Genomic DNA, 144,179 nt, shown 5'->3' on the forward strand with positions numbered 1-144,179 from the left:
CTATGTGACTAGACAATTTAAAAAAAACATACATATAAATACATAAACCATTATTACTATACATTTTACATGTATATATATTCAATCAAGAAAATATATTATTATCACAGTAACTTGATCTTAAGAGCCATTCGGAAAACCACAGTGTAGTGATTCAGAAAGCAAGATCGACACACCCACAGGTGGCTGAATGAAATTAACGTTAAACTTAGGAGTGATACAAGTTATGTATGCAAGTGTAATAAATCTTCTACTCTTATAATCGTTAAAAACAACCTAACCTTATATACACTTATGTATATAACAAAATGTCTTCTTAGAATAACACTTTCAGAAATGTCTTTTTAAGTTTGACATTTTCCTTGGAAGGTATAAAGTTCAAGTTAAATGACCCTATCTTTAATCTTTAAGCCAATTTTTGTGCTTGAACAAACATGGAATGACGAGTTAGATCTGTCTCTTTTTTACAGGTTTGTTCCAGCATGCTAGAGGTTCACCGAATATGCTCTCATACTCCTGGGCTTCCTAAGCCATTTTAATTTTTTTTCAGACTGTTTTACAATAAAGCAACACATCCTGAGGAATAAAGAGTGTAGGTCAGGTTAGTAAATTGATATTCACTTCATAAATATGAATCATAAACTGATAAAAAACACTCAAATAACAGCAAAAAAAATGTATATAACAGCACCAAAACAATATATAACACCACAAGATCAATTGCTAAAATTAACACAGTGAAACTTGTCTAATTCAGATCTTCTGTATTCCGTAAAGTCCTTTTCAGTCAATTCCTTTGTGTAAAGTGTTGTTTAATCCGGAATGTTGTCTTATCCGGCCTATTTCTTTAATGGAATCAGTGGCGCCCGGATTAGACAAGTTTAACTGTAATGTGTTAAAATGCGATAAGAACCAACACCATTGTGCAATCAAACCATGATACCAGATATTTCAATGCATATACATGGCAAAGTGCAAATTTCCAATACCACCAAGAATATATTGATTTAAAACAAAAATAATAAACTATTGAAATGTACAGTATTTAGTACTGGTATCTTGTACTTGTTAGTATTCAATATTGATATCCGCAGCCCTTTTACACAATTTTTGTTCAGATTATGCACAAGTTTTTTTAAAGATTGACCTTCTTAAGAATTTTGGGAAAGGGCTTTATGTATGATTTAAACATGATTTGTGTACAATCATAATAATTTTTGTTGGTAATTTATGTTACACACTGGGAAATCCACTTTTCTCCTTGAAGGTACCTTTGGTATTAATATTTTCCCTGTTGTTGTACTAATATTTTCTAGCCCCCCCCCCCCCCTTTCTTACAAAAAAAGTCCAATAAACTTTGTTTGAAATTTCCTTGAACAACAAATTTTAAAATTTGAATTTGCAATCCAAGTGAAAATCTCAAAATAAGAAATATAACAGTAAACAATGTCTAAATATAATGCTTAAAGGCCAAAAAGCTCACCTGAAGTGCTTTTTTATTTGCAACAAAATTATTCAAATGAAACCCAAATACAGTAATGTGGATAACATCATGCATGTTTTGATCAATCTTAACCAAGGGAATAATTCACTTCCATTGATATAATTTTTTTCTAGTATAATAGTATACTTTATATACTTTTATTGCACTGTAAATAATAATCTCCTCTTTGATAAAAAGCATCAAGAATTAAGTTTACATGAAGAATTTGAATCTGATTGATGCAGTACAACCTCTGCATTGAGATTCAAATTGGAATGGACAGCTCTCTATATTTCCAATATCCTGAACTGAAAATCATTTCTAGCAGGGGGAACAATTTCATGATATTTACATTTTTCTTTGTGATCAATCATTTTTGCTTGTTTCTAATAAAGGAATTATTAAATATAGTCTTTTCTTTTATTAAGCACACCTTGAATTTACCTAGCCTTAAAGGAAAACTAGTGTAATATTATACTCTATATTATGAAACTCCCTTTCTCTCTACTCCAACCCCCCTCCCAAATTCTTAGAATTCTTAGAGGGAAATGAAGTCACTAAATAATCATAATTTTTAACAATCCATCCTGCATTGGAGGTATAGTTACCATAAAATAGGTAAAACTACTTCTTGCTAAAATATTGAGTAAACCTATTTTAAGAACAAATAGCCAAAGCTGTGCCTCGCTAAAATTCCTCTTATATGGTACCTTTACAAAATTTTGTATACACAATCAATAGTTGCACATTTTTAAAATGAACAGCGGCTTCTAATTGGCTATCGCGTTAGCAGATATCACCTTGGGAAGAATTATACAAACTGCAATGTCAGAATGACAGGGCTATCCTTGAATCCATTGTGATAAGTATTTTCATGTTCTCACATGATCCATTTGATCTGATGATGTAATCTCAAACAAAAGCACATGTTCTGGATCAGGAGAGTTTGAATATGTCTTCATAAGACACTGTACTTGACACATCACTCACACGCTTGTCAGCCAGTCTCATTCCCAGGTGGCGGAGGTGCATCATATAGTCCGAGTGGAATTTCCCGTCAGTGTAATTCATAAACCTCCTGTAATCATCCTGTAACTCCTGTAAACAACAAAAGATCAATCATCTACAATTATAGACTCTTTTGTTGGTGAATGTGGTTTGTTATTCACCAGAAAAATATCAATATTGACCTCTGCAAAGAGTCAATAAATTGTTTCAGTACATATAGTTATGATTTGAATGAATAAGATATTGTCAGAAAGCTGCATGATAATTCCATCATCAGTAACAATTCTTTATTAAACCTCTACTGATTTTTCACTACATATGAGGAAATCGATATATATTTTGCTGATTTCCTGAAAATCACCATAAAAAGACTGATTCCCTGCAGAAAGGTGCGTCAGTTTGATGAACTGTCGATACACACCTATTCTGAACACTATCATTTTAAGCTGCTCTAATTCCTACCTTGAAATCTGAGGTGACTGCTCTCCTTCTGTCCTTTTCCTGTTTATATCGTGTCTCCATATCTAAATACCTGTGCAAGAACAGCACATCCATTTATATATTATATTAATGTTCAGTTCATAAGATTTTTAATATTGTTCAATAGGCTATGGATCATGCATGGTTTTCAGAGCTCTATTTATACATGTAGCACCAAAAACATGTTGAAACAAAGAAATTGAGGGTGTAGTATTATATTTCTGCCTTTCATTATAATTTGGTAAATGTAGATATGTTGGGATGGTGACCATCTTAACAGATACCATTTTTAGTAAAGAACAAAAGGAGAAAATACTCAATATACAAATACCTAATTGCAAATAATTTTCTCAGTAATCTTAATATAATATATCTTAATAAACAGATTGTTAATATAAATTTCCAAGAAAAATCAGAGACAAGATTATGGCTGCCAACCCACTAGGTTTGATTAACAATTGATTAATGTTTTTAATGGTTAATCTAGCATAGAGTTGAAGATTATAGATCTAGAAAGAAGCTCAGATCTTAAAAGACTTTATATACGGCAAGTCCTTTAGTTAGTGAGATAAGATGTACTTGGGCAGTTTATGGGTGTTCTGTAATGTTCCAGTAACTAACCTTTTAGTCCATGTGTCTATCTCCTGCTGATGAAGCCTGGCCACCCTCTCTGCCTCCAGCCGAGCTTTTTCTTCACATTCCCGCCTTGTCCTTTCAATGGATTCTTGTTCTCTTATAAGGAATTTTTCCTAAATTCAATAACCACAGAAATATGATAAAACATTCTTTACTTGCAGTTAACTCTAAAACTCAAAAATACTCCATGCATCTCTTAATTTTCTAATCAATCTTTTGTCATAAATTTTATTGCAGTACTGATATTTGTTGTATTAAAGTCTACAGGGTCCAGACTAGTTTTAGACTTTGTTATACACAATTACCCTTACTTGCTGATCCCTTGTAGGAGTGGTAAAATATTGGTAAGTTATTGGTAAGATAATGGTAAGATAATGGTAAGATATTGGTAAGATATTACCTTCTGAATTCTGAGGGCCTCAGCAATGGCTTTCTCCTTCTCCAGGACAAACTCGTTCCTGAGTTTCTTAGTTAGGGCGATACAGGCCTCCTCTATGGCCTCCTTCTTTATCCTCTCACACTCCTCCCACTGCTCCTCCAAAGCTTTCTCTTTCTCACGCTCCAATTTTTTGGTCAATTCTCGGATCCTCTCCTCCTCAGCTTCATCTCTTTGTTTTTCTACTCTTGCTGCCAAGCGTTCATAGTACTGAAAATAGCAAATTGATCACTTGTTAATATTATACCAGTATGTATTATATAAAGAAAAAAAAATATTATGTATTTTATACGAGAAAAAATTATTAAAATATTAAAATGCAGTGGGCGCAAGTTTAATACAAGAGACAGTTTGAAATTTTTCTCAACCTGTTTTTTTTTTTCTTTTTTACATTTGGCTTCACAGATTTCAAATACATAAGATTACGTTTTGAAATCATTGATAATATTTTATCGACAAAAGTAAATTTTTAGTGAAATTTTTACTTAAAAATATTTAAAATGTTCAGTTTTGAAAGGGAGAAAACTCAAGCCTCCTACAAATCTTTCAAATCAATGAAATGTTATCCCTACATACTGTTTCTACAGAAATATTACCTCTTTCTGTTTTTGTAGGGCTCTCTTTTTTTCCTCATCTTTCTCATTTCGGAGTCGTTTGAGTGCTGCTTTCAGCTCCTTTGTAGCCCGAGCCTCAGCTTTTTCTACTGCCTCCTCGAGTTCACGAAGTCGCTGCTCTTTGGAATCATCTGCTTTGGAGTTCAGCAAATTTTCACCAAGTTCTAAAAATGTAGAAAGATGTTGAGATTGCTACACATATTACAATATTTCCCCCTTATTTAAAATGTGTGTCACAGCAGCTCACTAGTCTAGATATCATCCAATCATTATGAATTCTATAAATTTGTACTAAAGATTTTAATTACATGTCATGTAAAATAAAGTTTCCTATTATTATAAGGCTTGATTTGCTGTTGACAAAACAGGTCAAAATAGGTACATGTATTACAAAGGGGGAAATCTGTTAAATAACAGAATGGTAAAGTTACTCAGGTGAGCATTTTGGCCCACTGGCCTCTTGTTTGTTTGCTTTTACTGTGCTGCAGATGTATTTTCGACATTATGTCAACTAAAAAAGAGTCTCAAGGACGCATAGCCACTCTTGTTATGCCACCCGGTGAGAATATTCTGTGTCTCGGGACAAGCACTCATTTCAAGAAAAACCAGGTCCATAGGACAATCATTTAAATGATATATTATCATAGAAGGTTCCATCTAGTTCCCACCCCTCTTCAGAAGTATTCACATGCCTATATATATGAATTAACATGCCTAAATTTTGGAACATTTAACACTTTAGCAATTTCAATCAAAAGAACAGCATAAAATAAAGTGTGCATAATGATTTGTTTGAATTTTAAGAATTAAATAAGATGTTATTCTAGTCAATTAAGATACTTTAAATATACTGACTTGATTGCGCAGAAAACACCTTTGATGTCACCGGACGTTGAAATTTTTTTAAAATACCCTTCCTCCCATAACTGTCCCTCATTGTGTCTGACTTTACTGCACAACTCCACAACAGCGCAGGATAAATAATGACTGAATTTATCAATACTGGTCTATTGGAACATTCAAATTTTCTCAATAAGTGTTTGGCCAGCAACGCTTTCATGGTATTTATAAATTTTTAAATTCACTTCTGCTTTCTCTGTATTAACATTTAAGATACCTTTGTCGTAAAATTAGCAATGTTTAATCTACCTTTCTAAACATCACAGCTGCATCACAATGGACTCATTCCAAAGTTTATCATTAATTTAAATGGCCACAATATTTCTGTACCCAACAAAAGGAAAGGCTTTAAGCTTTCCATTATCTACAAGTCCCCTGTGATAAGTCAACAAGGCTACTCAACGGGAAATAAAGCACTGCCGATAACACGTTGATAATCGTATACATAGTACCCGGTATGTATACCTGCAGCAGGGGCATGGGGCATAAGTTTATATATCTGGCTTCTCACCTAAGATATTTTCGTGTGTCAGTCTTTGTGTCGATAACGTTGATTTGTTCAGAATTCTTTCTAAGCACGCAAGAGGGTCATATAAATTCTTTGTAGTTTTTATAATTCCTTTCCCTGACATGTTTTCAAGTGTGGATTAACCGGAAGTTTATTGTTGCCTAGATAAATATAATGGGTGACAACTAATTTCAGTAAAAATGCCATAATGAGAAGAATATGCTCATTTCCTCTAAATTAATAAATAATTATTTTTATCATTGATGTATCAATGTATCAAAATCAGATTTTAAGGCAAAAATTCTTAAAAACCTCAAACTTCTTGAACATCATATTTATAAAACACATCAATCAATGTGGGGAAGAAATTAAAGTCTACTGATTTTTTTTAATAACATTATCTTTAAAATATATTAACCATGATAACAGTAAAAATATTTTAAGGGAAAAAAATTATAATTCAAGACATTTTTATTGATAAATACTCAAGAATTTTTGCCTTCCATTTGGGATTTCGAAAAAAAAAGTTACCAGCATGGAGGAACCACGCATGAGCAACGCATTTTTTCGGGCAAATCGAATAAGAGAGAAAAATGAATTTATGTCTTTTTGAAGGAAGGTAATAGATAGGCTATCCGGCTATCGAAACTTGTTTTGGGGAGAAGGGCCTATATTTACCGCCTAGATTTACCACTACCACAACCGGAAGCGGAAGTAAAGGAATGGCGGAAAGAAAAATTTGAAAACAAGTGAAAGAATATTTGAAAAGGTAAATGGAATCGGTGTTTGAAGAAATGTAAATTTCTTATATATGCTGATTCTTCATTGATTACCATTTGCAAAATTGCTTACAATCGTTAGATTACTTTTGCAAAATAGTGAACACATGAGCATGATGATGATGAGTGAAAGGAAATTCAGTAGCAGTGCACGTCCAACTTTATGTGTTTACTCAGTACATTGATTGAATACCATTGCAGGGCTTATTCTTTTCCATATAAATTTATAAAACTTTATGTGTTTTCTCAGTACATTGATTGAATACCATTGCAGGGCTTATTCTTTTCCATATAAATGCCATATTTTACAGACGTTGTCTCTAGTTCTAATTTGCTGACTGCAACTTGTGAGGAAGAGCGCAGATTCAATCAAATCCAAGGGTGTAGGGTGGTTTCGCTCCGATTACGTGTTCGCGCAGAGTGGTTTCGCCCCATTTAAGGGTACTATACAGAATCGATTAGAGCGGCTTCCCCCTGATTACCTGTAATAGATAGTTTCGATTGGCCTGAATTTAGCGAAAGTTACCTCCCGTTGGTCGCCATATTGAAGGTTGACTCGTTGATTTTCCCTCTTTGTCTTACCAAGTTTAAGAGGTTGTAGAAGAAATATTTGGTGGAAAATCTTTAATAAATATTTTTTTTTTAAATAAAGGAGGCTTCCAAAAATTTATATACTTCAGAAAAATAATGATTTTTAATTCAAAATAGCATATATAAAAATTTTAAATTGGTTGAACAATGAAGGAATATGAGCATTTGGACCTCCAGTATGGCGGCCAACGGGAAATAACTCTCGCTAAATTCTGGCCTATCGAAAACTATCTATTGTAACTCAGGTAGCTTGTAATTAAATAACCCCAAGCGTAAATATCGTGAACTGTCGGATAATTATCACATTTTTTTTTTATTTTATCAGGTTGGGCACACACACCCAAATGGTCATTTAACCGCCGTTTGGTGGTCAATCGCCTATATCAGCGTCTTTATTACCTACAAAATAGGAGAGAAAAATCGTTTTGTTCGGTTCTCTGGAATGATGTGAAATGGCGCATAATTTCAACTCATGGGAAATAAAATATAGATATTTTTCTAAACTTTGGACGAAAAAAATCAGAATTTCAACGCGGACTTTTTTGCACAGTGTCGTTCAAATATTTGACAAAATCGTCACCTATGTAAACAAGTGTTACGTTTCTGTGTTTTAATTTAAAAAGAAAAATTCCCTCCATCTCGCGCATACTTTCACTTATCAATCGTGTTTATCACTTCATATTTCTGCCATCCAGGCAACCGATCAATTATCTTAACCAATTAAAAATTACGATATTTTCCGAACTTGGGTCAAAAGACTGATTTAACTACGAAGGCCCATTATTGTTAATTTTCAAAAAGTAAAATAAGAGGAAGGGTAAGAATTCGCTTTTATTTCTTTTATTTCGTATGCAATGGCAAAATGCAAAAATACGATATGCAGTGAATGCATGATAAAACAATCACTCGAAAACTATAATCTTGGAATAAAAACAAGAATAATTGTAAATGTCACTTTGTAAATCTTTTATTTAAAAATATTTAATAAATATAGTAGATACGAGGGCCGTTCAAAAATTACGCGGACTGTGCTATTATTTACTCTTACAGACGTCATATAGTTATAAAATTTCACAGAAATATGTATCTTAAAGATTCCAATAAATTTTGGGCAAAATTTCTGTATTTTGAAATAATTCTACTAAAATTATCGGTATGTTGATATCGTTGATGGAGAGGTACGGCGCACGACAAAAAAATTAAAGCAAAAACATGCGGATTCCAAAATTTAACTCATTGATTTTCTAAAATTCCCGACATTTTTCAACAATTTTCTCAAATGTACCTTTAAATTGTTCTATTATTATGTATTTAGATTTCGGACGTAATATTTGAAGTACTAACAGAAATATAGTGATTTTTCTCTGATGCAATTCCCGTGAAAATGACGTCTCCTGAATTGACGGCGCACCACACTTTTGCTGAAATATGTGTAATGCTCGAGATATCGGCAACATAGATCCAAAATATGCATAATAAAACATGTAGTAAACTAGGCTACTCGTGACATTCGCCCACAAATAGCAAATTGAAATTTTAGACAGTTAGACCTCTGTAAAAAGGCTATACGGGAGGAGGGGAAGAAGATTATAGACGAAAAGTTAACTTTATCCTGACTGTAAAGAACGTGATTGAGAGTCACTAACATCACACTATATCTCATAAGTAGTTTTTGGTTTAAAAAAAAAAAAAAAAAGGATATTCTTTACTTGTTTACTAGATTTTAAGCTTGACAAGAAATGGTGTTTTGATGTTGAGTAGATAAGGTAACTCAAACTATACAGGTACTCAAGGGAAAATGTTGAGAAAATGAAAGCTCAATCACATGTTTTTAATAATGCTTGTGACGTCGAAGATTTTGCTGCGCCGTGACTTAATGGTATGTCCTGAAAAATCACTCAAAATTAATACTAATTTACAACATTTTGATATGAAATTTTGAAGACCATATAAGTAAAGATTCTTTTATATTATTTGTGAAATTTTGCCCGATTATGTCGTCAAATATTTCTTCTGTGCAACAAGTCCGCGTAATTTTTGTACGGCCCTCGTACATCATAGATATGCATACTAAACCACAAAGGGTCGCACAGAAATTGTAACTTAATCCTAAAAGAAAATAAAGAATAAATGTTACATTCAAATGTAGAAAAAAATGAATATTAAAGCAATAAGTGCCCACCATACGAATAAGATACGAGGAGCTCGTGTTTAACGGGATTTTATAGAGATTTATATAGAAGCAGATTGAAAGATCATTTGAAAAGTTACTTCTCTAGATTAACACCTCTTGTTTAAATATATTTTTTACCGAACTTTACACAACAAAATAATTTTTCGTATTGTTTGAGCAAATAGTTCGGCCGTCACGAACAACTGTGGGTTTCATTTTTACGAAGTTGCAAAGAAATTCCACATAGAAAATTGAATAAATTGTATTAAATGCGCGAGGAATATGTTAATTAAAATTCCCCAATGCCTAAGTAAATGCACTTTTGCTTTATTTTAATAAAAATTGGCTTTGAATAAAAAAGACCACCATTTGGTAGGTAAAAAGACACCGATATAGGCAATTGACCACCAAACGGTGGTTAAATGACCATTTGAGGGTGTGTGCCCAACCTGTTTATTATACTTATACTGAGGCCATTTTTAGCCAAATTATAACTATTTGAACAAATTTGATTGTCTTATTTTGAATTATTTAGGACTGGATGTTAAAATGTATATATTTATTTCACAAATCTTGTTGATTTTTCAATGAAGGTTGTCATTGTTGTTCAGTTGATTTACAATATTAAAGACTTAGAAAAAATATCTATTTAGATCTATTAATAATATTGAGATTAAAAAAATTACTTTCAGTGTTCCGCAATGAAGACAGCTGGCCATGGCAAATATTTTGGGTAGAATGAAATTTTTGGAAATACATCTAATAAGTGCACGACTGGTCTCTCCTCATTATTTTTAATAGACCAATCCACACTTTACAAAAGTTGTTTCCCTTTGCGGGGTCAACCAAAAGGTCAAAAGGGAAAGAAACAACATTTCTCCTCTATGCTACCAAACATTTGGGTGGGCTATGATGAATCCACTGTGTTAAAATTGTTTTCTTTGGATGTGTCATGGGGCAATCAGTATACACTATGCAAGGATTTTTCCCAGCCAAATGACAAAGTTACAAACCTGAAAACTACAAAGGGTACTGTGAGGATTCTATGGGTTTATCCCCTAAGATGGCGGCCAAGGGACATAACTTTAGAAAAGTGTGGATTCAACTATTAATCTGCTCATCATTAGCAATCAAACGATAATCAAACGACTACCCGATAAGTGATATCTTCAGTTATACAGTAGAAACCAAAAGGGGCGAATCCACTCGGCGCGAACAAGTGATGGGAGCGAAACCACTCGGCACGAACACGTAATCGGAGCGAAACCACCCGCATTCAATCCAAGTGCTAAATCACTAGTAGTATTAGTGTCTACAGATTTCTCAAATTTGAGAAACATATGCCTTTAATTTTTTACAAATATAATTATAGCTTGATAAATTCAGATGTAGTGGGGCATAACTTTTTGATAAACTTGAAGAAAATTATTTAAAACTAGCCTTTTCATTTCAATGAAAAATGAAAAAAATCTCGTTAAAAAATGGTAGTTTTCCGACAAATATATTTTTTAGGCACTTGTCCAAGGGCAAGTGCGCGGTCAAAATTCACTTTCCCTACCAGAGTGTTTGCTTGCCCCACCATAAACTAATACTGTATTCATATACATTTGAAAATTAATAAGAAGAAAAATGCTCAGTAGATCATACAATTCTTAAGTCAAGGCTTAAGCTTTAAATCTATGACTTCAATATTGGTTTTATTTTTTTAAGTCACTTGTCCACTGGCAAGTGGTCGATAAAACTTAATTCACTTGCCAACTAGGACTGGCACAGTTCCATAATTTTTTTGGGTCGGGTCAGTTCTAAATTTTGTGGGTTCGGTTTCGGGTTTTTGGTTCAGGTATATAATAGAATAAAAACTCATGATTTAGATTATATTCAACAATTTTTTTTAAAATTTTCTTTTAAATCTAAGAAACAGCAACATAATGAATGGTTTAAAGAAGTATCATAAGTAGAAAAGTAATTGACCCAAATGATTCAAATCACATTATAATGGTAATTTACTAATGAATATAGACGCCATTTTTATGGTTAAACTTTCTCTATTGTACAAATTGCAACCGAACCGGATTCCAGAGAAACAGAATGGAACCTGACCTGAATTAAATGCTCTGCAGGTCATTTCAGTTACCCGTGACAGCCTTATTGCCAACCCCATAAAATTCACTAGCCCTGGACATCAGGCAGTGGGATTTGTCAGCCCCTGCGATTTGTCAGCCCCTGCAAAAGGGCTGTTTGGGACCTTAAAAGTACATTAAGTATCCAGAAAGTTTTGAAATGCATGTTTAATTATCCAATATCATTCTTAAAGCGGGGGACAGCTGAAAATTTTACAAATTATACCCAAAGAGAGTGACAAAAAATTGGCGATGTAAATCAGAAGGGTTTACAACGCTTAGATCCCATCTGTACTTCTATGAAAAGTAAATATGCATGATAAAATAATTATTTAGTTTTTCATTGCAGGTTTGTATCCATTCAAACAAGCATGGTGGTAATGAGGGATATATTTCGGCAATGCCAGAATGGCATGCAGTGCCATGGAAAACTCCTCAAGGAACTCCAGAAAATATACGACAAGGTAAACTCTATAGTCTATATGACATTCTCAGTCAGGGGTGATACTGAATTCTGTTATTCTGTAATGTTGATTATAAATTGTAAAATTAATTGTACTGATGAATTAGACTCTAATTTTAAGAAAATGATGAAAACTTCCAAAAAAAATTCAGAGTTTCTATCTTCAAAAAAATGTACCTAATTACATGAACCTAATTACAGACTGACATAGAAAAGTTCTGGTCAGAGTTCAAGCTTCTTATGATGTACTCCATGATCATCCAACAAAGGGCACCTTCTGTGGAGCGAACTATTGACTTTATTGCCAAGTTTGTCACCATAACAACACCCAGTATTCCCGAGGTGGAGGATCAGAACGACTCCACAATGGATGACGTCACAAACAACAAACTGCTTCAGAAAATGCTGGACTTCCTGCTAGAGGTGACACATTGTTCCAGACCAATGGCTTGTGTTTAGCAAGTGCCATCAGTTTATTCTTTCTAAACTTAAAAATAAATTTAGCTGAAATAGCATATTTTCTAGATATGATGAAGATTTATCTGTACTTTGTATCTGTAGTGCTAGTTATATTCCTTTTTTAGAATCATTCAGCCAATGACAAAGCAGTGCGTTTTCGAATCAGCCAGCTCATCCACAAAATTCTGGATAATCTGGGGGAGGACGCTCGGATTGATGACGATTTGTACGATAAAATCTATGAGTGTATGCTCGAAAGACTCCGAGACAAGATCCCCATAGTGAGAATGCATGCTGTTTTAGCCTTGACCAGATTACAAAATCCAAGGGATGAAAACTGTCCTGTCATTAAAGGTAACACATACAGGAAAATAACAAAATTGGGGGTGAGATGCTGACTCAGAAACCTTCTTCATTTAATAATCATTTTCAAAAAAATGTTTAGCCAAAACTAATCTATTCTTATAAATGATATTTTTGTAGCATACCTTTTTTTGATGAACTGTGACCCTAACCCAGATATCAGGAGAATTGTTCTGTCCAATATCGCCCCATCTGTGAAAACCCTTCCAGCTATTCTGACTCGGAGGAGAGATGTGAGAGACGTAGTGAGGAAAACGGCATACACCGTAATGGGGGAGAAAATTCACATCAAGGCCCTGTCCATAGCCAACAGAGTTGCTCTCCTTCATGATGGGTTGACAGACAGATCAGGTGTGGCATCATAATATTTAGCTCTATTAGAAAAAAGTATGAAACAGCTTTTGGCAAAGTGTTTGTAATGTAATCCTCCAAAAATCAACAAGAAAATTCTGGCTTTTGAAAAATTGGTTATTTCTGATGTCAAGTTTTGTCTGATTCTTGAAGTATATTAATCAAACACATATAGTATGTTTATATAATTTAAAAAGTAAGATAACTGCAATTCGAGTAAACAATGTTGTTAACAGGGAGCTAATGTGCTAGGCCTGTTTTACAACAATGAGATGCTGAACTCTGATACCTGTAAACACAAAAGTAGTGACTGTAGTTTTTCATACTAAACTTGCTTGAAGAGTACATTGATTGTCATCAGGTTTTCATCTTCCATAGTATTAACCAAAAAAATATTTTATTATAAAGTTTGATATTTTTGAATCACCATGTCCGTCTGTTTCCGTTGATGTCCGTCCGTCTGTCTGTAGACGAGATATCAGAAACTATTGAAAGGATTGGTCTGAAAATTTGTACACATATTATTCACCATATGAAGGTGTGCACCTGGAATTTTCAACTTGATTCAATTATTATTTTGAATTTTACAGGTGTTTTTTTCATTTTTATTTTGTGGTTTTGTCCGGACTGTTTCTCAGAAACTATTGCAAGGATTAATCTTAAAATTTGTACACTTATTATTCACCATATGAAGGTGTGCACCTGGAATTTTCAACTCTTTTTGTTAATTTTTCTGCATTTTACAGGTTTTTTTTAAATTTTAATTGACTTATTCTTTTTGGGCTCATGTATAAGGTTTGAGACATAGAATCTAGAATATCTGTACAAAAATGTGAAACACAGCTTAAAACTACTCATAAAAACTTTAAAAAAAAGAAACTTCATCAAGTGTTAAAACAGTTTTTACATTGCACAGAAGATAACGTAATTTCATTTGTCTCTTGGGAATAATGACTGGACATGCATCCAGTTAAAGATAAATTAATGAGTTTGGTGTGGGAAAACATTAAGGCATCTCATTATCAAATGTGTTGTCTTCTGAATGTCAAGATCTCTCTTCTCTTATTCTCTTAATTGTAATATATTGTCTGTCAAAGCACATTACTGGATGACCAGCTCTTTATTTTCAAAATAATTTGATATAAAGTTATCAAGATTAATTTGATTTTGTATAATATGATTTTTTTTTCAATAATCAGTTTGCAGAGTGTCATAACACATAATTGCAATATATATTTTTTTAATGCAGAAATAAAAAATAAAATAAAAAAATAAGGTTACAATGGAATTACAATGTATTAGTATTGATGTTTCATTTGGTTGCACCTTTGTTTCATTCATTAAGAAACATGATGAGCAATTATATTTCACTGCAAATTTTTGTAAGTAAATTGTGAACACCTCTAGATCCATAAAGTATTTCTGAATTGGCACCTTCTCTGAAAAACCCAATATTTTATTATTCATTTGAGAAATACCAGTGCTGTGAAAATAAAAGTAATTGGATTTTCTTTTACATTGACAGCTTTCTCTTGTTTTAGGTGTATACTATTGTTTTAAGCTTAGACAGCAGACATTGCCTGTGTAAGACAGAATTTTCTGTATTTGTAGAATCTGTTAAGGCTGCTTGTTCAGGGAAGCTGCTGCAAACCTGGCTGCGTACGTTCGGAGGCAATGTATTGGAGTTACTGGGAAGTCTAGACGTGGAGAACTCGACCGAGACATGTGAACTGGTTCTGAAGACACTGCTAAAGGAAGCCCCGCTACCAGAAGTGGTGCAGAAGTTTGATATCTTAGATGACAAGCAAGTCAAACTTTCTTTCTCCTTTTCTCTTGCATTTTGTTTAGATGAATTTTTTTTAGTAATAATAAAACAGATCTATCATTTAAAGCTTAGCCATGTTTTCATTGGAATTTAAGTTCACAGTGCCATAAATGTTAGGAGTAATGCATCACAAACCATTTACATGCAGCATGGAGATGGGAAAGTTGGTATGTAAACTTTTTCCCCTGAGACCAGACAGTTAAGTATAGTGTATTGTAGGATTCTGATTGGCCAGGACAAGCTGACGAGTGAGAACGCTATGTACTGGCAGGCGGTCTGTAAACACATACACTCATTGGGAGTTGATGGAGACGAGTTTCTGGACAAGGTGCTCCCAAACTGCCTAGAATTCTGTCAATATATCAGGCAGTAAGTCCAACATTTTTATTATTTCTATAACAGTATATTTAGGGCTATTGGTATTCAGGGCTAAAGGGTCAAGTATTCAAAGACAGGTAATAATTATTTCATTACGAGACAAAAAACATTGTCTTTTTATGCAAACTGATTACTGAAATCAGGTCTACTTCCTATTCTGTATGTACATGCAGTACAGTATACTTTACAGTAACTATTGTTTTCAGTACAGGTTTTTAGTGGAATTACACAATTTTTACTTGATTCACGCTTTAAAAAAAGCTAGCACATGTACATGTACATTTAAGTTTGTTCATGCCTGACATTTTAGGTATGTGGACACACTGAAGGAGAGTACAGATATTGATACACAGATGGAGAGAGAGTTCATCATTCAGCAACTCTTGTCTATGATACAGTACATGGAGCTCGCTGATCAGTCCTCACGGTAATTACTTCATATCAGAGTTATCATCAGGGTTCTGTCATTGAAAGTTCCTGTCTCAAAAACTTTTTTTTTGTCCATTTACCTGTCTGTCCTTTAGCTTTCATCATGTCCAGCTCACAACTTAACAACATTTTTGATCTCTTGAGTTTTGAGTTGGACTTGCATTTGAGAAAGTTTAAACTTTGCCAATAGCTACTATATTTAGGCAGTTTAAGAACCACGTCTTGTTTTAACATTTTAGTGCTTTGCTAAAATTTCAGAAAAGCTGTGGAGAATTTGCTTCATGAACTGCTAATCATGGACCATGTCAGTCATAGTCTTGTAAAGTATATAATAGAGCCACTCTCTAAGATCAAATCCCAGTCCTCTAGTCTGGTACCAATCCTGGCAGAGGTTATATCGGAGATCCGTGAGCCAATCACAACAGTGGAGAGGGGGCCATCAGAGGACCATCGCAGACAGAATGATATTAAGGTCAGGGCTTGGAGGAATTTAGAATTGGTATCTCATGTCAAGAAATAAACAGTACTATTTTGCAAATGTTTCATTGAACAAGTTAAAAAATCAAAAAAGAAGTACTGAAACATTTACAGGGTAATGAACAAGAAATTAAATATTTTCTAGAGGATATGTTATAACTTTGGCATGTATAGTATTAAAAAGTTTTAAAAATTAAAAAAATATTTTCGTAAAATATTTTCACATGTATCGTTTCGGGGTAACCGGTTTTATATACCAACAGGGCATAAACACCGATATATTAATCAAGGTACATCTGATGTGTATAACAAGTTTTGCATCAAGTCATTAATGATGTTCCCTGCATTTGTGTTAGCCAGTCTTTATTTATCATAACACAAGTAATTCATTAAATCACCTTTTGAATTGCTTTGTAAAATATTGTTAGGAAGAAAAATATTACACATTTAATACAAAAATAGTATTTTTTTTGATTTACTATTTCTTAAGGTGTTTGAATGGATTTTGTTTTATCATAAAGTATACATATATTTTTATTAAATTCAATTTGGCTGAATAGCAGCATTTCCTGTTGCTCATCGCAATAGCCGGGCATTGCTCTACAAGCAGGGTTAAAAAAGTGTGAACAGAAATTAAATATTTTCTAAAAGTATAACTTTGTGAGAATAAGGGTTAAAAGACCATTTTCATTTTTAGCTTGCATTTTTTTCTAAAGGGCATTTAGATATATTTATAATCAGTTATAACAAGTTTTTATAGAATAATTTTCTACAGTCATTCATAACACAAGTAATTCATTATATCTCTTGCGATATTGCTATTGTTAGGAAGTGTACACACTAATCAAAAATGTTTTTTGAACTTTGTGCAAGGAAAATGTATCATAAAGTATACATATAGAGTTTTTATTATTCATTTTCTGTATAGAGTACCTGTCATATTTCCCCTTTAGTCTACAGGGTTAAAAAAGTGTAAATCAAATATTATTTGTGATGATAAGTTTAAAAGACCAGATTCTTGTTTTTGAACACAGATTGCAAACATTCGAGTGAAGCTGAATGAACTGAAGGAATCGTTAGATGAGAGTGTTCGCAGTCAGGACTTTGGCCGAGCGGCTGAAATTAAACAGAGCATATCTGAGCTGGAGACAGAAAGGAACCAGCTTCTGGACCTCCCCCAGACCCAGACAGAGGAAATACGCACAGAGAGGGTGAGATCTAGTACTAACAAAATTATAAACTCCCCCAGACCCAGACAGAGGAAATACGCACAGAGAGGGTCAGATCTAGTACAGTAGAACCCCGTTATTACGATGTTCACTTTGTCAGGGTAAAATATCGTAATACCGAGGGCAACGTAATAAAAGTACCCAATAAACTCCAGGAAAACATCGTTTGGAAAACGTGTCATTGTATTAGGTGGTGTGTTTTTCTCCTATCTCCTTTTTATGCTCAAATTCTTAACCAATATGCTATATACACTTAATTCATCGATAACTTATCTTTAAAACTTATTTTCATGATGCTATTTCTTCTTTTTCGATCATAGTAAAAGCATAGAGTACATTTTTTAATAGAAACTTCGACAATCTTCCTTTAATTGCCGCCATTTTCTGTAACGTACTTTCACTTTTGTTTCTGTCCAGATAATGCGTTCTTTAAAATTTCAATGTGTTCGCAAGAAATTCAGTATCTTTGTATTTTATTTAAAGTCATTTCTAAATAAACAGCAACATTTTTTTTATTCAAATAAAAGGTCAAAGTAAACAGACAAGCAATCTGTCAAAATATTTTTTTTTTGATTACTGAACAGAGTTCAATTAGCAGTTCAGCAATTATCGATTTGATTTCTGCTGACAACTGAGAGGTAGTCCAAGCCACTACCCAAGCTGTTAAAACGTTTGTAGTGGAGTTCAAATTTTGTCCTAATAATGTTTGATACCCAAGCTGTTAATTCACGCAGTTTATTTGCAAGCGAAATTACACAAATTATGTGTACCTGTGTACAGCATACATGCATAATATTAAATAACCTTTCATTTATTAAATTAATTTATTAAACTAAGTATGAAATAAAGAATAAAAAAATTTAAAAAAAATTACAGAGATAGATAGAGAAGAAGCTAGAATTATGAGTAAACTTTAATTGTTTAACAATGTCTTTGGCACGTCTCCAAATCTGCTGGGCTCGCTGGAACAGTCCAGGTGGGTGCAATCAAGCGTTACTAATCACCTAACTGCCCTGTAAGTTAACACTCTCTCAGAGCACAGGTGTTCCAATGTTTATTAAGCATCTCCTTAAGTGTCTACCAGCAATCACCACTAAATAAACACGGAGTGAAAAAATTTTTGACAGAATTTTTACATCGTAATACTGAGACCTGGCGTTTTTGGACAACGTAATAAACGGTTCTTTTTTGTATAGATTCGTTAAGAAATGATTTTGTGCTTTGAATTTACAACGTAATAAGCGTTCTATCTTATAAAACCGTCACCATAATAGCGGGTCTCTACTGTACTAACAAAATTATAAACTCCCCCAGACCCAGACAGATTAATGCTAATTCAATTGTAAATATAAATGACGATGTTGAGTTTTTCACTGTACTGCTTATAATTAGGTGAAAATGAATAAACTGAAAAATAATGGTTGTACATATTCAGTTCATATCTAGAATCTATCTTGCACAGCGCTAGTCCTAACATCATAAAAGATGTATCTTAGAGGATTGAAGAAGTTTATTAAATACTTGATTGTAACATACATGTATGTTGGGGTGCAGTTCATATGAAAATAAGCTTGTAGAATTTTTTGATTATTTCGGTGATTGATGTGTGTGTGCTTTTGCTACAGACTGATGTGGCCACCATCCTTAAGTGTCACGCCATTGTAGCTGAGATGTTGGAGACTCTTTCTCTGTCCAGTGTCAGCCCTTCACTCCAGATGTTGATTGAATCTCTTGTAAGTTATACACAGTAATATCAGAAAGTAGATTGGATAAAAAATCCTCTATACTAATGCTTATTTCTAATGTCCTTAAATTGGAAAACCTTGTTAAACAGCTAATCTGCTTCACTGTTAGAAGTGTAATTCATAATTTAATATACATGTAAATGTAATTTGTCGTTCTATACAGATTTTGCCTGGGATTCAAAATGAAGATGGACGGATCAGAAATCTTGCGGTGAAGGCACTGGGACTGTGTTGTGTCATCAGTAAGGACTTGGTCATGCAGTATTTACCTCTATTCATGCAGGTACTTGATTTGTTTGGTCATAGGTAACTTACAGTCAATGTAACATCATGATTTTGAAAGTACATAGATATAATGCATGCAAACTTTTACAAATAAATGTTGCACACAAATATACATGTAGATGTAATGCCTGTACATATACAGTGATTTTCGGCAAATTGACAAATTTTGTAACAATTTATGTAAATCTTGAAATTTTTACCTAGGAGTATGTTTAAGGTAAATTTCATTATACAGTGTAATATATCTATAAATAGCATACATACAGACACAGATGTCAGTTTATGAGAATGCTTTGTAGGCTTCCCAGATTGACGTTGAGCTGGTTCGCTGTACCGCGCTGAGGGTTATCTTTGACATGCTTCACCTGCATGGTTTGGAGGTCATGCAACGGGGGCGACAGGATGATGAGACATCGTCCACCTCCACCGCTGACAGTCTGCTGGAGAGACAGGACAGCGTGGAGGACGGCAGCTCAGGGGCCGCCGCCGCCAAACTAGTCGCCATATTGTGTGCCTTCCTTGACAAAGAGGTGGGTAATTAAACAATAACACATTTAGAATATGCTTCATTTACTGTGGAATCATTTCCACAAAATTGAGCCACCATCATGAAGTTTGATGATTCCTCAGTATTTAACAAAAAGCATTTGTTCTCATTTGTTACAGCTAGAAAGGCTGTAGCGCCTTTTCAGTTTTTGAGACATATCAGTTTACTGTTTAAATGTATGTATTACATATAAGTGGAGCCTCGTTTATCCGGACGCTTTGGTTCCTAGTCAATTTGTCCGGATATGTGAAGTGTCCGGATACCTGAATCACCAGTTAAACAAGACAAAATAACATTAAAAATTTAGGGCTGAAACGATTCACCGAAATATCGATATTGTTCGATATAAGTGCTCTGTTCAATTTTCGATTCACCATCTCGATTTTCGGTTCGATACGTTTTTTATAATCGGGTTTGGTTAACTCTTTGAAATAGATCGGGTTCGACCTTATTTTAACATTTTGACACACACGAGGGAGAAAATTGGGACGGTAAAGTTTCAGAGTATGCTGCCTCTGCTATTATTTATATGAATAAAGTGTTCTTAATCAACAGAACCACAAGTATCAGAGATGTGCAATTAACAAATTAGTAAATTCGGACTTGTAAAAATTATAACTACGCATGTAATACATCAAGTACAACCGGTATTTTACTCATTTCTTGCTATCAAATTCCCAACCAGTGAATATTTTCCAGGCAGCATGCACCTACTGTCAATAAATCTCCATAATTTTCTCCATTTTGCAGTACTTCCTGACTTATTTACTTCCAAAAATGATCGTTTTTTCCCTAATCCGAATTTCCTCCGTTTATTGTAAATACATGCAGATATCTCATTAAATTATTTACGATCACTCAATCAACTGAAAGATCAGTGTGATTCACATGAAATATATTTCTAGTGTATTTAAGGATTTAATATGAAAACAAAATGAATTTATTTTCACTCTAAATGAGCTAGTGCAAAATAATCAGAAAAGGAAAGATCTTCAGATATTTTTTTAAAATTCATTTTTATTTTCTGTCATAATCATTAATTTTATATGATTTAATTTTAATAGTGAGAATAAAATTTTAATTTTCAAAAGATTGACCTTAGTACCCTTACTTTTTCAATGATTAATTTTTTTTCAACATTTGTTTTATTTTAGTATTTGTCTCTATATTTGGGCTAATAACTTTTTACTTGGGGCTAGTAACTTTATTGCTGCCAATAGCCCGTGGGCTAGTACTTGAATTTTTAGATTGCATACCCCTGGTAGTATATTTCTATTGTATCACCACTTTTTACTCTTTGTTTTTAAAATCTGAATACGTTTTCTTTAACCTTATGAATATTTTCGTTCTTAAATTGTATCATATTGAAAAAATTGAATTGTGACACAAGTATTGCAATACGTATCGTATCGTATCGTGGAGGGGGCGTATCGTTTCAGCCCTATAAAAATTCCGTACCGATAAAAAATTGTCCGGATACTGAAGCATCCGGATATCTGAATGTCCACTGTATAAAAATATTCTTCTTAATTTACTGTACTCGTATAACGTATTCAGTCAGTTTATACTAGGGATGTCAAATCCGTCTATATTTGATAATCAGTTTCTCGGACAATTTTCCACATCATACGGATATCCAGGTACTTGATGATATACCTAGTGTATACTTGTGAATTATGGGTAAACCCAGTTTGAATTAAAAATAATAATAAGTATTATATACTAGAAATTTCAGTATGCAGCCTTTCTCATATGACTCAACTTTTGCATACTTAATTGAATTGACACAAATGTAGAAATATTGTATTCTATCTTTGCCTTAACTGTGTTATACAGTAAAACTTTCATATTCAGTACACGTTTAATGGATTGAAGCTAATAGCAAAGGTGTTTTTATTCCTTGTATTTTCTGATACGTATTTTGAATTTAATGGATATAATGAATTACTTAAATAACAGAGCAAAATTGCAAATGGTTATGAGAATGTTTTACTGTACATGTAATTTATTATGCAGGGATCAAAATTTTATTCATCGTGTTGGATAAGTGTAGCATTGAAATAATGTTTGTCTTTTGTGTTAGAAGGAAGCACTTTTTAACAACCAGAATGTAAATTGAAATTAGGAATTTCAATTCATAAATTCATCTTTAACTATTATTCCAGATATATTCTTAGTGATTCTTTTTCATTATCATAGGGTAATGAAATATGTATTGCTTATTGTTTCAGAGTTCAGAGCTGAGAACTGTAGCTGGGGAAGGTTTGGCAAAACTTCTGTTGTCTGGTAGAGTGGTATCTTCCAAGATCCTGTCTCACCTTATCCTCATATGGTACAACCCAACCACAGAAGACGATACACACCTTAGACACTGCCTAGGAACTTTCTTCCCTATTTATGCATTTGCAGGAAGGTACTGTCTATTCACATTTTTTAGAATATATGTATATCAGTGTAGGTTCAGGATTTTAATTGATTTGAAATAAGTGTACACAGTCCTTATGAATAGTGTGTGAGTGACAGAATTAGAGAGTTAATAAACATATCGAAGCATTTCAGTTTACATGATTTAGTCCAAGGGTGGTTGTACACAGCAACTTATGTACGAATTACAAAAATACTTCATCAAACTTTGAAATCATAAATTCTTTGTGTGACTTGTTCAGTTAAGTAAATGACAGCTTATTTTAATTGAATATATCAGAAAGCACAAATTTTTTTTCTTCTGTATTTCTACAGTTTATATCAATGATTTTTTTGACAAAGGATAAATAATTTGTATAGTTAGTTGGTAAGAAATGTTTATTTGGTAAGAAATGTTTATTGTTTCTGTTGTACAACCAGAGCTAATCAGGATGTGGTGGAGGAGGCCTTTATCCCCACTCTGAAGACCCTGAGAAATGCCCCCCTCTCCAGTCCCCTGGCAGAGGTGAACGCAGAGAATGTGGCAGAGCTGCTGATCCAGCTGACCAACTCCAAGTTACTGTTGAAGAGTCAGAACGAAACGGAGACCATCAAGGTAAGAACTTATATCAAAAAGATTGTATTGGCTTGTCACAAGAACTTCAATTACAACTGTTGATATGAATATGATATACAGGGTGTTTCATAATACATGTTACATTTTGAACCTTCGATTTGACAAAAACAAGAAAAGATACAGAAAAGTCTTTTTATTAAATTGATGCTTGTATCCATAAGATTCATTGTATCTAATTACCTAAAATATTAAACACTGAACAAAATCTTAAACATTTATGAAAATTAACGAAAATTCCATGTTGCGACATTTTTTGCTACATTGAATTTCACAACGTCAAAAGCTCCCATTACATATTCTAAATAATCTCCATTATTTCAACAACAAATTAAAGTTGCTACCTGAAATTTGTATAGAGAATAACCTTGCCACATATTTTTGCGTAGACACTCATCATGCTCATCATTTGAAGATCTATGTTCTTTTTGAGGTCATTCAGTATATGTGGTCTAGGGTTGTAGACCCTGTTCCTTAAGAACCCCTAAAGAAAAGAGTCGACAGATAGAGATTGTTGAATGCAAAGGCCAGGCTCTTTCCTGGCATATTGAAAATTTGTAGACTGATAACTTTAAATCATATTTCAAAGTTCAAAGTATGCTTAAAATGCTGATATTGCCAGCATCAATTTCCGAAACTTTCTACTTCACTAAGAGTCTCCATTTCACAAAAAAACTCTGCTTCTTTTAACGTCTTTAGGCTTTCTGGAATACTGTTTCATTTATCACATATTGCCTGTCCCTGTCCTTTAACCTTGTTACAAGTAACAAGCCTTCTGATAAGCATTCTAGAAAGCTTCTATTCTTTTGGAATATGTATTTCATCAACTTTTAAATGAATATAGGACACATGAATTGAAAACAGCAGCCTTGCAATTCAGCACTGAATGGATATTTAAATTATGACATCTGCGTTTATAGCACAATTAATCATTGTAAGACCATGATTGCCATGACTTTTTCACAAGGAACAAAAATGCAGGATTTGATGTTTAAAATGATATATAGTTTGTAATAAAAGTATGATAGGTAAGAAAAATAATAAGATTTTAAAATGTAACATATATTATGAAACACCCTGTACTATGAGCTGTATACACTGTATAAAAGAATAAACCTGTGGAGAAATTATGAACAGGATATTAAATATAATATCATAATCGGACTTGAATGCAATAATACAGCCTGCAGGAAGCATCGATATTGAGCTTTTTAAAGCTTTTCATTTCTGCTGCATGATGATGTCCCTCTTTAAATTTTTTTTGTCTGCAGGAAAACCCAAGGCATGACAGTCTAGCCATAAAAATCTGTAATGAGATTTTGTCCAACCCTGACTCGTACAACCTCAAGCTCTGGGTTAAAATTCTCAACAAGCTGGAGCTGAGTGAGACCAATGATGAGGCCTTTAAAGTGTTAGCTGTACTGGCTGATCAGATGTTAGAGGTAATGTACAGAATTAAGTCAATATAAGCTAATTTAACATTTCATTATGTGAGTAGATTGTTTAGGAGTGTGTGTGTGTGTGAGTGTGTGTGTGGGGGGGGGGTAATCAATAATATTTATTTTTCTCATGCATCTATCAAAATCTAAAAAAGTTAAATTTATATCAAAATTAGTATCCTGTGAAGATGAATCAAGAAAGATTCTAAACTTAGATCTTGTTTTAGCAGATTTACATTTATATAAATCCTTGTAAACACATATCAGGTTGTCAAAGAGAAGATGAGCTTGAAGACACTGAAGAAATTTGCTGAGTTAGTGAAGGAGAGGGTGCCGGTCCTAGCCTCCGAGGGCGACCAGGACAACTCCCAGAATATGGAGGGAGGTACAGCAGAGGAAACCACACCCCCTAATGCTGGTTTGTGTGCTCTCATAAATTCTTTGTAATATGATGCATAATCCATAAAGCCCTATTATTGACTCCAAAGTTGATGGCCTTGCATCCATGACTACGGCTTTTAAATAATGTCTAGTGGGAGAAAATTTATTTAACATTGTCTGTCTATGATCCGTGTTTTGTGATTTTCCAAATTCTTTCAATTTGTTTGTCTTTGAAGTAAAAGTGTATTGGACTGGTTAAATGAAAAGGAATTGCTTTTAAAAGCAATTAATTGATTAGTAAAGCTCTGAGGTATTTTTTGTTGTTGTAGAAATGGACAAGACAGCTGTTAGTGATAAAACACAGGATAGATCTCAGATGAATGATACAGCTCTACATCTAGATGGCTCCCTTTTCCATGAGACTAGTACACTGCGTCGAGTCCCAAGTAAGTTTAAAGGGCTCTACATATGTTCACGAAGATCTGTTGACATTGGAGGAGGAACTGAATTTTACAAATATATTTTTTTAATTATTAGGTAAATCTGGAGGAGTTTCACCCAAAGTCGGCAATCCAACACTGGATCCAGATGTTGCAAAGAGTCCTATTGCAGCTTTGTTTTCCAAGACATTTGATTTTAAGACTCCCGATAGAACAAAGAATTTCAAGGCAAAAGGCCCTCTCAACTTGTCTGAGAAAAACACAGGTAATATAGAGGAAACCAAAGAGAGTGGTCCAGACACAGATAGTCAGGAGGAGACCAGAGAGGCTGGGCCAGACACAGACAGGGAGGAAGACAAATCACCAGATTCAAGAGGCAAGAAAAGAGGAAGAAAATCCCCAGAACCATCCTCACCACAGAGTAAAGGTACACCCGGGAAGAAGTCCAAGAAAACTGAAAAGAACAGTAAAAATTATAAAAAACCTGAGAAAGAGGCAAAAAGTAAAAGTGGCTCATCAGATGGGAAGTCTGAAAATAAAGAGAAGAAAAACACAAGTCCATCTATAAAAACTGGTCACAAGAAGTCAGTAGTTCCACCCAAAGCAGTTAATGCTCATAAAAGCAAGAAATTGAGTCCTGTGGTGGTGTTGACAAGAACAGACCAGGATACGTTGTCTACAAACAAAAATGAAGCAAGTCTTACCAAAGAAAAGAATAGTGGAAATAAGAAATCACCAAGGAATAAAGGAATGTTGGAGTCACCAGAGAAAGTAAAGGCCAAAAAAAGTGAAAAGATAAAATCTAATGATGAAACAAGGGCAAAGAAAAGTGAAGTCTCAAAATCACCTAAATCACCATCTTTAAACAAAAACAAGAAGCTTACATCTCCCCAAGCCTCTGAGGAAGAAGAGGAAGTTCCCCTGAAGACAAGGAGAACACCAAGGATAAGACGCTCACAGTCAATGACCACAAGTAAAACAGAAGACAAAACTCCTGATGGAAAATTGTCCAAAAACAAGGGAGTTAAACATAATTCTGCCTCAAAAGAGAGCTTGAATGAATCACCTAAAAAGCTGCTGCGCACCCCTAAACACACAGATGTCAAATCCCCTATGAGGGGCAGGAAATCCGTACAGTCGACCCCTGCTGATGTAGAGCCATCCCCACAAAAGAAGACCAAACTTGCAGATTCAGTCAGCAAGTCAAGAAAGAGTGTCCAAGGAATTGAAAAGAACAAGGGAAAGGAATCCCCAACAAGGACTGTGCCCAGGGAGGTCAGTAGTCCTGTTACAAGGAGTGGAAGGAAAGTCCCAGTAGAAACTAAAGGGAAAACCAGTCCAGGCACTCAAAATAAGACAAATCCTGCTTCAGCTTCTGCCAAGTCCAAGAAAACTGCTTCTTTGGTCAGTAGTCCGGGAAAAAGAACCCGTTTAGGTGCAAGCCTCTCTGAATCTGAAATGGAATCCCCAAGAACTAGAAGCAGAATCACATCTCCCGAGTCCAATGTAAGCACACCATCAGAATCAGTCAGGAAGAGCAGCAGAAAAGGCCCTGCTGCCAGTAAACCATTGTCAGCAAGATCCCCAAGGCTCAAAAACGTGGAGACCAAGGAAAACATGTCACCAAACAAGGGAAGTTCTCAGAGGGCTCAAAAAGATACCAATCAGCATAGAAATGTTTCTTCACCCCAGAGTTCAGGAAATAAGTCTAAATCTAGTCCAGCTCAGCCAACAAGAAGTAAGAAAATAGCATCTGAATCGGATAATGATTCACAGAGTTCACCTACAACAAGGTCTAGGGTACGAGGTAACAAGACAGCAGTCAGCGGCCATGAATCAATCAATAAAGACAAAGGAAACAAAGTTTTGTCAGAATCTCTGAATCTGTCCCCACGCCATGTCACCAGGGCTTCAATTACAACAGCGGACTCATCCAAGAAGACTAGTCGGAAAAATCCAGCCAAGTCTTCCCCTGAAGCTGATGAGTCACCAGTACCTACCACCCGCTCGAAGAAGCCACCTGTTCCAGCCACCACCAAACTGAAGCAGAGCCGCTCCACGGCCGTCAGGGTGTCTGCTAGAAAGGCTTGGAATGAGGACAGCAGGTTAGATCCCCCATCCCTAAAGTCTTAGTGTTTTACTTAGGAGTATTTTACCCTATCTTTGGACTTTCAGTAGGGCGTGACTTTCTCGGCGTTACGTAATGGAGAATACTAGTAGATTCTCATTGGTTACGAAATTAATAACATAGGAACTTAAAATTGTTGTTGATAACGATCAGACGACTTATGCCCCACCTCTGTGCCGTGAGAGAACTTTTAATTGGCTATTTACTACACCAGTTGACATTCGGCTGCATTTCTTTCATATGTATATTTCAACAGTGAAGGGAAGCTGTGTAAATTTCAGAAGCTAATTAGGTAACGTCGAGAATGCCACGCCTTACTGAAAGTCCACACTAAGCATGTAATTCTAATAAAAGCTAACACCTGCCACAGATATTAAAGTAGATAAGACAAGAATGAACTTTAATTAAAATATGATACAGTACAAGTTAATTCCAGTTGTTAGATAATTCCATCCAAATATTGAATTTTAAAAACTTAGTTGAATTTCCAGTCATCAGCCTGAATAATATGTATTACACTTGAAGGTATTTCTTTAGGTTCCCAGGCTTATTTTAGATTGTCAACCATGCTGAAAAAGATGTACTCCATTGATTTAACAATATCCTTGAAATAGGATTTAAAAAAAACATGCAGTGAAAATTATCAAGCATCTTCTAAAAATATTCTGACTAAACTTAATGTTTCTTTTAAGGCCAAAAAAAATTAATTTCTTGGTTCTCAGGCCCTCCCTCATCTCTTCCAAGGGCACCTCATTGACCCTTTTTATTGCTAAATCAATAAAATAAAAACAACAAATCACCTCCCTCATCATTTTTTGAGGTTTTGAACAATCCAAAAGCTGCCTCATCATGTTTGGGGGGCAATAAAAAGTAAAATAAAATGCCTCCCTTCCTCATCATATTTCTTGAAAAAAGGCCTGAGAACCAAGGAATTAATTTTGCATGGCCTAAGGCAAAGAAAATAAGCTCCTTCAAATTCACCAAGTTTAGAGGCCCACATCAGTCATATGAATTAATGTCCTAAACCAGGTGCTGGAAATTAATTGATATTAAGTTCTCAGTGTCTGAGTATATCTTGTTTATCCCTAAGAGGCTTGTCTCAGGTTCTGGCTTGTCTCAGGTTCTTTTAATCATTACTGCATATATATTTCATGCAATAAAGACAACTTACTGATGCAAAAAAAAAAAAATAGTTGAACAAATCATGCAAAATAAAAAAATCTAAGTACAGTGTACTTGTATTATAAAAAATCATTTTGTCTACAAAGTAAAGGGACAAAGTAAGTCCTCTGCAATACTCAGGGATTCCCATCCCTAATTGCAATTAAAAATAAATGATGTCCTCTATTAGTCATGTAAGATTTTTATTCATAAAAATTTTATGGTTTAGCATGTTCCTCTTTTGAAAAATTTGAAACTAATAAAAATATGAACTGGTATAATTCAAAACAATAGGAATGATTTTCAATTTTTAGCTCTACTGGTCAGAGACCAGAAGAGCTTATGCGATAGTAATGCGTCCGGCGTTCGTCCGTCTGTCTGTAAACAATTTTTCAAAATGCTACTCCTCCTACAGTTTTGGTCTGATTTCAGTATAACTTGGCACACAAGTAGACTACACTAAGATACATAATTCTGTATATCGGTTTTTGATTTCAATAAACGGTGTTGCCGTGGTTACTAAAAATAGAAATTTCTGTGAAATTCTTTCAAAATGCTACTCCTCCTACAGTTTTGATTGATTTCAATATAACTTGGCAAACAAGTAGACTACACTAAGATACATAATTCTTTATATTGGTTTTTGATTTCAATAAACGGTGTTGCCGTGGTTACTAAAAATAGAAATTTCTGTGAAATTCTTTCAAAATGCTACTCTTCCTACAGTTTTGGTCTGATTTCAATATAACTTGGCACACAAGTAGACTACACTAAGAACATAAAGAGACTTTATCAAGGATCATTATTCTATTTATTGCTGTTGTAAAGTTTCAATTCCCAACTGCTTAAGTACTTTTCTCTCCCATTGCTATAAGTACAAACCAGTAGAGCTTCAGTCTCGACAGAGACTTCTGGTTTCTTTTTTTTTTTTTTTTTTTTTTTTTTTATTTGGAGTATTGTTAGTACATGCTTTACAATATCTTTTCCATATATAGCATAAATCTAAGATAAAACTTTTTATTTGCACAGCTCTGGTAGAAAGACAGCAGGTCAAAAACCAGAAAAGAGGTATGATGACCACAGTAATCACTAATAGTATTGTGAAGCTGTTAAAGTATAGACTGCTTGTTCACAAATCCCTATAGCCATAAAGATTTTCTTTAAAGTGGGTGATACTGAATTTAGAAAAAAGTCAATAAGTTGTTTGACTTACAAAAGATTTTTTTTTTCTTCATAAATTCACCCTAAACAATCTTGAATTTCTTACTTCTCTGTGTGGAATCTAAAAATATTTTTATATTAAGTATGGTATTTTGTGCTTCCACTTTGAAATGGCCAGAGCATAAAATGTTACCTTTTCCCATCTTTTATCTCTTTGACTTTCAATATTATGGACATTGCTAAAAGCTGGGCCCTTGAGATGGCTAGCACCTGAATTATATCTAATTATGCAGTTTTTGGTCTGCTAAAGTCATGAGATTAAAATATTTTTATAAATGATTTTAGGCTATGTATGCTCATAATAATATTACATTTTACATTACAGAATGACTCGGGGCTCCCAGAAATGAAGTTAGAAAGCATCGGAAGATTTTCCTGACCACCAGTTTGGAATGGTTCTCCATGGACAGTTTAGAGTGTTTTGATTAATATTGTTCTCATAAACTGTCTTTATTAGAGAGATGTACTGGTGTATAATGTCCATGTCTGCCTGTTAATAATTCAGTTTTTCTTAATAACTGGACAAGCATATGGCATATTGACATAAAACTTGGTATTTTCTGATTTGTATTTTCTGATTTGTAATGATAAATTATACACATATAAGCTTTGTGGAATTTTTAAAATCTATTTTAGAGTTACATCTTCTTTATAAATATGAGCATTGCTAATGATAGGGTTATCTTCAATGGAATTTAAAGTTTATGTGAAAATGTTTTCATCTGTTTGGATGCCTTTTTATTGTAAACATAAGTATATTTTTATAATTTCTTGCAATTTTGCATGAAAACATAAGACTACAATGGTAAAATGGACACATCTTTTTTGGGGGCATAATGCAGTAAAATAGGGAGTGAACCTGACAGTGGGTGTATATTGCATCACAAGCAGAGTCTTAAGGAAGCTCTAAACACTAATTAAAAGTGCTTTTAAGACTTGGAGAAAAATATATCATATAAAGGTGTGCATATTGAGACTATTTAGTTAATATTCAAGATAGATAGAGTACCTGCCTTATTTCCACATGAAAAATTTTCAAAGACAATAGACTATTCGTGAGCAGAAATTACTGTTGTTTACTTACATAGGGAAAATAGATGGAATAAAAATGAATTCATGTATACTTGTCCATGGTCTAATATAATGCTAAGAATATTTTAATCTATTACAAATTGTGTAATTAACTGTAAATAGCAATTTTGTTCTATCTTACTTCTAAGGGCACATCACTCTAACTGCATAAAACTACCCTTGTAAATAGTATTCTTTAGTGTGCAGTGTTTAGAGCTTCCTTAAGTTAGTTATGGTTCCATATTAACACACACCAATATCAAATGAAGACTTACCTGTATATTTCATGTGAAGAAAATGAGAAGATATATTTTTCTTACAGTAATGTTTTTAATTAGGAGGATGGGCTATGCAGAGTTTGATTGCATTCACTCTTACCCCCCAAAAAAATGCCATAAGAAGCTGAATTCTAATACACATATGCAACTTTTCTTTTTTCTCAAAGAAACAGATTATTATAACCTCTGAATTTAAGCAATGGGAATTCTTACTTTTATAAAAAATAAATTTTGTTTATTAAGTATGTTATGAACAATGCAAAAAGTACATTTCTTGAACAATTCCAAAAAACTATTTGATGTCTTCATAATTTATTTCAACGTTGGATTCATATTATGTTTGAATTTTATAGCATGTATTTTGGATGGCAATGTAAATAAATTATCACAATTAGCTATTTTCAGAGTTTTTTCTTTCCATACTGCATCCAAGAACATTGATTAATTTTCATACCCCCCACAAACGAAGATTGGGAGGTATATAGGATCAGCTTGTCCATCTGTGCTAAGGTATCTGGTCCATAATTTTCTCATGGAGGAAAAATAAAATCTACTTCACACAAAGATGTGCAATGACCTTGACCCAAGGTCATTTTGGCAAGTTAGAGGTCACTGAAAGAAAATTTCATAATTCAAGTCCGGTCCATATCTTTCTTATGTATAACCTTAGCAAGTTCCCAGATTACACAAACATTGTTTATCACCTGAGGGTATGTTATTACCTTGACCCAAGGTCTTTTGTGCAAGCTGAAGGCTCAAAAAGTTCACCCAGTCATTTATTCAAGTTCACTAAAAGAAATGGAGCATAATTTGTGTCTGGTCCATATCTTTCTCATGGATAAGCTTTGTGGGTTCCTACTTCATAAAAAGATTGCTTTTGACATGTGGGTGTGACCTGACCTGAAGTCATTTGTAGTTTTGAACAAGTTCAAGATCACTAAAAGAAAAAGTTCAAAATTGATGTTTAGTCCATATCTTTTTAATGGATGGACAATTTGAAATTATTTTACAGATTGCCTATGACCTAAGGGTGTGCCTTGAACTTGAACCAAAGTCATTTTTGCACAAGTTCAAGGTCACTAAAAGAAAAAATTGTGTCTGGTCCATATTTTTCTTATGGATAAGATAGGTGGTTTTCTACTATACACAAAGATTACTTATGACCTGAAGGTGTATTATGACTTTAACTCAAGGTCAGTTGTGCAAGTTCAAGTTCACTGAAAAAAAGTCCATCATTTGTGCTCGGTCCATATAATTAGTTTGATGTTTTATTATGCTATGCCGTAGGTTATTTAATTTATTAAATATATATATGATCAATTACCAGTAAACTTCCAATTTTTTGCCAAGAAAATTTTCCTCAAAAAAGTTATTTCTATCAATTTTTCAGAAATTTTAATAATGATATATTTACTTTCAATACTAAATTTACAAATTGAATATGGATTTTAATATATCTGAAGCTATATAGGCACTCTGCATGCCTTGTTCACTCATCTCCTTGTCAGCTTGTATCAACCCAAAAGTGAACACAACTTCACAAAATAAAACCACAAATAAGGAAAGTGTTAAAATCTATGTTGTTCTGTGTGATCTGTATTAATTTTCTTTTCAACTTTATGGTTTCCTATTGGTTTCCTTTAATAGCAACAAAACATCTTTCAAGTTTTTGAACATTTTATGGTGTTTTTTTTCTTTGAACATCTGACATCAATTATGACAGCAAACAGCACTAGGTAATTCTGATAACAGCATTGTACACAATACATATATACAGGTGTCAACAGAAATGTACATCAGTATTTACATTTCAATAGGTTGGATTTTCTTAGTTTCTTACATTATGAGGTGTTTTAGGGTAGGTCATATAAAATTATGTTCAAAATGATTTTATGTACATAGAATTAAAAATGCAGATGCTGAAAATACAGGTTCAAACAATTATTGACACCAAAACAGTGAATATTAATGCAAGGTAAAGCCAAAATTCGATTCAAATATATAGCAAATATGTAGGTATGTAAAAAAAAAAAATAGAGAAAAGGTTCATGCTAACCATAAACATACTTTAAATTTTATTGAAATTAACTTCATTTATGTTCATTAACATATCAGGTTTTAGAATTGGCTCTTTTTTGTCCCCCGCTTGAAAAGTGGGGGATATTAATTTGGGTTTGTCCGTCCGTCCGTCCGTCTGTCCGTCCGTCCGTCCGTCTTTCTGTCTGTCTGTAACGCTTTCGTTTCCACACGATATCTCGAGAACCCTTTGAGCTTTTGCAATGAAATTTAGCATAGCAACTCCCTATGGACTAAAGAAGACCCCTATTGATTTTGAGGTCAAAAGGTCAAAGGTCAAGGTCATAAATAAGCAAATTCTGTCTGTTAAAACACTTTCGTTTCCACACGATATCTCGAGAACCATTTGAGCTATTGCAATGAAATTTTATATATCAACTCCCTGTGGCCTAATGAAGACCCCTATTGATTTTGAGGTCAAAAGGTCAAAGTTCAAGGTCGTAAATTTATACATTCTGTCTGTATGTAAAACTATCATTTCCGGGCGATATTTTAAGAAGATTTTGAGCTTATGCAATGTAATTTTATACCAAAACTCCTAGGACGTCTCTCGCCCCTCTCAAAGTGCCCCGCCCCGTTTGTTTTATTAGTATTTATAGTATTACATGTCGCTATTTTTAGCGCAGGGGCATGAGGAGAGTTATTGCGTATGAAACAGGTTCTCGGCGGACATTATGTTCTTATTACATCTATTAGAACTGTTTAATAAAGGCTAGATAAATCAAACACCATGGATTGTGTAAAATTTTGAGAATACCGAACATGAAAACATGTATACATGTATGTGACTTTAATTCTGCATATACTTTACAGTGCGTTAAGCGATTCCGTCGTCTAGTGGTTATGTCTCTCGCTTCAAGTGTGAGAGATCCCGGGATCGGTTCTCGGTCGATCCTTTTTTTTTTTTTTTAAATACCCCCCCCTTTTTTTTTAACTAAATGATAGTATTCAGCATGTGAAATGAAAAATTTATGAGGTTATAAAATCATCATTACAGTGTGATAAACATTCCATATAAAAAAATCTTCTATACACATAATAAAGAATAAGCAATCAAATCTTTATATGCATATTGACATACATGTATTTTATTTGCTTCAGTATACATGTATACATTTAATAATTCTACAAATTCAGTCAGGGGGAGCCGACTTTTTCCCTAAGCGGGGGACACGAATTCTCTGAATTAGCTTGTTAAAATAATAGGAATAGTAAATAAATAAAAATGATTATTCTTTTAACTATACATAGCTGTGTGTTAACTGATGGCATGCGTGACCTAGTACAATATTGCTAAGACTAAGCTGGTCTTTACCCATTCTAGCTTTTTATTTTCATACAGGAGGAATATATATACTTGAAGAATGGCAAGAAAATATCAGGAAGAGTGGGCTATTACGTCATACATCTAATGAGTGTGGAAAGTTTCACAAAAATGAACCCCCTACCAAAATAAAGCAATATGTTAAAGAAATGGAAAAAAGTTTTGATCTAGTGGAAAAATCTAACGTTAAAAATATTTGTCTAAAGAAAATAAATGTTTAAGCCTTGTGCTCAAAAATACATTTTACAACATCATCATACATCTGATATCTTATGGACAGAAATAATTCAGTAATTTTCCTTTAAAGTATTCAGAGTAAGAATAAATTTCCTGATATTGTTCAATAATAGTATAGAGCTATGCACACCTGTTTTACCTGCCTATCAAATAACTTCATTACAGAAACCAGATAGATTTAAATCATGATTAACAATGAACAAATGAACAGCATGCCCCTGTAAACATAATTACCACTAAAAGAGATAGGTAATCAAAAGACATGAACATGTACAATAAAAGCAGAACAATGCTTTATATTGTCCCTGAAATCATTCATAACAAATAATGAAAGACAAATAAAATTTCATGCACATAAACATTAAAACACTAGGCACAGGTCTAAGAGTTATCTCCCATTAATCAAAACCATCTACCTCTAACAAGATTTAGCACATTTTTTTTTAATGATTTACACATCAAATGCCCTTTCCGTTTCTAGAGCCGTGAAACTAATGACCTCTGGGCCATTGGTCAAGGTCACCACACTTTCTGTACCATCTTCACAGTCCATGTCTTCACACGAGGTGGAGGTGTCCACTGACTTCCTACATTTGCTTGGAGGCGGGGCATCACAACATTCCATTTTATCACTAGCATTCACAGAGCCTTTAGGTAAGCTATAGCGATAATTTTCTATAGGGTGTAGTTGTTTTGGTCTGCGTTTACGACCACTAATTCTGACATCTGATGATTCTCTATTCTGTAATTGAGTTTGTTTGTCTTTATCCATTCTTTTCTGTTTTAACTCATCATTATATGCTTTTCTCTTCTTAAAGAAATGTTCCCACAGTTTCTTCTGGTACGATGTTGGATTCAAATCTCGAAGAGCAAAAGCCTGTGGCTGTCTCACAACAAGAAGTTTGTTAGATCCATTCACATCATGCAGATGTTTCAGAAAATTATCAATAGAAAATAACTTGTCGCATGTGCAACATCGAATACAGGGATCCAATGGTCCTTTATACAAGTCTAACAACACATTTCCCGCCTGCATCCTTCCTCCCTGTCCATTTTTGAGAGTCATGTCCTTGTGCACCACAGAGAGAATATTTTCCCTGCTCCCTGAACCAGGCTCCTCTTTATCCTCAGCTGTAGACTGCTTCTTGTTATTGCTAAAAACTGTCCATTTTACTTTCAAAGGTCCTGGGTACTTCTTACTTTTCCCAAACTTAAGCTTTTTAGGTTGTAAACTTACATCCTTCTTAATCAATTCAATTTTCTGTTCTAGTTTACTTTGATCACTTTTGTTTTTTCCTGTTTCTTCTGATGAGCAATTTTTATTCTCTTCTGTACTCTGTTCCATTTTCTGTCTCTTTTCTGTAGAACCCTTTGGCTCTGCCCCTGTTTTGTTTTTGGAGGCACGCTTGGTTTTATCAGGCTTGGCCTCTTCTTTGATATCAATTTCACCCTCCTCCGTTGTAGTGTTATTATTATTGGAGTCGCCCTTTAGCATTTCCAGAAAGTTGATTTTTTTGTGCCGAGTCCTTGATGTTAGGGGGTTAGGGGGGACCACGGAGGGGGGAGGGACCACTGGTGTTGGGTTGACCTCTCTCTTCTCTTCCACTTCTACTGCTGCCCTTGAATGACTTTTTCTATTTCTGAAATGAAAAAAGGGATATTCTAAATATACTTACAATCTAATATGATTTTTTTTAATAAAGATGTCAACTGTGTCTCTCTTCCTAAGAAAGCCTTGATATGACACTTACTTGTTACTATGAACAGCAACCTTGGCTTTTCCTCCAATGGACCGACACCTCACTCTGGGGGGATGAGATCCAGGGTTGACGTAATAACCAATCAGTGACTTGGCATCATCCTTACTGATAATTAGGGTGCTTTTGGAGTTGAATGCTTTGCCATATTGAACCAAAAAATAACGCTGCATTTCTGTACAGTTCAGGACCTCGATTCCCAAAAGCTGGCATCGTTTTTTGAGAATGCCGGTGTCTTTTGCAGGTAAAATTTGTTTATGAATGTCCACCAATCTTACAAAAGGGGCATTATCTATCATAATGGCTGGCAAGTCATTCCAGAACATGCTCACAGTGACGATCCATGGAGCTGAGGAATCGGCTTCTTCTGTAGGCATTTCTGGCTTTTGTGAGGTCTCGCTGCTTACGGCAGAAGCTTCTGAGAAGAGTTTCATTTCAGAACCAAACAAGTCCAGTGAGGATTTTACTTGAGGACTGGCGGCCAGTTCTGGGTAGGAACTCCCTGTAGCGACACCTACTCCTGCTGATGGTTTGCTAGTTGGAACCACTTCTAGATCTAAACAAATGGCAAAAAGAAACAATCTTTAATTTTTTTCTTAATACTATTAAAGAAAAATTAGGATACACTAAAGCAATTAAGAAGCTAATTCATTCATTATTAAAGACATAATCTTTAATAAATAATTGTTCTAATGCTTGAGTTCAAGGCCATACCAAAATGACAAATTCTGCCATTAGTCAATACATGTATTTATACTCTGAACAAAGAACATTTGCAAGTGTATTAAATATTGCAACAAATGTATTACTCATTACCCTAGTTTGAGTTCCCCAGTCTGCAGATAAACCTAGCAGCTGTGGCATTAAGATACCTGGTGTAGAGCAAGATCTCAGGGTAATTAGAGAGCAGATGTAATGAACACTCTGGAGAGAGGATTTAATTTACATCCTAGCAAATACTTCTAACCTGATTAAATTTCTCATACTAACACACTTGTACCTGTAGACCTGCCCTCTGAATCAATGTAAACCCCCATCCCCTTCTCCCAGAGTATTAATGTGGTACGTGTAATATCATTAATTTTTCATGTTAAAAAACTCTTTACTTTCATTATGAAATATTTTCTCTGTTTCGCTTTTGTATATTCTCCCTGGATTGTCAAGTCCTGATTTTTTTTTTTAAGTTATGCATTGTTCACGTCGTTGCTGGCATAAACATAGTAAATGAAGTGAAAAACTGTGCCTGGTATCTGATTCAAATTATACCTTGCTTAAAGCTCAAAAGTCAGGTGTCAAGTCATGATCAGGACTAAGAGGATTAATGGCGTAAATATAGGAAAATCACAACACTTCTAGTATTACATTTACCCATTAACATAGATTATTGAATATATCAATGCATGAACAATTTATAATCTCATAATTTAGAAAGATCAACCTTCAAAAAATAAGATGACACCTTTATATTTTTTAATTGCTGAAAACATGTTACACTTCTGCTTTATGTAATGGATATGTAGGTAGAGTCTATTAAATTCTGTGCGTTTAGGAAATACTATACTGTTGCACTTATCTGTGTTTGATAACTCATATATCAAAATTTAACACAGCTATTGTTATTGTGACAGTGAATTTAACAGATGACAAAATAAGTGACTTTAAGAGAACAAGATTATCTGATTATTAAATTATGTAACTGTCCATCAATATCACATAATTCATGTATATAATCTGAAAGACATTTTAACAACCTTTGCTTGTATTTTAATGAATTGTTGATGTTTTTTTAAACTTATTTATGGTCTATTTTTCATTAATATTCAAAGCCTGTTTGTGCTATTTTTTTCTTTTTGAGTTTGAATGAATAATTAGTTTGTTAATCATGACGAATCAAAATATTGTCAAGGATTTGTATTTTGCCCCAGGCAATTGTAATTGAGTTGTAAATAAATAATAAACACAATAAATAAATCTTTCCAATAAACATATTAATTTGTTCCCTGTATCAAATTTTCAGCAATACTTCATTTATCATAAATATAAAACAATTACTGTACAAAAAAGTTTCAGAAATATCATCAAAGTGATTAAACTTTTGTAGCTCTAGACTTACCGTTTGAGTTTTGCAGGGTTTGCTGGCCTGACACTTCAGCTGTTGGGAAGGTAGAGGCCACTGTTGAGTTGGGAACATCCAAGTTAAACTTGTTTTCTGCACTAGAAATGTCCGGGGATTCACTCTGAACCTCGTCCATGGCATTAAAGAGGATCTCCATCTGCTCAGGGGTCAGATTCAGGATGTCATCATTAGACCCCCCAAACAGAGCTGGGGTCTCCCCAAAGTTTGGAATCTCAGTCACCGGCCCTGGGGGGTTCTGCTCCCCATTTTCCATACTCAGAATAGTGTTGATGAGTTTGCTTTCCTCATCAGAGATGTTATTTGAACTTGTCCCTGATGTTTGGGGCTGGACTGCAGGTTTCAAACCTTGAAGATTGTCTGTATTTGAACACATTTTCTGTGGTATTTTATCACTGTTGCCTGATTTAATCAACTCTAAATCTGCATCTGTTAAATGTGGAACCACTATGTCTCCTGGTTTTGGGAGAGGGACCACAATTTTGTTGGGTGGTAGACTTTTCTGATCCACACTTGTAGTTCGACGACGACTTCTCAACTTCGTATTCAGAAAGTAAATATAATCATCTTGATATTTGCCAGTAATCTTCAGCTTGGAATCAGAGGTGCCCCCCTTTATGTAGTCTGCCACTTTCTCTGATTTGTGAGCCCTGTGTCGCAGTGTGGGGGTGGGCTGAGGAGAGCTGGGTAAACTATCCTCATCAGGGATAAACTCATCATTGGACTCTGTGTCTGTGCTGTCCGTCTGAACAACTTTCTTGGCTTTTTTATCCTCCGACTTTTTCTGTTTGGACATTGGTGGAGGGCCCTGGATTCTTGGGAGACAGTAGTCATGGTCGTGATCTGTGACACTGACCCATTTTCTTTCCAAGACTTGTTGGAGAGTCAAGTCCGAGAACTGTGAAGTCCTTGCTCCTTGACTGACCACCAAAGGGACACTGTTAGTGTATACTGTATTGGTCAGTAGTGAAGTGGCCTTGACCGGACCTTTCTTGTTTGTAGGAGATTCCAATCCCATGGCAGTGTTACTCACCGAGGCAAAAGTCCCAATGCGGTATTTCCCAAATTTTGGAGACACTTCCTTGGGTGCTGTTGTTTGAACAGTTTTTGCTACTTGAGGTTCTGTTACCACAACAGCCACAATTGCATCTCTTGTTTGATTGAGTTTACTTGGGCTACTTTTGTCAAAAGGTCCACATATGATATTTTTGCCATTACGGAGTAGGTCTTTCAAATTTATACTGTTTTTATGACATTCTTCTGAGGAACTACTAGAGTTAAATTCATTTTTCTGGATTTCATCTTCAACGTTGCTTTCAGCCTTTGGGTTAATTGTGGGCCCAGCATAACAATGATCCATATTACTGATCAATGCAGCACTAGAAAACTTCTGCACATCATTTTCTTCATTTGTTTTGGGGCTCAACAAAGGTTCTAAAGAAGTGTCAGAAGATTTCCTCTTTCCCATTTCAGATGCAGGTGAAGGATTTTCATTTCGCTCACTTTTAGGTGAGTCTAAATCTAAACTGAGTCTAATATCACCTCTGTTTCCCTCGTATCTCCAACTTTCAGAGTCACTGGTATCCTCAAACAGCTTAAAACAACACCCATCTGGGGATCCAATGTAATCTTTTTTTCCTGAAAATTCACCAGGCAATTGGTGTTTATGATCAGATAAAACACTAGGTTTATCATTATTATGAATTGCACAATGCTCAGTCTCTCCTTCAACAGAACTAACTTCAAAACAAGTCCCAGGAGAAGAAATGGTCATTTTTGGATTTAATTCCTGTGAAGAATCACACACAACTGCAGGATGGTCACTTTCAGTTTTTTGTTTATCTCCTTGTTCAGAATGTCCTTCTTCTGCAGGGGACCAGGACTCACACACATCATCCTGGCTGGGGCTATGCTCTGGCATCTCCTGGGACTGTTTACTTGTAAAACTTTCTTTCATACATTGATGGCTTGATGGACAGGTAGCACTACTGCTCTCACCTTGGTCTTCCCCAGGGCTATTTGTGTTCACACAAGTCACCTGTGTTTGATTCACCTGCTCTTTGTTTGATGGATGACTAGAGTTGCTCCCCGTATTCTCTCCTACTGAGGTATTGGATTGTGTCTCATTCTCACAGGTATTTTGCACTGCTTGATATGTGTCTATTGATTTTGAATTCACACTACCTGGCGTGGCTACTTCTACCTGGAGTTTAGCATCTGTTGTTGCTTTCTCATCTTCTTTGCTCTTCCCAGGCAAGGAATCAAGAGAAGGTGTGGAAACATTTTTAGAATTGGAGGCATCATTTCTCTCTTCCTCCTCAGTTTCTTTGTCTATGCTTACATCTGACTTGAGGATATTTTTGACAGCTTTTACACTACTAAACGTCTTCACCACTCGCTGGTCTCCGGATCGATTAACTACTGTCACTATCACTCTTCTACTGTTGTCCTTCAACTTCCCTCCGTCTTTTCCTTTAGGTCCAAGATCAGTTGAGAAACTTGAGTGACTAATTTTATTCACCACAACTTTCTTTGAGTTGCCATAATTGTGTTCATCAAACATTTTCTCCAGATCCTCGGTAGTTGAGACATTGTCCTGGGCTGGGGCGGGGTCAGAGGTCACGGTGTCCTGCTGGGGGGTCATTGTTTTGGGTATAAGACTGGCAGCATTGGCAAGGATGTCCAATGGATTGAAGGTCCTGGTAGAGGTAGAGTGACCAGGCATCATTACCAGTCATGGTACCTATTTGTCTAACTCATCTCTCTCATCTGTAAAATACAATATAAACATCTCAGTCCTCTAGCTACTTCACAAACAGTTATATAATACACATACATGTATAGGAGAAAAGTGTGTCTCTTGTGTACAGTACACAACAGTTAATTGTTTGGTGATTTCAATCAGTTTCATTCGATTGAGATCGAGGCATATACCTAATATATAATTATCCTTAATACTCTTATTTTCCAAGGATATAAGTTTATCTATTATAAAAGTTTAGAGACTAACATATTTTTAATTTATGGCAATGAAATAAATCAAATAAAATTGTAATACACTTTCTTTAAATGGAAACACATTTTCAATTGATATTTAGACTCCCAGAAAATGAACCCTCTTTCAGCAGCATGCTAAATACACAGATCTACTGGATCCACAAGAAAAAAAATTCTCCTAATATTCAGTCAAAATTAAAACCCAAGGTTACAGGTTAAATCAGTCTAAAGTCCCCTGCCTTGAAAAGAAATTCACTGAACCATGTGGAAATTTCTGGTTATTTAACAACTACTTGTAGTGTAAAACACCCCACCTAACACACACTCACAATGTATATTTTATCTCCACACACCTGCCATGGGTTCAGATAACTTCTAACTCTACCTTGTTCAAATTCAAACAGTTTCTAAAACCAATATTAAAGTTATCAATATCTGCTTTTCTACAAAAATTTTTACAACTTGAAAATTATATATTATATATACAAAATTGTACTAAACCTGCCTTTTGATTCTAGAATTGTAATTAAATTATATCTCATAATGAACCAAACCAAACTAAATATATATTTCTGTGTTTGTAACAGCAAGTGTTTGGAATGTAGTGAAAGAATATGTTGATACAAATAAGGTCATTGGACAATCAAAAAGCATGCCACTACCCAACATTTTTACTTTCCTTTCCAAGAAAACATTTATGAATAACCTAAATTTTCTAAGAAGGAATTGAAGCTAATTGCTAGTGTAGACAGATATCTGTACAGTACTATATAAATCAATAACAGGCTTATTGGAGACACATAAAGAGATCAATAATATCGTCAGGGCTTGTATAACAAGGATTCTTTAGTTCTCTAGGTTCATTGTAAACTCTGGTTTTCTTTTCCACCATTAACAGAATTCAACTACCAATTTCACAAGAATTACTGGAACAGTATACCAGTCAGACTTTCCAGTAAGAAAAAAAGGCTCCAAAATGTCAGAATTGTTTAAAACCCCATTAAAAATTTCAGTAAATTTTGTGCATACACCTGTATCTATATTTGTGTAGATCAGTCACACTATATACACTGTGTAGTAAGACATTGCTTGAGGTGATCCCACCATTTACAAACATGGAAGTTCTATGTAGTAGATATCTGACTACAATCTACGACACACAATCCACTTATTACTTATTCATTCAACACACGTTATACATACATCAGAATATATTGATCACCTTTTCCCTCCCTCATTTACAAAATAAATCAATTAACAATGACTTGGTTGTATTGACTGAAATCAATCAGGTGCTACAAATCAACAGAGCTGACCAATTTTTCTGGAGGGTACCTCCAAGTGACAAGCCGTGTGCCTTAGTCATGTTTATCTATCTGTTAAATAGCATGGTGTGCTTATCAATACATCTTCTAGTCTTTATGAATACAAATTATCTGTTTCCCTCTACCCTAAAACTGCTAATGACAATATTTACTGGCAATATGAGTTCATCAATTCTGGTTCAACTCATGTCCAAGTCATGGATATATACAAAAAGAAATGTGAAACTGGCCTACACTATGTATACAATGCTTTGCAGGCTCTGTTTTTTAAAATTTTAATCACATTTAGGGTCTTTTATCTTCATAAAATATCCAAAAGTACTAATAACTGTCACCATAATGTCAAGCCAATACCTTTCTCATGAATAAGTTTATAGTAGGTCTTGCATAACAAAGGTACAGTGACCATCTGTTGTTGTGAATTAAGTCTGCTTAACACCTGGACAGTGTCCTTAGAGGGAATCAATTCTCCTCATGTCTTTCAACATAGTAGTTACAAGTCTCTCCTGCTAGAATGACCCTAACTGAGTAACTGTGAAGCACAGTCACTGTGAGTCACAGGACTGTTATCTAACAAAGTAAAAATTGCTTTCCCATTATCCTGCCACAGAATGAAATAAATAGCAGCAACAGCAAATAATGAAAAAATTCACCCACATGGATAAGAGTTAAAAATAATATGCTGTTAATTAACTACAGGTCTATTACAAAGGCATCTGTAAGGTACACTGGTCAAGGTACACCAAATGGAGAAATCCCTGATAATTTCTTATCCTCTCATGATTGTTCAAATTCAAAACTACATTCACTGTAACATTCTATTTCTATGAATAACAGAATATGTATGAAATGGGAGGGAAGTTCTTCATGATGTGACATGCATTGATTTTTTTTAAAGCATGTTTAGAGTATCTAAATCTAAAGTTCTAGAGCCCGCCACTAGATATGCTAGATTAAATACACCCTATACATCATTTTACAGGTCTTCTTTTGATTACTGTTTAAGTTATATAACTCAATACTCTTCTTTGTAAACCTAATCAGTGGATACTGAATTAAATCCCACCAAGATTAAATAATCTAAACATGTTCTTTGATTTGAACTTTATAATTTACAATATATATATATATATATTAAGACAAGATCTTAAAGCTAAGACTTAGTGTTTCCATTTATTTCAAAGTAAAAGTTAGGAATCAGTTGTAACAGACCAGGGTTTATGAATAAAATCTCTGTGGACCTGGAAACTTCTGTTCACATACCATGCTTTAACATGTTTAATACAGGAATACATTATTCAGTACTAATGTGGGTAGTCAAATCTTCCTATTCACTGAACTGAATACAATGAGTATAATCATGAAAACTGGGTCACTCAGATAACAAAGTATAGTACAGTCCCTACGACATATCAAAATGCTTCAATCCAATCTACCCCAGAAGGAAGTAGCTTGGTATCGTTTAAGGTTTCTTCTTTAAGATCCACGCAATCTTTTACTGTCTACTTTCTTGCATTTTAACCTGAAACCATTGTCATATATCACATAAAATTTGTTCTCTAGATATTAACTTAAAGATTTATCTAATTCATTTGATTTAAATTCTCCATGAATATATATGATATATCATTGATGTAAGAATTTTTAACTTTTTCACTAAAAGGACATTTTATTAAATTCTTTTAAAATCTAGAACTTTCTAGGATGAGGATATGGCCTTTAGTTCAATATGTAAAGTGGCTGTTTGGTGTTATCTATAGTTATCATCTGGCTAAACAGGATGTTTCATAGTGATACTACAACGTCACTGATTCATCAACACAATAAATCAAGAATGTTTCCAATCAATTCTACTTTTAAGGAATCAATTTCACTTCTGAAACAAAGGGGTCTTACACAAGATCCTTTTTTTAAACCAAAGGATGTTACACACACACACACTACTGTACAATTAACGTTGGGCACAGATAGCCTGCCAAGGGCAATTGAAAATTGAGGAAGGTTTACTAAACATGCTGAAAAAGGCGTCAAGTTTGTCCAATGGGGCTGCTGGAAATTGTACATACATACACTTTTAAAAGTATAATTCCTGATTGTAATGGCAAGTTTAATAACCTCCCACCCCAATTTAAAATCTGCATCATTTGATCAGATCAGCAAAAAATTTGTATAAAAATATATACCAGTAATAAACCCCCTCCTTGCCTGAATTTTTCAAAAATTTGGATGCAAATCTAGAAATATTTAATTTATAGCCTTTACAGGTAGCATAATTTTGTCAAAAAATACAACTACAATGAAGGATCTGAGATTTCAAAAAAAAATTAATGGGGGTGGGGGGTGGGTCTCCATAACCGAAGAAGCAAGAGAGAACATCCCTTCCGTAATATCCCCCCCCCCCCCCACTTCCAATGTGACTTAGCCAGTAACCAAAGGCTACCAGTTTCCAAAATATCCAAAATTCATAAACAAAGCCAGTAGGAATTCACATACTCTGATATTGTTAAGCAAAAACGAATTGATATTAATACAAACATGCAGAAAATCACTCAGCTTTATATGCTGAATATCAGAAAAATAAATAAATAAATAAACAAATCTTTAAAATGAAACATCTTAAATTTTCATTATTAAAATTGCTGAAAGCTATGTCAATTATCCACTTGAAGATGTTATACTTTTAGGTATAGGCCTATTGTATAATTTAAAAAAAACACTGCATGTTTGATTGTTTCATATGAACTACTTAATATGCTGAATATCAGAAAAATAAATAAATAAATCATGAAACATCTTAAATTTTCATTATTAATATTGCTGAAAGCTATGTCAATTATCCACTTGAAGATGTTATACTTCTTGGTATTAACTATAAATGTTGCATTAAAGAAATAGTAAATAAATGAGATGAAATTCCTCTTGTAAATGTAATCAAATTCAGTTTAATATGTGTATACATAGATACATTAATGATCTTAATCACTGTAATTATCAATACTTATCCAGACATTTCATTTTCAACACTTATATCTTAATTACAATGTATGCATATGTTGAAAAAGAAGTCAAACACCATGAAACATTTGGCTTTCATGCACGTACCCGTGAAAAAAAGCACATGGATGCTGTTGTATCTATTTATAGCATAATAACAATGGAAAGGCCCACAAAGGGGGTAACTCAAAAGCTGTCAGTCACAAAAATTAAACTTCAGTATAATTCACATATTTTTATTTTATTACTGAAATGTGTTTGTGATTCTTAGATTTCAACTCCCGAGAAATAAGTACATCTTTATTAAAAATTCATGAATATTGTTTCAAAGCACACGAGGCCGCCATTAGGCGATTTCCTTTATGTTCACGAAGCGTTCACTTTACAGGGCAGACGATTCAAGTGCTTTTTCTACAAGGATTGCATTAAACCAGACGCTTGTTGTCAACATTTCCATACTTACACAAATAGAAACTAAATTTTAACATCCAATTCGATAGAATGTGATTTTTAGGGGGTTTTAACTGCTATTTTTTTGCTAACTTTCTGCACTGAGATCAACACGCATCAACAACGCAGTGCGATTTGGTGGAATGTATGACGGAATGATATCACGAGACTTTTCGTCACTATATATTTTTAAGATCTGTATTAAAAAAAAAAGAAACGAAAAGAGGAGCAAAATAAATCAATGAATTAATAAACAAGTTAAATTGATGGAAAGCATCAAATCGGCCGCAAACAAATTTTAGCATTTCAAAAAGTACTTTCACAATTTTAAAAGCACCCATGCAAAGACAGCACAAGCTATTCAAAGCTGAAATAGTGATCATTTCTTCAAAGCGCAAAAAAAAAAAATCTTTTAAAAGTTAAATAGAAATTTTAGTGCATTTGCTTATCAAATGGATTCATCGATGTATAAAGTCAATGATAAATGAAAAGAAATTATAGTTATCAACATGAAGATGTAGGCATCTCAAGATGAACCATGCACGTGCTGATACCCTGGATCTTTGTAACGTTTTGTAGATTAGGCTATGCTGCAAGGAGCGGTGCAAAATGTAGAAAAAAAATTATCCTTGTGTCATTCACAGCTGTAGCATATTAAACAAAATTTTACTAGTCGAACAACTTTTCAATATTCAAATTTTATCTACCATGCCCTTTTACCACGTCATTATTATCCAGGAAATCATGACGATTTCCTTTCATATCTTACACACTCCCACGTCGGGGAGCATCTATTGTAAACTCTTTTTATATAACCTTAAATTATCAATTATCTGATGAGAAATTATATTGAAATTGAAACATAACAACAATTAATAATTAGTTTTAAGCAGGTTTTAAAAAGAATATTTTATGCATGATTTCATTCGTTATCATTTAAGAATTATTTTACTGAACTAATAAGAAAAATAACGTCTCATTTCCCCATGTGCACTTTCTAACACAACCACAAATAGATCGGCCGCTGCTGCGGCCGAAAATAAATTAAAAAGAATGAATGAATAAATAAATAAATAAATAAATAAATAAATAAATAAATAAATAAATAAATAAATGAATGAATGAATGAATGAATGAATGAATGAATGAATGAATGAATGAATAAAGAAAGAAAGAAAGAAAGAAATAAAAAGGATATGAAATCATATAGAAACAAATTTTGTTTAAGAGTTTTTTCAGCCATGTGTTAATTAATTATTTGTTCTACTGACTGGTATATGAAGGATCGGTATAGAACCCGCATTTTTAATTTCTTGGTCTTATGCGACTGGAACTAATTTGACTGAAATGTCCCTGTTTCACCGAATTTAAACTTAAATATTATTATCAGTAAAATAAATCACACACAACACAAGATCGTTCGATACACCATCCTGAAACCAAGCCTCGGTTGACTTGATGACGCGTTTTTTTTTTAAACTGACATTTCTTGTCTCTATCGTACGAAACATATCGCGCATATTGATCAGACAGACAGGTCAGTCTTTTTTTTTTTTTTTTTTTTGCTTTTTCGTTTTGTGAAATAATAATTCTTAAATACAAAGAAACTTGATCGAAATTGATTTGCAAATTATTAATTTGGGTTTATCTTTTGAAAAGTAAACTGTGTTTATAAAAATCATTGATATATGAAAAGCAATAAAACCAAATTTCCTCACAAATGAGCAAAATTCTTTTTTATTGTCTACTTCCGTCCAAGTCATGTGATTGTTCAAAATGGCGGATTGTTTTTGTTGTTGAATGCTGAATCAATCATGAAGAAGCCAAAAACAGGAAAAACATATACTTTAGATTTATAAAATCGTTCGGAAACGGTAAGTTCTTACATGAAAGCAACGTTATGGGGAGATATTTTTATAAAGTAATGAATATTTCAGAGTTTTTTTACGGAATGATCGTGGAATGGTCATTAAAATGACCTTGTTCGCAATATAAAAGACTATCGTTGGGTGACTTGCTTTTTAATTGCTTTATACTAGTCAGAGCAATCTGACTGAGCCTTTACTATTGTAAAGCTAATTATACTGATCCAGAATGCACAAGCATTTCCTGATCGAGTTTGATCAATTTTTTATTGAAACTGTGTTCCAGGCTACTGACAAGTAAGTTGATGTTATAGGACTTTCAATCTCATTTGATATCAGCGATGGTAGAATACCCAAGAGGCCCTTAGATTGAGTCTCAGTTAAGAATTAATTTTCCCCACCCGTGACATATGTTATATGTAATATGTTTTACGTTGTGACCGTTGGGGCGAGTGCAGTTATGTACTATCAATAACCTACATATGCACTGCCTATCATTCAAGAAAAAGAAAGAAAAAGAAGAAATGAAAACAATAAAAAGAAATCACTTCCCGAGCATCGGGATCGAGATTCCAAACTTCTCGAACGTTTCCGACAAAATCCGAATACCCGAACCGTTTAAGTGACGAAAGTATGACATTAGATAAAAAGTTCTGTTGACCTTGGACGCAAACGATAGTTTTTTGGCATGGAGATTGCATTAAATAGTTGTTTGTAATTTTTTTCATGTAAGTTGTTGCTATGTTTAGCCACCATGTTGCTATGCTCCGCAAAGGATGATTGGGAGTTTGGAATTTTTTCAGGTGGATTCATAAAAATATCTTGGAACAATGTGCAGATTTAAATCCGAATTTCCTCTGTCCATACACGTTAGTCTATTGAGCTCACCATGCGAGTGGCGCTTCGCGTCGCCTCTCTGCGCTCGCTATTACTGATCAAAGTTCATCTATTTAGCTTATTTGGCGGTTTAGTTTATCAAACTTGCAATGATGAACTCTATTGACTCAAATGTTTGCATTGGATACTACATTTGACCTATACTTTACACTTCAGTACATGTTATTTAAAAAAGACTAAAAATGAAATATATGGAAATAGCAAACAGTATTCAAGCACTAAGTCCAATACAAACAATACGAATCAGGAGTAGAGCAAACACAGACCACTTAAACATCAGCTAAGTAGGATCAGGTGCCATGGAGGAGTGACCATCCCCTGCTGACAGATCACTTGGCTGTGTGCTCCTTGTCATGATCAGGAAATGAAGGGAAATTTCACTGACAATTCAGTGGGTAAATAATGACCTAACAATTAGCATGAAAAATGTCAGTCAGCATTTGACTTGAATGATGGATTGTATTTGCTGACAAGTTATTGACCATAAAACTTAAGAAATTATGACTTTAAAGAAGATTTCTGATATTCTTGTTTTATTAACTTGCCTGTCAATAACATATCTTGTTTTAGAAATTGTTCATACATAGAGCTCTTGCATTTAATCAAATCAACCGAGAGACCCTGTTTGCAGCAGATAATTGAAAGGTATAATGCCACAGATTAAGTAAGGGAATTTGACTATTGAAAAGTTATTAAGCCATCACACTTATCATTAATCTTTATTGTTAGATTACCATTAATGACCTTTTCTATTTAAATAATTTTATCTCCAGCTTATCATAAATAAGGTAAAAACTTAAAAACCTGTTAAAATATTGATGAAAACATGCAGTATTTTTAATGTATCATTGTTTTACTAGATTTAATTGTTCCCCTGTGTAACCCAGTTATGAGCACTTGTTCAAAGTACATATTATTTATTGCATATGTGGAACAAATGATAGTGAGGAGTTTAAATTGTTATCAGTCAGACCATTTGATATCTTATTTTCTGTTTACTGATAACTGACTTAATTGTAGTGGATGCAGACTAAAATTATCCAGGGAAATGTGGTGGCAAAATGTTTGTTGTTAAACCAAAAGCGATTCTGCGACATGTACAGGAAGGAGAGGAGATTTTGTGGATAAAAAATGATTTGAACACGATTGATGGAGCTCAGGCTAATGACCCGGCAACTATCCTTGTCAGGTAAAAGAGAAACTATACAAATGAATGCAAAGTTCAGCAAATTTTGTTTGCTTGCTGTCTGGCCCTTAATTGCATATATTTTACTGTGCCTCAGTATTTGGGATGCTGATTGCTGATAAAAAGCTGCAGATAGAACTATCCCACTCAGTCACTATATTATAATACATGTAGTTATTGATCATTAGCTAGCGCTGCTATACTCAGTATACCTGCTAGTCCCTGAATTGAGATCTTTTTTGATAGCGTCTACCGATCATGCAGTTCACACTGTTTCATCTGAAGGAGAAGCTAGAAATAGCTAAAAATTAAGTTTGAAAACAGATAGAGGAGAATTATTTTTAGCTTTTTTGATTACTTCAGGTCAGAGGTCAGGAACAAAAACAAAAAATGATAAAACAGAAATTACTGATATGTATATATCATGATTAATGTATATATCATGATTAATAACTTAAAATTTTAACGCTATGGATTTTTTAGACACTTACCGGTATTTAATAGTTTTCGAATATATGAAAAACAATTAGAGGAAGACATTTGCAGATTTTGAGGCCAAACAGTCAAAGGAAAGGTCAAAATTATTTATGTCTTCTTCTGGTAATGTGCTTGACTCCAGTGTTGGACAATACATGTACTGCATTCATATTAAAAGTTATAGAATTTTTCAATGAACAATTAGGAAAGTTTATTATGCAGAGCATATTTCTACATGTAGATTTCCTGTCACAATTAAAAATGATATTTTCAGAGTTAGTGGTGGTTATAAGATGAAAACCATGCATGCATCCATTTTATGAGGTCAATTCATAGTACACATGTAATTATATATAACTTCACAGAAAAGCATATTGACTGAGCACAAAGTGGAAAAAATGGCTTAAAACTCCAACGAACATTGAGGTTTATGAACTGTTTGCATTTGCTTAGAACATAAAGTAACTAGAAAAAGACTCTAATATTATAACATTGAATTTCTGTTGATTTTTTTTTCAGGAAAAGCCAGCTGGTACAACAGATCCATCAGTATTTTGGAAGTCTGGAGTAAGTTCTAGCCAATTTTTATACTGCATAGATATGTATAACTCATAAATTCTTTTTGTTTTAAGAAATCACACATTTTTGTAACTCGTTGTTCTGTAATGCATCTTTCTAAAAGTGCACTGTACCATTTTATTAAATTGTTTCATATGCTGTAACTGTCTAATGAAGAGTTGTGTTAATTATGAACAGGCCCAGAAAATGCTGCCTGGCTTTATCAGGATGTAAAACCTCCTTCAGCAATGTCAGACTTGTAAGTATACAAGTATAGTCTTTAATTGTAACATGTAACTTCACATTTTCAATGTACCGGGTACATTTTATTTGTCTAGAGAAGTAAGATAATTAAATCATGACAATTAATTATAGGCAGAAAATATAATTTGTCTTTTAAAATCAGCTGGTCAGATATTTGTATTTTGTAGGTGAGGAATGATGGAAGAGATTCTGGGATTGAGGAAGGTCAGTGTTTAAAATACTAGGATTGCACTCTGTATGTGTGTTTGTGTGTGTGAAGTAATACTAGGATTGCACCTTGTATGTGTGTTTGTGTGTGTGTAATATACTAGGATTGCACTCTGTATGTGTGTTTGTGTGTGTGAAGTATACTAGGATTGCACTCTGTATGTGTGTTTGTGTGTGTGAAGTATACTAGGATTGCACTCTGTGTGTTTGTGTGGATGGGTGGGGGAGGAGGTTTGCTGGTGAGAAGAATGGGGCTTACTGTTTTTTTCTTTAGTTATTCAGTCTGAGTAGGAAAAGCTAAGACCGCAAAATACACATACTGTCAACATGGTCAAATAGATAATTTTCATTTGAATAGCATTGAATCAATTTAAAAGTGAGAACAATGTGCATTTAATGAAGAAACACAGCATTAAAAAGTCATTGAAATCTTAATTGATTTATTATAAGCTGGAGATAATTGATAACAATTATAATTGCAGGCAATTGCAATATTTTTATCAGCAAGATTTGGTCTGACTTAGAAAAGCTAGATTAGTAGCCTGCTAAATAATTTGTTTTATATATATATATACTGAGTATAGTATTCTTAAGTTCAGAACAGTCCCATATGATAAATTGTTAATACATGTAATACAATAATGAATCTTTGTTTTGTAAGAAAACCAAAGTCACTGTTACCATAATTCGTCTGTTTTCTCTCAGCAATGTACATTATGTAGGAAATAAACACTTTACAATAAATTCAATTGAAGTAGAAAAAAGTAACAATGTAGACAAATACTCCTAATGTTCAATGTCTTTTGTCTATAGGTGCTATGATTCGGTCCCCAGTAGATGTAACTGAAACCTTTAAGGAACTCAATGCACAGGCAAGTTGTTATTACATTATAGCTTACATTATGAATGTCAAAAGAAAGTTGATACAGACAGAAACTTCCGAGGACATCTAACTTTGATTAATACTGGCATGGTTAAAATTTCATCAATGTAACTTGAAGACATGAAGTTTATAGTTAGTATCCAAAGTTGGTTGCAAAAAATAATCAAGGAACTGAAATGAGTGTTTTTGTATGACACTTACACAGTGGTACATGTATTTGTAGAGTGTATCAAGTGATTTGTAAAATGTTTTTACAAAAGTGATTTTAAAGACCTTTTAAAGAACTGTTAATGACTGGAGCTTTATGTAATTCATGTTGCAGGAAGAGAGGGTGTTTATGAGGGCGTACTTGTGTGCCTCCTATCCTGTTTTGTGTGCCCCAGAACCCCCCTCACCTCTCTCCCCTCCCCCTGTACCCTCCCAGAGCAGCAAAAAGTAAGTAGTTAACTTTACTGTGGTTAGCATTTATTGTAAGCTTGATAAGTTTGGCTTTGGTTAGCTGAGTATCTTGTACAATTCCAACTGTTTGAGGGGTTGGGGTCGACTCTGATTTTGTATTCACTAAATTTTGAATGATTCTAAGATATGCATTAAGAGTCTCTGAAGGCCCTCAAACATGTGTTCTAAATTCTGATGAAAAACTTTAATGAAGAACAAGTGCCATTTGAAAGATTCTTGTCTTGTACTCCATTTTAAGGAAGTTTCCTAAATATGAATGTTTTATTGATTTCATCTACTGTAAATTTTGGATAAAGAACTTAAATAGATGGCCATATTTAGCATGAATCTTAAGTATAATATGACGTTAATGTTATACATTGTATCTGTTTATGTTATACATTATATTATGTACTTTATAGGTTTCAGTACATGTTATACATTGTATTCTGTATTTTGTAGGTTTCAGTTCGCAGGTCAGCTGACCATTGTACGACCTCCGACCCCAGATGACAGCGGGCTGGAGGAAGATATGTCAGTCGTCCCTGCAGACACACTTTTTGAGCTCTTAAGAAGAACTTTTCATCTGAGCCAGGATAAATTCCATCAGTATGAGCACCAGATTTATAGACAACACCAGAAGAAAGAACCAAGTAAGGTAGGGAGATAAAATCACTTGGGTCACAATATTGCTGACCTCCTTTATCATTTCTTCCTAATCCACCCACTGGAAAAAAGCTTTAAGAATAAAGCAGAGGAAAGAATATTTCAGGGAAATAAACAATACCCAATAAAGCTTACATGAAGTAATTCACCTGCGGAATATCATTTCTCAAATTCACAAAGTAGAAAAAAATAAGTTAAAATTAGCCTAAGTTGACTAAACTTGCATAGATGATGTCTACCAAATTGGCTTTAGATGGTTATTCTGACCTTAATTTTTAGATGAGTGACCAGATTAATGAAAGTTTTTGGAGTGAGATTTACTCCCAAGGAGGTTATAAGCCCTTCCTGGATAAAACGTGCATGTATGATGATCTATAAAATGAAATGCATAGGGATATACACTGACTGAACTTGCATTGATGATGTATGTTAGAGTGCACTTTACCAGATACTTAGGAATCTGGATCTGACTTTCAATTACAAGATGATTAAACAGGTGAAGTTTGGGGAGCAGGCTACCAGTATTTTCAAGAGGTCATAAATTCCTAGCCTGACCAAACTCGTAAAGATGTTACATCTAGGGAGGGACAATACCAGAGCATTTGAATGAATTGAGACTTTGCCTTACTTTACATATGAGGTAACATTAACTGAGCTGAGCATTGCAATCTTGTGATTACCAATATTATGGAATTAAAAGGAGTTTTAATTTGCAACATGCAAAGGTAGGTGTGGATTTAAATTCTGATCATATAATAAATAATCTAAAATGTTGTTGTCTTTTACTTGTTTTACGGGTACGTAACCTATATCTGAACACATGTATTTGATTTCAGATCTTAGCTGAGGAACTTGTGGGACAGTTAGCTCTACTGGAAAACGATCTGAATCCTTATTATAATCCAGAGGCATTTATGGTAACAACACCTTACAATTTCTTACAAGTATTTTATACTGTTTCAATTACCGGGTATATACTGTTATAATTCAATACCTAAAAGTTCTGAAAATAATTCTATAGTGAAGAATGAACATTGTAACAAGGAAATACATGTAGTTTTATACATTTGGAGGTTTTCCTCATTAGCTGTACTGGTATAGGAGACCTGCAGAGTATATATATAAATGTGTCTGTTGTGACATGACCAACTAGCAGTCAATTCTTATCTTCTGTGTGTTTGTAAAAGGAGTTTAAGTCTTGGGAAAATGTTTCCCGTAGTGCTTAATGTTTAATGTAGAATTACAGTGTGATTGGGGACTAGTTGTTTAGATTTCCTTTCTTTGTTTCAGTCACCCCTTGGATATGAATCATGGAAGAGGAAGGAATTTTCACACATTGCTGAGTTGCTGAAGAAGTTTTGGCATACTGCCTATCCACCATTGTCCAATAACTACAAACAAAACCAAAGGGGAATACTGGAAGATTACAAGATACTTTTGTTTAAAGTTCTCAGGCAAGGACATTAATTAAAGTTGATTTCTTCATAAAATTTTCAAATAAAAATTATGATTTTTTAAGAAAGGAATATAAAACTCTGCATTTGATTTTGTTGAGGATTGCTGATTTTTTATTGCAAGAGATCTAATTTTAAAGGTTATAAAAATCTTTACATCTAATATATTTTTGTGGGTTTCAGATATGAGTCACCATATAGGGTAGAAGGAGATTTACTCGCCCCTGGACTTTCATGTCTGCTGTCATCTGCATCTGTTAGATTACTGAGAGAATTCGGACTCAGATATGGCATTGTAAGAAAATCACTAAAAAAGATTTATTAAATAAATGCTTTAAATCTGGTAATTGTTAAGTAATGGACAAAGAACAATTATATTTCAATTCCCATGAAAGAGCTTATAATATGCTGTGTGATTTGTAGAGAGATGTATACAGGAAGTTGGTTTATCTACAGTACCTGACTGGTCACTTTGTACCTTCGGCTTGGTTTATTCAGCATGCTTGTAGTACTCTGTCATCAGTGCTGGACCTGCTGCCAGCCTCAGGGGCTAGTAATATACTGCTAAAAGAAGAGGTAATGTGTTCTTTCATATGAAACTTGTTGTATTCATAACCAAAATGAAAGAAATTTGACACTAAATCTTATGTTTATATTAAGTTAAATTTTTAGCTAGCAATGGTTGAGTAGATTTGTATTTTGGAGTATTTCAGAAAGGACAGAGACATTGCTCCCATATTTCAATTGTTCCTCTTTAATCATAATGTTTGTCAATTGCTTGATTTACATTTTAGCTCACCTTAACTGAAAGCTCAGGTGAACTTTTCTAATCACCAGATTTATGGCATAGATCTGTCTGTCTAGCTGTCTCTCCATCTGTCTACCTGTCTGTCCATCTGTAAACTTTTCACATTTCAAATTCTTCTCAAGAACCACTGGGTCAATTTTAATCAAACTTGGTACAAGGCATCCTTGAGTGAAGGGTAGTTTTTGTCAAAATATAGAGCTAAGTCCCCTTTTACAAGGGGAGATAATTATGAAAAGACAAAAATAGAGTGGGGCCATTAAAAAATCTTCTCAAGAATCACTAGGCCAGAAAAGCTGAAACTTATGTGGAAGCATGATTTCAAGCATCCTGGGATAGTGTAGATTCTAAATTGTTAAAATCACAACCCCTGGTAGCTGCAGAACTGTAGTTCTCCGGAAAAAAAAAAGTATAAGTAGAATATTTAGCGAGGATTTAATTTTGGCGATATTAGCAAGGGTGCCAGGATCGCTAAAATTGAATATCGCTAAAAATTGATTGCGTTTTATTTGTAATAGCTTTTTTAATATGCATTTTAAAAATCACTAAAATAACATCTCGCTAAAAATAAATTACCAGTTTTTAAGGACAAATCGCTAAATTTGCATCACAAAAAATTTCCACTTATATGGTATTGAAAGACCGGAGAGCTACAGTGCCATCCATTGAAAAAACTGTATATTTATTGTGCACAAAAAAAGTGCGCTGTTGCTTGATTTACATGTATTTCTCCTTGTTTTTGAACTTTCATCTCGAAATATTACTAACCGTGTATTCCTAACATATTATTGCACTTATTCCACAACAAAACATCCCTTATAATTGTTGTAAATAGTCCTCTTGGCCTTGAAATTAAGATGATTGAAAATTTCTTCTTATACTGCCATTTTGGTTTGCAAGATAATTCAGGCCAACATGCTTCGTACAGACGAGAATACTTGACAGAAAAGTAAGGAATTTTTTAAATCCATATTTTTTATGATTAAGGTAAGAATTTGGAAGTATTAAACCAGAACTTAGCACAACTTTTTGTGTACAATAAATATACAGTTTTTACAATGGGTGGCACTGTAGCTCTCCAGTCTGTCAATGTTTTTTTTTTCGGAGAGCTACAGTTCTGCAGCTAGCCCCCTGGGGTTATGGCGGGGCCACAATAGGGAATCCAAGTTTTACATTGAAATATATAGGATACATCTTTAAAAATCTGCTCAAGAACCACTGGGCCACAAAAGCTGAAACTTATGTGGAAGCATCCTGGGGTAGTGTAGACTCTACATTCTTCAAATTATGACTCCTGGGGGTATGGTGGGGTCACAATATCTATTACATTGTGGAAATCTGGCCAAAGTCACCCAGGTGAGCAATGTGGCCCATAGTTCTCTTGTTTATGATAAAATTTTACAAACTTTGTAGTAGAATGAAGAGACACAAAGTTCTGAAACTATTAAAGCAGTTAATTTGCTCCTACTTGCTTGTAATCAGAATGTGGGTATCAAGATGCCACAGATCAACAAATGTATTTCAGTCTGATCATTTTATCGTGGAGTTATTCATGGATCACACATGTACCGTATTATATTTTACTGCAGGTTCTAACAATGATGTCTTTTGTAGTATGACATTTTAAAGAAGAGTCTAGAAGCAATAGAGAAGCTGTGTCACTCCAATATCTGTAAGATGAAGAGTTTGTTTCCTAACAACATACCCTCCGATGGCTTAGGTATTACGCAATATTTTCTCACTGACAGATTTTTCATGTGACTTTATAATATAATTTCGGTACCAGAAAAGTCCTAAGGACCTGTAGATTTATTATATTTTTATATGAAGCAGTTACTTTAGATTCCTGTATTTATATATACGGTAGATTTGTTATGAATATATCTGTACAATAAGGTGATTAGTTTATATTTCTGTTTGACAGATTCCTTAATTTATTTGGTAACTTTGACTCGGAGGGGCTGTGAGTATCTTCGTGACAAGAAAGTGTCCAGTGTAGAAGTATTCCTCAAAAACTGTGTACAGGTGATCCTTTAATACTTCCATTTCTATTTCTTTTCTCTGTAATAACTCTTTGAAAGTTAGGTGAGTTGATTTCTTGAAAATTCAATGTGAATGAAAATTTTGCAAAGTGAAAAGTTGGGACCTAAGGAGCCTAATATGCATGTAAATCTCAGGTAGCTGCCTTTGTTTGTGACATGGAAGGCCTCATGTAATTTAAATCTATTATACAACATTTTTAGGTCACCTATTGCTTTTATGTTTTCGTCTGTCATCATGCGTCATTCGTTGTGCATTAACTTTTGAACATTTTCAACTTCTCTGAAATTGCTGAACCAATTTCAACCAATATTGGCATATACCTACAGCATCTTGTGAATTCATGTCCCCTGCACCTGAGGGATTGGCCTAAAACTATCGAAATTTATGCAATCTTTAAAATCTTCTTCTTTATTCCTGGACATCAAGCAGTCTGTTAGCATGATTGCCAGGGACATCAATGACATTTAGAAATGTGGGATAATTAATGCATGACAGGTTTTTTTTTCTGATGTGTTTACAGAGCATTTTTCCAGTGTGCTATGAGGAGCATAAAATTGTAGCAATAAAGGATTTACATCAGAAAGGGATTGGACTCTCACCGACACTGGTCAGTTAGGGTATCCATTCAATATAGACACTGTACTTTTAATAGCTTACCTAGACAGTAAAGCAATGAAATGATCTGTTAAAAATGACAAGATATACAGATGCAAAAAAAAAAAGTGAAAGCTGGAAATAGGTAATTACATGTATCAACATATTCAATGGCAAATAATCATGTAATTTTTAGATGAACAAAATGATTTGTAAGATGAGGGATGAAGTCAAGGATTACAGAGACCACTACCAGGAGACTTTTGAGAAGTAATTCATTTAATATAAATAATGATTTCTTATATTACTCACTGAATCATGTATGTTTCACATTACTTTATCTCCAGTAGAAGCCTTTAGCATTTATGCAAATTATCATGCAATCCAATCGATTGATCACATCCTGAAACCAAAAAAAATTGACAGTTATTCCGTAAATAAACTCTAGGTATTGTCTTAAAATTCTCTTCCATGGGGGAGAAAACACCTGTTTACATCATTTTACATATATAAACACGTTTGTAGATATTTCAACATAACATTGATGGCTGCCCAAAGCTTGTACCACCTACTGATGAGAGATGTAGAAAAAGTTTGTCAAAATCAGCCAGTATGTATTAATTAGAATTTCTTATCTTTTTCAAATTTCTTGTGGTACACATATGCAGAATTAAAGTACATGTACATGTATGATGAATTTCTTTCATTTATTGTTATATTTAACTTGACTCTTCTGTAAGCCTCGATCAGTATTTCTTGAACACATTAGGGAGTTTGTATCATTGTTAAGAAAGATTTGAAAAAATAGGAATAGTTCCCATAAATCTCCTCCTATTTGAATTGTAGTCAGATTTGGACAAATTTAAATGATTGACATTATAGAAATAATTTTTTTTAAAAAGAATTTCTTTGATAAATAACTCTATGTAAATTGGAAGTTTAATAAAAGATATTTCTGTAAACATATGATAATAATTACATTCGCTGTGTTTTTCTACCAAGCAAACTTTGAAATTGGTTTGAAAACTCATGCGTAGAAATATACACGGAGAAATGTGCGCTAACGTGACATCACAATGAGGCTACAGCAACTAAAGTAAAAAAGCAACGATATAGGGCAGGGAGAAATTCAAACATTGAGTATATTTTTTATGCTTTCAAACATTTAAAATGTAAATATAAGGAATGTTTAATAATAAATCACACAGACTTGCACATAGGCATATTTTTCATGAAACGCTAGTACGCTTTATGAAATATGCCTAGGTGACAAGTCTGTATGGTTTACACACCAATGAATCACACAAAACTTAAAAACATTCCTTAAATATTACAGATTTGATGTTTGACAATTTCCTTGTTTAGATTTACCAATTTGAAAATCTGATGATTAACTAAGGATTTCAAGTTGTCCAAAGCAAGCAAAAAGCAGAGACTGCATTAAGTCAGTGAGTACCTCTCTGGTTCTTATAAGTTATGACCAGATTTGTTACTTTATTGTAGCGGACTGGCGACATAGACAAGTGCATGCTGGGACTGGCCTATAGACTGGACCAATTGGATCGTTCCTGGGTCGCCTTCATCTCCGAGGAGTAAGGACTTTAAAATAGATCTCTAAAATCGTAATTCTGACATAGATGCATTTCACTGTATTGCTCCTGTAAAGATTTAGGAATTTGTTTAATCTACTTTTAACTTCCTATTTTTGTAGACAGCAAACTTGGAGAACTTGGTTTGAAAAAATGCAAGTTCACTGGATTGAGTTTCTCACACTTAAGCTAAACAAATTTATGCAGGAGGCAGTGTCAAAAGACAAGGTAAACAGTGCTTATATATAATTAATGTTTAGTGTCTGCATATAGAAAATGTGCATTCAATGGACTATGGCAGAAATAACATATTATTTGGTTCAAGAGGTAAAGTTCATTTTGCTATTCAATTAAAGATTAGAGTTTGTGCTTGTGTTGATCATTTGTCATTGTTTGCAAAATATTTAAAAGAGGGAGAAGAGGGGAAGGGAGGAAATTTCTAATGCTTTTTAGAAATGATCACATATATGAATTGTGTCTGCACATTCATTGATAAATACTGAGCGACCTAATGAGCCTTTAGAAATGTAATGATCTTGCTTTATATAATTTACAGTTTAGGAGAGCAATAGTTGATAATATTGATAACATCATTGAGACTCCCTCCAGTTCCCTGTTGGGACACAGGATCCGATCCGTGTCCAGTAAGTCCATTACGCCGTCCCTCAATAGTGCCTTCAGTGGTCTGATGTCCAGCTCTCTCCACTCCACTCCGCTCCACAGTCACTATACGCCAGTCCAAAGACAGGTACACTTACTGAGTTAAAATTTGTTTGGTCCTACATATATATTTGAAAAATCTATTTAATAAACAGAGAAGATATTCTGATTTCTATTTAAGAGACAAATGATATACTGTAACCATTGAAAATTTATAGTAAAAATAATTTGGAAACATTTAACCTATATTTGATCATTGCTTACACTGGTAGAAAGACTAAGGTTCTCTTTGTGCATGAAAATAAGCCTTTAGAAATGCTAAATTGTCAGTTGTCACCATAGACAGAGCTTGTACAAAGGATTACAATGGAAAATCTTGCAATAATCCTTTATAAATACATCTCAGACATGTTGGTAAGGAACTTTTTGTAGCTGTAGCGGTTCATTCTACCTATTCCCACTTTTTGAAAATCAGGTCGAAAAAGGTAAGATTTAATGTGGGTATAGGTGGAATTTTTGTGTAAACAAATAATTAACTATGAAAACATATCAATACTGTACAAACAATGATTAATGAACACCTATTGGAATAGAGGACAGGTATATTTCTTTATTAAATTATAAATGAGACTTTTTACTAATATTTGAAAGAAAAAATGGATTTTTAGTAGAATTAAATTACATTTTTTCTCCGTTAATATATTCATTCTAAAATCCACCTATTTGAATGCTTTTTTTTCAATAAATCTATTTATTTTATGTTCTTAAATTAAGATATTAAGTTGCTTTTTCTTGTAAGACCTTTTTATTATTTCAAAAATCCGAAATAAATTATATTTTTTTCATAGATGTATTCATTATTTTCTGTCGTAATATTACAAAATACAGGTAAATCTAAAGAACAGGTGTAATAAGTCTAGTTACTGTAAAAACAAATTAACTATCTAAACATCTATTGTTATTTGTAAGTGGGAATAGGTGGAATTGAGATTTTTAAAAAGTGGGAATAGGTAGAAGACACCGTTGTAACTACAGTGGACCTTCAGATATCCGGACGCTAGATATCCGGATGCTTCAGTATCCGGACGACTTTTCATTGAAATGGAATTTTTCAATGTTATTTTGTCTTGTTTAACTGGTAATTCAGGTATACGGACGTTTCACATATCTGGACAAATTGACTAGGAACCAAAGCATCCGGGTAAATGAGGCTCCACTGTAATTTATTTTGAAAAAGTGAAACATTATTGTAGTTTGGGTTTTTCTGAAAGTGTGTTGCCTTGCGTGTGCTTAAAAAGTAACCTGAGATGTCTATTTTTCAGGATACAAAAGAGAAACATTCCCACTCTAAACAAATCAAAGACTCTTCTTCAGGCAGATCTGGTGCCTGGTTCAGTAAGATGCATGTTTCCTCTTCAGCCCCAGGTCCATTTGGGGACACCCAGTCCCTCTGTGAGTTTTCAGAGGAGGAGGAGGAGGGAGGGGTCATGACCTTTTCTAACCTCCGACACAGTTCCTCTGTCCCAGAGATGTTGAGTAAGAGTTATGACCATCATCTTGATGTACCACGGCCTGGTTTAAAATTTCCAAACTTAAAAAGTGACGGAAACGGGTCGGAAGACTTCAAGAAATTGTTGAAAATAAATAGTTCAGTAAGAACTCCACCTGCTGGTAATTTTGACACATGTGACAACAGGGAACTATCAGACCACCTGAAATCTAGTGCAGATGATGAAATTGTTGATATTATTCAAGGTGATTTAAAAAAGGAGACCAACAATAAATTGGATAGGGAATTCAAACCAGAAGAAACATCAGATTGGCATGAACATCAGCCCACTGAAAAAAGTGCAGGAAACGAAACTGAATTGACCCCAACAAATGATTGTCATCAACAACTACTGAGTGAAAATGCCATGCCTGTTGGTGACAGTTACCATGGTGATGGGGGAGATCAGGATTCGTTAGCGGGGGAGTTCACCCAGTCTCTGGAGGAGGGGGAGGGGAGGGAGGGGGACCAGGAGTCCATGTCCAGCACACAGGACTCTCCCGGACAAAATTTTGATTTCCCACCCATGGTTGAAGTTGTTACTCTGGACAGTGAAAAATTAATTGAAAATGAACCAACTCAGAAAGCAGAAAGGCAGCATGTACACGAACAGCGTGAAGTTTTATTGTCTACTAAAGAAAACAAAGATCCTGGATCCTCCTCTGAAGTAGATAGTTCCTCCCCTGAGAATCAGACCTCATCCTCTGATAATCAGGTTCCATTAAGTCCTCTTAAGAAGGCTTACATTCCTGTGTCTAGTTCCCTGTTTGATGTGCTGATTCTCCTACAGCGGACAATTGGCTTCAGTAAAACTCTCTGTCAGACATTCTATAAATCCAGTCATAGGACGTCAGACTTTGAGAGTTCCTTCTCCTCCTCCACGACGACTAGCAGCTGTTATAGTGGGGAAATCAGGAGAAAACTTTACACTAGATTTAACGAGGTAAATATCTGTTTCTTATTTAAAAAAAAAAACATAATTTGGGAAAATAAATTTTCAATTCAATACATTAATAAACTATAGAAATTACTATATTGTATAGCTTAGAGTAAAAATGTATCAATCACAATTTTGTAAATTGAATTGTTTGCACCCACATTGGTGTAGGTGGTTTGTTCTTTACTGATGGATTATGCTGACAACATTCTGTGTTTGGATCTCTGTGGTACTACTTGTAACGAGGGAATAAGACTGGTGGGGACAGAGGTCAGTGTAACTTAAGCTTCGATTCTTAAGCAGCTCTGGTGCTTGTCTTTATTATTTAAACTTTGCAATTACATGAATTAATACCTTGACCAGTATATCATACTTTCAACATGCACCTTCTTTTTCAAGGAGAACTGATTTTTTTTTTCAATAGTTGGTGAGACATCTTCAGAAGTATAAGCAGTCGGGTAAGGTCTGGGGATGTCGCCATCAGATTGGAGGTGTCAGGGACTGCTTCCAGTACGTCAACAGACGGACCGACATGTTGTGTGATCGGTACGAGCCCATCACTCAGGCTGTAAGTCAATACAATATTCACTTGGTGCAACTAATGTGATCAGTCCATGATTTTGCAAGTTTATAGATCTTAATTCTTTCCTGAGTGTCTACTGCAGGATATTTGGTTGATCAACTGTTACTGTAGTACCAGTCTTAAATAGCTGTCACTTTTTGTTTCAGATGTGTGTCCGCATGAATATTGTGTCTTCTCTCCTGTCTTTTCATGAAGTCTTTCACAAGAAGTTGGCCTCTGTTTTTAATTATGAGTGGAGCCAGGTCTCTCCTGCAGGTGCATAGTAAAATAAAGATTTTCTATTGAATGAATTTTAATGTACATGTACCTGGAAAGTGGATACACTTTTTATTTAAATACTTAGGAATATTGAGATTATTATCTTATTTTTAAAATTTTAAAATAATATTCAATACATCACAGGACTGCGATACAAACAAAGACTCTTTTGTGTAGATGTCTGTATTGTTGTTCTATCTATCATTATCAGTGTAATTTCCATAATCTTCTCTTTTTCAGAATTCTATGACCTCCCTGAAGGCACCTGTGAAAATTCCATGGAGGCATGCAAAATTCACTTTCAGGCTGTTGTGAGGTCTTTGGCAAGACTTATGGCATATCGAGTAAAGCAAAACATGTTATTTTTCTTTACAAATTTTGAATAAAAAATAGTATTTTAAAATCAGTATCTATTCAGGTGACTTTAGCTGTCCAATCCAAATCCTACTTTGTGTGATTTCTATGACCAAACACTTTCATTGTTTTCATAAATGGCTGAACCAATTTTGGCATTTTTGAGTAATGGTAGAACAAAGTTTATCAGTAAATACCCTCCGTAATTGGCCTTTGGAAATATCTAAATCCATTGAAATTACTGCAATAGTATAAAATTAATCCTCAATAACTATCTTAATATGAACAATTTATCACAAAATTTGACTGGGATACACATTCTCTAGATAAGAAATAAAAAAAAAATCTTCATAAATGCTCACACTTTATTGTAAAGGTTGCTTTATGTTTTAACTTTTTAACTCAAGGGTCCTTTATGGCATTGGTTAATTGTATCTTTTGCAAAGTTAGTCTCTAGAAGGAAAAAAAATGAAATTCTTCATACTGTAGTACAGTGTAGATACATACTACATAGGCTCATGGGGCTTTTGGTGAAAGCTATGGTGTGCTGCACTTGAACTGTTCAGTTGTATCCTATGTTTTTTGTTTAGCCTCTGTAGACAGGGTTCCTTGCTGTTTCAGTTAAATCTGTTTGTGTACAATGCCATGACGATGTTCCTGGGCCAGAGAGACGCGAGGCGTAATGTGACCCAAAGCCTGGCTCCTCTCACACAGTTCCTCAGCTCCTACATTGACCTCCTCAATCAGTGGCTGTATCTAGACAACTTCCATATTGTCATGGAAAATCTGTGGATTTTCATTGTGCAGGTAGCACTTCGGCCTTTATTACCAAAAATAACATGATTGTATATATTATCCAATTTTGATGCCTGCAAGGACTTAAAATATCACCACTGTGACCAAATATTAGCACATGAATGATATTCAATACTTTGTTGGAGATTGGTTGACAGGGGATACTTACTCCCACATGGCATCTGATCTCATCTCTGATAGTGTTAATGGACCATGTTTACTCTCCTAAACAATTTCGGATAATTGCTTAAATGGCTTTTGAGCTTGATTATGTTCATCATCTTCATATTTTTCATAATTTGTTTCAGAATTTTGAGAAAGAAGTTATTAAATTGGCACATAGTGAAAATTCTTTGGAAGAAGCCAGGCAGTTGGTACAGGCTTTTACTGTAAGTGTTACTAGCAGGAAATATGTAAACATCTCCATCTCTTGATACATGGCGATTTGTAACTTTCAGAATATGAAACAAGTCACATACAAAACATATACATGCATTCATCAAGTGAATTGATTTTGTATTTATCATTATTACACTGTAGAAGCATAAATGAAAATGACAAGTACTAATTCAAGTTAAGTTTACTTATCAGTTGAAATTTTTAACCAAAATACCGATAGTATAGTGCACCCCTTATGCACCCTAAAACATGCTCTAGCAACATATGAATTAACAGCAGTACATTTTAATAAAAGTTGAATTGTTGTAAAGTGTATGTATTGATAAGTCAATATTTTGTATTAGAAATGATGTACTGATATCATCAATGTTTCTTATGTTCTTTTTATTAAACATGTAGATTTTGCTGAAGTTAATGTCCAGTAAAGATACAGGAATTCATCGGAATCTTCTGCTGTCACAGGCTGTGAGTATCCATACTAAAGTCAAAATATCGGTCATTCTCGTATCTCATTATGTTTGGTGTATCTGTCATTCTCGTATCTTGTTTTGTTTGGTGTCTTGCATTATGACTCTAAGGTGACTGGAAAAGCTCATAGCCAATTTGGTTTTCAACATACAGTATTTAGAAACTCGTGGTGTTCTGAATGTGCTATTGTCGAGGATATCACTCCATTGAAACAGACATTTTACAGGAGCCTGAAATGCTTATGCTACATATTAATAAAACAGCTTTTTGTAAAAAGTAGCCTGTAAAGTTTATGCTTGATATCTAAACAACAGTTATTATTTTTTTTACAGGAGCCTGTAATGTTTAAGCTTCAGATCTATACAACAGCCAGCCATCAGCTGATCCAGTTGTACGAAAAACTTACAGAACATGTAAGTAATCTCCTGTTTAACTAAGATGATGGATGATCAGCTTGTGTATTGGTAGATTCCATTGTCTGTTTTTTTAGCTCTACTGGTCAGAGACCAGAAGAGCTTATGCGATAGTAATGTGTCCGTCGTCCGTCCGTCTGTCTGTCTGTAAACAATTTTTCAAAATGCTACTCCTCCTACAGTTTTGGTCTGAATTCAATATAACTTGGCACACAAGTAGACTACACTTAGATACATAATACTGTGCATAGGTTTTTATTTTGATGAGCGGCAAGGATCATTTTTCTTTTTATTGCTGTTTTAAATTTTCAAGTCCCAACTGCTACATTTCTATTCCTTTGTTTTAAGTATAAACCAGTAGAGCTACAGTATCGACAGAGACTTCTGGTTAATTTATGGGTGAACACAAATTGAGATTTGCTGCAGCTAGTACTCATGGAAAATACTGTGTTTGCAGACAAGCAGACATGCAGACAGACAGACAGATGGATGGACACAGCAAAAACTATATACCCCTGAATCTTCAATTATGGGGGTATAGAAATCTTAGGATTACATTATTGCCAATAAAACAAGAAGATGAGAAAAATAGTCTTTTAAGAACAATTTCTTCTCATAAATCTGCTTACCAATAGAGATACAGGATGTAAAAAAAAATATAAATGAAATTTCTCTAAATCAGTTTTAAAAAAGCAAATCTGAATTTTTTTTTCATCAAATCTACCCATGAGAGGAATTAAATATTTATCCATTATACTTTGAATCTAGAAACTGTTGAAATTATGGGATTGAATACAATGTATTCATCTCATGAAAAGAAACTGTTAAGACTATCCTCCTTTATTTTTCAGTACTACAGATCAGACACTGTTAGCATCTGTACCGTTGTTTTGTGTTTTGTTGTACTATGGGTTGGACACCGTTAGTATCTGTACTATTGATGGTACTGTGAGGGCTATCTCCTTTATTTTGTAGTAATATGGGTTAGACAGTGTCAGTATCTGTACTATCGATGGTACTGTGAAGACTATTCTTTATTTTGTAGTACTATGGGTCTGACACTGTTAGTATCTGTACTATTGATGGTACTGTGAAGACTATTCTTTATTTTGTAGTACTATGGGTCTGACACCATTAGTATCTGTACTATTGATGGTACTGTGAGGGCTATCTCCTTTATTTTGTAGTACTATGGGTTGGACAGTGTTAGTATCTGTACTATCGATGGTACTGTGCAGACTATTCTCCTTTATTTTTCAGTACTACGGATCTGACACTGTTAGTATCTGTACTATCGAACTTTTAGTATCTGTACTATTGTTTTGTGTTTTATTTTGCAGTACTATGGATCTGACACCGTTAGTATCTGTACAATCGATGGTTATGTGAAGACTATTCTCTATGTTGTAGTACTATGGATCAGACACTGTTAGTATCTGTAGTACCGGTATAGATGGTACTGTGAAAACGTTTTTCCTTTATTTTGTAGTACTATGGGTCTGACACTGTTAGTATCTGTACTATTGATGGTACTGTGAAGACTATCCTCCACAGAATCAGAGAGGACCTGCTCATCTACAGGAAGTGCTTCAGTGGCAGCCATCTTGTCACCTGGATAACACACCACCCAGAACTCTTCTATCAGTTTGGTAAATTTCTTTTTGGAAAATCTGTTGGCCACCTCAGACAACATGAACCAATAACACACTACGTTTAATACTAAAGGAATATAAAGTGATTACTTTAAATCAAACTTAGTGTATTGCTTGTCCCTGTGCCTCAGACACTTAGATAAGCTATTTCCTCCCATGTGTATCAGTCTGAATATCTGAACATTTTCAGTTTTTTCTCTAAACTAGCTGGACAATTTTCAATAAATTAATTTACACACATTGTCAAGGAAATGTCAAAATGTTTCCTGAGAAGAAACTTTTGCGTACTAACCTCATTTACAGAAAGATTTTTCTATGTGTCTTGATAGATCCTGATTTGGAGAATACAAGCAGCAGTAAAGAGAAGAGGTGGACCGCTATATCTATAGCCGAGTCACTCCTTAGGGCCGGAGTTATTGTAGATATGGACGCCAGTGATGAGACAGGTTAATGTAGATTTCATATACATGTTAAGAAGTAATCTGTTGTGTAATTTCATGAGAAGTAGCACTGGTGAAATAAAATTTCTTCCTTTCAATTTTAATGGTGCATAAATCAATATTAAGTCTTTTAGTCAAATGCCCACTTGTGTTCTTGGGAACTGCTGTCTAAGAGCCATTTTGATATTTTTAGTTCTCTTGTTAAATAAGAAATCTACAGTTGTGTAGTAGATTATGAGATCATGTAAGTGGCATTCTTTGTTCATTTAATGGCTCCATCTTTTAAGTGGCTCCATTTTTTAAACAGATTCTGAGGAAGAAGATGATTCTACTGATTTTCCAGAAATCAGCATTGCTGGTGGAAATGGAACGTCTTTTCCGTGTGATGGAAATTTTTCTGCTTATAACACCCCACGAGCAACACCTGTATCACATCCTGACCAAGATGAGCACCAAAAACAAATGTCCTCCAAGAAAAGATCTCACTACCTGAGTCTTCATTCTCATTTACGAGGAACGCCCATTCTTCAGCATTGCCCAAGGCCACAAGATCCCCATTCAAGCCCCATGATACATCACAGTTTACCAGTGAAACAATCTGAAACAGTCACACCTGTAGAGGAAAGCATCCAGTCTGAAAATGTGAGGTCCACTTTACATCAAAGCCACAGGGCACATGTTCTGAACTCTCCTGTAAAGTTAACCCAGTCTCTTAAAGGTCAGAGAAACCCAGTTCTTCCTGCTCCCCAAACATGCAAAGGTAGTGAATTGTTAAACAGCCAGAGAGAACAAACAGTGAGGGAATGTGATATTCAGGAAGATAGACCTTGTACATCTGGTGAAGCCAAAACTAATCCAGGATCCACACCAGAGACTCAGAATGTCCTGGATTACCGGGACATTAAGGGCTGGCATTTCCCTTACTGCGCTACACCAAATCTGAATGAGAGTGTGTTAAACAGTTCATTCCAAGACAGTGAATTCTTATTTGAGGACAGTCGCAGGAAGTATTATCGTATAGCGAGTTTTGCAGACAGTCTTAATCCGAACAGCTCCCCCAGCTCTGAGGAACTCAACAATCTAGTCGAGAAATGCTTCGAAACTAAGATTGCTCCTGATTTTGTGTTCCGTATTTTGTTGAGTAGGAGAAAATTTGAGGATGTTGCCCAGAATTATGTTGATAAACATACCCAAGGAGAGATGAGGGATTTGTCTTGTGAAGTCAGTTAAATATTTTCATGGATTGTCCTTTATCCCTGTGCAATATGTAAAAGTCTTTCATTATTGTTTTTTTACATGATTTACTTAAAATTAGTATATTTTATCCAGAATCATTCCGGTTTTTATATTCTGTAAGATACAATGACTGTATTCACTATTGCATGAATTTAGAATGCTTTCATTTCATGAACAAGTATAAAATAAGAGATATGGTTTATTTTGCTGAAGGCTCTATATGTCTGTAAAAACATGTAAAAAAAAAATTCAAAGAGAAAATCTTATCTTTATTACCAAACAAAAGATAGAAATGAATTTAAGTAATGAACTAGATGTTCTGTGATTTAAAGTAGTTTACATGCTTAACTCAAATCTGACAAAAACAGAACAAGAAGTTTCATTTTTAAGACATAATTAATAGGTTCACCAATTTTTAAGTTCTTTATATTTAAAATACATGTTTAGTACATGTACATTTTTTTTAAACAGAAGTAAAGTTTTTGCTAATGATGAAATTTTTTTTGTAAAAATGTACAGTGTATATTGTATGCAACATTTAAAAGGAGATATATCAGGTGCTTATTATTCCTTGAATACTTTATAACAATGCAGCTAAAAAACATGGACATTGTGCCCTCTTACTTGTTTGTATGATGTTTTCACAGGAAGATAGACTTGATTTTGATTAAGATAAATAATTTTGTTTAAGGTATGATAGCATCTATACTTTTATAATTGGTATGTGTAATGTTATATTTTTGATGATGTTTATGGTAAATGTGTTCATTTTCATAAGCTGTGATTATATTGCTTGTGATAATTACATATCATATCATTATATTTACATTTTCAATTTTTTTTTTTTTTTTTTTTTGCAAGATTCTTTACAAATTAGAAAACTGTGTTTTCTCTTGAACTTACATGGATGTTCATGAATATCTCCATTGGTATCTCCATACCCTAATTAATGCCAAAACAAACTTTTTTGTTTTAAAAATGATAGTTGAAGGGCATACCTTGAGGCAACTTATACATAATGTAAGATAATTTAATTTTTTGAAAATTCATGAGGTACATGGACTATAACCAAAGGTGGATCCAGGGCCAGTGCTCTCAACCCATTTGAGGCTTTAATAAAGCCCCAAGACCCCCTGCCTTCTAAACCACCCCACCCCCTACCCCCCATTATGAAATTCTTGATCCGCTTCTGATAACCCTTCATATTTATTGAATCATTAACATGCTTCAGAATTATGCCAAGTTTGAACATTGTAGTTCATACCCTAATGAATTTTCAAAAAATAATTCAAAAACATATACATGTGTACGTACATTCTTATGTCATTCAGACTACATCTACCAAATATTGTTACCTGCACATTTTCTTTTTAATTAAATGTTGTCAATCAGAAAAAAATTGTTTTGTTCCTGTTTCTTTCATTTTGACTGTCACTTCCATTTTGCAAAGGACATAAATGACAAACACACACACGACTGCATGACTTGACCCTTTCCACCTATGTTGAGAGTAGCTGGAGAACTGTATCTCCGCTAAAAAAAATTTTTTGACAGATCGGAGAGCTACAGTACCATCCAATAAAAAAACTGTATATTTATTGTGCACAAAAAATTGCAGTGTTTCTCGATTTATTTCTCCATGTTTTTGAACTGTTGTATCAAAATAGTAACCATTTTTTCCTAACATATTCTTTCACTGTTTCCACAACAAAACATTCTTTATAATTGTTGTTTATATCCCTCCCGGTCCTGAAATTGAGATTGTCAAAAATTTCGACTATTTACGAGGGCCGTTCAAAAATTACGCGGACTGTGCTATTATTTACTCTTACAGACGTCATATAGTTATAAAATTTCACAGAAATATGTATCTTAAAGATTCCAATAAATTTTGGGGTATTTAAAAAAAATTCTACTAAAATTATCGGTATGTTGATATCGTTGATTGCAGACAAAAAAATTTAAGCAAAAGCATGCGGATTCAAAAATTAACTCATTGATTTTCTAAAATTCGCGATATTTTTCAACAATTTTCTCAAATGTACCTTTAAATTGTTCTATTATTATGTATTTAGATTTCGGACGTAATATTTGAAGTACTAACAGAAATATAGTGATTTTTCTCTGATGCAATTCCCGTGAAAACGACTGTGAAAATGACGTCTCTTGAATTGACGGCGCACCACACTTGTGTTAAAATATGTGTAATGCTCGAGATATCGGCAACAAAGATCCAAAATATGCATAATAAAACATGTAGTAAACTACGCTACTCGTGAGATTCGCCCACAAATAGCAAATTGAAATTTTAGACAGTTAGACCTCTGTAAAAAGGCTATACGGGAAGACGGGAAGAAGATTATTTTCAAACTATATCTCATAAGTAGTTTTTGGATTTAAAGCAAAAAAAAAGAATATTCTTTACTTGTTTAATAGATTTTAAGCTTGACAAGAAATGGTGTTTTGATGTTTGATAAGTAACTCAAACTATACAGGTACTCAAGGGAAAATGTTGAGAAAATGAAAGCTCAATCACATATTTTTTATAATGCTTGTGACGTCGAAGATTTTGCTGCGGTGACTTAATGGTATGTCCTGAAAAATCACTCAAAATTAATACCAATTTACAACATTTTGATATGAAATTTTGAAGACCATATAAGTAAAGATTCTTTTATATTATTTGTGAAATTTTGCCCGATTATGTCGTCAAATATTACTTCTGTGCATCAAGTCCGCGTAATTTTTGAACGGCCCTCGTATACTGCTGTTTGGGTTTGCAAGATCATTAGGTCCAACGCACTTCGTGCATATGTCAACTACACGGGTAGTAAGGATTTTTTTTTCTTTCTTGCAATTGAGGTAAGAATTTGAAAGAATTAATCCAGAACTAAGCGCAACTTTTGTATGCATAAATAAACAGTTTTTACAATGGGTGGCACTGTAGCTCTCCGGTCTATCAATATGTTTTTTTTGAAAGCTACAGTTCTGCAGCTATGTTGAGAGGGGAAAAAAACAGGAAACTCCAAATTAATTTTTCTGTTCCAAAATACCTCACTTCTCACAATGTATAGTGATGTACTATATGTGTAGTAATAGATATTTATATTTGAATTCACCTCTTCTATGACTTTTATTTGGGCACTATAGATAAATCTGCATCAATTGGTCAGACAAACAAAACAAGAGGCCCAGGGGCTTACCTTTGATTAGGAAACTCAATTTAGTACTGAAAAGTTTAAATATAAAAGTGGTAGGGGAGGGGTGGGGGTATGATTTGAACAAATTGAATTTACACTTTAGAGATGCGTTTGAATTAATAGCCATTCTTTGTAACCACTTTAACTTCTTTGCCACACAAAGTCACCGATTTTGATGAAACTTTGCCCATTATAAGTACTTGACTCGAAAAACTCATTTCAAGTAAAATTTCAGAGAGTTTGGAGAAATTCTGAGACTCCTATAAAAGTTCAAGTCATAATAGAGATTGGCTCTTACTCTGTCACATATAGGCCTCACTGTTCTTAACATGAATTTTTTATCCATATATCCTTTAACTATGGGTCCCTGTTATCATATGGCCTCTCTATTCCCTGTGCTTTTAAATTTTTATGATGACCAATCATGGCACTGCTGTACTTGGGAAGATTTTTAAATATCTTCCCCATGTATTCCTATGTAAAACTTTAATCGCCAATTGTGGCCCCACCCTACCCCTGGGGGTCATGATTTGAACAAACTTCAATCTGCACTACCTTAAGATGCTTCCAAATAAATATGAGCAATTATGGCTTTGCTGTTCTTAAGGAAGGGGATTTTCTAAAGAATTTCCCTATGTATTCCTGTGTAAAGTATTTATCACCCACTGTGGCCCACCCTACCAAGGGGTCATGATTTGCATAAATTTGAATCTACCATACCTAAGGGTGCTTCTACATATATCAAAAGGACAAAATGAACATATTTATAATTTTAATACAAATGTACGAACATTATAATTACATACATAGCAACTTTCATAACAAGAGATCACGATTACACTGAAAATGACAAAGTTTGAGTCAAACATAACTTACGTGTATACTTATTTTCAGCATAGTAACATACAGTAACATATTGGTGCATTTGAAAGTCTTAGCTTAACAATTATCAATCAGTACTGTCTAACCATTCATTACATGTGCTGCGAGAGGAAAATTCCATGGTTAATAAACTGCAGTATGATATTTTAAAAACTTCATGGGAGATATCATACCCTGAAAAAAAAAATATAAACCTCCATGAAAATGAGATTTCACAGAATGAGGATTCATCCTTTTGGCTTAGATCATAAAAAAAGAGAAAAGACAATGTATAAAATGTTAAATTAATAGGTACTCATGCCATAATCTAAAGAATTAATGAGTATTTTCTCTTCTTCTCTCAAATGAAGTTTCCAAAATGTAGAATACCAATATTAGAATTGATCTGAATGTGGTAATTGAAACAGAGAAATGTGACAAATCTTGGTCTCTCCCAAACTAAATTTGTAATATAACTTTCTGTGTAGAAACTATCACCTATCTGAAATGAATATATTTCTATGCACACTGACAAGTGACAACCATGGATTGTCATGTTGTAATAGTAGATGCTTACATAAAGTCATACAACCATCATTGTACATGTACAATCACTACACTTCAAAGTTTACAAATCCAGAAGATTGCACACACATAAGTCAATAAAATTAACCCTTCAAGGTTTCAAGCAGATCTACATATTTGTTGAGTTTTTCTTTCACTTCAAAATGATCATGGAGTTCCACCATTCTTAGATTTCCTACACAGTAAATGTCTATAATTTTCATGTCACTAAAAGACTTCACCGAGTTCTTCAGAGAATCCAAGACAACACTCTCCTCTGTAAAAATAACAACAACTTTCTAACATGATCTTCAATACCAGGGTATTTATTTGGTAAAATATGACTGTTGCATACTGTTATGGAAACTATTCATTATATTTCTTGCATCCATAATTCTTTTCATTGCATATAAAATAGGCATTGAATAGATAGAGATACACAGTGGACCTTCAGATATCTGGATGCCTCAGTATCCGGACGATTTCTCATTTTTTTTCACCGATTTTTTTAAGGTTATTTTGTCTTGTTTAATTGGTAATTCAGGTTTCGCTTCACATATTCGGACAAATTGACTAGGAATCAAAGCGTCCAGATAAGTGAGTCTCCACTGTATACTGTCTAGCACAGGTTTTATTATCAAACAGGCACACAAATTTTAATAGCATTTATAATCTTACGAAATATTTTATTGTTCAAAATGAACATAAAAGAGCAAAACAGATTTTAAAAGCTTCTTTGCCATATATAACAATGAAGATACAAAATTATGTCAAATCATAATCATTATGTGCTGTTATTATTACACTATCAGCTCACAAGTAATCTTTGAAGTATCAACTTCCACTTCCATTAGGGAGTTTTGACAAAGACACAAATTACATTTTTTATGCCTGTGACCTTGAACTTGCCAGAATGAACCCAAGTCAAGATCATGACACAGTTGTGTGATGAATAAACTTTCAATATTTTTCCATTAAATATTGCTAAAGATTAAACATTTTTCTGTCAGCAACCATGAACTTAACAAAATGAACTTTGTGACATTGAAATCAAGAGATTCTCAAAATAACTAGTCTTCTTTTTTTCATAATCTGCATGCTTACCATTTGATGCCAGTTTTTCATGAACCCTCCTTTTAGCTTCTGAATGAATAAGGTGGATAAATTCACTCTCTGAAAACATCAGATAACCAATTAAGTTTAATTGCTTATAATTATATAATAATAATTTGATTATTTTCATTACTTGAATAAGAGTATTCTAACCCAGAAACTGTGTGTGGAGACATTTGCTGATTTGACAGGCTGTCACGTAATAAGACTCTAGGAATGGAGCCAGTATCTGGTGGTAAAACTTCAGCTTCTCCATACAATCCGCTCTGTTGGTGTTAACCTATAAATAAAATCAAAAAATTATCAAGGACTTTCTTGTAATCATAAAAATAGTCATTAAAAGTGATTAAGTATTATCTAGTCATTCTATCTATACATAAGCCTAGTGATATAACCCTTGTCTTATGTTAATCTGATATTAGCCATTGTCTAAAATGAAAGATCCCTAAAGGAAGTTAGGGAAACATTCATAAGAGCCTGCATGTGGAAAAGTTACTTGTCTGACAATAACATACAAATTGAAAGAAAAAACCTTTTAAAAAATCACTGAAAACAAAGGTCAAACACTAATATACAGTGGAGCCTCATTTATCTGGACATTTTTGTTCCCAGTCAATTTGTCTGCATAAGTGAAGCGTCCAGATACCTGAATTACCAGTTAAAAAAGAAAAAATATCGTTAAAAAATTCCGTTCTGATGAAAAATCGTCCGGATACTGAAGCATCTGGATATCTGGCGTCCGCATATCTGAAGGTCAACTGTATAGAAATAATTTGTGGTGAATCTTAATTGAGAAAGTGTAAAATTGCTAGCTCTATCTCACTTGACAGGTGTGCTGGGAAAGTGTAAAATTGTTAACTCTATCTCACCTGACAGGTGTGCTGGGAAAGTGTAAAATTGTTAACTCTATCTCACCTGACAGGTGTGCTGGGAAAGTGTAAAATTGTTAACTCTCTCTCACCTGACAGGTGTGCTGGGAAAGTGTAAAATTGTTAACTCTCTCTCACCTGACAGGTGTGCTGGGAAAGTGTAAAACTGTTAACTCTATCTCACCTGACAGGTGTGCTGGGAAAGTGTAAAATTGTTAACTCTCTCTCACCTGACAGGTGTGCTGGGAAAGTGTAAAATTGTTAACTCTCTCTCACCTGACAGGTGTGCTGGGAAAGTGTAACACTGTTAACTCTATCTCACCTGACAGGTGTGCTGGGAAAGTGTAAAACTGTTAACTCTATCTCACCTGAGAGGTGTGCTGGGAAAGTGTAAAATTGTTAACTCTCTCTCACCTGACAGGTGTGCTGGGAAAGTGTAAAATTGTTAACTCTATCTCACCTGACAGGTGTGCTGGGAAAGTGTAAAACTGTTAACTCTCTCTCACCTGACAGGTGTGCTGGGAAAGTGTAAAATTGTTAACTTTCTCTCACCTGACATGTGTGCTTGGAAAGTGTAACACTGTTAACTCTATCTCACCTGACAGGTGTGCTGGGAAAGTGTAAAATTGTTAACTCTATCTCACCTGAGAGGTGTGCTGGGAAAGTGTAAAATTGTTAACTCTCTCTCACCTGACAGGTGTGCTGGGAAAGTGTAAAATTGTTAACTCTATCTCACTTGACAGGTGTGCTGGGAAAGTGTAAAATTGTTAACTCTCTCTCACCTGACAGGTGTGCTGGGAAAGTGTAAAATTGTTCACTCTATCTCACCTGACATGTGTGCTGGGAAAGTGTAACACTGTTAACTCTATCTCACCTGACAGGTGTGCTGGGAAAGTGTAAAACTGTTAACTCTATCTCACCTGACAGGTGTGCTGGGAAAGTGTAAAATTGTTCACTCTATCTCACCTGACAGGTGTGCTGGGAAAGTGTAACACTGTTAACTCTATCTCACCTGACAGGTGTGCTGGGAAAGTGTAAAACTGTTAACTCTATCTCACCTGACAGGTGTGCTGGGAAAGTGTAAAATTGCTAGCTCTATCTCACCTGACATGTGTGCTGGGAAAGTGTAAAATTGTTAACTCTATCTCACCTGACAGGTGTGCTGGGAAAGTGTAAAATTCCTAGTTCTATCTCACCTGACAGGTCTGCTGGAAGATAAAGTTTTCCTCGTCATCTTCTTCTTCATCCCTCCAGGCCATATTTTTGGACAGTCTCTGGGCCCAGCCTTTCTCATACATACTGTACTGGTCATCACACTGACCAAAAGATAAACATATATACTGTACTGGTCATCAAGTCAATTACACCACCTAAATGTGTCTTCACATTACAATTTGATATTGATTTATGCACATTATAGCAGCTATAATCACAGTATTTTTAAAGAAAAAGATTAGAAAAATTTGCTTCAATTTTATTTTTACTAATAGTAAAGATATTACATGTAATAAGTAAAACAGCACTCACCAGCATTTCTTTGACTTGAACAACTTCCATGCTTATCATCTGATCAAGTTCATCTTCAAGGGCCTCCTCTAATTGTTTGCATGGCTGAAATAAACCCAAACATTTAATTTATCCTTTTGAGTAGAAGAGTGGTCTCCCCCCAAATTTGCAGCAATATCCTTGTATCAGTATCCTTAAGTACTAATGCACAATGATGGACATATTCCAATTTGAAAAAATAGTATATTTTATATCAAGTAAACTTTTAATTATATTAATTCACTTACCGAGACAAATATGAACTCGTATTGAAGAAGTTGACAAATTTCTACAGCGACTTCTATGACCTCCTCTCTGGTGGCTGAGGAGGTCACATGACCAGCAGTGTTGTCAAGGGATACATCACAACAATAAATAATGGCACAGGAGATCACACTCTCCAGTAAAAAGACTGACAATACAGCGTTACTATAGTAACTCAGCTCCACAAGGGCAGATAATTCACTACTGGCTTTGTAAAATTCTACATTAGAATCGGGTTCCATTGTTCTGAAAATACAGTCAATTTTTAAGTCATGATCCAAAACAAACTTCCCAAAAAAAATTAACAAGAACTAAAAGTTGGGATATTTTTTTCAGTTTTATTTGAAAGCCTATGTTATTGACAGACCTTGTAACTAGATGATTCCCCAATAGGAGGCTAGCGGACTGAACGACAGCCTCAGACTCCCCAGTAAAGCCTACATCTCTCTGACGAACCTTCAGTTCAGAAACCAACCACTCCAAATCTAATGCTAGCTGACTTTTCTGCACTCCCTGCAAACACAAATAAGAATGCTCTAAAAATAGTCTGTGGAGCAAATGACAGATTTTTTTAAATTCTACATTATAATGACTTTTTTGATAAGTCATTGTACCTGTCTGTGTTTCTTTAACAACAGGAATGCCAGGAGATTGGTACTCATCAGCGCTGTGCTATTTGTGCTTGCTGCAATTGAATAAGATGTCTCTTATTAATAAATGTGAGAAATTGGAAAATTCCTGTAAATCATTATTTCACTTATCACAAAAAAATACATTCCAACTTCTAGAACACAAGTTCTTTTTATAACAAAATACAGAATTTCAGTCCGTTCTTTGATGGATGAGCCAGACTTACTGTAGGTGATATGCTCTGCGAGGTCCTGTACAATCTGTCTGTTGTCGTTTCCGATGTCAGATCCGTACAGTGAGGAGACACTGCCCTGTCTACGGATCACCGGCGATGGCGACAGGTCCGAGTCCGCAGACAGCTCCCCCTCCGAGTTAGGCTCACTCCCCTGAACACTAGATTGGCAAGACTGAGTATTTTGCAGGTATTCCTGTACAAAAAAGAGCAAAATGTTATTTATTAAAAAAACAACATGTCCTTTAGACTACAGACCCATGGGCCACAACTCTCATCTGAGTCAATGTTTTTCTGAAAAATTCTAGACTCAATTGTATGAGCAGTTTCTGAGAACATTGATGGATAACAGAGTACCATTGGAGAATGAAGAAAATAAAGTGCATTCCAAAACATGTGATACACTTGCCAAATATAGTTCAATTATCAGAAACAAATGAGTGTGCATTATAAAGCACTTCAAATGGTCCTGTACCTTACAGTGTGAAAGATAGCACATACTGGTATACATACATATTCATATGCTAACAAATGGATTGAAGGACAAGAGAGTCTATAATCCACAGTATGACACATCAAAAAATACAAATTTGCTTACCTTGAGAGAAAGAGGCTTGCAGAAATCGACACGAACACTTCCATATTGTGTTCTGCATACCTTCAGTAAAGCTCTTACAGCTCCTAAAAAGGTTTCTGGCTTCTTAGCCAGACCCTAGGAAAAAAATCTCCATTTTTAAATATAATGGCATCAAATCAAATAAATATACTGTACTATGTAAGCTCACTTAACACATGTAATTATAGTTTAAAGTTCTCATCTGTATTGATATTATGTAATCAGTGGATCAAAAAAAGGATACCCGGTACTTACCAACTGCTCTGTACTAAAATTTCCATCCATCAACTTCTCGTAATTGATACTAACAGGAACAATGTACACATCCTCTACATGGCCTGCCACACAAAGATAAATTTAGTTACAAATTTTTAAATAAATCAAACATTATATATGGATTCTTAGAAATTGTTACATCACTCCTACCACTGGAAAGTGTTCCTTGTATCACAGACAGGAGGCCACCTTTGGGGGGATAAGATTTTCCAGATCGACTTCGACCTCCCTCCAAGAAAAATTCCATACTCTGTCCATTCCTCAACAATTCTTCAATATACTGCAAATTCAGTACAACAACAAATTGTATAAATTAAAACAAAATACAGTGTACCAATTCATATATAGAATACAATTTGTTTGTATTGAATGACCAGAAACTTACAATGTGCAGAATAGACCTGTAGAGCATGTCTTTCTTCCCATTGCTTTTATCAAGTTTTCTACGAATAAAAAATCCTCCTAGACTCTTCATAAATGGTCTGCAAAAAGAAAACTTAATTCATTATATATTTTTTTCAAAGAGCATAAATATATGTGAAACCTGGAATTTCTATGGGAAACATAAAGGCCCATTGGCCACAATGCTAACCTGTGTAATCTCATTCCTGCTGTTCTTCAGAGGATTTCACCCACTCTTAATTCCCATGAATATTTTTACCCCATCTACGGTCCCTCTATCCCATAGGATCACCTTTGGTCCCCTATTTTGGCCACATCCTACCCCCCAGAAATATGATTTGAACTATTTACAATCTATACTACCTCAAGAATCTTTCACTTATGTTTCAGCTTTTCTAATCCAGCATTCTTAAGGAGAAGATTTTTGAAGATTTTACATACACATTTCAATGTTAAATTTTTATCCCCTACTGTGGCCCCTTTGGGCCAGTGGTTTCAACAATTTTGAATCTTCACTACCTTAGAAAGCTTCCATCTTCATTTCAGTTTTTTTTTTAGCCTCATGGTTCTTGAGAAGAAGATTTGTTTTAATAGTCCAATCATATTTTTCCCTTTTCTAGGTTATCTCCCATTGGAAGGTTTTTACCTTTTAATTTCTTAATTAAGAATCCCCTTTACGCAAGGATACTTTGTACCAAACTGTCAAAATTGTGCCAGTGGTTGTTGAAGAAAAAGCTGAAAATGTGAAAAGTTGACAGACAGACAGACACTGTGCAATAGATGATCAAGAAAAAAACTCTTCTGAGTTTTAGCTCGGGTGAGCTGAAAAAACTGATGAAATCAACATAAATATTTTTCCATGATGTTGATTTGTTGACATTCCCCTCACCCAAAGATAGGAATGTTGAGGTTAATTCCAGCTGCCACATAGGGACTCTGAATCTTGTAATGCCAGAAGATGAAAGTCATCAGGACATAATCCAGGTGACTGCGGTGAAGTGGTAGATAGATCATAGGGACACCTCTCTGTAAGATAGCAAATTTGTACAATGATCAATTCATTCTGCCTCATGTAAAACACTGAAAACAAACCAATAACTAATGGATGTACAACACAGTTAGAAATTTTCATTCAAAATTTATCAATACAACAAATTAAAAAAAAAAAAGATACTGAGGCTTCAAAATTATGAACAATAATTACAAGAGGCCCAAGGGCCACAATGCTCTTCTGACTTTTCATATTGTAGTAATTTACTATTGTAACCTTTATTTCTTTTATGCTTACCTCTGAAGCTTTTTTCACAACATCTATTTGTCCTTTGTGAACCAATATTGCACGTAAAATAGAGGGGAAAACCTTTGTCAGAATCCAAGCCACAATCCTGGGAAGGAAAATTTAATATATCAATTTAAATCAAATTCTAGCACTGAAAAGCAGGTGACTCTTATTGACACTTATTATACATTTAATATGTATAAATAGTCATGAACTAAATACTATAAATCTGTGAAAAATATGCTCCTTCAACTACAAATATAAGTAATTTCAGTTCAGTGTGAAGTTTTGCATTACATCACAATCTTTTTAGACAGACGCATCCAGCGTAAACAATCCACGCCCCCGCTGTGTGATTGGTCAACTCATATTATCAACATTGACACGGAAATAGTCTGTTGCACGTGCAACCAATCAGGATTTGAAGAAACTTCCAGTCATAAAGCTTGTGGTTAGGAGGCGTGTACAATTTACCTTGAGTGCAGCCGTCATCATAGGTTGTGACGTAATGCAAAACTTTATACTTAACGAGGCCTAGTCTAATTCGAGTGCGCATAACTATGCAGCTTTTAATTTTCAAGGAGTCATAAGTACGACAGGACACCTTTCCAAATTATTGTGATTTTAATATAAAATTAACATTATCTGTAACGCCTACTTGTCTTTAATTGTGATTTTATGACAATTATTAGGAAATAACACTGAAATGGGTCTAACGACGTCACTGTTTTCCAATTTTGTAAGCAATGCATGATGTTGAAGAATGACACGACTCCCTTATATGTTTGTAGACGTTCATGGATATTATACAATGTACTAAAAACTGATGACAGAACATCAAAAGAAACATACTAGCAATCTAATATTGCTTTTTTCTAACCAAAAAAATTATCTGTGCCGATAATTCATCTGCACCGATATGTATTTATACCGTATTAAATATGGCAATTTTAGATCTAGAGGTATCATTCATCGAAAAAATAAACTTTGTAATTAGGACCTAGATCAACCTACAATGTAGATGGTAAATTTTTTGAAATTTCACAATTTGGTGACTTTTTGCAACAACTTTCAAATAGTTGACTGAAAAAAGAAATCCCAAGGGCAGAAATACACAAAATATGGAAAAAATTTGATAATTTGGCACTATTCCAACAAATTCCCATAAGGCCCAATAGTAAAATTTGACAAGTTTTGAGATGGCCCCCTAAGAAATCGGGGTGGTAAACATTCGATCTTTTAATCTTAAAACAATAAATATAACAGTAAAAAATAAACTGACGAAAAATTATCAAAATCCCTAAGGTAGAAATAATTAGACTTGGCCTCGTTAACTGAAATTACTAACACATGTACGAAATTTCATCTGGTTAACTTTATATATAATGAACCATTTTTTAAGTACATGTATTACCCTGCTAATTTTCCTGTAATGGTGGATTTCATCACATCAAAGATCCTTTGTGCTCTCTTCTCTGAACTTATTCTTTTTTTATCATCTATATCAAAACAATGAAAAAGATACTGTTAAAAATATTAGTTCTATTTATGACAGTTGAAAATGTTAAAAACAGATAGCAAAGCTTTTAAGCTTAAACAAGAGGCCCAGGGGCCACAGCGCTCACCTGAGCACATCAGCTAGGAAAAAACACATATCAGATCAGAACTGAAAGTATATACTTAAAAGTTGGTCGGCCATTTTGGGGGGGAACAAACTTACTGAGGATAATTTCACATGAGTTTCATTTATCCTGGCTTTGAAGTACTTGAAAAGAAGATTTAAAAAGGTTTCCCTATATATTTCTATGTAAAACTTTGGTCGGCCATTTTGGCCACACCCTTACCCCGTGGTCATGTCTTGAACAAACTTGAATCTACACTACCTGAGGATAATTTCACATGAGTTTCATTTTTCCTGTTTCAATGGTTCTTGAGAAGAAGATTTTTTAAGATTTTTCCTATATATTCCTATGTAAAACTTTGACCGGCCATTTTTGGCCCCGCCCTACCCCCGGGCGTCATGACTTGAACAAACTTAAATCTACATTACCTGAGGATGATTCCACATGAGTTTCATCTTTCCTGGCCCAGTAGTTCTTGATAAGAAGATTTTTAAAGATTTTGCCTATATATTCCTATGTAAAACTTTGATCGGCCATTTTGGCCCCGCCCTACCCCCCGGGGGTCATGACTTGAACAAATTTGAATCTACACTACCTGAGTATGATTCCACATGAGTTTCATCTTTCCTGTTCCAGTGGTTCTTGAGAAGAAGATTTTTAAAGATTTTTCCTATATATTCCTATGTAAAACTTTGATCAGCCATTTTGGCCCCGCCCTACCCCCGGGGGTCATGACTTGAACAAAATTAAATCTACATTACCTGAGGATGATTCCACATGAGTTTCATCTTTCCTGGCCCAGTGGTTCTTGAGAAGAAGATTTTTTAAAAATGCCAATAATTTTTCTCTAATTCATGATTATCTCCCCTTGGAAAAGGGTGTGGCCCTTCTTTTGAACAAACTTGAATACCCTTTACCCAAGGATACTTTGTGCCAAGTTTGGTTGAAATTGGCCCAGTGGTTCTTGAGAAGAAGATGAAAATGTGAAAAGTTAACGATGACGACGACAACGACAACGACAACAACAACAACGACGACAGACGATGGACAAATTTTGATCAGAAAAGCTCACTTGAGCCTTCGGCTCAGGTGAGCTAAAAACTCAAAATTCAAAACCTGTAATTTCAGCATCTTCCTGGATAATTGCCTCCTTTACCCTGTAAGAAAAGATATGTAGAGATTTATAACAAAAATATTTTACATTATTATATTATAACAACTGAATTTTCAATTAAGGGGTTTACAGTTGTGAATGCATTAAAAATGAAGTGTAGTATACAATATAATTATATGATCAATCACTTCATCGTGCCTAAAAGATCTATTAGAGCAAGTTAGTACAGGTACAGGTCAATTAAATGAACTAATTAAAACCCATAAGTAGTATGCCTATTATACAAAGCCTTATTAGGCTCAGATAGACAAACAAAATATACATGTTCAACATTCTCATCTCAATCAATTTGATACAGATGTAAGAAACCTTATGTACCTATCAGGCTGTATATATGCCATTCATGCCTTGTGGTCCTTTATTTAGTATGTCTTAGATTATATTAGAATTTTTGAAAAAAATGAAAGTTTGACACAAGCAAAATTAAACTGATCAGCCCACAGCTTTTTTTTTCCAGAAAACCTGTTTTCTACAATTTATAAACAGGTGTATAAAATTTCTCAAAAGGGCAGAGTTGTATTATTTACCAAACAAGAGGCCCATGGGCCACGTCGCTCACCTGAAAAGCGTTGACCATTCCGTTCTTTACCAGATTTCCCCCTTGTTATACTTAATGCATCCCCACCCTACCCCACTGATCATAATTAAGACATTTTGAAATCTACACTACCCCATGACCCTTCCATGGGCACATATGTTCGGCTTTTTTGGCGCAGTGGTTCCAGAGAAGAATTTTCAAAGATTTTTCCTATATATTTCTATGTAAAACTTTGATTCCCTATAATGGCCCCGCCCTTCCCCCGGGGGTCATGATTCCTACAATTTACAATTTACACTACCCCAAAATGCTTCCACATAAGTTTCAGCTTTTCTGGCCCAGTGGTTCTTGAGAAGAAGATTTTCAAAGATTTTTCCTATATATTTCTATGTAAAACTTTGATACCCCATTGTGGCCGCGCCCTTCCCCCGGGGGTCATATTATTTGAACAATTTAGAATCTACACTATACCAGGATGCTTCCACATAAGTTTCAGCTTTTCTGGCCCAGTGGTTCTTGAGAAAAAGATTTTCAAAGATTTTTCCTATATATTTCTATCTAAAACTTTGATTCCCCATTGTGGCCCCGCCCTTCCCCTGGGGGTCATTATTTGAACAATTTAGAATCTACACTATACCAGGATGCTTCCACATAAGTTTCAGCTTTTCTGGCCCAGTGGTTCTTGAGAAGAAGATTTCCAAAGATTTTTCCTATATATTTCTATGTAAAACTTTGATTCCCCATTGTGGCCTCGCCCTTACCCCGGGGGTCATGATGTGAACAATTTAGAATCTACACTATACCAGGATGCTTCCACATAAGTTTCAGCTTTTCTGGCCCAGTAGTTCTTGAGAAGAAGATTTTCAAAGATTTTTCCTATATATTTCTATATAAAACTTTGATTCCCTATTGTGGCCCTGCCCTTCCCCCGGGGGTCAGGATTTGAAGAATTTAGAATCTACACTACCCAAAGATGCTTCCACATAAGTTTCAGCTTTACTGGCCCTTTGGTTCTTGAGAAGAAGATTTTTTAATGACCCAACCCTATTTTTGCCTTTTCTTGATTATCTCCCCTTGCGAGGGGATATGTCCCTTCATTTTAACAATTTAAATTCCCCTTCACCCAAGGATGCTTTGTACCAAGTTTGGTCAAAATTGGCCCAGTGGTTCTTGAGAAGAAGTCGAAAATGTGAAAAGTTTACAGACGGACAGACGGACAGACAGACGGACGGACGACGGACAAAATGTGATCAGAAAAGCTCACTTGAGCCTTCGGCTCAGGTGAGCTAAAAAGTGACCATTCTTACCTGGGATGGGTTAGGACAGATGAACTGACATCTGGGTAAACATATTTTGTCCGCCTTCTCACAGCGTACACAATGTTAGCAAAATATTTCTCTTTCCAATTTCTTCCCCTACAATTGCCAAAAAGTGTTACAAGGAATAATTATGTGTTGCCTGCAAGAGGAACATTAAGAATAGGAATGTTTTTCATTTAGTGAAATCTTCATTATTTTGCAAAGAATAAAAATAGTTTAAAATCTGATTTTCCCCATGACCCGTACATAAAATGTAATTGAAAAAAGATAAATCAGAAGGGAAGGTGTTCAGCATGTTCATTTTTAATAAATATGCTGAAAAATCCAATCTTTTCCTATGAACATCTCCTTGTTCAAGTCTCTGTTATGACTTTATAGCTCTACTGGTTTGTATAATAAAACAATGATCCTTGATTTAGTCTCTTTTCATGGAAAGACTGCAATCAGACTAAAACTGTAGGAGGAGTAGCCTTTTATAAGAATTTTACAGAAATTTCTATTTTTCATAACCATGGCATACCTTTCATAGAAATCAAAAACAAATAAATAGAATTATTTAACTTGCTGTTGTCTTATTGTGTGCAATGTTAAATTGTAATATCCAAGATGAATGGAGAGCTAAACAAACAGCTACACAGATAGATGGAATTGCAGTATTGTGTAATGTATCTTTATATTATCGTTTTACAAACACCGTGACAGTTTACTTGATAGGGCGTGCTAAAATTCAATAGGCTGATGATCATTTTACTCATCGATTGGATGTTTGATTTCAATGGAATCTATAATACTTTGCATATGAAACACAGAACCCAGTAATACCACTGACAATACTGACCAGTCGCATTGAATGAGTATGTAGTAAACAACAATTACATGTGGACGGACAAAGCAAGTTTTCCAATCTATGATGATGATATTGATAGCTACATAGTACAACACAAGCAGGGTAGCCTTAATAATTCTATTCTTTAAATTCTCTTATACGTATATAAAACCCCATCCTGTCAAATCACAACAAATATAATACGTTTTTTCCATGACAGGAAACGGGCTTTAACAGACCACGTGTTGCAGGTAAGTACAAATGCCGCACTGCTAAACAATCATTCATTCTGACTGGCCAGTATTATCAAGGTATTGTATTCTGAGCTTCATATGCAAATTAGTACTGATTCCATTGAAATCAAACATGCAATCGATGAGCAAAATGATAATCAGCACACAAAATTTTAGCACGCCCTATCAAGCAAACGGTCACGCTGTTAGTAAAATGATAATATATGATCCTCTGCTTAGAAGTTTGTGAATTTTGGTAGCTTTGGTTCATCAAATGGACAGAGCATATTCATCTACATCCTAAGCTTATCATTCAACTAAATAAAAAAAAAAATCCTTATTACCATAACTTAAAATTTAAAACATTTCTGACCAGATATAAAACACTGAATTTTACCTCATTTCTAAATCCAGAATATTTCTAAATCCCATTTTTACAGCCTCTACTGTACTGAAATCTACCTGTAAAAAAAAAGACAGAGCATCATGTAAAAAATTCAACATGTCAATGAGACTGCCATTAAAAATTTATAAATATTTCAAGATGGAGAAGATATACATGTATATCTAAATGTTTAAGATCTTCCCTAAAGACTTATAAATGATATCATCTTTTCTAAAATTTATTTTCAAAAGAGGAAAAGTGAAGATGCATTTTGTTCTGACCTGACTGTTGGGCATACAGGAGCAGACATTTCCCATGTAAGGCCGGGTGACAAGCAGGGTTTCTGCTGTGATCAGGGGTTTACTCTTAAACTCAGCAATTGCATTGTTGGTCACCTTCAAAACAAACAGTTATCCTGTATTGAAGAATAAAAGGGCAAGTTTTTTTTCAGTAAATTGAAATCATTAAAAATAAAGTAAGCAAAATAAACAGAACACATTATGATTACCAGGTACTGTGGTTTCATTAATATTTGTTGAGGACCAATTTTCAAGGATTTCATTGTTAAGCAGATTCACGAATTTAAATGTTCATTGAATTAAGAAATTATAATGTCATTCATTTGTAAAGTCAATGCTTTTGTCCACGAAATTACGTATCCTCGAAAAAGTCTGTTTTACAAAATCCACGAAAATTAATCCCAATGAAATTTAATGAAACCACAGTATATGATGTTTAAGTCTTAAAACACAGGATTTCCTCGGGTTAGAATATGGGTATTTAATTCTTAAACATGATATATTTTTGGTCGAGACAGAAGTAAACATGCTGGTTAGTTTAGATTTTCTACACTAACCTCCTCTGTAGCTAGAGCTGCTGGTCTCCTGTTTCGCTGTCTAGCTCGCCTGTGACTGGCTGGCTGGATACTATCTCCATAACGCTCCCTCCACTTGGCTCTTCCCTCCTGTGTTATTTTATCAGCCAGCTGCCCAACCTGGTCCCATTTAATCTTATTCTCAGATCTTGCATCTCCTTCCCTCATTCTTGGACCATGCCCCTCCCACTTTGCAAACACTGCCTGCATATTTGGGGTGAGGGGATCTTTTGCATTAGGGGACGTCATGGTTCTATCAGCCCCTCTTCACCTGTAGAATAAATGCTCCGATCTGCAACAAATTAACCATGCTGCAGCAAAGTACTCTTTGTTCTAATATAATAGTCAACCAAGAACCGTCACAAATGAATCATAACATTGGATGTACCTAAAACAGTACTGGGCCTATCACAACTGTCCAGATTTAGTATTATCAGTATATGATAACCTTGATAAACTGATACCATATCTCTCACACAGAACACTGATCCCTTAGGTTAATTACAGGAACACAATGAACATTAGGCCTGCAAACTCAATTATGAGAAAAAAAAAATGAAAACTTAAAATTACTCTTAGCTGTCAGACAGGGGTCTTCCTGCTATAACCAGTTTCTGACATATATACTGATAGCAGCCTGGGGTGTTAAAACAATACGCAACATATCACACTATTATAAAATGCCCTCTAATCTGTAGTCAACTTACAATATCTGCAGGTGCTATGGCTGAAAAAAGGATTGAAAAATTAATGTTTTTTCCCATACTAGTCTAAAGTGGTTAAGCTATGCGTTCTTGATGTAAATCTTGGATTTTTCATTAATTGTTTTAAGTTTGTATTTCTATTATCAAATGTGTATTTTTGAAAAAATGTAAATAATTTTCAAGAGGTGTTATCTTTTTTTTAAAAATATAATACTAGAAATTTAATTAGTTTTTAATTTACCATTGAAGTGTTTTAACAGATAAATGCTATTTTCATCTTCACATTTTATTTTCCAGCAACAAATACATATTCTTAAAAAAATTATAATGATATTTCTATATTTTACATTTGTTCATACAATAAAATTGCATAACATCTTGTCAACAGTTCGATTAGTTAGAATGTTCTATGGTTAAAATGATAAATGTCCTACGGACCCAGTTTTGTGATGAGGGCTTGTCCCAAGACACAGTTAGATTATTCTAACTACAGTTCGATCAGTAGGGCCTTAAGGCCCCTATCCATTTGCAAACCTAGCATCATATATCTAATTTTGTGTTACTTGTTACTGCATCAATTCAAACCCATTATTCCTTTCTGTATGTCTGTCTGGGTCAGTTGTAGATAACCTAAGACTATTACAGATTTAACAGTTTATTATGTCAACAACTGAACAAGGACGACCTTGACTTTCACCGTGAACTTTTCCCATCAGGTCAATAACCTTGTTCTTCACATCATGAAGGCAAGCATGGGTGTGTAAAACAAGAGAATGTCCAAATATTTAATTACGTTTATGGATGTTCAAAGTTTTTTGCTGTCAAAATGGTTATTCCTGGATGATGTCATACATCATTATTATTACATGCACTAGGCCTTGCGACAACGCACGGATGCTTTCCCAAGCTTGCAGAAGTTGCTGGAGTATTATTTGTAAAAAATAGAGAATTATTTAGCATTTCGAAATAGCAATAGTATACGTAAAAAGGATCTCACCTCAAACAGTCATCCTTATCCATTATCTGTTATTGGCTCATTGTCCTCAAACCCAGCCGTCAGCCGGCATTTGGAGTTGTTTATGTTTCAACTTTTATCGACACGTGCGTGTGCACATATTAGTTCGTACCAAGTTGATTTGTAGTCAAAAAACCAAGTCGGCGTTTTTCTGGTCCAGTTATCTAGTATTTTTTTAATATATGAAATCATGTTTAATAAAAAGTGTATTGTGAGATGGTGAAATTTATAGGCATCTATGACATGATGCAAATGATATCTGGGAACAGCAGACCCATAGCATGCATAGCGAGCATACTTTACTTATGATTTTTAAAAGACACCCCATTTTTCCCGTACATGTACGTCTTCTGTATGTAAAATGTTTGAAGTTTAGTGACAATGCATCAGTTTCTTTTTAGACAAGAAAAGACTTTTTGATTTAGGCTACTCGGCCGAGCAAAATGCAGGAAAACATAAATCATTGGCGTCGTAAGCAAATTGAGTAATGGGGGGGGGGGGGGGGTTAATCGAAAGGAAAAAATTCAAACCTCAAAAAAATCTGACAAAAAAGGGAGATAGTAAATTGTCCAAACCAGGAAATCCAGTTGGGGGTCAAAATTTTTACATGAATCCACACATAACTTTTCTGACCGCGTTATTTATATACAAGAGGCCCACGGGCCTTATAGGTCACCTGAGCATCATGCAACAACTTTCAAATAATTGAATTTGTTTCATGTTTTAAGCTAGATGCTAAGGCATTCACAATTTTGGAAGAAGCACTCTTGCTCAACATAACTATGTACTTAGTTGGTTTATTTAAAACCTAGGAGCAGAGAAAAAGATTTTCAAAGATTTAATGCATTTTCACTATATAATCAATAGAGCCCCGCCCTAACACCAGAACCCCTGACCCTGGGGCCATAAAATTCAAATTTTGGTAGAGGCACTCTTGCTTATTATAACTATGCACTTAGTTAGTTTATTTAAAACCTAGGAGCAGAGAAGATTTTCAAAGATTTAATGCATTTTCACTATATAATCAATAGAGCCCCGCCCTAACACCAGAACCCAGTGCTCCAAGTTGCGACTAAAATGGTCGCATTTGCGACCAAAAAAATTGATTTTGCGACTAGAAATGAAAACACACTCGCATTTTCGCGACTGAGAAAATTTGGGCTGGAAACGTCCAATTTTTAAGATCGGGATCGAGATTCCATTTGTAAAGATTCTCTATCAAGAAAATGTTTGAAGACATATACTTAAATACACTTTACAAAGCGTTGCATGGACTTTGATCACGTAATGTTATGACAGCATGCCATGCTGTACAAAGTTAGATAGAACCTGAACCAGAGACGTGGACAAATAATGTTCCTGATAGAATGGCATCCAAACTTCGTACACTTTTTAAGATCCGACCTTGTTATTGAAGCATTTGATCAATTGCTTGCATATCACAATGAATCATGATTGTATTATCATGCTAATGGTGTTTTGGCGGCATTTATAATGACTGTGTATGGGTTAGGTATACATAGTAGTAAATAAACATGACAAACAGCAGCCAAAGTCCTGTCTCAACACCTGTCAAGCTTGTATTTTCATTTGATAAAATTTTATTTCTGTAATCAGATTACTTGCGTTCTTCTGTACAACCATAAGGGTACATGTATTCAATAAAAGTATTTCATTCAACCTAGCTAGCAAATTTTTACAGTCACAGTAATAAGTAATCTATGATATAATACAGACATAATACATATCCTTATTTAAATTATCAAGTTTTATTCACAAAATGTATTTTTTTATGGCGAGTGAAATATTTGATTATGGCGACCAGAAATTCTGAAATGGCGACCAAAAAAATTTTTAGGTCGCCATTTTGCGACCTGAGAGCAAGTGTGACTTGGAGCACTGGAACCCCTGACCCTGGGGCCATGAATTTCACAATTTTGGTGGAGGCACTCTTGCTCATCATAATTATTTACTGAATTAGTGTATTTAATACCTAGGAGCAGAGAAGAAGATTTTCAAAGATTTAATGCATTTTCATTATATAATCAATATAGAGCCCCGCCCTAACACCAGAACCCCTGACCCTGAGGCCATGAATTTCACAATTTTGGTAGAGGCACTCTTGCTCATCATAATTATTTACTGAATTAGTGTTTTTTATACCTAGGAGCAGAGAAGAAGATTTTCAAAGATTTAATGCATTTTCATTATACCGTATATACTCGCCTATAAGTCGGTTTTTTGGGAGTTAATCTCTGGTCCAAAACTGTATGTCTGACTTATAGGCGAGCTATAAAATTAATGGTATTATATGAGGTCAGTCCTGTGATATATAAGCTTATTAAATACAACCGACTTATAGGCGGACCGACTTATAGGCGAGTATATACGGTATATTCAATTTAGAGCCCCACCACTAACACCAGAACCCTTGACCCTGGGGCCATAAAATTCACAATTTTGGTAGAGGCACTCTTGCTCATCATAACTATGTGCTTAATTAGTTTATTTAATACTCAGGAACAGAGAAGAAGATTTTCAAAGAAATAATGCATTTTCACTATATAATCAATAGAGCCCCGCCCTAACACCAGAACCCCTGACCCTGGGGCCATAAAATTCATAAATTTGGTAGAGCCACTCTTGCTCATCATAACTATGAACTTTATTTGTTTATTTAATACCCAGGAGCAGAGAAGAAGATTTTTAAAGACTTACTGCATTTTCACTATATAATCAATAGAGCCCCGCCCTAACACCAGAACCCCTGACCCTGGAGCCATGAATTTCACAATTTTGGTAGAGGACTCAATGCTGATTACAATAATACCAACAGTTTGACTGCTTGATGTCCGGGAGTAAAGAAGAAGATTTTTAAAGATTGCACTATTTTTAGTGGTTTTTGCCCCACCCCCCAGGCCCCAGGGGGGCGGGAACCACGAAATTCACAATTTTTGTTACCCTTCACCCATAGATGCTATATGCCAAATTTGGTTGAAATTGGTTCAGTGGTTTCAGAGAAGAAGCTGAAAATGTTTAAATGTTAACGCACGACGGACGACGGACGACGACGGACAAAAACGGATAGCAATAGGTCACCTGAGTTTACTCAGGTGACCTAATAAAGAGATAAAAGAGCAAATTACATGTACAAGCACTGTAGAGACGCCTTGAAATATTCACTATGTCACAGTATTTGTTTGTAGACAATTTCCTGGCAGATACCAATGATTTTAAGTTTGTAAATATGTTTGAATATGAACGATATTGGTTAAGAAAATGACGTTTCTGAAAGACATTGTCTCCACTGAGCATATTATCATTCCAGGATTGAGTGTAGCTCATAAATGACCCTTTATTTGTATAGTTGAAGTTCATTTATTTCACTCACAAGAGCGTCAGTGGTACATGAGGTACAGTGTATTAGATTAGTCGTCATAATTGTGAAAAAAATTAATTAATAAATATAATTATGATTCGATAGCATAAAAAATGAGAAGCATATACATATGTACAAAGCATAGCAATAAACATATAATGAAACAAGATGTGTTTGTGAAACACTATGTATGGCACGCCAAATTCACAAAAATGAGATAATCATAGTTTCTCAATTGATAAACTAGATTTCTTTTTAACTATGCGCCTAGCAGCAACACGGTTCAAAAAAGCTATTTTTAGAATATGTGCCACAGTCAAGGTCACAAGGTCATTGTTCTTGGTGCCATTTGATAGCACTTCATTTGTGGAGTATGCATACCAAATATGAAGTCTCTATCTCGTATAGTTCAAATGGTATGCCTATAGTTCAAAAGGTATGGTGAAAGTTCGAAAAAGCTATTTTTAGCATATAGGTAACAGTCAAGGTCACAAGGTCTTTGACATTGATGTCATAAGAAAAAAAACTTGGAGTAAGCATACCAAATATGAAGTCTCTATCTCCTATGGTTCAAAAGACATGGCAAAGGTTTGAAACAGCTATTTTTAGCAAAAAGGTCACTTACTTACTTACTTAGGCCTCTTCGTGCCAGGTGGCACATAAGGCAGCCACAGAGTCTCTCCACCCAGTCCTATCCTTTGCTTTTCTTTCTACTTCTTTCCATGTCATCCCTATTTCTTTTAGCTCTTTCTCTGATGTTCTACGCCATGTTGTTTTTGGCCTGCCCCTTTTTCTCTTGCCGTCTGCTGTCCAGAATATGCTCTCTCTTGTGATGTTGTGATGGTCTTTCCTGAGCACATGTCCAACCCATCTCCACTTTCTTCTTACAATCTCCACCACTATGTCTTCCTGTCCTGACATCTCCCTGAGTTCGTTGTTGGAGACTATTTTTGGCCACCTGATCTTAAATATGTTCCGTAGGCAACGATTTACAAACACTCTCAGTTTCCTTGCGAGGTCTTTCCGGAGCTTCCAGCATTCTGATCCATATAATAGTATTGATTTTACGTTACTATTATAAATCCTAAGCTTTGTCCTAGTGGTCATGTAGGAGGAGGCCCAAACTGGTTTTAAGATGGCAAACACATGACGGGCTTTGTTGATTCTTGATGTAATATCCTCGTCAGTACCTCCAGATGTTGTTACAGTGCTGCCTAGGTATGTGAAGGTGTCTACATCTTCCAAACTCTCTCCATTAACTTGTACGGGGTTGTTATTCTGTGCATTGATTCTCATTATTTTGGTCTTGTTAAAGTTGATGTTTAATCCTAGACATCTAGCTGTTGTATAGAGTTTGTTCGTTTTCTCCTGGATTTGCTGATAGGTGGATGAGATGAGACATAGGTCATCGGCATAATCCAGGTCATCCAGTTTGTTGTCCATTCTCCATCTAATGCCATTTTTCTTATCTCTGGTAGATTCTCTCATGACCCAGTCTATAGCCACTAAGAAGAGTAGAGGCGATAACATACAGCCCTGCTTCAGTCCCGATGTAACTGGGAACCACTCTGTTTTGGTATTGTTAACCATCACACTACACTGAAATCCTTCATGCAGTACCCTGATGATGTCAATGATCTTCGGAGGTAGACCATACAATCTCAAGAGCTTCCATAAACTTTCCCGATGTACACTATCAAACGCCTTTTCAAAGTCCACAAAGTTAAGGTATAGAGAAGACTGCCATTCTATTGACTGCTCTATGATGTTTCGTAATACGAAAATTTGGTCACAACATGATCTTCCTGGTCTAAACCCTGCTTGCTCCTCTCTCAGTTGTGCATCGACTTGTTGTTTTATTCTGTCACAGTCACAGTCAAGGTCAAAATGTCATTGACCTTGGTGTCACTTGAAAGAGTTTAATTAATGGAGTAAGCATACTAAATATGAAGTCTCTATCTTTCAAAAGTTATGACAAAGGTTAAAGTTGACAACAGACAGACAAACAGATAAATAGACAGGACAAAAACAATATACGCCCCGAATCTATGGATTCGGGCGCAAAAAAGGAAAGAATGGTGTGATGACATTTAAATTATGCATGGTGGACAGACGGAGTCGTTTATTTTGGATATGAATAGACGGGGTTTTTTTTCAGAGATTTTAAATTTGTGCTTGACATAATTTTTAGAAAACTTAAGCGTATTTGACGTTTTACAAAATCTGGGGTGTAAAAGATTCTTTCTGATGCTGTTCAATGTTTTACATTCTAAAATGAAATGAAATTCATCAGCTTTTTTGCCCCGTATTACATAATGTACAAACTCTTTCATCCAATGGAATATTTAACCATCTGCCAGTTTCGAGGTGGTGGTTTGAAGTTCAGCAGTTTATCATTATACCCCCGCTTGTAAAGCGGGATGGTATATTGTAAACGGTATGTCCGTCCAGCTGTACGTCCGTCTGTCCGTCCTTCCGTCTGTTACGCTTTGGGGTACCCATCTCTTATCCACAACTCCTCTCATACCACTGAATGAAAGTTTGATTAAACTTTCACAGAATCTTTATTACATATTGCCATTTTGCAACTCCTATTTTATTTTTTTGGTCCGACACATATTTTGGGTTTCACATGCACAAACATTGGAAGAATTCCGGAGCTTGGAGTTGCAGGTTTCCTTTATCTTTTAGAGATATGCTTAATAATTTGCGGTTTGTTATGAATAAGGATGCATGGCACTGCACAAGTTACAGCATCAGTATACTAGTAATAGTAGATTTATACATTGTAGTTGTATATCATTAATAATGACCTAAATACAAGTTATCCCCTTCTGGCGATTAAATTTGTACACTGTAAAAACAGTGTTTAGAATCTAAACACAAATCTAAACATATTTTTTGTATCACTTTTTTTACACGTTTAGCTCTAAACGTGTCTCATTTCTAAACACGTCAGACTTCATGTGTTTAGTTGCTAAACATGTTTAACCCCTAAACACTTATATCTAAACACATTTTTTGTTTCACTTTTTTTACACGTTTAGCCCTAAACACGTCTCATTTCTAAACACATCAATATTTAAGTGTTAAATTCCTAAACATGTTTAGTTCTACAACATTAGATCCAACAGAATAGTTTAAATTATAAACTATCACAGGAAAACAATATTTTTGGAAGAAAAACATTATTAAATAAGTTTCCAAGAAATACCATAACATTATTGAGCATTCAAACGTAGATTTATTTTGAAGAATTATAAATTCAAAATACATATAGATTAAAAATTTATTTCTTTTTTGCTTGTGTCAATTTAAATCAGCTCAGCAAGCATGTACTTATTCCATATATCTGTAACAAAAATTAGTCAAGCTTATTAATTTCCTGCAAGTCTTTCACTAGAAACACACGGTCATATGTTTTCGTCCACAATTGCCAGAAAAGAATCCATTCCCATCATACGAATGTTTTGGGGCTGTTTAAAAATATATACCGAAAAGTAAACTTCACAAAATTCAGTTTTCTCTAAAATGCAAGAAGTGCTGAAGATGTGCCAACAATTGCAAGGACTTGGAAAGGACACCAGCTACTCTGAGACGTGTATTTTTGCTTCGATCTGGACCATATCCTGTAAGAAAGAAATGAAACCATACTAAAAATATGCCCCTTGTTGAATGGCTATCTGGCTAATATTATACAATTTTTATTGAAATCCATTTAACAATTATGTATATATAATACTGATACGGATATAGATATTTTCAATAACATTCTATAATATAAACTCCTTTCTAGCTTTCAGGAATACAACAATAAAAGAAGGAAATCTTGATCTATACAGTTGTGTCAATTTATGTAAAATACTAAAGTAAACAGACCTTTTATTGTAGTATTGTAGTTGCCTTTCAACTGCATTTTACAATCCCTTCCTGGTTATCACTTTGGTTTTGATTTGGTTCCTTTAATCCATCTTCTTTAACTTATACTGGAATTTTCTTTGTTTCGATAACCGCTCTATTAACGTTCAAATATATTACGCGTCATTTCCGGGAAGATAACTCTGTTTGTCCCAGAAAGTGTTCAATTTCTAAACACTTAAATCTAAACATGTTTTAAATCTAAACACGTTTAATAACACACGTGCTTAGATATAAGTGTTTAGCCGTTAAACACAATCTAACACAACATGTTTAGGTCAAAACACGTAATGGAAGTGTTTATTTTCTAAGCGCATTTTTTACAGTGTTGGTAAAAAACTATTCTATTGACGTAAAAATTTGGAAAAAATTAATAGGCCATGACTCAAAGGACATAGGATAGAATTCATAACCAAATCAGTGTCCCAGTGGGTAGTATAAATGTATTCAGGTTTATCATAAAAGAAAACAAGTCGGGCTTTGTCATGCCACACAAAATGGCAGAATAAAAAGGCAAAGCTTTCATTGATGTCAATTCAGGGCCCAGGAGAGATTTTTGCAATTTTGGGTTTGGGAAAAAAATAAGCTTGTTTTTAAGTAGGATAATATGTTCGGAAGACTTGTGAGAACAATATTTAGATTGCAACTTTTAAAATACATGAATTCCATTTCGTATGGCACATGGTACAAAGGGTGTCTAGCGTGCATACGTACTACTTCACAGCACCCATTATTATGATGTTCTGTTACTGAGTGCATAAAGGGCAACCTACAGTGTCATACAGGTTTCTACTAATTTAGGTCTTGAACTGTAATATTTACCTTTGTCATGAATCTTATCAAGAGATATCTCTCCATGGATTATCAAGGAATATCAATTTACCCACCTTGATTAACATTTTACAACTTTTATGCATGAAAACTGCAATTACATCTGTAAATTGTTAGACAATGGCAATGGAATTGATTAACACAAGGGTAATGCCAGACTACGAAATATAGTGTGTCTATCTAAATAATACATTTAACTCAAGGGAATGATATGGTTATATTGTGATTAGAAGTGTAATAAAGTACTTCATCGCGCTTGCTAATGAGAACGTCTACCTTGCAAGGTGATCGAAAAATTATCTAAGACAACATTATTAAATCTTTAATCAGGAAATAAGAGGAAAAGAGCTCAGTTTTTGTAACATAATGTACTTTATTTCTGAGTTGCATTTTTCTAAAAAGTAATAGGCATCTTAAGATTTTCTGCGTTTTTACAACCATTTAATCAATCTTCAATGCAGAGTTGTCGTTGGTTCCTCTCTCAGACACCTCTGCAAAAAAGATTTATGACATATATATATATGCAGGATTTTTTCAAATTAAAATAATAGTTTCTGGATTTATTTAGTAAATATCTCTCAAAACTCAGACATAACCATAGATATTGAATTATAATGAATTAAAACAAACGCACTATTTCTCGTGTTTATCACTGTGATATACGCGATTCCCAGCGACAGGAAGGATAATGTATGAGCCAAGAAACTAATATTTAATCATTGAAATGCTTCAAAATGAAGCTTCATAATGAATTTTTTTCATGCAACAATTTTCATCTTATTCATCTTTATAAGATTCAAGGTTTTTGGAAATAAAAAAGGTTATTATAAAAGTTAACATTTGTACCCTATAAAAGGAGAAAAATAATAAAGTTTTAGAGAAATAAGATTTTCTTGAATAATAGATATCAATGCTTATTAGCATGATATGAAAGAGAAGTGATTTGTATGTCTTGCAATGATAGCAAAAGCCTTTTCACTATGTATTATAGAATACATGACGGAAATAGAAGACAAAAAATACCAAATTAGTATAAAAATCATACAATTTCTCTGAAAGCCTGGATACCTATCATTTTTTAACCTAAAATATATTTGTTGATCAATTTGCAATTAGAAAATGCATTGCTGATAGTTAATTCGCTTTTTAACAAAAAAAATTGAAAGAGATGACAATTTTCCCTATATAATATGATTAACTTTATCATAAACTTTAAAGAAATACTTGGATAAAAAGATATATGTGGATTCAGAGATACTTTTATGAGTATTTTTGATTATATCTCTTTTAATGAAAGAGATATCTCTTTTCCAGTGATCCTTAAAATGAAATGATTAATTCTCCCCTTTCAAACGACTGCGAAACAAGAAGTAAAGTCTCTTTAAACAAAAGAGATATCTCTTTTTGTAAGAGAGATATCTTTATAAGCTATAGAGATATCTTTTTAAGGTCAAGATCTAGTATATGAAAGGTGCCTACAGATTTATCAAATTTGAGAAATAAATTCCTTTATTAATGCTTTACAACTTTAGCTTGGTCAAATAAGGTGTTTCGGGGCATAATTTGTAGGTAAACAAGATGGAAAACTGTATTTTAAACTGTCATTTTCAATGAAAAATTAAGAAAACCAGTCATGAATATGGGAGTTTTTTTCATATTCGACAGAGGAAATGTATCCAGATTGTATGGCAAGCCCTTTTGCTATTTATTCGGAAAATAAAATTTAACTTAAAATTACTGAGATATCTCTCATTTTAGAGAGATATCTCTTTAAAAATAGAGATATCTCTCAACTTAAAGAGATATCTCTCATTTTGAAGGTGATATCTCTATGAGAAAGAGATATCTCTTAAACTTAGAGAGATATCTCTAATACTTAGAGAGATATCTCTTTTTATTAGAGAGATATCTCTTCCACTTGAAAAGATATCTTTTTCTCCTTGAGAGATATCTCTTTCGTGAAAAGAGATATCTATAAACGTTAAAGAGATATCTCTTTCACCTAGAGAGATATCTCTTTTACTTTTGGAGATATCTCTCAAGGAAAAAGAGATATCTCTTAAAGTAAAAGAGATATTTCTCTTATTTTATCTTGAGAGATATCTCTTAAAGTGAAAGAGATATCTTTCAAAAGTGTCTAAAAGAGATATCTCTTTCACTTTAAGAGATATCTCTTTGTCGCAAAGAGATATCTCTATACATATTTTTTATTTAAATTCCATTTCAAATGACTTCTCCCTTTACCGGAAGTAAACTTTTTATTGACGGAAGTATAGTTTATTATTTCATAAGCTGAGAAAATTCGGTCCATTGCATATGCTTACTTTCGTTTTTGTGAATATTAAACTTTACGCATTTTTATCACCGAAGTTGCCATTATTATTTGCTGTTTCAAGTAAGGGATTTATAGCATTTTTGTCTACACAGTACATGTATTATTCAGGGTAATTCCTTGCTCAGTCTTTTTTTCTTATAACATTGAAACTATTCCACAGACTTTACTTCCTGTTTCGCTTTCGTTTTAAGGTGGAGAATTAATTATTCTATTTTAAGCATCACTGGAAAAGAGATATCTCTTTCATTAAAAGAGATATCTCTTAAGCTCATAAAGATATCTCTTTTTAAAAATCTAAAGAGATATCTCTCTAACTAAGAATGATATCTCTTTTAACCTTGTTAAAGAGATATCACTCTAACTTGAAGAGATATCTCTCTCGCTTAAAGAGATATCTATATTCTAGCTTATAAAGATATCTCTCTAAGTAAAAGAGATATCTCTCTTACAAAAAGAGATATCTCTTTTGTTTAAAGAGATATCTCTCTACGTTATAAAGAAATCTATTTTAGTCTATGATATATCTCTATGAGCTAAAGAGATATCTCTGTATGCTAGAGAGACATCTCTCTTATTGAAAGAAAATTTTTATTTCACAAATAAATAGTAAAAGGGCTTGCCATAAGATTGCCTATAGTCTCTCAGAAAACGGTAATTAGTCTGTTCGTGGCCTCTTCTTTAAATCAATAACAAATTTGATATAGGTATCCGGTTTACTTTTCATGTGATTTCAAAATTTTTTTCTACATAATAAATGCTAAAGCCGTAAAGTACGGGAAAAAGAAAGTTGAAATTGATTATGACGTCATAATGGATCTAGCACTAAAAAATTAGTCTAAAGTTATTTACTAGATCTTGACCTTAAGCGAGAGCGATATCTCAAACTAAGAGAGTTATCTTTTTAACAAGGTTGAAAGAGATATCTTTCTTAGTTAAGGAGATATCTCTTTATATTTTCAAAAAGATATATCTTTCTAAGCTAAAGATATAACTCTTTTAATGAAAGAGATTATCTCTTTTTCAGTGATCCCTTAAATGAAATAATTAATTCTCCCCTTTCAAACGACTGCGAAACAAAAAGTAAAGTCTCTGGAATAATTTCGCTGTTATAAGAAAAAAGACTGAGCATGCAATACCCTGAATAATACCGGGTATATGTACTATGTAGACAAATACACATGTACGCTATAAATCCCTTGTTTGAAACAACAAATAATAATGGCAACTTCTTTGTGAGAAATGCTAAAAGTTTCATATTCAGAAAACCGAAAGTAAGCATCATTCTCTATCCAGAGTTGTCGTTCCCGCTATACTCCCACATACACCTCTGTCAACGCTTGTTTTACAAGATTCTTGGAAAAATTGTAAATGTTTAAAAGTTGTTTTAATAGTCGTTTATAATTATATTTCTTACCGGAAAACAATATTTATTTTAATCTGTTACACCTTAAAAGGATTTTTTAATTAAGAATTTAATTTTTACTCCGCAAAATAGTTCCCTTAAAACTTTGAAAATTGGTCGTTTTGGGGGAATATAGGTTTGAAATAAATGATGATTCATCATCTTTATCAATAATTACAATAATTAATTACTATTTTAACTTCAATTTTTCACCGTTTAAAATTTGTACAAGAATCTTGTACAACGAGCGTTGACAGAGGTGTAGTGAGCGTAGCGGAAGACAACTCTGGTTAGAGAATGAGTAAGCATATATAGTTTCAAATGCAAAGGACCGAATTTTCTCAGCTTATGAAATAATCAACTATTACTAATTTGAAATCTATAGACAACACTGAATTACTTGTCATGTTTAGTGAAGCTATAATATAGAATATCATGAATATGTCGAATTTTCTAAATACTTTAATATTCTTCCGTAAATAAAAATATCTTACTTCCGGTAAAGGGAGAACTCATTTTAAATGGAATTCAAATAATATAATGAAGAGAGATATCTCTGTGCAATAAAGAGATATCTCTTTTTGCTTGAGAGATATCTCTTTTAGACACTTTTGAAAGATATCTTTTTCACTTTAAGAGATATCTCTTAAGATAAACTAAGAGAGATATCTCTTTTACTTTAAGAGATAACTTTTTAACTTGGAAAGATATCTCCAAAAGTAAAAGAGATATCTCTCTAGGTGAAAGAGATATCTCTTAAACGTTCAGAAATATCTCTTTTCACGAAAGAGATATCTCTCAAAGAGAAAGAGATATCTGTTCAAGTGGAAGAGATATATCTCATAAAAAGAGATATCTCTCTAAGTGTAGGAGATATCTCTCTAAGTTTAAGACATATCTCTTTCTCAAAAAGATATATCTTTAAAATGAGAGATATCTCTTCAAGTTTGGAGGTATCTCTATTTGTAAGAGATATCTCTCTAAAATGAGAGATATCACTGTAATTTTAAGATAAGTTTTATTTTCCGAATAAACAGCAAAAGGGCTTGTCATGCATACGTACATCGACACTATTGTATCCACTATCCAGTTGTAAATATATCTCGTATTGATTTAACTCTCGCTAGGAAAGAATACTACCTTTGTTGATTGAGTATCTAATTCTCAGAGTCCATCCTTATTTTTTACTTATCTGATTATGATATATATACTTTTTGTAACTAAGTCAAAACTGCAGAAATAATGGAAACCTTTAGTCTCCAGTGAACTATTTATCAGTACATTTCACTTATTCAGCAACAAGACCAGTTATGCGTTCAGCTGAAGAATAGACGGGTTCTTTCACCAATGATGTAATCTCAGTGATGTTTCTCCATGTACCAACATCCGATTCGGATTTCATTTCCTAATAGAAAACACATCTTAACTATTGATCTTCATACAGTTGCCATAATCTGCTAAAATATTACACTCACTCCATAATAGGGACTACATATTTGTTATTCCCAGTTTTGATAATTTGGCTTTGTCTTTCCTATTTTGCTAGTTATTTATCCTCAGACGTATTTTTAGAAAAAAATTAACCCGCTGACCTTCTTTATTTACCTCCAAGATACTAATATGCAAGAATGCAAGTTATGTATGAAATGTGACAATAGTATAGATTTACTAAAACTTATTATAAACTGACATTAATTGTATATCACTCCCTTATTTTTATGTGCTACAGAGTTCAAACAAATGTTCTTCATTTTGTCAAAACAAACAATATTGTCCCAAAAGAGATTCTCATAAAACTTTTTATATACTTGGATTAATGTTGTATGAATGAAATATGCAAAATATAGCTATATGGGAGCAGAAAAAAAATAGGAACCTCTTACAAAACATCAAAAGATCAGGTGCAATGGAGGAGTAAGCATCCCCTGTCGACCATTCACACTCGAAGTGCTCTTCCGGTAATGATCAGGCATCTTAAATCATAATATACATAACGTTATTATTACAATTCCCAGCCCTCCTTCGGCAAGTAGGGGCGGTTTACTAAGAGTGAAAAATTCTCGAAGAGACTTTCAAGCAAAAAACAAACAAAGAAAAAGAATACTTAAACTTCGAGAGGGGACAAACATTCAAATAAAAAAATATTCTTTGCAATTCACAATTTAAAATGGGGTCTATTGCCTACTGATCATTCAAATGGTATACCTAAAGTATATCCTTTAGAAGACAAGGAATGAGAAAAAATTAATATAGTCTTTCTGATGCACTTGTAACGTGGCCCCAACCGCGTCTCATGATTCTTAAAACTACTTTCGCTATCAACTCTCTAGATTTTTTTTGACTAATATTATTTTTAAATCTTCATCAATATTATAACTTTTTATACTTCTTTTGGGGTTATATAGTTTGTGATCTGTCCGACCGTCTATACCTATCTGCCTGTCGGTTTGTCCACAAAAACTTAAACCTTGTTGATAACTAACTTTTGAGTTTGAAGGGCTATGACTTTTATTTTTCACAGGATTATTCCCTGTGACAAAGCCATTCCTTAGGTACCAACATATTTAACCTCTTGACTTGAAATGTGACCCACTTTGACCAAAAGATAACCAATCTTTAACCTTGGCCATATTTTTTTAACAGTTGATGCTAGTGCTAGGGCTTAATTCACATGTATATTCAATGTGACAAGACCTCGCGTTGGTTAAAACGATTTTTGACCTTATGATATTGATCTAAGAGGTCGGCCCACTTTTAAGAAACAATATAAGCCTTGACCATAACTTTTGAACAGTTAGAACTAGAGCTTTTATATTTCGCAGGTGAATTTCGTATGACAAGACCTTCCTTTGGATACCAACAATTTGGCCTTTTGACTTTGACCTTGGAGTTAAAAACTTCAACCATCGCCATAACCTATCATATTTAGGGGAATCAGTGTTTCACAAACACATCTTGCTTCGTTTATGGAAAACATTATGCACATAAGCTGTCATACCAATGTAGTTATAGGAAGTTATTATTAACTTAATGGGGGTGTAAAATGATTCGGATTCAGCTCGTTCCATTAGCTCAAAACTTTCAGGGGGAATGTTGTACACAATGATAGGTCCTCTTTGTCAGAGAAATCGCAAGTTTGATTTTTATGGCGAGTCTGACGTCAAAATACTATTTAATATATGGTTTTCATGATTAAGTGATCTCCAAGCGTAACAAAAACAAATTTCCCCTCCAGAGTCAGACCGAACTTAGTCGTTTTACGCACCGTGAGGGTAGCGCGGAGCTCTCTGCGCAAACTTTCGATTGAGCGATTGACAGGATAACAATTAAGAATCTCATTGAAATTGAATAAATTTGCCATTTTAATTTTTGATGTTCCCCAATACACGAAAAATACAATCTGGACAAGGAGAGTGCATTAACTAAAGGACATTTTAACTGTCTAATGATTTTTAACCTTGTGTTATTCGAATATAATTATTGTCTGTGGATTGAAACTTCGTCGTTATTTGACATTACTTCCGAAACATTATACTTTGTCACATATAAATTGTTCTATATTTGAAATTAAAATAAATTAAACTAAGTGAAATACTTGACAGACCTTTTATAGTTAGTGAACAATTTATACTCCATTTGTATCGTTTTTTATTTGTTTGTTTTGTAAAAGAGTGATTTTTTCTTTTACCGTAAATTATTCGTTTGAAGTTTTAGTGAAAATTAAACACGCTTAAACATATCAATCAATTTAGCCCCCCAAAAACAAAAAAAAGATGCTCTTCAGGATAAAATACCGATGTTTTGTTTTTTACTTTCTGAAATGTGAAAACAATTCAATAAAAAAAAATCAATTTTCCACAAGCAAGGTTAAGCTTTTATCGGGTTATATACAACTAAACTTAAAAGAGCACAACCAGTATTGGTTATTGAGGAATATTGCAATGGAAGTCAAGTCCTAAATATATAAAAATAAAACGATTAAAATTAGAGATACACATAGAAAATCGATAAGCGAGCATATCTTTAATCCATTTAATCTTGCATGTATTTGCAAACACTGAAAGTTGTTGGAGCGATTGAGTAAATAAAACTGCAAGTCATACAAATATTAAAGAAAGCGTCTTCAAATAGCTGAAAAGGTTGAGTAAATGGGTTTTAAAAATATTTGTACAATATTTAAAAAAGATAATTAATAAAAAATAACAAACACGTAAAAACTATTAGGACCTAATAATATATGTTTAAATACAGTACTTTATGACACCTACAACTTTGTTAATTTTCTAGTTATTTTCTGTCTTGTAGTATCTTAAATCTAAATTGCATGAAATACCGGTAAATGGAGATAACGAACATTATTCAAGCTCAAAACACCATTAAACAGAACAAATTTGAATCAGAGCAAACACGGACCGTTTAAACATCAGGAGAGGTGGTATCAGGTGTCATGAAATAGTAAGCATTTCCTGCCGAACGGCCACACCCGTTCTTGTTATGATCGGGAAATAACGGAAGGATTCGTCGACAATTCAGTGTGTAAATAATGGCCTAACCTAGCATTTGACTCATAATTATAGAATATATTTGCTGATAAGGTCATTGTTTCGAAATAGAACTCATGAATATTGACTTTAAATGTGATACAAATGTATTCTTGTTTCATCAACTTGTTTGTCAATGCTATTCGAAACTAACTTGTTTTAGAAATTGTTGAAACATAGAGCTTGCTCTAGCGTATCGTATCAACTGAGAGATATTAATCCCGTATGCAGGTGATGTAGGTATATTTCTGCAAGAAAATTTGACGATTGAAAAGTTAAAGTCATCAAGTTTATCATTAAGCTTTTTGTTTGTTTACCATTAAAGTCTATTTTTATTAATAATCAAAATATGAAATAGATGTTTCAGACTCTGTGGTATCTTTTATTTCAAGCTGAATTCTTGTTAATTGAAAGCAATTAACAAAAATATACACCACATTCGCTTATTTTGTTCATAAATTGAGCTAAAGAAGATTAAAAAAAAATAGCAACAGACTTTTTTCCCTAACTGTTCAGCTATGTTTGCACAATGAGTTGTCTTCGGATTTTTCCTTTGTCTCCATCATGGCGGGGGCGCAGGGCGAAGGTGGCGGGGTATTCACTTCACCAAGGCACCTGGCCCCATCTGTGATGTTTTTGGAAGACCGTGTTTCCTCTGCTCCCAATTTGTATTGTTAATTTTTTTTTATCCTTGGCCATCTATCAAAAACTGTTTCGCTGCCCTCTCCCGACTGACTGACTAAAAATGGCCAGACTCAGAACATTTTTACAATCCAGGACACGATATCTTTTGTTATTTTTATTGCTTTTATCCCATCAACAAATATGTTGAAGTTTTCTGGGAAAAAAGATTTCCCACCTACCTACCGGCACAGTAATATAACCCTGAGTCGGGAGAGGGCATGCAAACATAACTTCAAAGATGGCCGTAGAGTCTGATACATCTGTTGCATATTTGGCTATTTTATTAAAAAATGGACTGTATTTTTATTGTTTCAGTAGACTTATGAGTTTAGTTACTGTTCGTTATTTTATTTTTATAATACAGAAATCCTTTTTGATGCATTTGAAAAATCTTATATTAAAAAATATTAACAGTAGTTTACTACTTACATATTGAAGTTCAACGATGCATTCGTCGTGGTATCAGAGTAATTTAGATATTACAATCCAGTGGATCAATTAATAGGTACTATTAATTTAAATTAAATTTATTCATTTATTTATTTAATTTTGTCTGATCCAATTTTCTCTTGATAACTTTAATGGATTTACAATACTAGGTTTTCTTTTTTTTTTTTTTAAACTTTACCATCCAGCACGATATCTTTACAAAACAATTTTAACTTGTAGCTGGATAAAAAAAAAACCTAGCCATAACAACTAATGAACTATCAGCCATATATCAAGAATTAATGAATTAAGTAAAATGGGTCACTTGAACAATATATCAAAAATAAAAACATTAGAACAATCAATCCAGATATGCGATTTCATCGCTCCACTCACTCGGCTTTTGATGACGTTATTCCCAGATGAACAATTTATCTGATCATGATTTTTTTGTTCAAACAATTATAGTTTGTCCACCATGGTATTACTTGCATTATTTCATCTTTTGCATGTCAGATTTAAAAAAAAAAAAAAAACAATATTACATTTATTGAATATGGAGAGAAATACAGACAGTAAACATAATCGTCTTTGAACAGTATCGATCATTTTATAATTGAATAATATTGGATAATATGAATTTTTGAAACCGAATTACGTATAACTCATTTATTATTGGAAACAAAAAAATATATATATGCAATATGATTTCAACCCATAGGATCGTTAATCACATTTTACTCTCTGTGACAGCTAAAACGGTTGCATCAATCATGCTATACATGTATCCTTACAATAGTACCTTACCTCCCTCTTCTATAGAAACTTTTAATGTGGCTTTGACCCACATACAAATATGATCAAAATTATTTCAAGTATTTTCAAACTTTCCAATCTACATTTTTTCTCAGTTATGTAGCAATATCGCGAATATGTGGTATACGTTTCCCAATTTATTCAATATTCAAGGTTATTTTTAACTGAGTGCGATTAACTTTTTAACCGAGTCAAGCTTTTGCAACATATTTTGATGTTACAGAGATTTCTACGACATCATATAAGTCAGTGTTAAGTAAATTATATGGGCGAGAAACTGACCTTGTTAGCAATCTTTGAGTCGTTTGCTGGCTATAAATTTGACTACGGAAAGTTTGTCTAGGGCTACCTCATCAATACATGGGACTCGACCAGACATCAGGGGTTCTTCTTTCCAACCAATCACCTGATCTCATTTCTTATATTTCTGGTGTTTGTGTTTTGCCGTTTTTACTGATTTGTATTGTTTTCAGATTTTTTAAAAAAAGATCGATGATTGTTTATTATCTTCACACTTTTCATTAAAATGAAACAATAGTTGAGAAATTAAATTTTAAATGTTTTGACCCAGCGTATGCACGTTCCACCCTACATTGGTCTAGAAACGTTTTGCAGGCCTTTCCTTGATCATTGTAGACTTGTCAACATTTCTAAATTTGTGTGATGCATAACTATGAGACAATAGTTTCTTAATCAACTAGGTCCTGTCCTTGAGGTCGTTAAACCGGGAATGTATAATCAAGTTTTTTAAGAGTATGACGTATATATTAATAGAGAGCTATTTTTCCAACTTGATGTTTACATTGTATATATGCCATAGACAAAGCATAGCATTTATATGCCCCAATAAAAGATGATTTCGGGGGTATATAGTTTTTCCCTGTTCTTCTGTTTGTCTGTCTGTTTGTTTGTTAATCTGTTGGTACGCAAAATCTTTTACTTAGGCCATTACATTTTTGAGTAAATGGTTTATTCCTCGTGACAAGACCTTTCCTCGGGTATCGCCGAATTTGACCACTTGACCATGACCTTGGAGTTTGACCCACTTTTACCAAAAATTTTCGAACTTTATTTTGGCCATAACTTTTGAATAGTTGGTGCTAGTGATTTCATACTTCACATGTGTATTTACTGTTACAAGACCTTTCAATGGGTTTAAAAATATTTGACATCTTGACGTAGACCTTAGAGTTTGACCAACTTTTTAAAAACGTTAACCTTATCCATAACTTTTGAACCGATATTACTAGGGCTTTCATATTTCACAGGTATGTTCCATATGACAAGATATTCCATTATATACCAACAGGTTTGACTTTTTGACATATATTGGAGTTTGAGAAACTTCAAGAAGGATATGGAGATAACGAACAGTATTCAATATCAAAGTTCATAAAACAATACAAAATAGGAGCAGAGCAAACACAGACCTCCGAAACATCAGTGGTGGGATCAGGTGCATGGAGGAATGAGCAACCCCTGCTGACCGGTCACACCCTCGCCATTAGCTCTATATTGGGGCATCAGTTTTTAAAAAAGAAACATCTTTTTTTTATTTTGTCCCTCGGCCATTGTAAAATTCGTCAATGGTGTCCTTTTAAAATTTTAAACAACATCGGAAGTGTTTCTAAAAATTTAGTAATGGTAGGAACAAATTTAACTACACCTTTAATGATTCGTAACAAAAAAGGAAGATGTAAATCAAACTTTTTAATTGGCACAAGATGAATCTGCACCAGTCAGTCAGCTGATGGTCATTCTAGGATCAGTAAATGACAGAGTTCTTCCATTCAGTCACCATACTAATTGTTAAGCCATTAATTACACACACTGAATTGACAACGGATTTTTCCGTTATTTCTTGATCATGACAAGGATCACACGGCGGGTGTGATTTGTCGGTAGAGGATATTTACTACTCCACGGCATCCCACCTCTGATGTTTTGAAGGTCCGTGTTTGCTTTGCTCCTATTTTGTATTGTTTTAAGAAATTTTTGAGCTTGAGTACTGTTCGTTATCTCCATGTTTTTGATTCAGTATATACTTTCAGTCATTTTTGTAACTAAATGACAGAGTTTCATCCTGTGTGAGGTAGTTTTAACTACAATATTTGGAGACTTTTGGTTTGAGAGTCAAATGATCAGTGACTGTTTTAAAGAATGTAATGTATTACACTTCTTCAGAGAAACGATCGATAATTTATCTCATGTTCCCCATCTCTATCATAGTACGACACGCTCTCTCTCTCTAAAGATCTCCAAAAGTCCATAACTTGCTTCTCTGTTGTCATTAATTCATCTTAATCTATTTGGTGGCAAGAAACGTCATTACTCATGAACAATTATTATATTTTACTCTGAATTTTTGACAAGCGAATCGCAAACAGGACTTGGGAAGTAATAGAAAACGTAATGTATTCAATCGTCAAAAAATGTGGAAAAAATGAGTGAACAACTCCTTTCTTGGATACAAATAAACGTTGTGACCACGGTCGTAATTTTAATGATGACAGTGTCAGCGACTAATTGACAGATGAAGTCAGAGATAATGAGGTTAAATTTAATGAGGACGGCAAACGAAAATATCGCTTTTAACAGCTGTTTAATGTGTCGACCCTGTAGCTTTAAGGTTTATATTACACTGAGAATTCAACTATGGCTTTAAAGACTATCAATCATTTCCCCCAAATCTCAAATTTCCACCATTAATTTCTTGGAAATTTTACCAATAAAACCCATAATTAACGGTGGTAATGTATCGCTTATCACGGGATTCTGAAGATTAATGAAGTTGTTCCAACAGTAGATAAACTAGGTTATGTTATTAATAGAGGAAGCAGTAAACAAGATTGAACTAGATCGAGTAATATAAGACAGTAATGATTATAGTTTGGCGTCTGATTTTCCAACATAACTAAAAATAATAAGCTTTTAAGGGGTCAAGATTATTTTCTGACATATCTTAATCATAATGAAATTTGTATACATATTCAGTAAAATTAAAAAAAAAAAAAAAAAAAAGCACGAGCACACGTACGTAGTTTTAAACTGATGCATGTAACAGATTTCACTACTGAGGCAACTAAAGCAGAATTACACACTTTTTTCAAAACTTGAAAATAACAGCTAAATCAATGAAAAAGTAAGTAAAATAAATAAATACCATGGCACCTGATCATACCTCTGATACTTTGGAGGTTCTGTGTTTGCTCTGCTCCTATTTTGTATTGTTCTATTGCATTTTGTTCTTGAACACAGTTCGTTATTTCCATATGTTTCATTATGCAGTTTCAATTTGATTTAAATCTTGAAAAAGATACTACAGGGCCTGATGGCTGAAACCTCTGTTTTAAATTTTGATACTCTACTAGAAAAAAAACGTTAAAGGTGACCTTACAGCAAAGCTTCATGATAAACGTTATGACTTTCAATTTCTAGTTGTCAACTTCCTTTCTTTATGTATCAATATACTCTTAACACATACATATTGGGTCTCAAGAGCATGCTCTGCGTAAGAACAATTTCTAAAACGAGTGAAGCTACTGACAAACAAATTGATGACACAAGAATTTCAGCTTTCTCGTTAAGTCATCATTTCGCAGGTTCTATGGTCGACACAATAGTCAGTAAACACAATCTATCATTAAGCTGAATACTCCCGGACGTTTTCTTACAAATTGTTATTTACATAATGAATTGTCTGTGGATTTTTTCCTGTTTCCAGGATCTTGACAAGGAGCGCACGGTGTGTGACCTGTTGGTAGGGGATACTCTTTCATTACATCTTATCCCATTTCTGATGTTTTAAGGTTCGTGTTTGCTTTGTTCCTCATTAGTATCGTTTGCTTGACGTTTTGAGCTCGAATATTGTTTGTTATCTCCTTATTTCATGTATAGAAAACAACATATATAGGAGAGCTAAGCTCATTTTTATTTGAGCTTGAAAATTAAATGAAAAAGGATAAGAATGGTTTTATCCGGACATTTCCCCAGACCTAATAAAGATGCATTCTCTTGAGATAACTTGAAGCAAAATAAGATAACACAAAAAATATGAGTACGTGATTGTATTTTTGTGAAGAAAAAAAACCCATTGATAATTAAGACAAACTACACAATAAAGAATTAAAATATCAATATGTTATAGCTAGGGAAATAGTGGTTAAAGGTATGATGAAAACATGTATTTTGATTCATAAAACCCAAATTGTTTCGCAAAATTGATTGACACCTTAGCATAATCAGAAACATACAATTTTAAGACATTGATCGTGGTTTTCTTGATCTTATACATGTATGAGGATACAAGCTACGCTACCACTTTGATCCAATATCAATTAAATGGTTTCAATCATATTTAAATGATCGAACTCAAAGTGTAAAAATTGGTGCTTACACATCTGAGTCACTGCCCGTCACAGCAGGTGTGCCACAGGGCTCTATTTTAGGACCCTTGTTATTTCTGTTATATATCAATGATTTACCATTATCTGTTGAACATTGTAATGTTGATATGTTTGCTGATGACACAACAATGCATTTTCATGGTAGTAATATTTCACATATTGAAGCAACTCTCAATCATGACTTGAATCAAATACAAACCTGGTGTCAACAGAATCAGATGATTTTGAATACTGATAAAACAAAGTGTATGTTAATGGGAACACACCAAAACAAATCGAAATTAGAAAATGTTAATCTTCAACTACAACTTTCTGGCCATCCCCTCGAAAATGTTAGAACAGAGAAATTATTAGGTGTTCACATTGATCATACTCTTCAATATATTTGTCATGTAGATGCAGTTTGCAAAACACTTACTTATAAATTATTTACTTTACGAAAAATTAAAAAGTTTCTACCATTGCATACTAGAAAGCTATTTTATAATGCATTTATTTTACCATCAATTTTATATTGCCTTTCTATTTGGGGTAACTCACCTCAAACTCACATCGATAGAATATACAGACTTCAGAAACGAGCAGCTAGGATTATTTTAAATGAAAAATATGATGCACCTTCAATGCCCTTGTTTAACATTTTAGGCTGGTTAACGGTTTACGAACTTCTATATTTACAGAAAAGCATTCTGATGTTCAAAATATTTCATAATATGTCTCCGGATTATATGCATGAATTTTTTGAATTTCAAAGTTCTGGATCATACACGTTACGCTCAGAGACAAATTCAGAGCTTCGTTTACCAAAAGATAAAACAAATTTATTCAAAAATTCTTTACAATATTCAGGGGTTATTATTTGGAATGAGTTGCCAGGAATTCCCAATCCCTTGCAATATTTAAAAGTATAATACATAAAATTTATGTTTTCCTTTCTTTACAATGAAATATCAATATTTAATTTATTCTGGTGTAACAAAGTGTTTATATTTTATTGTTTCATGTTTGTAATTATTGTCTTTATTGTATAAAACATTGTGTATATGTTATAAAGAAGGCCCTGAGGAAGACTAGTGCTTGCACTAATCGGGTTACCTTCTATAAATAAAGTATTATTATTATTATTATTATTATTATTATTGAACGCTTGTCTATATAAACATTAGTTGAACCGGGAAATTCACATCAGCAGCAGCTTAATGTAATCTAAATGCCTCTATTTTTATTTCACTAATTTAACAAAACACATTTTGGGCAGTTTTAAGCCACATTTTTTTTTCATTTTTCTGGTATATTATGAAACTTAAAACTCGTGTGGTTGACAGTTGAGTAACATATCATAAGAACTATCCTGTTGTGATGCCCTACTAAGAGGGATGTTGTGTGTTGTGAGTGGATTTGCTGACTAACCATCAGGGTTGAAGGTTGACAGATATACAGTGTGAAACAAAATCATCATTAAATTGTTGAGTTTTATTTAAACCGAAGCCTCAATCTTACCTCAAACCCCACCATGAGCTAAATGACATATGTTCCCTAATCTATATTTATACAATAAAATGCTCTCTTTGGTTGTTAGTACAGGAAAATGTCACAGATGTTGCTAAAAAAATACATAATCCGTGTAAGCAGGTTATGTATTTTTTTTCTCCAATAGTCGTGACGTTAATTCCCGTATTCACAAAGGAAGACATTTTGTTCTTATCTATATATCTTTATAAGAAAAAAGCATTCAAGGTAAAATTAAATATGTTAAAAATTGTATTACTGTCTTATATGTAGACTTATTGTGTGCATAACTGATAGCATAGCTAATGTTCAAGAAATATATACAAGTGGCTTGCTTAATGTCGTTTATGGATTGATTAACAGCAATGGTATTCATAAGAAATGAAGGAAATATAATATTAATTCAATTAAGTGGATGTATATATAAAAGCATATGCAACAATATGTTACATGATATATGGAATTCACATTTTCATATTCGATTATATTGAACTTCAAAATTTAAAAGATTTAAAAGTCAACTGCACCGACATCATCACGAATGGATATAATCCAAGCAAAGCTTCTAGATTTGATGTCCACAAGTGATTTTGTAACGCAAAAAAATCCCCACACAAAATAAGACAGAATATTACGTCAGAACCAATGTCTCCCATTGAGAGAAACAATGAGAAATGAAACTTAGAAATTAGGACATGATGTAATATTCAAATGTTTTGCTTGCTCTATGCTTCTTAATGCTATGTCAAATGCACAGATGCGTGTATGAATAATATAGTACGGTACTTTCACAATATTTTAGAAAAAATGCAAGAATTTTCAATCTGACAGGTGTTTTTTAACTTCTCTGAGTTGTGATCAAACACATATACATGTTGCAAATATATATGTAATATGGATGATGAAAAAACTCGTAAATAATGTTGAATATAATGCAATAAGTAAGCACATGTCCTTTTTTTAAACTCACGACGATGAAAGGTGCACTTTAAATAATATTTCACGGCTGACGTACATGTAATGCAAGTATTTTGAAGATAATAATTTAATTCAGTCTGGACGCGAAAGAACACTGACACCTGTTGCACTTTGCATTACTCTTCAAGCTAGTGTCTTTCGTCATTCACTGTACGATGTAGCAAGTGTGTGTTTATTCAAAAATAACGTTCAGGATTAAATTTCAGGTATCAGACCGGAACGCATATTTATTTATTTACCTCTTGAAAATGAATCCAGTTTTCGTGGAAGTACCATGGCAAGTTCACCAAATCTATCTCTTAAACAACGTCTGATAGCACGAGAAGTCAAAGATGTAAACTCGCTCGACTTATGGCGTGCATGCCTAGCGGAGTTTTTGGGCACAGGATTGCTTGCGTTTCTGGCTGTTGGTGCAGGACTCTCGCCAGAAGGAAGTCCTCCAGTCTCCAGCGTTCATATTGCTTTAGAAGCGGGTTTTTTCATTGCAGCCATAATAACGACCTTGAACACTATCAGTGGGGGTCATGTAAATCCTGCAATAAGCCTCGGGTTTCTACTAACGGGACACATTGGATTTATCCGTTTTCTCCTGTATATTACAGCACAAACAGTGGGTGCCATTGCGGGATGCGGTTTGCTAATGGCCTTGACCCCGGATAACCTCCATCAGAGTGGTTTTGGGGTTATAACCCCGGGGCCAAATGTCACGGCTGCACAGGCCTTTGGGGCAGAGGTTGTTATTACATTCGTTCTGGATTTCACCACTTTTTCTTTTGTGGATAACGGGAGACATGATTTGTCGGGATCCATTCCATTAATCATTGGAATTGTTGTAACTTTAAATATCTTTGCGATGGTATGTATGCATACATTAACCTGTCATTTAAATCACACATCTTAGAGAACATGTTCATATATTACAGAGGTAGCTAATTATGAGGGAATGAAATAACAACAAGGTGAGAAGATTTATTTCTTTGAAAAGAAAATTTCATTTACAAAATATACCAGAAGGTTTTTTACAACCAACAGACATTTTTACTTTAAATGACAAAATTTATGAATATTTGATAAAGTTTATGGTTAAAAACCCATTAGTTAAGCTCAAGATACAATATACTTTTTAAGCTACTAAACCGGATTAGAACATTTTGCAGGTCAGAAATTTTTTAGTCTGCAAGCAGACACTATATTTTATCAAAACTTGAAAACATGAAATTGATACGTACTTAAACATTGTTGAACACATTTACCGAGTGAAAAATCATTAACAGTTATGCTTGCTTGTATATATATCTTTAGTTTTTGCGATGTTTAATATTTTCTGATTGCTTTGTTCCAGTTTAATGTATCAGGAGGCTGCATGAATCCTGCCAGGAATTTCGGACCAATGGTTATAACAGGGAACTACACATATGCATGGGTAAACTATATATGTGCATGGCTCTAAATATAAAGAAGTTTCCGATTATTTTTAAGCATTAAAATTTATTTATTTTAAAATTGAGACTTATTAGAAAGACATTATGTCCGTAAATTAAAAAAAAATTCCCTGGGCATGGATAACCAGGGTCATATTTCGATTACTATGTACTTGTTTGTTTAGGTCAACCCTGGACAGTTTTTGTTTTGAAGGGGATTACAAAAATACATCAACTTATCAATTTGAGTTCATTTGCAGTGAAAAGATTCTGTTTGCTTATTTGAGAGGAAATGTCAGAAATTTCTCAACAATGTCATCTTCATTAAATTCTTGTACAAAGAAATGAAGAGATACCCCCTGTGAACATAGATAGGACATTTAGAAATGGATTGGTTGTCTCTTTCTTTAAAAGAAAGAATCCGTCCTAATGCCTTCTATTCGTATCGTCCACTGTGTCTGTTTGATAATATAATTGTTTACAAGTACCTTGAAGAGGCAAAGAGCATAAAGAAGCATTCATTTAAGGAAAGATAGATATAATGGGTATCTGTATGAACGAAAATGTTAAGGAGATGATATTGTATTACTGTAAAACGAGACGGGTCTATTTCAGCAAGCTTGCAGATATAATCTGTGATACTAAATAAGTAAGGTTATACAACTTTTCTTTGGTAAAAGAAACTATTTTATTGTGCGCCTGTCCCAGTGTTATATTTAGGGGATATTTCTCCAAAGCAATGTGAAGGTTTTAAGAAGACACGTGCTTCTGGTTTATCATTAGATAACACTAATACGTTGTAAAAACAGTAACATTTTTAAAAAAGTTCATTTATTAAGTTAATTGTTATAAATAAGTGGAAATTGATAAATTTTACACTTTCAAGGAAACAACATTTTTTTAAACTTCGTGATTAAATGCCAGCAACAAAGTAGCGTTAATTGTTTAATAAGCTGTGATAATAATCATTGACTTTAGAAAGGAAAGTGAACTTACATCTCGAGAAAAATATGATTTTTTTTTATTTCAGGGTTTCTATTAAAAAAAAAATACTAATAAATTATTATAGTTTAAGCTAAAACACGGTATATTAACAAAATTTGGGATTTTTCTGAGAAAATTTGAATTTTTGCAAAATATAAGGATTCTTCATGGAAATATTGATTTAAAAGCATATGTTTAATTTACTAACAGTTAGAAATTTGAAATTTCCAACTTTTCTTTGGAAAATAGAAGAAAAAAAAACGAGAGGTACTTATGTACATTGAAGTTCAAAAACGTATCAGATTTGTGTCTTTATTATTGTTCTGTTGTATGTAATAAGTTTCTGGTGCGGGTTTGATAAAAGAGTTTTCTCACTCACAACTATTGAAAGAGCGAATACATTGAAGACTTTTCTACCCCTCATATGAACAACAGACATAAGAAAAGTAATACTAGTATATAAACAGAAATACAAGGTATGTCTTTTCTTTTTCAGGTGTATTGGCTTGGACCTATGGTTGGTGGTGGACTGGGAGCCGTGCTGTACGATAAAGTGTTCTCCACACAGGTCTGCAAAAGGAGGCTGAAAAGTTGTAGAGGGGGCGTGTCCACACACGAGGAGGAGGCGATCACAGAAAAGGAGGAAGAAAATGGGAACATCAATATAAAATTGCTCGATTCCGGACAAGTTCCCTAGATAACCGATCTGTTAATGTCTGAAGAAGCATATGTTATCTTCGATAGGAATGCACCGTGATGGTTCGGTTGGAGTACAGACGCTGTAAAATATAAACTGATTTGTATGTCTTTGTGGTCCCTTTGCTAAAGGGACTTGTATTTATCTATAGTATTATACGTGTATAATGATCAGTATTTCCAAAGATTATTTTTCTAAATATATATCTTTATTACTGTTAAAAATGTATATAAAAGTTATACTTTGAAATTAATATTTTAACAAAGACAGTACTTGCTTCTTAATTATGTTATTTATTATGCTGTGTGCAGTTTGGATAAACTACTTATCATTTACTCTGTATACTTCCCGTCGATTGCTGTTGTTTAAAATGAGTTATCTTGAAAACAAAATGCCTGAGGTAGATTTGTCTCATCAAAGAATCGTTAAACCTCTGATAACCCTAAAACACTGCGTATTCCAGTGTCTACCTTTTGGACTCATTTCTCAGCTGGACTCTTTAAAACAAAAAGAGTCCAGCTGAGTAAATATTGGGTTGTGTTCAAAAAAGCAATTGTCTACTTTCATTTTTCTTACCGAGCAAGTATGCAAGCCTTCTTTGATTTACAAGTTTTAGTTTACTAGGCCTACCACTCTTTTTAAATTGAATTCCTCTTATTTTTCAATCTTCTGTATCTCAATACAAAGGAGACAGGGAAATACAGGTGTTTCGGTAGTTTACCAGGTTTTTAAAATTGAATTCCTTGATGAGTTTTATCTTAAATAGGCGTTTTTGCTTTCTAGAGCACTAATTTGAACAACAGATGACAACGGGCAGTATACATTGTGCATAACATAAATGAGAAGTCATCTATGATTACTTCATGTTATCATAAACATGTTAATGTTAAATATTGATATTGTTATAAAATGATATTAAATTTAACATATTGTTAAATTCAAATATTCTATATAATTTTGAAAAAAACCATATTTTGTTATAAACAAATAAATAAAATACATTATCATGTTATATAGCTATTATCTCAAAAATTTTCTCTGCAATCCACAAATCACATTTGATTATAAATGAATCAGGTGAATTATTATATACGAATAAGTGAACTATAGTATTTGTAAAGTATGAATTTGGGTTAAAATTTTACAACATCCTTTTTACCTAACATTTGAAGTGAGAAAACAAACTAGCTAAGAACACACCATTATATTTTCCCTAAAGTAATCAAAATGCAATCACACGAAATATTAGAATAAATTTTCCGCCAACTTAACACAGACGTATAAAAATATTAATCCTTAGAAAAGTTCATAATTACAAAATGAAGAAATGCATAGATGTGATGTAAAATCGATAAAATATTCTGGAATTGCAATTATCTTTTTTGTTGATGTAACGCCCTTAAACCAAGGTCCCCTAATACTCCTGATAGGATAAATGTAAAGTGTATTTAATGAAAATTGTGATTGGAATTTCGCTCATGGGAATTAACCATTCAAAAACGCACACAGGAAGGACGTTTTTATCACTGGTGATCTTCCTTATGACAGATAAAAACCAAAACCAGGCAAGGTCACTGATTGCTGCCCTCATTGAATCCGGAAAGAAAAAGATGCTTTATTGACATAAAGTCATGGAAGTATGATTGTGATCGGATAAAAAAACAAATCAAAGTGGATTAGTATAAACGGAAAATAAAGAATTGAGAATAAAGACCTTTACATAGAGTCAACATGTGGTCATAAAAGGGAAGTAACTCATTCAAATAGTCTTTTGATGAAACAGAGTCAGATATAGTATGCAAACTTACGCATCATCGAGCTGTTTAATATCAAGGATTATTGTATTAAATCCCTAGCTAAAAAGTGGCCTTTGGTGGACTCAAAATCTTAATTTAAAAAAACAAGTATATACTGACAAAACGTCAGAGATACTCAAGCTGTAGAAAGTCAACTAGGAAGTGTCATTAATATCCTAAAATGGTATAAGATGAGGGCTATTGAGTTCAATATTCTCTTGAATAAAATACATGTACATAAAACAAATTTCTTATATTGAAGTTAATGAGAATAAATATAATTAATCATACTACTTTTTAAGATGAATTTACGTTACTCACTTTCAGGAATATTTTATAAAGCATACTGGCCGTTTCTTAATTTAATGAAATATTTTTATGATGTTATACTTCAAACTATATATATGGTTTTTTTTTATTATTATTTTTGCGTAATGAAGTACATCTATCACAGTTTAATATACATCAATCCAAATGTATTTGGTTCGGCTCCAAAAAAATCCACGTGATCGCGGGATCATCTGTGCTGCATGTCTAATATATATTCCTTACGAATCCAAAAGAAGTTATATAGGTTCCGTTACCAAAGCTGAAGATAACTACTAGTGCGATATTTTGAAATTTAAAAAAACAAACGTACGAGGGAGAATTTAACATTAATGTGCTATTATTTTACTGTCACTCAAAGTGCACATGCACTTCATTCTCAGGCCCGTGTGAAACAATTTAAATATGGGGGGTTCAACCATACATTTTCTGGCCATGCATAGTAGAATTTGTTAACAATGGGTACCCTGCGTCACCTTTCAGAGTAAACATTGGACTCGTCCAAAGATGCTTTGTCGGCGTCTGTGAAAGTTACCTGAGATTCCTACGCAAAGGAAAGCGCGAAATCTCTGTATAGAAACTGTTGCGGCTGCGGAGCTTTACTTATTGATCATTCGCCATAGAAAAGAATCCGACATTTAAAGCCTAATATCTTCGAATATAGAGACTTTTTCATGATAAGCTTCATTTTTGTTTCTAGAAATATTTTTATCTACAAAAATAATATCTTTTCGTGTATTTTAACTGAGTAAATCGATGACCTAGCATCGTTTTAGATAACTCAAGCCCCTCTAGGGCTTGAGTAAAAAGAGAAAATTCGTGTTTACACCAACGGGCTTTGAAAGTAACCTTTAACATGCATGGTGATATGATGTTGGTACTTTTTTCTCAAAAAATGTATTTGGTATTCTTAAGATGACTCAAACATCATAGAAACCGTTCGATAATAAAATATATTTTAAGTTAATTGTAATGTATATGAATAGCACTCAATTATTATTCTAACTGTTTTGATATGTCAAGGATTGTAAAATTGGGAGATAGCTAGGAATGGAAGATATATTGATACATATGATTGGTAAAGAATGGGTAAAATCATAGTATTGTCCTGGGGCCAATCCATCAGGTTACAGGATTCAGGCATTATACCACATGTCATTAACTTCATCACCGACTTCTTCCAGAAAACCCATATATTTATTTATTTTTTGAGACAATCGAAATGCTGTATAAAGTTTTTCTTCAGTAGGTATTCTGCTAAGTCAATTATTCTTTATGTGGGTAATTTTTTTTCTGATATCCTTGATCTCTGCTCTGTTTGATTCTGATAAAAGCAAGCTTTCAATGGAATTGCAATAATTTTTATTCTTTTTATTTTTTTTAAATATTATAAATAGCTTACTTTAATTTTCAACATTTGTCTAATGTTTTAAGTTCTTTTGCTAATGGAATTCGTACATAGAGATAACGAACAGTATTCAAGATCAAAAGTTCATAAAACAAAACAAAATAGGAGCAGAGCAAACACAGACTTCCAAAACATCAGAGGTGGGATCAGGTGCCATGGAGGAGTAAGCATCCAATGCCGACCGGTCACATCCGCCGTGTGCTCCTTGTCATGATCAGAAGATAACGGGAAAATCCGTCGTCAATTCAGTGTATAAATAATGAACTAACAATTAGTATGAAAAACGTCAGTCAGCATTTGACTCAGTGAAAAATTGTATCGACCACAGAACTTATGAAATGATTACTTTAAACGAGACAGCTGATATTCTTGTTTATCAACTTGTTTTGCAATAACATACCTATAGATAGGCCTCTGTTTTCGTTCATTTTTTAATCTAAAGTACATGTGTAGTAGTAAATGCGCTCCTTTTATATGTCATGTTTGTTAATTAATGATGACTAATTTGTTCAATGTTGTTACTTTGATTCAAAGGATCTTGTAAGCTCTGAAATTTATATAGTCCTTATTAAAGATTTAAACAAAGTTTTCGCATTTGGAAAGGCAAACATGCAACCCCTAATTAAAGAAACTAAAACGTCTTTATCCTTTTGGTGATTTGTATTGGGTTTACTTGCTCAGTGGTCTTCAAAAAATTTAAAGTAAAAAACTAGCGAAGGAGGAAATCTCTACTTTTGGCATACGTTGACCAAAATGGCTTTCAATATTTCAACGTTGACCAAATGGATCTCAATATTAACCTTTTTTGCTGTATAAATCAGACAATAATCATATTACTCTACGAAACATTAAACGTAAAGAATTCAGCATTAACTTTGTATTCATTATTCATGGATAAGGAGTAATGGAAAAAACTAACGGTGTTGAAAAACTTTCATTTACAGATTATAAAGCATTAAGCTGTCAGAGTGGAAGAAATCCTCACTACTCCCACAAAAGGCAAGAGATGATCGGGAGCAGGTTTGATATGTTATCACAAGTATAAACGACAGTCAAATATTGTAAAAGGGTCTGATTTTATGTATATTTTATATTTAAGTACTTTGTCATGCTGAAATGAAACCAAATATTCTGTAAAAAGCTGTTTATGTTCGGATGTCTTTTAAATAGCTATGAAGGACTGACTAGCATATCACATTAAAATTTATAAATTCCATTAAGAAGTTCGAATTTTGAGGTACAATATCAAATTGTCGCAAATCTCAGCGGAATGGTTACATGATCCTTACAGATTATCTCTTGCATGTATTAAGTGTTATCCTTAAGTGGGTCATTTTAAAATTCTTTTTAGTCCTTGTTGTCATTCCCAAAAAAATATGTCGGCAACATAACACCTGAAACTAAGTCAGGGCGACATATATTGTTCGACCTTTAGTGTTGTCAAGTAATGATCTCTTAGATGACAATCTACCTTAAACTTCACAGAAATATTAATCACTCAATTACGTACGTATAATTATTTTATACTCAACAAAAATCGATGTATGATGGTCCGACAGGACCAGTTGCTTTTATAGTTAAACAAAGCGAAACAGATTTAATTCAGAAAATGCCTTAAACAGAAACTTCTGCTTTCGGGCGTAAGCATGTCTTATCAAACATGCAGGAGTATGCTTCATAAAGCTAACTTGAAAGCACATCCGCCTGCCACACACCAAATTCTGACTGCAGACACAGAGTAATTAAGGATATGGAGATAACGAACAGTATTCAATATCAAAGTCTATAAAACAATATAAAATAGGAGCAGAGCAAACACAGACCTCTTAAAACATCAGAGGTGGGATCAGGTACCATGGAGGAGTGAGCATCCCCTTGCTGATCGGTCACACTCGCCGTGTGCTCCTTGTCATGATCAGGAAATAACGGAAAAATCCGTCGTCAATTCAGTGTATAAATGATTGACTTACAATTAGCATGAAAAACGTCAGTCAGCATTTGACTCAATGATAAATTGTATTTGCTGACAAGTTCATTGTATCGACCAAATAACTTACGAAATGATGACTTTAAAAATGACTGCTGATATCCTTTTTTATCAACTTGTATGTCAATAATTTACCTCATTTTAGAAATTGTTCATACGCAGAGCATGCTCTTGTGTATCGAATCAGCTGAGATATATAAACGCCGTACGCAGGAGATGAAGGTATATTGCTGCATAAGTAAGGGAAGTTGACGATAGAAAAGTTAAAGTCATCACGTTTATCATAAGAAAAATATTAGTAAACTAAAATGAGTATAATTTTAGTACGAAAAGTGGCATATGTAAGAAATGACGCAAAATGACGAACCCGCCACTTGAGATCCGTACTCTTGACAGAAGAATAAAGTTTTCTGTGGATTTCAAGAATGGAACACTGAGTACATTGATAATGGAGACAGAAGAATAAGCGTGTCATTGATCTGTCTTTGGGTCATCATGATGATTGTTGTTGAGGTATCCGAAAACTACATAGATATATTGTCAATTAGAAATTCCAACTTTTTTTTTTTTTAAATATTGACCTTCAAGTTCCTGGCTGTGTGTAGTATCTTTTTTCTTTAATTTGTCCTTGAGAACTGCTGCATCAAATTTTGATTCTATTGATTTTGCTATAACTTTACGACTTCAAATTTTCTTGAAATTTTTCTATTATGTAATTGTACAGTATTCTGAAGTTTTTTCTTCAACGTTGTTATAAAAAAAGATTTGATAGTACATTCACTTAAACCTTAATGCTCATTGACACTTACTTGTTCGTAAGGATCTTATAGAGATTTGGAGTCTACTATATGTATGAGCATTATTGTTCAATTTTATTAAGAAATACAAAGATGTAAAATTGCATAAGGTTTCAAGAAAGTGTACTCTGAGAATAAGTTGGATTACTACTTGTAAAATTAAATCCAAGTTCATCTGAAATCAGTTGTAGTAATAAGCCTAATTATGGTTTTCGATTGTGGTTTTCGAAGACTTTTAGTCGTTCCTTTGTCGCCATGCTAATTGGTTTTCAACGAAATGTCAGGAAGCAAAGAAGCCTCTCGAAAACACCATTGTTAAAATATTTTAATTTTTCTCTCTCTCTTGGCAAACCCTTCATAGAATATTTCTCATTAATGCCCGCTAATGATCTTTTTGTTTTCCTATTCTATATATATTTTATGTCTCGTATAAAGTTAACATTTCGCAAATTTTATGGCTTATAAAATGATCTTGTCAACAAATAGAATCTTTAATCCACCAGTAGTCAAATGTTGACTGAGGATTTTCATATAAATTGATACACCATTATTTTCATACTTATAAATTCACAGATGATTTCCGTTTGCCCGATATGGAGCAAAGAGCGCACGGCGGATGTGTCTTGTCGAGAGGGAATGCGTTCTCCTCTATTGCATCTTATCCCATCTCGTGTTTGATAATGCCCTTATCAAAGAAGTATTGTAATAGATGTATTATTTCCTTCCCTAGGAGGAACATCGTACGAATACCAAAACTTAATCATCATCAAAAGAGTTCATAACTATTTTATTCTATAGTCAGGTTTGTATGAATAGGACACTCAAGGATGCATGACGATTCTGTTAGCATACGACTCCACCGTTTTCTTTTAAGTTTTAGTTAAAAAACTGTACACCTGCATTCAACGCTCGATGTTAAACATAATTTGACTAGCATTGTTCACTAGAATTACAATGCGAGTGAAATCTTATTGATATTGTTTACGGATATCATATCATATCCACTGTTATTTAAGACAAGTAAATATAATCTCTTGTGCAGGTGTTTCGGGTTTATTTGCAAAATTGATTAATAAATATGGATAAAAAATAATGTAAGTCTTATGATTAAGAAGTCAGGGGCCCGTTTTACAAAAGGACTTACCGCGACTTAAGACCACGTTTAATTATTTATATAACTTTTTAATAAACTTTTTAAAAAGAATGTGGTAAGATATTTTTATGCAGACAATTTCAAAGAGAATGATTAATTTTGCAAAATTTTACAATAATCAAGTTTTTGGTCTTAGTCGAAAGTTCTTTTGTAAAACGGGCCCCAGACTTTTAACGTCTTTCTTTATTTAAAGTTTCATGATACTGTTACATAATATGTGAACACTAGGAGTTCCTTATATAAACTAATTCACATTTTTAGATATTATCATTGAATATGGATATTGATGATAAATATCGCAGTATTTCGAAGTTTCAACCTCTAAAGAAAATTGTAAATAAAAATATTTACATTTGCACATGTTTTCCCATATATACAAATTTGAACAAGACGTTTTTACATCTCTGTAAAACACGCTCGTCATATGATCATAAATTGCTTGTTTAGTCTTAAGCGATCTATGTATTTTCATAGTGAAGTCATAAGCGATAGACGTTATCAACTAATTCAAATTATACTGTTGAGTTTTGAAAAAAAAAACACCTTAAATTTTATGGATTTAAAACTTTACTAGAGTACCTTACTACTAAGTATTTGTAATAAATCAGTCACAAATGTAAATAAAAGTAATAAGGTATCATTTTTTTAGTTTTATTGGGATGTATCTTATTTCTTAAATAATGATTGCATCACAATGAATAATCTCAAAAACAAAATTTAATATTCGTACTGAAGAGAAAACACTAGAATTTTGTTGTACAACTATTTTGTATCTGACACACCTAACTTTACCTTACATGCAGCGTGCGCATATTATATTAATCCAATTTTTTTCTCCGAGAGAACTTTAATTTACAATTCAACTTTGTAGAGCACTTGGTGATTATCTTTTAATGTAAATACTATAGTCTGTGTCCATTTATTTTTTCTAATCGTATATTATTGTTAATTTATATGTCACACTTTCCTAAGCTACTTAATTTTGTACACGAACTTTATCCTTCAAGATTCTTGCAGTTTTTCCTCGTGAACTCAATACTCTTCAGTGTTGGGTAAAGCGTAGACCTATCGAGTATATCATATTTTCTTCTAATTGACACCGCTGCTCAAATTTCTTAAAGGTTGCACGGCATTTTATATCATTTTTGTCCCTGCAGACAATTTATCTATGGTCATCAAAGTAATTTGCTATTTCGCAGACGACGTTTTGTCATTTAGAACCGTTCATCATTCAAGCTTTGGTCCTCTGAGCTGCCTTTACTGTGGTCTGGTATTCCAAAGTCTCACAGAACGTCGAACCAAATGACAACGAAGGGATCCATGTCCTAAATCAGGGCTGCGGGATCTCAAAAGATCAATTCCACGGTAATCATATCTTTCAAGACGACTTTATCCTAAGGAAACCAAGGACAAACATGTATTCGTATTTTTTCTGCAAATGACAATTAGAAAATGTTGAGTCTCATCAAGATTTTAGTACGGCTGTTAAATTTTTTATGTATTCCAAAACTTAACTTGAGCAATGATATTCCGCGGTGCTAGAATTGATTTCGTGAGTGGATCGGTAATGAATGTCTGTGTGTCTTTTTTTCTAAATAAAAGTATCAATTTCTATTACGCAGCTAACTAGAATTCCCTATTATTTAAATCACTAGGTAGCTTTAAATTTTAAAATGTAGTTTCTTATTGATTAAAGAAAGTTCATTAAATGAAAATTAGATCAAAATTAAGGCTTTTATACGTGAAATACATGGAGTTAACGAACAGTATTTGAGCTTAGAAATCCAATAAACATTACAAAAGACAAAATCAGAGGTGGGATCAGTTGCCACTGGAGGAATGAGCATCCCCTGCTGACCTGTCACACACGCCGCGCGCTCCCTGCCGTGTTCGGGAAAACGGAAATCAACTTGGTAATGTCGACGGACCTAACAATCATTATGAAAAAAAACGTCAGGTCAATCAGCATTTGACTTAATGATAAATTGCATTGTATTTGCTGACATGGTATTTGTATCGACCATAGAACTTACGAAATGATGACTTTTAACGAGACTGCTGATATTCTTCTTCATCAACTTGTTTCTTAATAAATTCCCTCGTTTTAGAAACTGTTCCTACGTAGAAAATGCTCTTCTTTATCGAATCAACAGAGAGATATGAACTCCGTATGCAGGTGACAAAGGTATATTGCTGCATAAGTAGGGGAAGTTGACGTTTAAAAAGTTAAAGTTTTCAAGCTCACCGAGATATATATCGTGTCGACATACAATGTAAGAAGGAAATAACTATTGTTAATTGTCTATACGTCGTCGATATATCTAAATGTCGAGTTGTAGACCACAAGTGTTTTCTTCTTTTCACAAACGATTTTGAACAAATATGCATCATATGAATACAAACATTAATATTGGTCTGCTAATAGCGGGGCATTATTGGTACTCATGGGAATTCCAATAGATTGTTGGAAGACCTGGTCTTCAAAAACCACATAGATACTTTTAATAAGAAATTCGAGCATCTTTTTAATATCAGCTTCAGAGTACTTGTGTGTACAATCAGATTGTTTTTTGAAAAAATAATTTTGCAAATGACCAATGACGAGGCAAGTTAATTTACGAGTTCCATTTTCATTAAAAAAAAATCAGCTGTCAATGCTATAAAAAACTCTGGACTTTAACTCATCGTAAGTAATAGTTGTATATGAAGTTGAAAAGTCGTAAGTTGTTACGTTGTTGATTTTGGTAAAATTTTGTGATTTCAAATGTTCCAAAAGTTCTTTGGAATTTTTTAGTACACGGTACATGTATTCACAACTGATTTACACCACTTCTTGAATATATATTGTTGCACAGTACTCTTGAAGTTCCTCCTTCACTACTGTTAATATCTTAATGAGAAGAAAGAGGCTTGGTAGAAAGTTTACGGGAACCCGCTATGTATCTTTGTAAGAAATTTTATGGAGTTTCGGAATCCAATATAGATATAGTAATTCAAATTCAATTTGGTTGTTGATAATATTAAAAGTATTCAAAACTGACATATGATTTTGAAGAATTTTAAAGCTCCTTAGATAGGAAGCTATGAGTATAAGTTAGATTACCACTTGTATAATTAAATCTAAGTTCCTCTGAAATACAGTTTTATAGTGAGCCTTACAAACAAAGACAATGTTGTTATCTGCTTTGTCAGCAGGGACCAGTACATCCTGATCATGTAATCTATCTAATTTTTTTTTCACTTCTTGATTATTGAATATAAAGGGAACGTATACACAACATAAACAAAATATTACAGTTAACATTCTTAGATAACTACATGTATTCCTAACAATTTTTATAGCACCTTGTAAGATGACAGAAATGACTTTCTCAACATTTCTATTGATAATGAGATTGATGTTCGTTAAAAAATTAAATAGAAATGAAAATAACGTGCGTAAAATGAGCTTGATAATTAAAAAGTTGCATGCATATTTGTGATTAATGGAAAAGAGTGATGATAGCAAGAAGTAATCAACTTAAAAAAGGCATTAAATATTACAAATTTGAGAATAGTGGCCCGTTTTACAAAAGAACTCACAACAAAGACCAAAAAATTTAGTTGATCGTAAAATTATGCAAAATACTAGTAAATAATTCTGTTTTAAATTGCTACCCTAAAAATATCTCATTATATTTCTTATAAATATTATATTTTTACAGTTACGTTAATTAACTGTAAATGAAAGCGTACTTAGCAGAATTTAATCTTGGGCTTAGTCGTAAGCCTTTTTTTGTAAAACGAACCCAGAATATCAATACGGCCCCCTTGAAATTTTTCAGAGGTATGGTCAGGTTCCTAGCTAGACGGAGTTACAAGCATCCCGTGTAGAACAGATACTAGTACATCCGCTGTGAAACTTATATTAATCAAGGAGACGATAGATTACGTAGTCAAAGTCAGTATAAACACAAAGGTCTTATGGCCAAGTAATAGGTAATATTTGCTAACAAGGTAATTATAACGACCATAGAATTTAAGAAATAATAACCCTAAACAATGTTGTTGAATTCACTATAACACTAACTTGAGTAGCCTGTCTTGATTTTTAAAATCTTATCGAACGAACCTATGGCATATTCTTGAGTAACCTACACTAGCGGATAAACTGTGAGACATAAACATCATATGCAGGTGAAAGCGATAAATATAACTACATAAAGAAGAAAAGTTGTCGATGGAAAGTCATTTCGTTTGTCATACAATTTACTTAGGTGGCATTTGTAGTCTATAGACTAGTCAATAAAACATCAAAAAGGCTGGCTAATAATGAGCTTATGTTTGACTTCCACTGGTATGTGGTTGATGACCGTGCATAACGTTCTTTGCATTCTTTGTAAAACATTTAATTGTTACAAACCAGGTTATTTTATTTTTACTTCTGAAATCTAAGATTAAGAATTTTGTTGTTGAAGCCTGAATCATTCGTTTTGCAAGAAGAAAAAATAATAGTAGGCCAAAGTGATATCCTTTTATCAGAATGTCACTTACGTCGCTCTAAAGAATGGAAACAATTCTTTATATCTTTATAAGTAATCTTTCAGTCTTTATATTCAATATCTTTTACTAAAGGGTTTATATTTGCATTCTAAAATCATCTTTCAAAACTACTACCAGTGAGCATTGAGTGATATGACAAAGGCACGTAAACGAGGGATTTTTCTGTTTCATCTTTATTCTTGAAAATAGCAGCTTATAAAGCTAGAAAAATGATGTAGGAAAAACTGGTTTTTTTACAACTCTTTTATATTAGTTGACATTAGCAGAAATAATTCCTTCCAAAAATAGCAATAAATGTCCTTTATATTTTTTCACTGCTAATGGATGTTCATTTATTAGGAGACGTGGCTATGTTTCACAGGGCTTGCATTTCAGATCAAACAAGCATTTCTATAGAGTTCATTTGTCCTGCTTCAAAGCACATTGAAATATAAATTGTTTTGGTGGGTGATTTTATTAGGAATAAGCTATTTAGGATATTACGAAGATTGAGACAATTATTCATATGCTCATTCTTGAGGTGTCATCGGCCTTTTTGTTTATTAGGTACTGAATAAGTACTAAAAATAAAAAATCATGATATGATGGCCTTTTGCAAACCCTATTTACGATGATTTCCTCTTTCATTTACAATTTGTGATGGTACACTGGCCAGTACATGCTGTATTATGTCCATTATTTATAGACTGAATTGACGACGGATTTTTCCGTTATTTCCCGATTATGACAAGGGGCACACGGCGGGTGTAACCGGTCGGCAGGGAATGCTCACTCCTCCACGGCACCTGATCCCGCCTCTGATGTTTCATTATGTATATAAATTTCCACCATGCTGAATTATAATTTAAGTTCAGGCTTCATGGAAAGGACCATTGGCATTCTATTTTCAATATGGGGCCAATCTCTAAATGTTATGTATTCAGCATTTAGAGTTTTTATTTCACGTTCTTCTATTTGTTAAAATACTTTAAAAAAAAAGGGATCATTGAATGTAGGGGCTCTGCTACTAGTATACATACAAGTCAAATGGGTTTCAGGTTTTTGTGAAAATAAAAATTTTATTGTAAAATAGCCAAAATAATGAAGAGTATGCACTGGTTACTTACGTGCATAAACTAGCATGTATCTCTATTAATAGGTACGAAAGAGAGGAAGAGAGACAAGCATTTGACAAATAAAGTGATAAAATAAGGATATCACATACTCAGTCAAAATTTTACAAGGTCTGTGGTCGTTATATTGACCTTGTCACCAAATATAATGTAATATATCGAGATAACGAATACTATTCAAGCTCAAAAGTCCATTTAACAATACAAAATTGGAGTAGCGCAAACAAGGACCTCCAAAACAGAGGTAAGATCAAGTGCCATGGATGAGTGAGCATCCCCTGCCGACCGGTGTCGCATAATATTTGGTCCGCCTCGTTTTAAGGTCCGGCCGGACCTAATACGATAACATATTAGGTCCGCCTGGCTCTATAAGAAAAGGTCCGCCCTCGGCCTATTATACAAATTGTATGCCAATATTCATTCGATATTAATTGAAAAACTACCGGTATTGTTTTAAATTTAATTGAGGACATAAAGTCGTATTAATAGCTAGTGTTTCCTCCAAGAGAATGTGGTAAACAAGTAAGAAATTAATACATAAGTAAAGGAATGTATAGATTTATTGATCGAGTTTCCTGTCGGGAAGATGGGACATGCTTATTTTGTCGTTGAAATACACTAATGTCAACACTATCATTTAAAAAAATATTAAGAATGCAATGTACATACATTTACCTTCACCGCCTGTTTACTGGCAGATTAATCAGTATGCAATGAACAGATGAATGTACGTAAGTCCAACACGGATCATTTAGTTATACTCTCTTTCCAATAAACATGATAAACGTCCGACTTCCACTCGCGAAAAATCACATCTTTCAAACTCTATTTCTTTATAGTATTAATAAAAAAAAATCTGTCATTCTTTACGTTTAATATTGTTGTCAATAACTGGAGGGTCACTGTGACAGGGGCTTATGTCACGGTGTACTACCCTACACCCGTTATTGTAAAAACAACATGCCTGCGGATTGGGCAGATGGGGGTTAGCCAATAAATGTCTCGTTTGAGAAAACCTAAAGTATCATATCCCCTGTGTTTTTATAAGTTAACACTGTTTTTTACCTATTCAAAGCCTAATTATTATATCTACTAGATCTCTGCATTTCATTTCCTGAGTTTTGCATTACTTTTTCCGACAATTTCTGTTAATATTTCGGAATCCGACATTTTTTATTTTCATTTCCGACATTATTTATTTATTTATTTATTTTTTTCATATTTTCGGATTTTTTAAAAAGTACTTTTATGGCAATTAAAGGTTAACATATATAACAAAGATGGAAATTGTAAATATGTATTATATAATAATATTTATTTTAAATCACATTTTTTCGAATCTAATCATACAGTCTGTATGCAATATTATGTCTAGTTATAAGTAAAGTTCACAATACCTACATCTGCTCCATGGTAAAAATCAATTAAGTTTATATGACAGTTAAGCAAAGTCTCTGTGCACTGCATTAATAATATATTTATACTTATGTCTCTCGGTTTCAATAAAAATCCGAACATTTTATACGCCCCCTCCTAAATGTTTTTTTTTTAAGCAGGGAGGGGGGGAGTGGTACATGTAATTGGGCGTAGTAAAATCACGCCGATATGTGTCAAAAATTTTTAAAGTATTAAGAATACTGATATTGTACATATATATCCCATATTTTTTTTCCAGAAAAAAAGAGCTTGATTTCAAAGACACCCCCAATTTCAGAAGCCTGGCATACTAGAATTTCCCGTTACCATCTAAGAAACAACCCCGACTTGATTTTCCACCAGAGAAATACCGCTTCAGTACGGATACAGATGGCGGACCTTTTCTGATAACTGCATTTTAAGGTCCGCCCTGTCTGTTTCTCTAGTTTTTAAGTTACGAAAATAAAGCATGTCCAAAAATTTCCCTTTATGAATTAAAGATTCCTGAAATACAGAGGGCGGACCTTTTCTGATAACTCCGTTTTAAGGTCCGCCCTGTCCCTTCTTCTAGTTTTTAAGCTACGAAAATAAAGCATGTCCAAAAAAATCCCTTTATGACTTAAAGATCAGGGATGGGGTAATTGAATAAAGTAATTGTAATTGAGTGTAATTAATTACATTTTTCAAAGTAATTGGAAGTAATCTGTATTTGAGCGAGCCTTCAATTACAAGTAATTGAATGTATTTAAATACATTTCAAAAAAGGTCATGTAATTTCAATTACTTTTCAATTACATTTCAATTACTTTTTTTCAAAATGAAAGTTTATATTTAAAAATGTGTCTTATACTGATACATAGTTTTATACTGGTGGGTTTATATTACTTATTCCCATGTTTTATAAATCTCAGTTCTCCCTATTCCCACTTGCAAATAACAATGGTTGTTTTTAAAAATAGTTAATTTGTTTTACAGCAATTAGACTAACTACATCCCCTTTAAGATTTACCTGTATTCTATTCATTTTAAGATAGAAAATAATGAATGGAATTGTGATATATATTATTTATTTCCTTCAAAAAAAAAAGGATTTTCAGAAAGTAACAAAAAAAGATCTTACCATACACCATACTGGTGTAGCATGGGCTTGTGTTTGTACAATAATTAATTGTCTTATTGCCTGACGTCACGGCGTCAGGCTGTATAAGGATTGATAATTGCTTGATCCGAAACTTATAGATCATACCCAGAGAGCTAGATTTTGTGCAAGCTGATTTACATTGGAAATCTTACCTGCATTCAGGGAAACAGTGAATTTACTGATGCAAAATAATGCAGTATTTACTTTGTTTACTCTGTTTGCATGAAACAGATTATTCCATGTGATTTACCGTTTCAACGTGTCCGTGTATCTTTTTTTCTGCATTTCTATACTACTGGATCAGTCCATTTATGTTCTACAAAAGGGGTGAATCGCTCTTTTCGCGCCAAATGTCACGAGTAAGCGATCTTCGCGCCTTTTCTTGGATTGTTCTATTGTATGAATGGGGGTGCTAACTTCCATGGAATTAAATAAAGTTTGTTATTGTAACCTCCATCTTCTTATGATTCAGAAATTCTATCTACAAATTATATCTTATTCCTTAAAACAACATATGAATCGTATGTATCAGAATATGGACATGCAAAACAAAAGAAATGATTTCTCTAATTTGTTTCCCCTCTGTTGGTTTATTCCATATTTTAATGGACTAGTCCAATCACCACAAATGATCGACGCAGTTCAACCAGGTTCCAGACGATTTGACGAAAGAAATCTTGGATTTCTTTTCCACAAAGGCCTAAATGTTGGTTTTACCTATTTCGTTCTCAAAAAATTTTAGTACCCACCTTTCAGAAAAAAAGATCAATGAACACAAACTAACTACTGTTTACTTCTTTGGAGAAAACGCTTTCCTACAACATATGTATTTAGTTATATCCATTCTCTAAAATGTTCACAATGAATGATTTGACAACAGATTTCAGAATAGGTGTAGCTTTAAATTTAGATCCAGGGGTAGATCAAGCTACTTGCAAAAAAGTCAATCGCATCATCTCGGGTCTTTTCGTCAGAAGTCGAAAAACAAACTCGAATGTATCGACATCATCGGATGTTAAAAATTTATACATTTCCTGTTCATAGTAAAAACGGAGTTATAGAAATTCCTTCTATAGTATACTATTGAGTATTTTAGATAATATCATTACATTGAATAAAGTTAACTCCATGTTCCACAGAAAATAGGTCTATATACATCATCCATGCTTTTATTTCAAAGTTTGTGAAAGGGGGGGGTGTCATGGCGTATAAATTAACAATACATTTGTGGTCTCCTTCCCTAGATAAGGCCCGAGGAGTGGGACCGAGGAGTTGCGAATGGCAGAAAGCCCACATACATTAACCATTCTGTTAACAACTCTTCAGAATGCAGCAAAGGCGTCGTTCTTTTACAAGTTAAATAATTAAATACATAGGCGTAGTCACAGGGGGGGCAGCGGGGGCACTAGCCCCCCCACTTTCAGATCTGGGGGGCAAGAGTATGTCTGTGCCCCCCCCCCCCCACTTTTTAATGAAGAACAAAATCACAGCCATGTTGAAATAATAATAAACCTTATTTTATGACAATTTTTTTTAATTTTCAACAACTCAGTAAGCATTTCTCTGAAGTAATAGTTGTATAATATAGTAATGTAATATAGTAATTAAATCTGTCAAGTCCTCTTGTGTTCGCCAGTTGGGGATAGGGAGTGCGGGTCATAAATTTAAGTTTAGATGTTTCTGTTTCACTCAGCATCTTACAAAATTAAATGAAAATCACAAGCTACCCCTTGTGTTGACATCTGAAAGTCATTGATTATTTATTTGCTGTATCCCATTTCTTGTATAACACATAGTCACAGAGTAAATTTTGTCAAACCTCCCTGATTTTTAATTATTTAATTTTGCTGATTCATTAGCACTCTTTTATTTTTACATATATGTACTATAGAATTCTAGTCAATCCAAATCTCATCAAAATAAGTAATTTCTACAAGATAGCTGCAGTATTGGAGATTCTGATTTCGGTATACCTGTGATGAATGTCAATCAACTTTAAAAACACTATTTGAAACACCCTTAAAAATTTTAAAGTATGCTATGATTAATATTATTAATGCCATACTTTGATACATATCTAACCAATGCCACTATTTTGTTTCTGGTTTTACTATTAAATTACACGAAAACTCAGGAGCTTCCAGGGGCTTCGCCCCTTAGGCCCCACCATTCAAAGTGTGATACCAAGTATTACTAATATTATTTCATGCCATACCCCTGTATTACATATCCTGTATTCGCCCTTGGATATTACATGTTGTACATCTTAATATTTCTTTATTTAACACACATGGCCCTAAGGCTTTGGAATTGGGGGTTGGAGGGTTGGCAATATATAGAATACCATAGAAAACTTAAGTACTATATGCTGGTGCCCCCTCAATAAAATCGTCTGATGACCTTTTTTTTTTTTAGTTGAGACTCCCCCTCCCCACCCCCCCCACCCCCACTTTTAAGTTTGTGACTACGCTTCTGAAATATTTTTACAAGGTTCTCAAATAAAAAGACATATTTCAAACACAAAAAAGTATTGCTCAAAAGGTTTATCACTTCTCTTACAGATATTGATTGTTTACGTCAGGCAAGCTTTTTGAAAAGCTGTTACTTGTAATGTTTAATTTGTTTATACAGTGTGTCACACTCATTATAAGGTAAAGGTCTAATTATGACCAGGTGTGAACCCCTATCATACCCAAGAACAAAAACACTGAATGAAAGTTCTAATTCGATCGCTATAGAAAAAGTCTTATTTAACATTGTTTAAAAAAATCTTTATTTTTTTTTATAAAAATAAAACTCGAAGTAATTGAAATGTATTTAATTACATTTGTCAAAGTAATTGAAAGTAATTAATTACATTTGAAAAAATCATTGTAATTGTAATTGCAAGTAATTGACAAAATTGTCAATGTATTTGAAAGTAATTAATTACATTTCAAAGTAATTAAAGTTAATTCCCAGAACATTTTATTGTTTAAATTTGTACAAATCATTTAAAGTAGAAATAAATAGGTTATTTATTTAGATTAAAAATATTTGAAACTGAAGTGAAGAACATGAATACATCAGAGGATGTTCGACATCAAAGCACTATAGAGTTTTTGTACATGAAAAGTTAATTAGAAGGGGGATCAAGAGTCACGGAGGACTAAGCATCCACTGTAGAATAGTCACACCCGCCGTGTGCTCCATGTCATGGTCGAACAAACATAAATATCCGTAGACAATTCAGTTTCCAATTAATGGTCAAACAATTTGCTTTAAAAATATGAGTCAACATTCCTCTTAATGACAGCATACTTACCTTGTCATTGGCCATTTGCAACATAATTTTGTTAAAAAACATTCTTATTGTACACACAAGTACTCTGAAGTCGACATCAAAAAGATGTTTGAGTATCTGATTGACAAAATATCTATGTGATTTTCGGAGATAAGGTCTTCCAACAATCTATTGGAATACCCATTGGTACCAACTGCGCCCCGTTATTAGCAGACCTATTTTTGTATTCATATGAAGCAGAATTTGGCCAAAATCTTAAATACGCAAAAAAGAAGAAGAAAACACTTGTGACTTTCATCTCGACATTAAGATTTATCAACGACGTATTCTCTATTAACAATGGTTATTTCCATTCTTATGGTGATACTAAATATCCCAGTGAGCTTGAAATAAAAGATACCACAGAGTTGGACACATCTGTCTCACATGTCAAATATTTTACTTGAAAAGTAAATTGTAGTCTAACAACAAAGCTTAATGATAAACGTGGCGACTTAAACTTTTCAATCGTCAGCTTCCCTTACTTGTGCAGCAATATACATTCATCACCTGGATACGGGGTTTATATCTCTCAGTTGATTCGATACGAAGAGCATACTCTACGTATGAACAATTTATAAAACGAGGTCAATTATTGACAAACAAGTTGCTGGAACAAGAATATGATCAGTCTCGTTTAAAGTCCTAATTTCATAAGTTCTACAATTGACCTTGTTGGCAAATATAATTCATCATTAAGTCAATTGCTGACTGACAGTTCTCATATTTATTGTTAGGCCATTATATACACACTGAATTATCGACGGATTTTCCCGTCATTTCCCGTTTATGATACTGAGCACACGACAGGTGTGACCGGTGTCGCATAATATTTGGTCCGCCTCGTTTAAAGGTCCGGCCGGACCAAATACGATAACATATTAGGTCCGCCTTTTATAAGAAAAGGTCCGGCCCGTATAAGAAAAGGTCCCCCTACGTTTTAAGGTCCGAGTGGTGCAAAATGTTTTAATCTTGACTTTAACATATGAAATTAAAGAAAATTAGTTTATACAATAATATAAGAAGGATTATTACACTGTTTTGATTTATTTTTTGTACAGCATACATGTACCTCTAGACAATAATCTACTCGTTTAGTGTGCGTTAAGCAGTGCCGTTTAGGACCATGATTTCTTATAAAATAATGCCACAATTATTGTTTTCCTTAGAATTTTCTTTGTGTAAATTAGTACGATTAAAGGTGTGAAATATGGCGGTGTGTACAGCTAATAAAACAATGGGGGTGTGACGTATTTGTTTACCTGACAGGTACCCACAGGTAGAGCCCGCGGCAGGTGGCGCTGTCATTGAATTTTCGGTGAACCTAATGGTCATGTGTTAGCTTTACATATCAATAGATTTGAATTTTTTTTAATTAATAAATTATGCTAAGGAACAAAATATTCATGCGTACACTTCAAAACTGCGACATTTATAATAATTATAATCATATAGTCTTTATTTGAATATTTAAAGCTAAATATGGCGTATCTGAGCTAAAACTTAAAAATACTAGATTAAGCGTAGATTTACATGAGATTTGAATATTCATGTTCAAATTAAAATTTTCACCGATATTGAACTTAAATATCATCACGTTTCTATTAGTTAAATTCAAACTAATTGAATTAAAACTGTGTCTGATATTTAAATTCCGAGTCGATAAGAATTGGTCATTGTTTTAAATCTCTGATATCTATATATGAAACGAAATTGATTTTAATTTCGGTAATGAAAAATTTTAAAGAATAAATCATAGATTGTTTAGTAAATCACATGTCTTGGATATAAGTTCAGCGCAGTCTTTGACATTTAATTTAGTGAACATTAAATGTAATGAAAAAATTGCATGCTCATTAAAAGTCTGTTAACTAGACTTAGTGCTTCATGTACAGATGTATGTATACAGAATTTTTATATTAAAAATATTGTACAATTTTTTTCAAATTTCCATTTCTACGTACATGTACCTGGTAAACATTAAATTGCTGGAGAGGTAGCTAGCAAAAATTCCGGAAATGAAAAAAAAATAAATATCGGGAGAAAAGAGAAATTGTCGGAAATAAAATAAGGAAATGTCGGAAATGCCAGGGACATGCTTTATTTTCGTAGCAGACAGGGCGGACCTTAAAACGCAGTTATCAGAAAAGGTCCGCCCTCTGTATTTCAGGTATTTTTAAGTCATAAAGGGAAATTTTTGGACAGGGTTTACTTTCGTAGCTTAAAAAACTAGAGAAAGAGACAGGGCGAACCTTAAAACGCAGTTATCAGAAAAGGTCCGCCCTCTGTATTTCAAGTATCTTTAACAGGCTTGGGGTCAATTACTTTGAAATGTAATTAATTACTTTCAAATACATTGACAATTTTGTCAATTACTTGCAATTACAATTACAATGATTTTTTCAAATGTAATTAATTACTTTCAATTACTTTGACAAATGTAATTAAATACATTTCAATTACTTCGAGTTTTATTTTTATAAAAAAAAATAAAGATTTTTTTAAACAATGTTAAATAAGACTTTTTCTATAGCGATCGAATTAGAACTTTCATTCAGTGTTTTTGTTCTTGGGTATGATAGGGGTTCACACCTGGTCATAATTAGACCTTTACCTTATAATGAGTGTGACACACTGTATAAACAAATTAAACATTACAAGTAACAGCTTTTCAAAAAGCTTGCCTGACGTAAACAATCAATATCTGTAAGAGAAGTGATAAACCTTTTGAGCAATACTTTTTTGTGTTTGAAATATGTCTTTTTATTTGAGAACCTTGTAAAAATATTTCAGAAGCGTAGTCACAAACTTAAAAGTGGGGGTGGGGGGGGTGGGGAGGGGGAGTCTCAACTAAAAAAAAAAAAGGTCATCAGACGGTTTTAATGAGGGGGCACCAGCATATAGTACCTAAGTTTTCTGTAGTATTCTATATATTGCCAACCCTCCAACCCCCAATTCCAAAGCCTTAAGGCCGTGTGTGTTAAATAAAGAAATATTAAGATGTACAACATGTAATATCCATGGGTGAATACAGGATATGTAATACAGGGGTATGGCATGAAATAATATTAGTAATACTTGGTATCACACTTTGAATGGTGGGGCCTAAGGGGCGAAGCCCCTGGAAGCTCCTGAGTTTTCGTGTAATTTAATAGTAAAACCAGAAACAAAATAGTGGCATTGGTTAGATATGTATCAAAGTATGGCATTAATAATATTAATCATAGCATACTTTAAAATTTTTAAGGGTGTTTCAAATAGTGTTTTTAAAGTTGATTGACATTCATTATAGGTATGCCAAAATCAGAATCTCCAATACTGCAGCTATCTTGTAGAAATTACTTATTTTGATGAGATTTGGATTGACTAGAATTCTATAGTACATATATGTAAAAATAAAAGAGTGCTAATGAATCAGCAAAATTAAATAATTAAAAATCAGGGAGGTTTGACAAAATTTACTCTGTGACTATGTGTTATACAAGAAATGGGATACAGCAAATAAATAATCAATGACTTTCAGATGTCAACACAAGGGGTAGCTTGTGATTTTCATTTAATTTTGTAAGATGCTGAGTGAAACAGAAACATCTAAACTTAAATTTATGACCCGCACTCCCTATCCCCAACTGGCGAACACAAGAGGACTTGACAGATTTAATTACTATATTACATTACTATATTATACAACTATTACTTCAGAGAAATGCTTACTGAGTTGTTGAAAATTAAAAAAAATTGTCATAAAATAAGGTTTATTATTATTTCAACATGGCTGTGATTTTGTTCTTCATTAAAAAGTGGGGGGGGGGGGGGGGGGCACAGACATACTCTTGCCCCCCCCCCCCCCCCCAGATCTGAAAGTGGGGGGCTAGTGCCCCCGCTGCCCCCCCTGTGACTACGCCTATGTATTTAATTATTTAACTTGTAAAAGAACGACGCCTTTGCTGCATTCTGAAGAGTTGTTAACAGAATGGTTAATGTATGTGGGCTTTCTGCCATTCGCAACTCCTCGGTCCCACTCCTCGGGCCTTATCTAGGGAAGGAGACCACAAATGTATTGTTAATTTATACGCCATGACACCCCCCCCTTTCACAAACTTTGAAATAAAAGCATGGATGATGTATATAGACCTATTTTCTGTGGAACATGGAGTTAACTTTATTCAATGTAATGATATTATCTAAAATATACTATAGAAGGAATTTCTATAACTCCGTTTTTACTATGAACAGGAAATGTATAAATTTTTAACATCCGATGATGTCGATACATTCGAGTTTGTTTTTCGACTTCTGACGAAAAGACCCGAGATGATGCGATTGACTTTTTTGCAAGTAGCTTGATCTACCCCTGGATCTAAATTTAAAGCTACACCTATTCTGAAATCTGTTGTCAAATCATTCATTGTGAACATTTTAGAGAATGGATATAACTAAATACATATGTTGTAGGAAAGCGTTTTCTCCAAAGAAGTAAACAGTAGTTAGTTTGTGTTCATTGATCTTTTTTTCTGAAAGGTGGGTACTAAAATTTTTTGAGAACGAAATAGGTAAAACCAACATTTAGGCCTTTGTGGAAAAGAAATCCAAGATTTCTTTCGTCAAATCGTCTGGAACCTGGTTGAACTGCGTCGATCATTTGTGGTGATTGGACTAGTCCATTAAAATATGGAATAAACCAACAGAGGGGAAACAAATTAGAGAAATCATTTCTTTTGTTTTGCATGTCCATATTCTGATACATACGATTCATATGTTGTTTTAAGGAATAAGATATAATTTGTAGATAGAATTTCTGAATCATAAGAAGATGGAGGTTACAATAACAAACTTTATTTAATTCCATGGAAGTTAGCACCCCCATTCATACAATAGAACAATCCAAGAAAAGGCGCGAAGATCGCTTACTCGTGACATTTGGCGCGAAAAGAGCGATTCACCCCTTTTGTAGAACATAAATGGACTGATCCAGTAGTATAGAAATGCAGAAAAAAAGATACACGGACACGTTGAAACGGTAAATCACATGGAATAATCTGTTTCATGCAAACAGAGTAAACAAAGTAAATACTGCATTATTTTGCATCAGTAAATTCACTGTTTCCCTGAAAAAAAGTTTCTTTTAAAATGCAGGTAAGATTTCCAATGTAAATCAGCTTGCACAAAATCTAGCTCTCTGGGTATGATCTATAAGTTTCGGATCAAGCAATTATCAATCCTTATACAGCCTGACGCCGTGACGTCAGGCAATAAGACAATTAATTATTGTACAAACACAAGCCCATGCTACACCAGTATGGTGTATGGTAAGATCTTTTTTTGTTACTTTCTGAAAATCCTTTTTTTTTGAAGGAAATAAATAATATATATCACAATTCCATTCATTATTTTCTATCTTAAAATGAATAGAATACAGGTAAATCTTAAAGGGGATGTAGTTAGTCTAATTGCTGTAAAACAAATTAACTATTTTTAAAAACAATCATTGTTATTTGCAAGTGGGAATAGGGAGAACTGAGATTTATAAAACATGGGAATAAGTAATATAAACCCACCAGTATAAAACTATGTATCAGTATAAGACACATTTTTAAATATAAACTTTCATTTTGAAAAAAAGTAATTGAAATGTAATTGAAAAGTAATTGAAATTACATGACCTTTTTTGAAATGTATTTAAATACATTCAATTACTTGTAATTGAAGGCTCGCTCAAATACAGATTACTTCCAATTACTTTGAAAAATGTAATTAATTACACTCAATTACAATTACTTTATTCAATTACCCCATCCCTGGACATTTCCTTATTTTATTTCCGACAATTTCTCTTTTCTCCCGATATTTATTTTTTTTTCATTTCCGGAATTTTTGCTAGCTACCTCTCCAGCAATTTAATGTTTAC

The 144,179-nt window shown here is 33.8% G+C and overlaps 6 protein-coding genes across 7 annotated transcripts; 3 read left to right on the forward strand and 3 right to left on the reverse strand.

Annotated features, from left to right (window-relative positions):
* Positions 1–510: 510 nt before the first annotated feature.
* LOC134283820 (golgin subfamily A member 6-like protein 22) lies at positions 511–6,216 on the reverse strand. The gene is made up of 6 exons (XM_062766302.1): positions 6,069–6,216; positions 4,640–4,821; positions 4,008–4,253; positions 3,593–3,720; positions 2,954–3,023; positions 511–2,581 (listed from the first exon to the last, which is right to left on the reverse strand). Exons 1-6 carry the CDS (start codon positions 6,187–6,189, stop codon positions 2,420–2,422), a joined length of 909 nt encoding a protein of 302 aa, XP_062622286.1. The 5' UTR covers positions 6,190–6,216; the 3' UTR covers positions 511–2,419.
* Positions 6,217–12,081: 5,865 nt separating this feature from the next.
* On the forward strand, positions 12,082–30,650 carry LOC134283822 (condensin complex subunit 3-like). Its single transcript, XM_062766316.1, has 20 exons — positions 12,082–12,192; positions 12,393–12,614; positions 12,776–13,004; positions 13,134–13,364; positions 14,976–15,168; positions 15,409–15,558; positions 15,878–15,994; positions 16,255–16,468; positions 17,508–17,684; positions 19,328–19,435; positions 19,611–19,730; positions 20,032–20,262; positions 22,511–22,692; positions 23,124–23,298; positions 24,588–24,758; positions 25,023–25,173; positions 25,466–25,582; positions 25,674–27,681; positions 29,895–29,933; positions 30,412–30,650. The coding sequence occupies exons 1-20, from the start codon at positions 12,100–12,102 to the stop codon at positions 30,434–30,436; spliced, it is 4,953 nt and encodes a 1,650-aa protein (XP_062622300.1). The 5' UTR covers positions 12,082–12,099; the 3' UTR covers positions 30,437–30,650.
* A 4,062-nt stretch (positions 30,651–34,712) lies between these two features.
* LOC134283826 (uncharacterized) lies at positions 34,713–46,878 on the reverse strand. Its single transcript, XM_062766330.1, has 4 exons — positions 46,743–46,878; positions 38,943–41,732; positions 36,824–37,385; positions 34,713–36,712 (listed from the first exon to the last, which is right to left on the reverse strand). Exons 2-4 carry the CDS (start codon positions 41,689–41,691, stop codon positions 35,524–35,526), a joined length of 4,500 nt encoding a protein of 1,499 aa, XP_062622314.1. The 5' UTR covers positions 41,692–41,732; positions 46,743–46,878; the 3' UTR covers positions 34,713–35,523.
* A 1,597-nt stretch (positions 46,879–48,475) lies between these two features.
* On the forward strand, positions 48,476–71,754 carry LOC134283874 (uncharacterized). The gene is made up of 32 exons (XM_062766397.1): positions 48,476–48,603; positions 50,512–50,680; positions 51,674–51,721; positions 51,911–51,971; positions 52,144–52,180; positions 52,997–53,059; positions 53,393–53,501; positions 53,967–54,162; positions 55,007–55,087; positions 55,461–55,624; positions 55,808–55,919; positions 56,048–56,200; positions 58,044–58,149; positions 58,354–58,454; positions 58,993–59,079; positions 59,263–59,336; positions 59,592–59,676; positions 60,570–60,658; positions 60,778–60,883; positions 61,212–61,403; positions 62,638–63,807; positions 63,973–64,071; positions 64,226–64,369; positions 64,531–64,639; positions 64,883–64,986; positions 65,618–65,803; positions 66,100–66,180; positions 66,590–66,655; positions 66,991–67,071; positions 68,561–68,720; positions 69,053–69,169; positions 69,471–71,754. The coding sequence occupies exons 2-32, from the start codon at positions 50,553–50,555 to the stop codon at positions 70,391–70,393; spliced, it is 5,232 nt and encodes a 1,743-aa protein (XP_062622381.1). The 5' UTR covers positions 48,476–48,603; positions 50,512–50,552; the 3' UTR covers positions 70,394–71,754.
* A 2,602-nt stretch (positions 71,755–74,356) lies between these two features.
* LOC134283882 (glycerol-3-phosphate acyltransferase 1, mitochondrial-like) lies at positions 74,357–91,057 on the reverse strand. 2 transcript variants are annotated; one of them, XM_062766414.1, is made up of 22 exons: positions 90,923–91,057; positions 89,204–89,492; positions 88,629–88,742; positions 88,360–88,424; positions 86,892–86,999; positions 84,989–85,029; positions 83,665–83,749; positions 82,260–82,356; positions 81,861–81,997; positions 80,955–81,051; positions 80,720–80,849; positions 80,549–80,631; positions 80,276–80,389; positions 79,672–79,873; positions 79,430–79,500; positions 79,183–79,328; positions 78,800–79,061; positions 78,534–78,617; positions 78,203–78,322; positions 76,291–76,417; positions 76,129–76,197; positions 74,357–75,301 (listed from the first exon to the last, which is right to left on the reverse strand). In XM_062766414.1, the coding sequence occupies exons 2-22, from the start codon at positions 89,468–89,470 to the stop codon at positions 75,129–75,131; spliced, it is 2,592 nt and encodes an 863-aa protein (XP_062622398.1). In that variant the 5' UTR covers positions 89,471–89,492; positions 90,923–91,057; the 3' UTR covers positions 74,357–75,128. The 2 variants fall into 2 exon arrangements, with proteins under 2 accessions (XP_062622398.1, XP_062622393.1); XM_062766409.1 differs by having other exon boundaries at positions 89,204–89,513.
* Positions 91,058–116,173: 25,116 nt separating this feature from the next.
* Positions 116,174–120,207, forward strand: LOC134283895 (aquaporin AQPAe.a-like). Its single transcript, XM_062710004.1, has 4 exons — positions 116,174–116,212; positions 116,375–117,024; positions 117,511–117,591; positions 119,070–120,207. The coding sequence occupies exons 2-4, from the start codon at positions 116,443–116,445 to the stop codon at positions 119,268–119,270; spliced, it is 864 nt and encodes a 287-aa protein (XP_062565988.1). The 5' UTR covers positions 116,174–116,212; positions 116,375–116,442; the 3' UTR covers positions 119,271–120,207.
* The last annotated feature ends 23,972 nt before the right edge of the window (positions 120,208–144,179 follow it).

This window comes from Saccostrea cucullata, unplaced genomic scaffold, assembly GCF_032062105.1.
Source record: "Saccostrea cucullata isolate Sc308-1 unplaced genomic scaffold, CSIRO_AGI_Scuc_v1 ctg146, whole genome shotgun sequence".
NCBI lineage: Eukaryota > Metazoa > Mollusca > Bivalvia > Ostreida > Ostreidae > Saccostrea > Saccostrea cuccullata.

Bases quoted from the DNA above. Each gene is read 5' to 3' on its own strand.
- LOC134283822 (XM_062766316.1), top strand. From the start codon at position 12,100: ATGGTGGTAATGAGGGATATATTTCGGCAATGCCAGAATGGCATGCAG. The intron at 12,193-12,392 runs GTAAACTCTATA...ACCTAATTACAG, and splicing joins TCCAGAAAATATACGACAAG to ACTGACATAGAAAAGTTCTG. The intron at 29,934-30,411 runs GTATGATGACCA...TTTACATTACAG, and splicing joins GGTCAAAAACCAGAAAAGAG to AATGACTCGGGGCTCCCAGA.
- LOC134283895 (XM_062710004.1), top strand. From the start codon at position 116,443: ATGGCAAGTTCACCAAATCTATCTCTTAAACAACGTCTGATAGCACGA. The intron at 117,025-117,510 runs GTATGTATGCAT...GCTTTGTTCCAG, and splicing joins CTTTAAATATCTTTGCGATG to TTTAATGTATCAGGAGGCTG. The intron at 117,592-119,069 runs GTAAACTATATA...TTTCTTTTTCAG, and splicing joins GGAACTACACATATGCATGG to GTGTATTGGCTTGGACCTAT.
- LOC134283874 (XM_062766397.1), top strand. From the start codon at position 50,553: ATGTTTGTTGTTAAACCAAAAGCGATTCTGCGACATGTACAGGAAGGA. The intron at 58,150-58,353 runs GTATTACGCAAT...TCTGTTTGACAG, and splicing joins CATACCCTCCGATGGCTTAG to ATTCCTTAATTTATTTGGTA. The intron at 58,455-58,992 runs GTGATCCTTTAA...ATGTGTTTACAG, and splicing joins TCCTCAAAAACTGTGTACAG to AGCATTTTTCCAGTGTGCTA.
- LOC134283826 (XM_062766330.1), bottom strand. From the start codon at position 41,691: ATGATGCCTGGTCACTCTACCTCTACCAGGACCTTCAATCCATTGGAC. The intron at 37,386-38,942 runs GTAAGTCTAGAG...CCATTTGTTTAG, and splicing joins AACCCTGCAAAACTCAAACG to ATCTAGAAGTGGTTCCAACT. The intron at 36,713-36,823 runs GTAAGTGTCATA...TTTTCATTTCAG, and splicing joins GTTGCTGTTCATAGTAACAA to AAATAGAAAAAGTCATTCAA.
- LOC134283882 (XM_062766414.1), bottom strand. From the start codon at position 89,470: ATGACGTCCCCTAATGCAAAAGATCCCCTCACCCCAAATATGCAGGCA. The intron at 81,052-81,860 runs GTGAGGGGAATG...TTCTTTTTGCAG, and splicing joins CTCAACATTCCTATCTTTGG to ACCATTTATGAAGAGTCTAG. The intron at 75,302-76,128 runs GTAAGCATGCAG...TTATTTTTACAG, and splicing joins TGAAAAACTGGCATCAAATG to AGGAGAGTGTTGTCTTGGAT.
- LOC134283820 (XM_062766302.1), bottom strand. From the start codon at position 6,189: ATGTCAGGGAAAGGAATTATAAAAACTACAAAGAATTTATATGACCCT. The intron at 4,254-4,639 runs GTAATATTTCTG...TGCTATTTTCAG, and splicing joins CCCTACAAAAACAGAAAGAG to TACTATGAACGCTTGGCAGC. The intron at 3,024-3,592 runs GTTAGTTACTGG...GTTCTTGCACAG, and splicing joins ATAGACACATGGACTAAAAG to GTATTTAGATATGGAGACAC.